The 102,717-nt window shown below is 37.8% G+C and overlaps 1 protein-coding gene across 5 annotated transcripts; it reads left to right on the top strand.

Moving 5' to 3' along the window:
* The first annotated feature begins 2,733 nt into the window (after nucleotides 1-2,733).
* On the top strand, nucleotides 2,734-75,615 carry GLIPR1L2 (GLIPR1 like 2). Of its 5 annotated transcripts, none has more exons than XM_053585819.1 (7): nucleotides 2,734-2,992; nucleotides 38,329-38,574; nucleotides 40,726-40,829; nucleotides 54,088-54,173; nucleotides 57,875-57,918; nucleotides 74,321-74,347; nucleotides 74,427-74,638. In XM_053585819.1, exons 1-7 carry the CDS (start codon nucleotides 2,759-2,761, stop codon nucleotides 74,505-74,507), a joined length of 822 nt encoding a protein of 273 aa, XP_053441794.1. In that variant the 5' UTR covers nucleotides 2,734-2,758; the 3' UTR covers nucleotides 74,508-74,638. The 5 variants fall into 5 exon arrangements, with proteins under 5 accessions (XP_053441794.1, XP_053441791.1, XP_053441790.1 ...); XM_053585818.1 differs by adding an exon at nucleotides 16,271-16,400 and having other exon boundaries at nucleotides 2,800-2,925; nucleotides 74,321-75,615; XM_053585817.1 differs by adding an exon at nucleotides 16,271-16,400 and having other exon boundaries at nucleotides 2,853-2,992; nucleotides 74,321-75,615.
* The last annotated feature ends 27,102 nt before the right edge of the window (nucleotides 75,616-102,717 follow it).

Genomic DNA, 102,717 nt, shown 5'->3' with positions numbered 1-102,717 from the left:
ACTCTAACGTATACTATGAACTCTGGGTAGTAATGATGTATCAGCGTACAACCATTAATTGGAATAAATGTACTATTCTGATGTGTGATGTTAATAACATGGGAAGCTATATATGTGTAGGAGGAGGGATTGAATGAGAAATGTCTGTGCCTTCCTTTCAATCTTGTTGTGAATTTAAAACTGCTACAAAAAATAAAGTATTTTTTAAAAAGGAAATGGCTAAACAAAAGCTCTCTCTACCACTCACTGATTGGGTGACTTTGGAGAAATCATCTGAATTCTGTTTTTCCTAGTTTTTCTATTTGTTCAACAGTGCTTTACACACTACTTGTGAAATAAATTAAAACTGATACCTCACAAATAGAGGGGTTCATTTGTTTAACTAGTATCACGGCAACAGATACAGGCAACTCAGAGCAAATAGGTTTATTACTTGGCACAAGTGAAGATCACACCTGGCATAGTTCCCGAAGTAATATGTCCCTGAGTAAAAGGCGTTGAGCTGGTTTCATAGTTATAGTGTAATAAAGTACAATTTGACTGGACCCTGCCATAGGGAGACTCTGGGACTTGATCTGATTGGATTCTGAAATCTGCCAACCAGTGTCCACTTCTTAACTCAGTCCCACTCCTCAGTCTAGTCTGAGCACTTAGGTTCCACCTAATCTTGCATGCTTGATTCATGCAGGCATGCTCAGATTGTGACTGTCAACCTGGGGGCTCCTAGCAACCTAAAAATAATTTAGAACTTTGTTGCATAAAAGTTGATCCAGATTTGTCTGAATAGGGAAGCATTAGCTACTCTGTATTGTGATTGATGATTCATCTGTATCACCTTTAACTAAAATCTTCTTGTGATAGACTCTTAAGTCTAGCTTGTTCAGAATCTATAGGTCTAGTGCCTAGAACAGGCTCTTGATATGTATAAGGTACTAAAGAAATATTTATTAAATTGATGAATAAGATGTCTACCAATAGATGGGCTTCCTCAGGATTGGTGACATTCCTGATGTTGTGATTATTTAAGCAAAGGATGTGATGATCACCTGGCGGTGATGTATCAAATAGTATGTCTAATACAAGAAGCTAATAAAAGTGTCTAAAATTTCTTCCAAATCTAATATTGCATTATCTTATTTATCCTTTTTCTTTAGCAATTTTCATAGTTTTAACAATGGTACCCACATAAAAGAATTGCCTCTTTCACCACTTGCAGCATTCACTCATACAATAGGCTTTAGTCATATTAAAATACTTTTAACCATTATGATCTTTCTCTCCAGGGGCATATTAATATAATTTTCCCTTTGTTTAGAATGCTATCTTATATCTGTCTGCTTCACCTTCTTGATGATGATTCTCCAGTAAGGCTTGCCTGGTCCTCCATAAGAGTGCTAGTTCCCCTTTACACAGTGCAGCTGCATTCTGGCTTTTGTATTTATCATATGGTATAAAAATTGCTCAATCTAAGTGACTACACTGTAAGCTGCTTGAAAGCAGGTTGTCTTGTCTACTGATCTTTCTCATTCACCCAATACTCTGGTAACATATACTAAAAGAATAAACGCATGAATAAAACTACCTTGTCGAGGTCTATTGCCTTACAATTTTGTGCATCAAAGACAATTTTTAAAAGCATTTTTTTTTCCCTAAATATATTTGGTCAACCAGTTACATTGCTTTCTTTGGGGCAAAATTCTTTCTCATCATCAATGTCTTTTAAAATATCTGCTTAATGCTATTAAGCCCACTATAGAGTGGCCATAAAGTTGGTGTGCAACTTTAAATTACACACTATTTTTAAAAATACACACGAACTTTATGGCCACCTTGTATGTAATATGCAAATGTGTACCCCAAAACACATGCTATGCATGCATTTATTTCATGTCTACAGTCTTGAAAACAGGGGGGTTCTTCATTTTGTTTCGTTTTTCAGCTAAATGTTTGGAGGTAAAGAGCAGAGGTCAAAATCGGCTAGAACACTAGCCAATTTTGTCCACAAGAATGAACTGAAAAAACAACCAAAAATGAATTCTCTCCCACAGTGAACAGTTAGTAAATAACATGAGTATTAATAGTCCAGCCTGTCTTTATTGCTTTGAGAAGAAACAAATATTTTCACCTTATGAGAGTTTGATGACCCCTACTCTCCCTCCACTTTCCCATTTATGTTGTGGTTTCCCACAAAGATTCATTTAAAAACTGAGAGAAAATTCTCAACAAAGACGTCTTTAAAAATATTCTGTTCAAAAGTAAAATAAAGGGCATGCCCTGCACCAAATTCCCACCTCAACATGTAATGATGAAAACAAAACAAAACATTTTTAATTGAATTTTTATCAATATCAAAGAATAATCATTTCCCTTTGCATAATTAGAAGGTTCCTGGAATCTTTTAATTACTCAGCACTTGGCATTCACTATACAAATCGATGATTCATTAACAAACGACACATTTAGCGTCAGAAATCAATTCTGGACAATATTTAGCCACATTAACAGAAACCTCGTGTTTACTCAATTCTGGCTCTTCCTAGTTAGCTCGACAAACATTTTTTAATTTCATTTTAACACAAGGCTGTCTCCACCCAGCGGTACGCACGTTCCCTTGCCTTTCCTCCCTACTTCCTCTTCCCTCGGGTCTCTTTCTCCGTTTTCTGGGGAGGGGGACGAATCCCCTGCGCCGCCAGATAGATTGGCAGGTCACCGGGGCGGGCCGACGCCTGCGCACTGGCCTGTCCGCCGCCAGTGGACCATGGAGGCCCCGAGGCCCTTGGTGGGGAAGTGGTGTAACCAAGCGCTCCCGCCGACACTAGGGGGCGTTTTGAAGCTGTGGCCCTGGGAGCTGTGGCTACTGCTGCTGGGTTCCGGTTTGAATGCGAATCTCTTGCCGCACGAAGAGGACGTAGACTTTATCAACGAGTACGTGGACCTCCACAATGAGCTTCGGGGGAACGTCTATCCCCGAGGGTCTGGCTTGCGCTTCATGGTGAGGCCCGAAGGCGGTTTCCCGACCTCCCGCTTCCCCGGTCCCAGCGCTCCGCTCGGCTGCGGGAGGTCTGGGCCACGGCTCAGAGGCTCAGGGATCGCGGAGAACCGCACTTTTAGTTGAGATTTAAAAATACACGTAAAGTTTATACACCGAGAAATAAAAACCGCTGTCAGTCTGGCAGACAGTTACGAGCGGCTTTGCAAGGGGCCAGGGATAGGGGTAGTGGAGGCACTCGCTTGAGGTACAAAGGGGGTGCTAATTGAAGTATCAAGAAAATGATACTTTAATGCAACCGTTTTTTAAAAATTAAAAATCAGTGCACAAGTATCCATATTGATGAAGAAAAGGCAATATCATAACCCAAAGCAGGGTCCTCCGGGTCTGGATTAGGGAGATGCAAGTGAGACATTCTCAGGATGATGCAAGTCAAGAGTAGATCCTGTTTTTATTTAAAATTTTGAATTTTTTCCTTCATAGATGTTTTACACTAGTTTTGACTTTTAAATATATTTCGTATCTTAATTTTTGAGATTTGCGATGCCCATTCCAAATTTGGCTCCTAAGGGAGTGTCTGAATTGTCCTCACCTCAGCCCTAACCTTGATTTTGCGTTGCTGTGTGTGTCCCCTATATTCATTTAAGATCTTATCGACTATTTCTTGCTGCTACGAAGTTTTCAAGATTGTCATTAAAAATGACTGCAAGATCCGCCAAGTAAATAACTATCCTCTAACTGAGCCCATTGGGATCCTCAGATTTACATTATAAATCATCGTGCAAGGATATATTGCAAGGATTACCTCCCTAGACAAATGCCTTTTCTTCTTTTGGGATTAGGTCATTAGCAAAAAGTTCAGAAATTGGATAAATACATCTTTTAATTTATTTGATATGTAGTGATTGCTTTTCTAAAGTATTGTGCCTAATTAAACAAATACCATAAGTGTATTCAGTAAACCCTCACTGGCTTAGGCATTTTCAATTATTTGGTAAATTAATAAATTTTCAAATGGTGTTTTGTTTTAAATGTTAAATTTATAATTCTATTTGTGTGTGTGTGTAACAGAGTTTCTGTCTTGCCCTGGGTTGAGTGCCATGACATCATCATAGCTCATTTCAGTTAGATATATTTTAATTCTATTTTTTTCATTTCCTTTACCTTTTATATTGTCAGCATTTCTTCATCAAATCATATGCTTGTCTTGTTTTTGTCCCTTGAATCATAAGATCATATGCTTTTTTATAGAAGTATGATAGCATTCTGTCCTACTTGCTGACAATATTTTTTTGTAAGTCTATTTAAAAATTCTTTTGAATTCAATTATAGAATTTGGAGCTATTTAAGGGTTTTAGCTGATTTCCCAACCTTTGTGGTAAATTCTGTTGCTTACAATTTGAAGATTTTCCTTATTCCTAAAAATTAATAAATTCACAATACTTTCTAATACTTTTTATACATTTTGTATTTCTGGTATCTAAAAATTAAATATGTCTAATATTTCAAAAATAAAAGTATAGAAAAAACTTACCTGTATGCCCACAGTCTATATTTTAAAAAAATGAACATTTAAAAAGTGACTGTCTTTGAATTATAGCTAAAAACCCCACCCAAAATTTTTAACCTTTTCTCCTTTCTAAAAGTTTGTATATATTTTCACTTGTATTTTACTAGGACATAAATATTAACTATAAATTGTATAGTCTATCATAATAGGTTAGTCTATTTAGAACTTTAACAGGTTTGGAAATCAATTATTTTATTTTTAGTCTTTCATTGGTTATTTTTGGCATTTTAATGGATGTTCCTTTTTTTTTGAGACCTTCTCACTACGTCACCCTCAGTAGACTGCAGTAGCATCATAGCTTACAGCTACCTCAAACTCTTGGGCTTAAGCGAGTCTCTTGCCTCAGCCTCCTGAGTATGTGAGACTACAGGAGCCCACCACAAATGCCTGACTATTTTTTTTGTTATAGTTGTCATTGTTATTTGGCAGGCCCTGGCCAGGTTTGAACCTGCCAGCCCAGGTGTATGTGGTGGGCGTGGCTAGCACCCTAGCCACTGAGCTACAGCCACCAAGCCTAATATATGTACTTTTTGAAGTCCAAAAATATCTGTAACCTCCTTACAAATATTAAAAAGATCTTAGAACACCTAAGTTCTAAATACCTCCCTTCCATGTCAATGCTGGTTTCATGTAGTATTTTTGTTCTACCTTGTTTTTAAACACCAAAAAATAAGTTTTTTTTAAAACTGTATACCAGTATACAGAGCATAAAATTTATCTTTTTAAACATTTTTAAGTGTACAGTTCGGTAGCATTATGTACATGTATTTACATTGCTGTGCAGCTGTCAGCACCAATCATCTCCAGAACTGAAACTTTTCCAAACTGAAACGTTTCCAAACTGTAACTTCATACCTGTCAACCAATTACTGTACTCTCTTTTTTCTACTACCCCTAGTTCCTGGATATCAATATTTTACTTTCTGTTTCCCTATGGCTTCAACTACTCAAGGTACCTCATATAAGTGAAGTCATGCTTTTGAGACTGGCTTATTTCACTTGGCATAATGTTTTCAAAGTTTATCCATGTTGTACTGTGTGTCAGAATTTCCTTCATTTTTGAGGCTGAATAATATTCTATTGTACATGTATGCCACACTTTATCCATTTACCTATCGATGGACTTGTGGATTGCTTCCAAATTTTAGCTGTTGTGAACAGTGCTACCATGGACATGGATGTACAAGTATCAGTTCCAGTCTTCTGCTTTTGCAGAATTTGTGTACATGGTATACCCACAACTGTACTTGCTTGATCATATGATAGTTCTGTGTTTAGTTTTTTGAAGAACCACCATTCTGTTTTCCCTAGTGGCTGCATCTCTTTACATTCCCACCAGTATTGCATAAGCATGTCAAGTATTCCACATTCTTGACAACACTTGTTGTTTTCTGGGGTTTGTTTGTTTTAATAACAGCCATATTTCAATGGGAATGAAGTGATGTTTCATTCTGGTTTTGATTTCATTTTCCTAAAGATTATTGATGTTGAGCATCTTTTTATGATCTTACTGGCCTTTTATCTTTGCAGAAATGTCTATTCAAGTCCTTTGGCCATTTTTTGATCATTTGTTTTAGTTTGCTATTGAATTGTATATAATATATTCTGAGTAAGAATCCTTATCAGATATATGATTTTAAATTATTTTCTCATATTTTCACTGTTTGTGGATAATGCCCTGTGATGCACAGGAGTTTTTAACTGTGATGAAATGTAATTTATCTATTTTTCTGTTATTGTTGCCTGTGCTCTTGGTGTCATATCCAAGAAATCATTGCCAAATCCAATGCCATGAAGTTTTCCCTTATGTTTTTTTTTGAATTGTTATAGCTCTTATGTCTTTGATCAATTTTGAATTAATTTTTATATATTATGTAAGGTAAAAACCCAACATCATTCTTTTGCAATTAGATATCCAATTTTCCTAACATCATTTGTTGAAAAGACTGGTGTTTTTCCCATTAAATAGACTTGGCACTTTGTCATAAATTATTTAACTATATTCAGGAGTTTATTCTTGGCTTTCTATTCTATAACATTAGTGCATATGTCTGTCTGTATGCTAATACATGTTGTTTGATTACTATAGTGTTGTGGTGAGTTTTCAAATCAGGAAATGTGTGTCCTTCAAGTTTGTTCGTGTGTGTGTATATATATGTATGTGTGTGTGTGTGTTTTGTTTTGTTTTGTTTTTTGAGACAGAATCTTGCTCACTCACCCTGGGGTTGAGTGCCCTGGCGTTATTGCTCACGGTAACCTCTAACTCCTGGACTCAAGCAATCCTCTTATCTCAGCCTCCCCAGTAGCCGGAACTACATGTGTCTGCCACAATGGCCGGCTACTTTTAGAGAGGGGTCTTGCTGTTGCTCAGGCTGGTCTCCAACTCCTGAGCTCAAGGGATCTGCCCACCGTGGCTTCCCAGAGTGCTAGGATTATAGGCATGAGCTACTGTGCCTGGCCAAGTCTGTGCTTTTTTAAAGTTATTTTCCCATTCAGGGTCCCTTAAGATTTCATATGAATTTTAAGTTGTATTTTCATATTTCTGCAAAAACATCATTGGGATTTTTGATAGGGGTTGCATTGATCTGTAGAACATTTTGGGTAGTGTGGGCATTGTACCAATATTAAGTCTTTTAGTACATGAACATAGGATATCTTTTAACTCATAAGTATCTGGTTTAATTTCTTTTAGTAATATTCTCTGGTTTTCAGTATACATGCCTTTCCCTCATCTGTTAAATTTATTCTTAAGCATTTTATTCTTTTTGATACTATTGTGATATAATTGTTTACCTAAATTTCTTTTCAGATTTTTCATTGTTAATATATAGAAATGCAACTAATTTTGCTGTGCTGATTTTGTAACCTGCTACTTTACTGAATTTGTTTATCTGTTCTAAGGGATTTTTTTTGTGTAGAATCTTTAGGGCTTTCCTACCTATAAGAGCATGTCTCTCTGAACAGAGATAATTTTACTTCCTTCTTTCCAGTTTAGATGCCTTTTAGTTATTGCTCTAACTAGGATTTCAAGTCCTATGCTAGTTAGAAATGGCAAAAGTGAGCATCATTGTCTTGTTCCTGGTCTTAGGGGAATCATTTCAGTCTCTTTTCTAAATATCATGTTAGCTGTGAGCTTTCAAGTCATGGCTTTTTTTATTATTATTAAATCATAGTTGTGTACATTAATGCAATCATGAGGTACAATGTTCTGGTTTTATATACAATTTGAAATATTTTCATCCAACTGGTTAACATAGCCTTCATGACATTTTCTTAGTTATTGTGTTCAGACATTTATATTCTACATTTAGTAAGTTTCACCTGTACCCTTGTAAGATGCACTGTAGATGTGGTCCCACCAATTACCCTCCCTCCACTCATCCTACCCTCTCCCCTTCTCTCCCCTCCCTTTCCCCATAATCTTGTGCTATAATAGGGTTATAGCTTTCATATTAGTTGTAGAGCAGAGTACATTGGATACTTTTTCTTCCATTCTTGAAATACTTTGCTAAGAAGAATATTTTCCAGCTCCATCCATGTAAACATGAAAGAGTAAAGTCTCCATCTTTCTTAAAGATCTAGCCCTCTCACTCTTACCTGATGATGAAGAAGAGTTGGACTAAATATCCGTCCTGTCCACCATCATCCATTGCTTTTTTTATATTGGGGTAGTTTCCTTCTATTCCTAGTTTTTTGATGTTGTTATCATGAAAAGATGTTGAATTTTATCAGCGCTTTTTCTGATCAATTGAGGTGTCATTCTGTTAATGTGGTTTATCACATTGGTTGATATTCATATGTTGAACTATCCTTGCCTCCCAGGAATAAATCTCACTGAGTCATGGAGTGTAAGCCTTTGAATATGCTATTGAATTATTTTTTGTATCTTGTTGAGGATTTTTCTAGAAATATTCATGAAGGATATTGGTCTGTAATTTTCTTTTTTTGTAGTACCTTTTTCTGACTTTGGTATCAGGATGACCCTGGCCTCTTAGAATGAATACATAAGTATTCTTACCCCTTCATTTTGGAGAAGAGTGAGAGAATTGGTATTAATACTTCTTTAACTGTTCAGTAGAATTCACCAGTGAAGTCATTTGGTTTGGGCTTTTCTTTACCAGGACACTTTTATTACTGGTTCACTCTCCTTACTAGTTATGGGTCTATTTAGAGTTCTATTTCTTCATGATTAACACTTAGTAGGTTGTGTGTTTCTGGGAATGTGTCCATTCCATCTGTGTTATGCAGTTTTTTGGCCTACGTTTGTTCTTAGCACTCTCTTAAAATTCTGTTTCTGTAAGATCAAAAGTAACATCCCCTTTGATTTTTTTATTTTAGCTATTTAAGTCTTCTCTTTTTCTTTAGTCATTCTAGCTAAATGACTATCATTTTTGTTGATACGTTCAAAGAACCAACCCATAGTTTTGTTGATTTTTCTGTTGTTTTCTATTTTCTTTTTCTTTGTAGAGACAGAGTCTCACCTTATCGCCCTCCATAGAGTGTCGTGGCGTCACACAGCTCACAGCAACCTCTAAATTCTTGGGCTTAGGCAATTCTCTTGACTCAGCCTCCCAAGTAGCTGGGACTACAGGCGCCCGCCACAACGCCTGGCTATTTTTTTGTTGCAGTTTGGCCGGGTCTGGGTTTGAACCCGCCACCCTCGGCATATGGGGCTGGCACCCTACCCGCTGAGCCACAGGCGCCGCCCTCTATTTTCTATTTTATTTCTGTTCTAATCTTTATTTCTTTCCTCTAGTAGTTTTGGGTTTAGTTTATCTTTCTTTTTCTAGTTCCCTACAACGTAAACTTAGATTGCTAATTTGAACTCTTTCATCTTTTGTTAACATAAGCTCTTCTAGCAATAAATTTTCTTCTTAGCATTGTTTTTGCTACATCTCATAAGTGTGAGTATATTGTGTTTTCATTTTCATTTGTTCCAAGATATTTTCTGATACCTTTCGTGATTTCTTCTTTGATGCATTGGTTATTTAAGAGTGTTAAAATTCGCTTGGCACCCGTAGCAAAGTGATTATGGAGCTGTCCATATACACCAAGGGTGGCGCGTTTGAACCTGGCCCCAGCCAGCTAAACAACAATAACAACTGCAACAAAAAATAGCTGGGCGTTATGGTGGGCGCCTATAGTCCCAGCTACTTAGGAGGCTGAGACAAGAGAATAGATTAAGCCCAAGAATTTGAGGTTGCTGTGAGCTGTGATGCCATAGCACTCTACTGAAGGCAACATAGTGAGACTGTCTCAAAAAAAAATAATAATCTTTATTTCATACTCTTAAATGATAATGCTTTTTTCTCGGCACTGTCTTTTGGCTCCCAATTTTGCTTCTGAGATTTCTTTTGTCAGTTGAACTCAGAGTTTCTCACAAATGATTGCACCAACGGTATCAGCATTACCTGTGAACTTGTTAGAGATGAAAATTCTCAGGCTCTACCCTTTGATCTATTGGATACTGGATTTGGAACTCAGTAATCTGTATTTTAATAAGGCCTCCCCATAATCCTGAAGTGTACTAACATTTGAGATCCATCGGTCCTATTGTTGCACTTTGATAGATGATTTGGCTTTCTTCTCCAGGTACCATTCTGATTCTAAATATGCATTTATTTTTATTTATTTCGCTCAGGACTTTTGTTTTCGAATCTGTGTACACATGTCTATTGTTAAAATTGAAATTCTTTGCATTATTTCATACAGTGCTGCATCTTTCTCATTATCTCTAGTCTCCCCTTTTTGAACTCCTATTACATGTATGTTTGACTTTCTCTCCTTCCCTCCCCTCCATCTTTTCCTCTCTGTTCTCTTTCTCAGTCCTTGTTTCAGGACCACCTTTTAGTCACTACTTATCCCTTCAGCTTTTAATAATTTATTTAACTGGCCCGTGAATTTCCCCCCCAGAATTTTTTTCTGTTTGTTTGTTTGAGACAGGGTCATTCTGTCACCTGATCGACTACTGTAGTGTCATCATAACTCACAGCAACCTCAAACTCTTGGGCTCATGTGATACATCTGCCTATACCTCCCTGAGTAGCTGGGACTACAGGCACCTGCCACAACGCCCGCTAGATTTGGGTTTTATTTTTTGTCCATTTTTAGTAGAGATGGGGTCTGTTGCTCAGTTGTTCTTGAATTCCTGAGCTCAAGCCATCTACCCACCTCAGCCTCTGAGAGTTCTAGAGCCACCTCACCCAGCCCTGTTTTTTCATTTTATTTTTAATTTGCCTGTATTCTCCCAGTAACCTATTTTCTTATGATTTTTATTTCTACACTCATTTTAAACATAATTTTTAATAAAATATTTTTTAGTTTTTATTATTTTAGTTTCTTTAGGTGCTAATTCTCTTGTTTTATCTACTGATCTATCATGTTTATAATTTTCTCTCATATGCTCATCTTCAGCAGAGATTGTGTGTGAAACAGAGTCCATGTTGTCTAAGTTGTAGAAGAATATTACTACAGAGTAAGGTTTTTAGTTTGCTTTACTCTTCTCTTAGAGTCAGTTTTTGTATTATTTTTACTTGAGTAGTCTCAGCTTGTACAGGCAATGTAAGTATAGTATACCACCTGTTTGCATGGTATAGGTCTAGGACTTTGATTTCTCATGACCTTTTTATCCATCTAACTTTCTTGTCACTTCTTTAGGCTTATAGACTGGATTTTCTAATATTCTTTGAATTAGCAGTCAGCACGCTAATTTTTCACAAAGATCTCAATCTCAGAACTTGTCTTCAGTGGCTCCCTGGTACATCTTCTGTTTCTGTATTAGTGACATTTATATCTGGTCTGATGTTGCCTCTTCGTAGATTAGGTTTATGAGTTTATCTGGATTTTAATTTTTCTCTTCATTTCTGGCATTTGAATATTATCTGTCTTTTCTTTGAGTTCAGCTCTGTATTTAACTTTTTTGTACTATACCTAGTTTAGACTATATGAAGTTACTATTCAACCATTTTTGACCTAGAAAACTCAAGCAATTTCATAGGATCCAACTTTTAGTATTATAAATAAAGCTTCTGCCTTTTTTAAAAAAGAGAAAACATTACAAACCTTTCCTTAGCCCCAGAAACAGTAACATTTATTAGTTTGATATGAATCATTCTAGTACATTTTTTAAACTTTTGAATATATACATGGTTATCCATGCTAAAAATATGTTATTTTAAGTTGTTTGTTTTATATTTCCATAAATTGCACATAGTATTTATTATTGTATTATTTGGTTTTTCATTCAAAACTATACATTTGAGATTTATTCAAGTTGATAGATATCTAGCATTCAATTTTATTTGCTATATTTTATCCCCTCATGTACTATATTTTTGACTTATTCTTTCATTGACAAACATTTAGCTTGCTTCAAAAATAAACACATAAAGGAATAGATAAATAAGAATAACCAGGAAAGTTTGAAATGTGGGTGGTCAACCATCTTAGATTTTATACCATATTATAAAGCCTCAGTAAATAAAAAAAATATTTATAGTATAGTACTGATATGTTAAAGACATACCACTAGAAGAATATAAGGAAGTTCAGAAATAACCCAAATACATAAGAGTTAGTATATGATAAAAGTAGCATCTCACATCTGTAACCTATATACTTTTTAATGAATTGTTTTGGGGAGATTTGGGGAGTCATTTGAAAAAGACAATGTTGCTTCACCTATACACCAGTATAAACTCTGACTGGGTCAATAATGCCCCACAGAGTAGCCAATAAAAATATTGTTGGACTTCTGGAATTTTACTGGGCTAATAGGTAACATGTGAGGATAATTTTGATTCTTATTTCTTTTACTTTAAGCAAGGGTGTGCATTCTTTCATGTGACTAACGATCTGTTAATATCATCTATCCATTATTTTTCTGTTAAGTTTTTAGCTCCACCCCCATTTTCTTTGAATATTAGCTAGCCCTTTGTGAGTTGTAATTAGTTTTATATTTTTCTTTTTGTTTATAGTTTTATATTTTTCTTTCTATCTATTTATTATATTTTTTGCCATTCAGATGTTTTATATTTTGATATAGACAATTAATAAGCTTTTAAAAATTTCTTCTGGACTGTATATCAATGTCAGAAAGATTATCCCCACTCCACTCATTACTGGTATGAAAGCAAAATTATATAATCCATGTAGCGAATAATATGACAATTCTTACTAAATTGTAAATATATTTACCCTTTGTCCTTCTGATCTTATAAGGACATACCACAGAAGAAAGAAATGGTGTTGGGGTAAGGTTATTCATTGTAGCATCGTTTGGTAATAGCAAATGATTAGAAAACACTCTCATGTCCAGCAGTGAGGGGCTGATTACAGTGAATGTAGTTAATTCATATAAAATAATATCATGTAGTTGTGTGGGGAGGAATGATAAAGCTGTTTGTACTAACAAGGAAATAGCTCATGGACCTAGGTAAAACACAAGGTATATTATGATGCATCTTATATGAGAAAGAGTAATGAAAAAGAATGTATGTTTGGATAAATAACATTAGACATACCCACAAGGAGTCAGTGTTACTTAAGAAGGCTTAGGGGACATGGGACAGCAGGGAGCCAGGTAATAACATGATTTCTCAAAGATTTTATGTAGTTTGATTTTGTAAGAAATAAACAGTATTTTTTAATCAAAGTATTTTTTAGACCATGGGTGATAATGTAATAAAGAAGTATTCATGAAACAGTATGTATATAGGAAGAAAAAAATGTAATGGCAAAAACTTAAAGCTCTAAATAACCTCAGTAAAATCAGTATTTAGGAGAGTTGGAGTGGCATTGCCAAAGTCTTATCTTTGTGGATGATGAAGAAGTAAGCAAATAACATCGAAGTGAAAGTGACAATAGCTATGTATTTTATGTATTTTTGATATTTAATAAACTTATATAATTTTAAGTACAAACTCATACAATTTTAAATATGACAACTGAAGTTAATGGTAAATAAGATTATCATAGGATTATCATAATGATTTGATATGAGTGGCTAGCAGATGGAAAGAGTTCATTGAATTTGCAAATTTATAGAAGAGGAGAAGGAAGGAATAAGAAGAAACTTAAGTCATGTAAGAAACGATAAAATAGATGGTAACATAAAATAAGATATAGTAATAAACTAAATATATTAATTATCATGGCAAATATGAGAGAATTTAATTTCCCTGTCAATAATTACAGATTGACTAAAGAAAAATTCATCTTTATCTTATTTACAAAAAATATATACCTGAAACAAGTTTAAAAAGATTGAAAATAAAAAGATGAATAAAAGTATATCATGAAGGTTCTAATTAAAAAAGAGAAACAATAAAATTATATAGAGATGAAGACTAAAGGCATTCATATAGACAAAAAGGAATATTGTGTAATGAAAAAAGGAATAACACACGAAGATCAACTAGTCAAAGACATTTGTGGACTGACCAACAGAAAATACATAAAGTAAAATTTGTTAGAGATATAAAGTAATACTTTTGGAAACACAGTCATTGTGAGATGTTTTCTTACTTTTCTCCAAATTTTATAAATGAAGAAGATTTGAAAAATAAACATATATAATTCAAATAAATACTGGACAAAATCAATAATCGTATACCCTGTCAATAAAAGATAGACATTCTTATGTCAATAGAAATATTACAGAAAAATTCATTTTTCCTTGCTCATAAATAGACATTTTCTTGCTTAAATAGAGATTTTACAAGCTAAACTTCTGATCAAAATTTAATAAAACTAGAAAATAAGAACAACAAATGTTGGGTGGTAGACTCTTAACTACTTAGAAATTAAGAAATGTTTTCTAAATTATCCTTAGATCAAGAAGAAAAACAAAATATCCCCAACGTATGGACACTTAATATTGAAACACATGACATATAAATAAAATAAAGAAAAAAAACAACCAATCTTGAATGTCCCCTTACATAAACTGACTGAAAATAAGTGACCTAAAAAGTTCAAGGAAAAAAAGCAGAGCAAATGAGAGAGTAACAGTAGTAGGTGAAATTAATGAAAAAAATTTTTTTTTTTTTTTTTTACAAAAAACCCCAATATTCTTGTTTGCGAGAACTGAGGGAAAATAAGCCCTCCTGATAAACCTAAGAGAAAGAAAAAAGAAAAGAAATTATTTTAGGCTCCGTGCCTGTAGCACAGTTGTTACAGCATCAGCCACATACACCCAGGCTGGCAGGTTCGAACCCAGCCCTGGCCAGCTAAACAATAATGACAGCTGCAACAAAAAATAGCCAGGCGTTGTGGCGGGCGCCTGTAGTGCCAGATACTTGGGAGGCTGAGGCAAGAGAATCGCCTAAGCCCAAGAGTTGGAGGTTGCAGGGGCGGCGCCTGTGGCTCAGTGAGTAGGGCGCCGGCCCCATATGCCGAGGGTGGCGGGTTCAAACCCAGCCCCGGCCAAACTGCAACAAAAAAATAGCCGGGCGTTGTGGCGGGCGCCTGTAGTCTCAGCTGCTCGGGAGGCTGAAGCAAGAGAATCACGTAAGCCCAAGAGTTAGAGGTTGCTGTGAGCCGTGTGACGCCACGGCACTCTACCAGAGGGCGGTACAGTGAGACTCTGTCTCTACAAAAAAAAAAAAAAAAAAAAGAGTTGGAGGTTGCTGTGGGCTGTGATGCCACGAGCTGTGAAGCCACAGCACTCTACCGAGGGCAACATAGTGAGACTCTGTCTCAAAAAGAAAAAAAAAATTAGTTTAGAATAAAAAGAATTATAATTACTTTGAATTGTAAGAGAATATTATGTCCGAAACACATAAACAAAATTAGTTACCTAGTTCAAATGTATTATATTTTTAGCAAAATATAAATTACAAAGTGAATCCAGAAAGAGTCAGGAACCTAACAGAGCAGAGCTGTAGAAGGCAGTGACAAGGATGTTGAAGATATGTCTTTTCAATAGACCTGGTAACAATGGGGTTAATTGTAAATTATCTTCAAAGAACAGATACTTCCAGTGATAGTAAAATTTTCTTGTGTTTTTAAAAAATGAAAGGTTAGAAATTCCTCAATATACCTAGAATCTTCCAATCTGATAAATATAACAAGGAGAAAAAAGAAAACAATGTAGAGCAATTTTATTTATGACTGTATGTGCAAACCTTGAAATTAAAATACCAAATCAACCTAGCAATATATTGGTAATACAGAGAACAATAATAGTCTCCAAGACGCTTAATGATGTTTGTTCTTTACTCTTCCTCAGTCACCTATATACAATTCATTACTTAAATTTGCTCAGTTTCTAAAACCAGGAATATATTTGTATAATTTGACAAAAACTCCTTGACCAAACTCCTCGGAGGCCCTTCCTGCCAAAGTCTTGACCTTGGGCCCTGTCCTAAAGCTACATTGCAATGTTTATCAAGAATCACAGTCAGCCCAGTTTAGAGAGAATCCATTGCCCTTGATATCTGATCACCTTTCCCTGCCTTCAGCAAAAATCCTTTTTGGTCAGTTTGGCAAGAACTCCCGTCCTTGATGGTCTGTCTCCTCCTAGTAATTTTACATCCTCTGACAGCCTCCTTCTGTTCTGTTGCTGCAAATCCCCACTTGCCCTTGCTGTATTTGAAGTTGAGCCCATTCTCTCACCCTTCTTATGACAGTCTTACCCTCTATCACAATAGTCCTAAATAAAGTCTCCTTATTGTGTTAGCAAATGTCATGAATAATTTTTTTTTTAACAGTTACGGTGCTGCTGTGACTCGGATAGGATCAGATTCATCACTGGACCCCCGGACCTCTCACCCAGGACCCCAAGGGTGCATCTTTGAAGCCTTTGTCTTCATTCCTGACTGATTGATCGGGGATCCATTGGTGAGTCGGACTCCTGAGCCGGTGCTCCGGATGACAGTCCGTTGAAGCACGGTGATGACTGATTTTGATTCTTAAGATTCTGAGTATGCTTTCTAAAGCTGGATAAGAGCTCTAGGCTTCTTTGTCTGAAAGGTGCCTTCTGGGATGGAAACTTTTTCGCAGTTCTTTCAAGTGGGGATTTACTCCTGAACCCCGAGCTGGTCGTCCTTCTGGGCCCTGTGTTTTGAGGGTGGATACACTCCCTGAGTCCTAGGCTGGAACATTTTTCTGGATGCTTATGCTGTCTCCTTGTTCTCTGTGTTTGACCCTGTTTCTCCCATGGGGACTGCTCTGTCTACTGCAGGGGTTGCATTGACTCTGTGCTTCCGCGGCTGTCTCCTTCCTTTCTTGTTGGCATGATTTCTACCAGGGATCATATGGAACTTCAGTAGCCTCTTTGGAAAAGAGATCTCCTCAGACTGGCTCCTCAAGTCTTCTGCCTTCCTATAACCTTGCTCCTCCTTTCTCCTTTTACCACCTTGATCTTCCTTTCAGTTCTCCTGAATCATGCGATATGTCCTCCTTCAAACCCTTATCTCCTCCTTCTCCCCATCCACACCTCCTAGACTTTTCCCTTCTGACCCTAACTCCTCAACTTCCCATAGTCACTTGAACTTTAGGCCCCTTGCCCCCATCGGGGTCTCTCAAGGGACTCAGGGATCCCCAAAAGCAACTACCTGAAGCAGAAAATGAAAAATAAGGATTTGGAACTCAGACAGGCCTTGGGGACATCTAGACAGCTGCGTGATGTCCCCAAAATCTCCCACCTAAAGTGTAGTGCACAGCTTCTGTAAGAGTACACATCAAGACCAAAGAAAATTTTAAAAGCCTCCTCCACAAATGTTAGTAAAAAGCATTAGTCCTTATATTGATCAAATAGCCTTAACTTGTTCCATCTTCTAAAAACATAATTCCTAGTATTTTATATAAACCATTGAATTTTATATTACTGTGTTTTACCAAACTCATTGCTAACATTTTTAAATGGAAGTTCTAAAATACCTATTTGCATTTCTCTGCAGTGTGTATATGTATGTGTGGTATATATGGGTGATATTTTCTTACCATAGGATGGTATTACCAAATTAATTTATAAAATCTTAGGAGTTCTATTAAAAGTGGCTCAGAGCTAAACAAGGACTTAATATGAATTAAATATTCCTAAAACTCTCAGAAATACAGAAATTAGCCCAAATGCTTTTCAATTCACTTGACTTAGGTAATTCTTTGGGAAATAATTTTTTGTAAACAATTCATTACTTAAATTTGCTCAGTTTCTTTAGAATTACTAGTTTAGAACTGTTAGTTTAATAAAAACAGCCATATCTTCTGAGTTATCATCTTTAAATATAACGGAAGTGTGGAAGGAATCCTCATGGCCCTAACAAGAGAGCACAGCCATTTGGGAGACAGCTAATGAGAGAAAGGAGGCCGGAAATGACACTGCATGATGCAGCAGCCCCTCCCACACTCCTGCACATCCTACAGCCATTTTGGGAGATAGCTAATTAGAGAAAGTAAACCGGATCAGAGACCACATGGCATGGTTACAGCCACCTCCTTCCCACTCCCCTGGAATGCTCCAGGCCAGTAGCCTTGGTGCGAGATTGACCCCTCTCACTCGCATTCCAACTACACTAACAAAAGCCTCTTGAAACTGGGTGAGTCCAGCAGGAATGTTAAATTGGTCAAATGTCTGGGTCACACAGAAATAATTATTTTGAAATGTGAAGTCTGCATAAATATCATAGTATATGTATATTAATAAAGCTGTATTTTAACAGTGAAAGAAAAAGAAAAAGAAACTGGGCGAGTGAACAGACTCCTGGTCAAACTCCATTCTGTTCTTCTGTAATAAAGCCTTTCCCTAATATCCAGTCTGGCCTCCTCTCCTTCTGTGTACCCTCACCCGGACTCTACCCCGAAACCTCTCAACAAGCATCCATTCTTATTCTACTTGGGTTTACTAGTCAAATAAGCTTACAATATCTACTACATATTTAAGATTATAAAAATTATGAATTCAACTTAAGAACAAATGCACAAGTGAGGATGCAGTAAAAATGGATTTCTTGATGTCTAGTACTTCATGTTTATCAAGTGAAGCTGTAGAACACAGCAAGAAATATATATTTAACATTTTTAGGATTTTCTGTTTTTGTGATTGTTCTTTGATATTTACCTAACATGCATGTATTATAAGAATAATTGACAGAGAAATAATCTGAGATGCTGGCTAGCTTTGTTTGTTATTCTGTGTCCTTCTAAAAGTAGTTTCCAAAATCTTTTCAGTAATTATCTTAGAGTATGTTTAATTAAGCAATAGATATTTATTAATAATTTCTAAGTAAGATGAACTGCCGAACATTGTAAGTGTAAGTTTGAATTTATACACTTTGGTTTCTTATTTTTATATAGTAAAGGGAGGCTAAATGTATGTGTCTGTTAATAAGCACATTCTTTTTGCCACATTGAAAACTTTTACTATGAAACAGAATATACTGATAAAAATTGGTGGTGTCTGTGGCTCAGTGAGCAGGGCACCAGCCCCATATACCGATGGTGGTGGGTTCAAACCCAGCCCCAGCCAAACTGCAACAAAAAAAATAGCTGGGTGTTGTGGCAGGTGCCTGTAGTCCCAGCTACTGGGGAGGCTGAGGCAAGAGAATCGTCTAAACCCAGGAGTTGGAGGTTGCTGTGAGCTGTGATGTCATAGCACTCTACCAAGGGTGATAAAGTGAGACTCTGTCTCTTTAAAAAAAAATAAAATTGTGAGATACTGTATTCATAAAATTTGCTAGACTGTGAAATTGATCAGGAAATTTCATCCCAAAATACGACTCCTTGGTGTGATGAGTATTTTAAATTAAAGGCCCTTTGAGATTAATAGACATTGGAAGGGGCTTTCTTCCATAAACCAGACTGACCCATCAAAAGAAAGAATTGACTTCCTTTTCTCTGCCTGTTATCTCAATATATTGCAGGGAAAAAAAGTTGGAGAATGCATGCAGCCCAGACTCAGATAATTTAATTTGCAAAGAACATCATGTATTAGTCAAATTATGTCCCCCAGCCATTCATCCTTCCCTGGCAACCATTTATTGCTCCTGAACAGAATTACCTATATTCTTCATCTTCCCCTTCCCTCTAAAAGGAAGGTATAAAAATTTCTGGACCTCACAGGAGTAATCACTCTGAGATTCTCCACATGCCCATGTTAAGTGAACCTCTTTCTTTCATTAATCTGCCTTACTGGTTACCTGATCTTTCAGTGAACTTTTAGTGGAAGGGGGAAGTTTTTCCTCACTCCCACAACTGTTTTAGAACTGATAAGTGACAGACAATTCATAAGTGTCTACTTCCTAGTTTTCTTTGCAAAATGAAGGGTATATTAGCAGATAAAAATATTTTGCTTGAAATGTATGCAAGGAATGTAGGATGTGGGTTCTTTGCAAAGTAAAGACAAAGTAATTTTGTCCTAAAGTAAAATGAGAAAGAAGAAAATGTAGGACAATATAGAAAGTTGGAGAAGGTTTATAAACAAGAAATTTTATGTTACATGGTCAGAGCTGGTGAAGATTGGATGGATTTATTTATAAGGCTTTTTTTGGGAGGAGGGAACATTACATGATCTTTAATATCAAATGTGAAAACTGGACTTTGATTTTCTCTCTAATAAATGGCAAGGTTTTGGGGGGATTATTGGCTTGCTTTTAATATTAAATCATAAAAAGTTTTTCTTGCAAACTAATACAACCTTTTTGGAAGAAAGTATGGAGAATCCTCAAAGACCTCAATTTAGACCTCCCATCTGATCCTTCAATCCCATTACTAGGCATCTACCAGGAAGGAAAAAAATCATTTTATCATAAGGAGATTTGGACCTTCTCCTGAAAGAGCTGCATTCCAGTGGATTGGCTGACCCACCTAGACAAAAGTCCATACCAAAGGACCTATGAAACCCCCAATTAGCAGACCCTGACTGCCTAATCCTCTGTCCACCAAACTGTCTTCAAAAACTCTGCCTCCCCGGCTAGTAACTTCAACTCAAATATCCCCATAGAAGCCTGGGTGCAAATTGACAGTTGGAACCTGATTAGCAGACTTTTGTAAATGGGGGAGAGTCCGAGGTTCTATGCCTCCTCATTGAAGCCCCAGATGCACATTGACAGTGGGGATTCAATTTGGTGCCAAGATGCCCTTTAAACCAGACTATCTCTGACATTTGGAATGGCATAGCTAAGTGGGGAAAGAATTGTCATGGGCTCCTCCTTCTGCCTGAAGCTTTTGTCTGGCCTCTTGTGAGGCACCTACGTGAGTGCACACATTGGGGGTGTGACGCCTTAATGGATTGGGGGAATCTCATTTGCAATGGACTGTTTGTGTGTTTGCCTTATTGAATTTAATGGGGCATCATTTAGGAGGACCCCATTTGCAACAAACTGTGTGCTCAAAACAATCTAAAGACAGAGAGGTGGCCTACTTCACAGGGAGCTAAATATGAGGGCCCAACCTTTTGGGTGATTGGCAATTTCACTCAGAATTAGTAGATATCTTTTCAGGGGTAAAGGCTTGTCCTACCTGAATGAAGAGAGCATCTAAAGTTCTAAGATGGGCTCCTCCCAGGTCCCAGGATGGGGCCTTTGCTGAGTTCCTGCACAGGTATGCCAACACAGAGTAGGAACAAGCCTTGAGGATGACAGGATGACAGGTATCAATAGTCCAGGAAAAGAAACCAAGCATGGAGAACAGCCTGCTGGTAATGGGCTCCAGCTCAGCAGCTCTTCCTCAAGGAATCATTGTTTGGCTACTATGGCAGTGTCCACTGGGAAAACCTCATTTCCTCCCATCTGCACTTGAATATACTACACACTGTCCTGTGGTCACCCATGAGCTTCTTTGAGTGAATCGCCAGTGGGAACCTCAATGATAATGGACCCTCCTATGTAGCAGAGGTACCCCCAAAGTAAGCAAAGCCCTATATCTAGAGTGAAATTACATGGGACCTACCTGAAGTAGAATAAAGTATTGCCACCTGCCCTCCTTTGGATAAATGTAGCCCTTCGAAGCAGGTTTAAGTTAAGCCCCTACAAAATAGTTTTTTGGGTTTTTTTTTTTTTTTTTTTTGGACAGGGTGGGGTTTGAACTGCCACCTCTGGTATATGAGGCCAGCACCCTACTCCTTTGAGCCACAGGCTCCGCCATCTATGAAATAGTTTTTGAGAGACCCTTCCTAGCATTCCAGGGTAAATACTATGTTCTCCCTCCAGGGTAAATACTATGTTCTCCCTCCTCCCTTTGATATGGAAGGGTAAAATTAACAGTGGGGAATATATAACAGAGAATGGTCTGAAAAAAAAAAGTAAAAAATTTTTTCCATCTCTTGAAAACCCTCTTACCTTTATTTTGGAGAAATAAAACCTACACCCCTGCCTCAGGACAATGGTGGGAGGGGCAGGGGAATGTCTGCTCTTCTTTGTGCCCTAGGAGGTAGCTGAAGGGAATCCATCTGGGCAGAGGTCACAAGATCTTCTTAGCTGAAGATGGGATTAGTCTGGACAGAGGTCACAAAACTATTTTAGCCAAAGATGGGATGGATCAGGGCAGAGGACAGAGGTTATTTTAGCCAAAGATTGGACTGTGGGATTGATCAGAACCTTTAAAATTTCTGTGCTTCTTTTCAGAAGGCTGGGTGTTGGTATTTTTTGAGACAGGAGTCTGCCAGCCTCCTCATTGTCAGCAAATTTATAAATTTCTCCTTCCTTTGCCTCAAAAATAATAATAATGATGATGAGTTAAATAAAATCATTGATACATGTATAGGGGTTGTGATTATACCTTCCTTTAAAAATTATTTTTTTCAAGACCAACCTGAGCAAGAGTGTGACACCCTGTCTCTAAAAAATAGCTGGGTGTTGTGGGTGCCTGTATTCCCAGCTACTAGAGAGGCTGAGGCAAGATAATCACTTTGAGTCCAAAAGTTTGAGGTTTCTGTGAGCTTTGACGCACTGGCACTCTACCAAGGATGACAAAGTGAAATTCTGTCAAAATTAGAATAGAATAGAAATAATTTTTTAAAGCATTCCACCAAATGCTAATCCCAATTAATGAGGAAAGATCTATATCTAAACATATTCTAGGTAAATATAGTATTGAAAAAAATCTTAAAATTTTCATGTTACCTGTGAGGGAGCATGACTTAGATCATAGGCAGTCCCTGAGTTACAAATATCCAACTTATGTACAAATTGCACTTACAAATAAAGCCTGTTAAAGTAAGTTTCTGAGTTACAAACATCCAACTGACATACAACTCACACTAACGAATGGAGGTAATTACAGGCAATAGTTAAATGTACCCATTCCAACTTACATATAAATTTATCATGAGAAGAAACCTACAGAACCTATTTCATTTGTATCCTGGGGACTACCTGTATGGATTTAGCTGGAGTTGGGTACAATGGTTTGGAAGTAGTCCCAGCTACTTGGGAGGCTGAGGTAAGAGAATCACTTAAGCCCAAGAGTTCAGAGCTACAGTGAGCTATGATTGTGCCACTATACTCCAACCTGCAGGCCACAAAGTTGAGACTCCATCTCTTGAAAAAAATATTCAGATCCAACTTTTTTATTTAAATAAGAACTCATGCCTAACAAAAGTTCTCTGCTTTCTTAAAGCACACTTATCAATATCTTAAAATTTAAAGTTCTTAAGTGTCTCATTCACTGCTTCTTGAAACTTTAGCTTACATTTTCAATTATAATGCTATAATTTTATTCATGGTTGAATGAAAGCATTTGAAACTGTTATCCTAACTACAAGATATCATGTATGGAGAGCAAGAACCAGGCTCCTTGACTAGCTGAGACAAGGGGCTTTGGGGCAGGTGAGTGGGTCCTTGCTAGTACATTGAGGACAGGTGAGTCTTAGCATCAAAAAGGCTGCCCAGAGGCCCTTCAGAAACTCAACTCTTAGGGAAAATCTATCATTTCTGGGAAACAACTCAAAAGAACAAATAGTTAATGGAGAAGGTTATAAAAAACATATGGATATTATCGAAATTTGTTTATACAGCCAGTTATAGAACTATTGTAATTTATTTGCACAGTCATGAGGAGCAATGGAATAAGGTGCTTATAAACTTGATGTTGGGAATTAGATTTTCTATGTTTAAATCCAGGCTCCACAATTTACTGGCTGAGACATTAAGTAAACCTATACTTACCTCTTTTTTTTTCTTTTTCTTTATTGTTAAATCATAGCTGTGTACATTAGTGCAATCAAGGGGTATAATGTGCTGGTTTCATACACAATCTGAAATATTCTCATCAAACTGTTCAACGTAGCCTTCAAGGCATTTTCTTAGTTATTGTATGTAGACAAGTTTTTATAGTTACTTCCTATGTAAAGCAGAAATAGTAATAAAAATGCATACCTCATAGGATTGTTATGAACATTAAGTGAGATAATACATTCTAAAAATCACTTTAAATAGGGACTGGTAAATAATAAGTATAAGGCTTGTAAACTGTGTGCAAAATAAGTCAATAGAAGTTTCAGGATGGTGGTCTGGACTTGGTTCTTGGTGTGCTCTTGGGGGTGACACCAAAGTGTCACTTCAGGTCCAGCCTATTTACGGACTGTATTCCTGGTTCTTTGGCTCCTTGCTTGGAAAAATCACAAGCAGGGCCAGTGTGACAGAGTGATCATAGGCAGGAGTCATTTACACAGGGAAGCTTTTTATTGTAGAATGAAACAGGTCTATCTCCACAGCAGAGAAAGACATAGTAACTGACTGACTGACGGACTGTCAGGGAACTTTGGGATTGTTTCCTTTTACTGGCCTGGTCTGAGGGGAGAGCTTTTGGGAGAAATGGGATGTTACCAAAGGATTAACAGGTGTTTTCAAGGCTGCATCTCTAAAAGACTACCTGGAGGAATGAACCACATTTTCCAAACCCTGTTATGGCTCTGTTGGGGAAGTCCCAGATTGGTAAGGCATTCCCTCCTTCCTCCAGTTGCTTCGAATAGGATTAAGTGTGGGATGGCATCAAGATCAGTCCTTGCCCTTATCCTTCTTCCCAGGTGGGACAGTTCTCAAGGCAGCACCAAGGTTGGATGCCTTTGTCTCCAGAAGAGCCAGAGGTCCTGGCTATCTACTTACAGAAGGAAAGTCCATAGGGTATTGCAAATGGGAAACAGTCTACTAATAGTAGAATAGTTGCATTTACTGTAAGCTATCCATGCTGTTGAATACAATATGGAGTTTGTAAAAATTAAGCAGATCTAACTGTGCTAATATCGAACCATTTGTCTCTCCTTGCAAGTTGCAGGTCAGTGATACTGTATGTAGTATGATTATAATGGTGCAAGGAAAAAAAAATGCTAAGTACCCATTTAAAACAACCAAATTTATATTTGAATATGTGTGTACAGACAATAGAAAAATGTGTACAGAGGAGGCAATTTTTTTACAAAATGTATAAACATAAGAAAATGTATACATAGACAATTGTTTAAACAGTGTTTACCTTTGGGTAGGAAAGTAGTGAAGGAATATTCTAAATGTCTGATTTGTTTATTTTCTATATTGTATTTATGTATGCTAAGAAAATAGCAAGGAAATCTCAGTATTGGTTTTCAGAAATGTTTACTTTCAGATATAACATATGTATGCAGTATTTTAGTTTGACGATTATCTTGTTCATTATTCTAGCATGTAGTTTTTGTTCTTGTCCTTAAAGTTAATAATGAACTTAATGAGCCTCTAAGCGATGATAAATGCACAGGTTATTTCTAGATCAGTAGCCTGTAATAACCGACTCAGCATAAAGGCCCGTAAAGGCCCCTAACTGTTTCTTCCTGAGTCCCCACACGTCTCAAACCTCCCCACCCCCTACCCTGACAAAATCCAGGAACAGGTTTCAGAATAGAATAAGGAAGTTCCCAAAGACTCCTAGCCACAGGTAAAACAATAATGAAAACTTACTCAAGCAGAGTTTCCCAAGCTACTGAGTCTCCCAAGAGCTGTCCCAGTGCCAACCACCATGCTGTAGCCCCCTGACTGTAATCCCGCCCTGAGCTAACCGCAAACATTCTGCTTCTGTGCTTACTTGCTTGCCTGCCACGAAACACAAAGAGGGGTATAAAAATAAGCCTGCTCCTCATTTCGGGGCCATTTGCCCTTTAGGGCAGTGGCCCCATGTGCAGGTGTAATGAATCACCATCTAATTTATACCTGAAGTGAGGTCCGAGTTTTTCTTACAAGTGGCATGAGTACAACATTTCTGGAAGCCCCAGTGAGATTTCCACCCCCGGACCCCCACCTAGCCCCGCCACCACCTGACAGCTCCAGGGGAAGGCCTCAGAGAGACGTTCCTTTGCCCCAGAGTCCTCGGACGTGTGGAGCCAGGGCATAGGTCTCCAAAATTTCCAAATTGGTGATTAATCAGTGACATGTGGGTGACTTTGTAAAATCTGTCTGTTCTCTAGAGATTTGGGGGAGGGATCATCAGCCCCGTTAAGTCTTTTGACCTCCAGAGATAAGAAGATGCCAGCTCTATACTTCCATCCGAGGACTGCAGTTGTCTGGTATCTGGGGATGAGGGAAGGTCAGACGTGACATTAACTTCCCCTCCCACGCCCTCACAGGATGCTGTGGTGGGTCCCTGGTCTGTCTTTGGCTATCTAGGTTTTGGACTCACAGGGGTGGTTCCCTGGCCTGTCTTTGGTCTGTCTAGGTTTTGGACTCACTGGGGTGAGTCTCTGGTCTGTCTCAGGTTTTTCCCTTTAGGACTAACAGAAGGTGGGTCTTCATTTTGTCCAGTTCTTCTCTCTTTTGGACTCATAGGAATCTCTGGTCTGTTTCAAGTCTGTCTGCGTTTTGGACTCACAGGAGTCTCTGGTCTGTTTGAAGTCTGTCCAGGTTTTGGACTCACAGGGGTAAGTCTGGTCTGTCTCACTGTCTGGGTTTTGGACTCACAGAGGGTGAGTCCCTGGTCTGTCAGATTCTCTTCTTAGGACTCACGGAGGGTGGGTCTTCAGTTTGTTTGGCTGGTATGTGTGAGTTGTTTGTCAAATTTGTGTTTGCCATTTCCAGTGGTTTGTCAGAATTCCTTTCAAAGTCTAGTCAATTCCAAGTTTGGGTGTCAACATCTCTGTTTCCTTGTTGTCTGTCAACATGTCAACAAATAATTTGTTTTAACCCAGGCTACGGCCACTGGTTGTGGATAGGGCACAAAAGCCGATTTTCACCCACGGGGTGGCTTCTGAGAATTTCTCAGCCCCTGGTGAAAGACTGACTCTGTCCCCCTGCCTCACCCTGCCAACTAGCCAATTTACCTTCTCTTACCTGCATGAGAAGCCTCAGCCCTACTGGTCAGTTGGGGGCTCCCAGAAATGTGTGTTCACACCTGTCACCAGAAGAACCATTAAAATGAAAGCAGGTGTCCAATCAACCCCTGGGGTGTTAGATCACCCACAGGCCTGTTAAAAACTATGTGAGAAAGTGTTCTAGTTCTGGTTTTGAGAACACAAGAATGTGAGAGTAAATTTAAACTTTTGGACATTGTTCATGTCAGGCCCGTGTCTGCCATGTCATTTTATGTCATTTGTTCAGTGTTTATTAAAAGATTAGTCTCGGCCTGAAACAATTTTATATTGAACTGAAGAAAAAAAGACAACAAGTATAAAAGAGTTTTAAAAAGAGTCCCTAGAACTCAGCATTTTATGACTTGAGACACCTGAGTTCTAGTTCTTGCCAGCAATTAGAGGTTTCTTCCTCTATATTGTTAGTATTAATGTCTGTCTGTTTTAATTCACTATTTTCCTGCAATATTCTGGTTCCCTGATGAGAGTGCTCCCCAGTGCCCTGACTGATGCCATTTCCTAAGAGCCCTTCCATACTAATTACCTGGAGGAGAGGCCCCAGCAGGATGGCAGGAAGGTCCCACGGTGGTCCTCTGTGATAGGAGCCCACCAATAGAGGAATGAACATACAGAGGAAGAGCAGGCTCTGACAATGAACCTATTTATGTTAACTCCATCACTGAAGTAAAAGGTAAAATACAAACCCCTGTGTATTCCACAACTTTCTCGCCTCTGGAAAATGAAGTTTAACTACCCTCCCCTACTGTTCATATAGAATCTTAAAGTTAAGTTAAACACTTAACCCCTTTAACATCACAGACTTTTAGAAAAACTTCACTGAAACTTTGTATACAATTTTCCTTTTCTGAGTTTGGAATTAAAAATAGAAAGAAACAGTAAATAGGGGAGAGAGAAATATATAAAAAGACACGAGTATAGAGATATAATTTTAGTAAAGAAAGATAAAAGAAAAAAATAATAATTTTGTGGAAAAAAATCTTATGTCATAAATTTGTCCTAAAACAAAATAGTTGTATAGAAGAGTAAAAAGCAAGACAAAGGTTAACAAACATAAAATATTTGTAAAATGTCTGTGTAGGTTAAATAAAACTTATAAAGAAGTTTACATGTAATCCAGTTAACTATGCACGAGTATTGCTACCCTAACTTCAAACAGAACAGAAATCAGTTACGTGGAACTGGGCTAGTTCATAATGGCTTTTTGTTTGAAATACTGTTGATTCTTTCTATGTTTTGTTTTCCAGAAATCGAGAAAACCATTTTCTGTCTTTTGAGCTATTTGTAGCTTTTCAAGCAATGTATGTACTTATGAGCAAAATCTAAAACAAGTATTTTTTCTCTCTCCTTCATTTCTCTAAAATTTAAAAGCCATTTGTATGTATTCTTAATTCCTGACAATACAGTTATTTGCATAAGTTCAGTAAGAATCTGTTTTGTTCTATAGAATAATGAAGACACTAGTTAATTTACCAAGGCTTTGTCTGGAATAGCATTTCCAAAGGTGTCCAGACTGCACTAAGGAATTAAGGTTGACTTAATAAAGCCAATAAAAAAGCCTTTTTGAAAAAAAGGAAACTGCCCAGATACCTGCCAGTAACATTTCCTGATCTGTGGTAAATAATGAAGGTCACTTGCTGACAGGTCCGGGAATCGAAATATGCTTGGGGACCTCAAGAGAAGAGGAATTTACCCAATACATTCAGGTATCTAATTGCACAGATGAAACCTAGGCTCATAAAAGACTTTCAAGAAAGTCCAGCCTGGGATTCCTTATAAAAAGTTCCAACTAAAGCCAATTTAAAAAAAAGAAAAACCTAGATAACTAATAATTATTCTTACTGGACTCTATCCAAATAATCAGACCCAGTATATTTTATTTTTAGTAAAGAGAAAAATTAGAGAGAGAAAAATAATTCAAAGAGAAAAAAAAAAAGGCTGTGACCCACCTGTATTAAATCTCAGCCTGTCTGTAATGTCAACTCATAAAATAGGAGAGTGTTAGCTTGCCTTCTATAGCTAAGTAGCAACTCAAGTGAAAAATTGAGGCTGCCCTAGTTTAAAAAAATAAGTTGAAATTGTATACGTGTGAGTACTTAGAGAATAACTCAGACGAGTAACAACAAGTGGGACTTCGCCCCCACCATTCATGGGATGGGGGCGACTGTTTTTTTTTCTTTTTTTTTTTTGCTGGGGCCAGGTTTGAACCTGCCACCTTCAACATATGGGGCCAGCGCCCTATGCCTTGAGCCACAGGAGCCACCCGAGACGTAACTGTTTTACTAAACTAATCTGTTAAATGGGGCTAAGAGACTAGTCAAATAATGTAAAATTATACACAGTAATTAACACTGCGTCCTACTGTGCCTAATCTGTATACTCTGCTGAGTCTGCTGCTAGCAGAAGCCAAGTGGCCCACTTGCCTAGACTTAAAAGATACCTTTTTCAGTACAAAGCTGGCTCTGGAGAGCCAAAGTCTGTTTGCTGTCCAGTAGGAAGACCAGACATGAAAACTGCAATCCATACACATGGACCAGGTTGCCACAGAAATTCAAAACACCTACGATTTTTGGAAAAATACTGGCTCGTGACCTCCAGAAATTCCTGACTAAAAAATTGGACTGTGTACTATTCTAATATGTCAATGACCTCCTTTTAGGACACCCTACGCAGGAGAGCCACTCCCGAGGCATATACTATCTTTTATAACATCTAGAGACAGTCAACATGCCCTGCTCTGGCCACATAGCTGGCTGGTCAATGCACGGCTGAAGCCTGAGAAAACTCCTCAAGAAACTTGTCTTAATTGGACTTCTAAACTTGGGGAAAAGGACGGGAGAAAGTGCTAAAATATCAGCACCTGCAGAAATAAGCTGATATTGAGACCCTAAATTAAGACAAGGTATAATCAGCTGCTTAGACATTAGATCACCCACAAGTCTGTATAAAAGTGTATAAAAATGTATACGTGTGATGTGACTGACAAAACTCTGAAGGTGGAGTTAGACCTCCCTTCACAGAATCTGGGAGAGTGTTAGCTTGCCTTCTATAGCTAAGTAGCAACTCAAGTGAAAAATTGAGGCTGCCCTAGTTTAAAAAAATAAGTTGAAATTGTATACGTGTGAGTACTTAGAGAATAACTCAGACGAGTAACAACAAGTGGGACTTCGCCCCCACCATTCGTGGGATAAAACAAATGTATAAGTGTGCCCTTCTTCCCTGCTCCAACTCTGTCTGCTGGCTATACTAAATGTTTAAAACTGCTTTGTTCAGGACCTTGCTAAGGCTCAGAGAGTTTGTGCCTAGAGATGAGAATCTAATGTCTAAGCTCACCTGAGCCTAAAAAAAAAATGAGAGTTCCCTACCCAGCCCTAAATATCAGCTACTCCCCAGCAACAAAGATGAATCAAGGATTTAATTCCCAAAAAGACCAGTGTGGAATGTAATAACCAACTCAGCAAAAAGACCCCTAAAGGCCCTTACCTGTCTCAGCCTGAGTTCCCACACATCTCAACCACCACCCCCTGCAGAATCTGAGAACAGGTTTCAGAATAGAATAAGGAAGTTCCCTGAGTTCCCAAAGACTCCTAGCCATAGGTAAAACAATAGTGAAAGCTTACTCAAGCAGAGTTTCCCAAGCTACTGAGTCTCCCAAGAGCTGTCCCAGAGCCAACCACCACGCTGTAGCCCCCTGACTGTAACCCCACCCGGAGCTAACCACCATGTTCTGCTTCTGTGTTTCCTTGCTTGCCTGCCACGAAGGTCAAAGAGGGGTATAAAAATCAGCTTCAAGGCTGCCTGCCCTCTTGGGCAGCAGCCCCCTGTGCAGGTGTAATAAATCACCATCTGATTTATACATGAAGTGGGGTCCGAGGTTTTCTTTTTTTTTTTTTTTTTATTGTTGGGGATTCATTGAGGGTACAATAAGCCAGGTTACACTGATTGCAATTGTTAGGTAAAGTCCCTCTTGCAATCATGTCTTGCCCCCATAAAGTGTGACACACACCAAGGCCCCACCCCCCTCCCTCTGTCCCTCTTTCTGCTTCCCCCCCCATAACCTTAATTGTCATTAATTGTCCTCATATCAAAATTGAGTACATAGGATTCATGCTTCTCCATTCTTGTGATGCTTTACTAAGAATAATGTCTTCCACTTCCATCCAGGATAATACGAAGGATGTAAAGTCTCAATCTTTTTTAATAGCTGAATAGTATTCCATGGTATACATATACCACAGCTTGTTAATCCATTCCTGGGTCGGTGGGCACTTAGCCTGTTTCCACATTTTGGCGATTGTAAATTGAGCTGCAATAAACAGTCTAGTACAAGTGTCCTTATGATAAAAGGATTTTTTTCCTTCTGGGTAGATGCCCAGTAATGGGATTGCAGGATCAAATGGGAGGTCTAAATTGAGTGCTTTGAAGTTTCTCCATACTTCCTTCCAGAAAGGTTGTACTAGTTTGCAGTCCCACCAGCAGTGTAAAAGTGTTCCCCTCTCTCCACATCCACGCCAGCATCTGCAGTTTTGAGATTTTGTGATGTGGGCCATTCTCACTGGGGTTAGATGATATCTCAGGGTTGTTTTGATTTGCATTTCTCTAATATATAGAGATGATGAACATTTTTTCATATGTTTGTTAGCCATTCGTCTGTCATCTTTAGAGAAAGTTCTATTCATGTCTCTTGCCCATTGATCTACGGGATTGTTGGCTTTTTTCATGTGGATTAATTTGAGTTCTCTATAGATCCTAGTTATCAAGCTTTTGTCTGATTGAAAATATGCAAATATCCTTTCCCATTGTGTAGGTTGTCTCTTTGCTTTGGTTATTGTCTCCTTAGCTGTACAGCAGCTTTTCAGTTTAATGAAGTCCCATTTGTTTATTTTTGTTGTTGTTGCAATTGCCATGGCAGTCTTCTTCATGAAGTCTTTCCCCAGACCAATATCTTCCAGTGTTTTTCCTATGCTTTATCTTCCAGTGTTTTTCCTATGCTTTCTTTGAGGATTTTTATTGTTTCATGCCTTAAATTTAAGTCCTTTATCCATCTGGAATCAATTTTTGTGAGTGGGGAAAGGTGTGGGTCCAGTTTCAGTCTTTTACATGTAGACATCCAGTTCTCCCAACACCATTTATTGAATAGGGAGTCTTTCCCCCAAGGTATGTTCTTGTTTGGTTTATCGAACATTAGGTGGTGTAAGATGTTAGTTTCATTTCTTGGTGTTCAATTCGATTCCAAGTGTCTATGTCTCTGTTTTTGTGCCGGTACCTTGCTGTCTTGACCACTATGGCTTTGTAGTACAGACTAAAATCTGGTATGCTGATGCCCCCAGCTTTATTTTTATTACTAAGAACTGCCTTAGCTATACGGGGTTTTCTCTTGTTCCATACAAAACGCAGAATCATTTAATCCAAATCTTGGAAAGTACGATGTTGGTATTTTGATAGGAAAGGCTTTGAATAGGTAGATTGCTTTGGGAAGTATAGACATTTTAACAATGTTGATTCTTCCCATCCATGAGCATGGTATGTTCTTCCATTTGTTAATATCCTCTGCTATTTCCTTTCTGAGGATTTCATAGTTTTCTTTATAGAGGTCCTTCACCTCCTTCGTTAGGTATATTCCTAGGTATTTCATTTTCTTTGAAACTATGGTGAAGGGAGTTGTGTCCTTAATTAGCTTCTCATCTTGACTGTTATTGGTGTATACAAAGGCTACTGACTTGTGGACATTGCTTTTATATCCTGAAACATTACTGTATTTTTTGATGACTTCTAGGAGTCTTGTGGTTGAGTCTTTGGGGTTCTCTAATTATAAGATCATTTCGTCAGCAAAGAGAGAGAGTTTGACCTCCTCTGCTCCCATTTGGATTCCCTTTATTTCCTTGTCTTGCCTAATTGTATTGGCTAGAACTTCCAGCACTATGATGAATAGTAAAGGTGACAGAGGACAACCTTGTCTGGTTCTAGTTGTAAGAGGAAAAGCTTTCAGTTTTACTCCATTCAGTAAAATATTGGCTGTGGGTTTGTCATAGATAGCTTCAATCAGTTTTAGAAATGTGCCACCTATGCCTATACTCTTCAGTGTTCTAATTAGAAAAGGATGCTGGATTTTATCAAATGCTTTTTCTGCATCTATTGAGAGGATCATGTGATCTTTATTTTTGCCTCTGTTAATATGGTGGATAACGTTTATGGACTTGCGTATGTTAAACCAGCCTTGCATCCCTGGGATGAAGCCTACTTGATCATGATGAATGACTTTTTTGATGATAAGCTGTAATCTACTGGCTAGGATTTTGTTGAGAATTTTTCCATGTATATTCATGAGTGAGATTGGTCTGAAATTCTCATTTTTGTTTGGGTCTTTACCTGGTTTTGGTATCAGGGTGATGTTTGCTTCATAGAATGTGTTGGGGAAGATTCCTTCTTCCTCAGATTTTTGGAATAATTTCTGCAGTACAGGAATAAGCTCTTCCTTGAAGGTTTGATAGAATTCTGGAGTGAAGCCATCTGGACCAGGGCATTTTTTGGTTGGAAGATTTTTTATTGTTTCTTTGATCTCAGTGCTTGAAATTGGTCTGTTCAGGAGCTCTATTTCTTCCTGGCTGAGTCTAGGGAGAGGGTGTGATTCCAAATATTGATCCATTTCCTTCACATTGTCAAATTTCTGGGCATAGAGTTTCTGGTAGTATTCAGAGATGATCTCTTGTATCTCTGTGGGATCAAATGTTATTTCCCCTTTATCATTTCTGATTGAGGTTACTAGAGATTTTACTTTTCTATTCCTCGTTAGTCTGGCCAATGGTTTATCTATTTTATTTGTTTTTTCAAAAAACCAACTCCTTGTTTCATTAATTTTCTGAATGATTCTTTTGTTTTCAATTTCATTGATCTCTAATTTGATTTTGGATATTTCTTTTCTTCTACTGAGTTTAGGCTTAGATTGTTCTTCTTTTCTCAATTCCATAAGATCTCTTGTGAGATTGTTGATGTGCTCTCTTTCTGTTTTTCGAATGTAGGCATCTAAAGCGATGAATTTTCCTCTCAAAACTGCTTTTGCAGTATCCCACAGGTTTTGGTAGCTTGTGTCTTCATTGTTGTTATGCTCAAGGAAGTTAATGATTTCCTGTTTTATTTCTTCCTGCACCCATCTGTTATTCAACAGAAGATTGTTTAATTTCCATGCCTTTGGGTGGGGTCGAGCATTTTTGTTAGAGTTGAGTTCCACCTTTTGTGCCTTATGGTCTGAGAAGATACAAGGTAAAATTTCAATTCTTTTGATTCTGTTGATATTTGTTTTGTGTCCCAGGATATGATCAGTTTTTGAGAATGTTCCATGGGGTGATGAGAAGAATGTATATTCTTTATCTTTGGGATGGAGTGTTCTATATGCGTCTACAAAGCACAGTCCTTCTAGGGTCTCATTTAAATCTCTTATATCTTAGTTTAATTTCTGTTTAGAGGATCTGTCCAGCTCTGTAAGAGGAGTGTTAAAGTCCCCTGTTATGATGGTATTATCAGATACCATATTGCTCAGACTGAGTAAGGTCTGCTTCAAGAATCTGGGAGCATTTAAATTGGGTGCATAAATATTTAGAATTGAAGTGTCTTCTTATTGTATTTTTCCCTTGACCAGTATAAAGTAACCATCTTTGTCTTTTTTGACTTTAGTTGCTTTAAATCCACATGTATCTGAAAATAAGATTGCAACTCCTCTTTTCTTCTGAATTCCATTTGCCTGAAAAATTGTCTTCCAACCCTTGATTCGGAGCTTTAGTTTGTCTTTTGAAGACACGTGTGTTTTTTGCAGACAGCAAATGGATGGCTTGTGTTTTTTAATCCAGTCAGCCAATCTATGTCTCTTCATTGGGGAATTCAAGCCATTAACATTTATTGAGATAATTGATAAGTGTCGTAGTATTCTATTCGTCTTATTTTGTGAGAGTCCATTGCTTAGTTTTATCTTTTGCATCAGTGTGGAGGTTAGGTTCTGTCCTTTAATTTCTGAGTTCTTACTTTGCTGCTTATCCATTGTGGTGGTCAGTGTGCAGAACAGGTTGAAGTATTTCCTGTAGACTTGGTCTTGTTGTGGTGAATTTCCTCAATGTTTGTATATCCGTAAATGATTTGTTTTCCCCATCAATTTTTCAGCTTAGGTTAGCAGGTTACAGAATTCTGGGCTGGAAATTGTTCTGTTTAAGTAGATGAAAGGTAGATGACCATTGTCTTCTTGCTTGGAAAGTTTCATTAGAGAAGTCTGCGGTCACTCTGATGGATTTGCCCCTGTAGGTCAACTGGCGCTTACTCCTGGCAGCTTGCAGAATCATTTCTTTTGTCTTGACTTTGGACAGGTTCATCACAATGTGTCTTGGAGAAGCTCGGTTAGAGTTGAGGCGACCTGGGGTCCGATATCCCTCTGAAAGCAGTGTGTCAGAATCTTTGGTGATATTTGGGAAATTTTCTTTTATAATATTCTCTAGTATGGCTTCCATTCTTCTGGGGCATTCTTCTTCCCCTTCTGGGATTCCTATAACTCGTATGTTGGAACGCTTCATAAAGTCCCATAATTCTGACAGTGAACGTTCTGCTTTCTCTCTCTTCTTTTCTGCCTCTTTTACTATCTGAGTTATCTTAAGAACTTTGTCTTCTACCTCTGAAATTCTTTCTTCTGCATGGTCTAACCTGTTGCTGATACTTTCCATTGCATCTTTAAGTTCCTTAATTGACTGTTTCAGTTCCTTCAGCTCTGCTATATCCTTTTTATATTCTTCATATCATTCATCTCTTATTTGATTCTGTTTTTGGAATTCCTTTTGGTTATTTTCCACTTTATTAGCAGTTTCCTTCATTGTTTCCATCATTTCTTTCATTGTTTTCAACATGTGTATTCTAAATTCCCTTTCTGTCATTCCTAACATTTCTTTATATGTGGAATCCTATCCAGTAGCTACCTCATGGTCCCTTGGTGGGGTTGTTCTGGACTGGTTCTTCATGTTGCCTGAAGTTTTCTGCTGATTCTTCCTCATGAGTGATTTTTTTTTATCTTTTTCCTTGACCTAATTTTCCTTTCACTTCCTCTTGCTCTTTAAGTTCTCGTGCCTGTGGACTAAGGGTTAGATGAGTCCTTTTGGTACAAGACCAGAAGGGTGAGAAGGTTGAAGATCAAGAAAGGGATAAAAGAAAGGAGGACTGAGTGATAAGAAAAAAAAAGAGAGAGAGAAAGGAGAGGGGGTGGGTAAAAGGAATATTGACAAAAAGAAGAGAGGCACAGAAAGAGGGAGACAGAGCAATATAGCTGTACAGTAGGGTACTTTGATACAACCTTAAAAAAACCCCACCTTCTGGGGGTGCCCAGTTGGGTGGTTCCCTTGAGGTCAGCAGCTCTTTGCTAACCTGATCAGACACAATACCCCACCTACACCAAGTAGAGAGGAAAGACAAAAATGCTATAAATCAAACCAAAACAAGCAAACAGAAAACTTTACGGGATAAAATTGTGTGAAAAACCAAATAATAGCGGTAGAAACACTAGCAAAAATGAAGTTCTAGTTATTGAAAAAGGCAGCAATGGGAAATTATAATTAAACTAGAAAAATTGAGAAGGAAAAAGGATCTGTATGGACAAAACAACCAAACCAAAAAAAACACAACCAAAAAGAAAGCAGGTGTATATGTTATTGAATATTGTCTGGGCAACACGTGGTCTTCTGGGGTATGAGATGTTAATCACAGTTCTGATATGACTGGAGGCTGCTGATTTCTCAAACCCCAGCAGGTAGACACCCTAAATCTCTCTTCAGCCCACTGAAAAGGCACTTTGAACTTGTAAACTTGCTTAGCAGAAGCTTTCCCAGGAAACTGCTTGTTGCTGGAATCACTGCTGAAGTGGCTATCCACTTACCCAGTGTGCCAAAACCGGTCTCACTCTGCCCCTGAGGGTTAGGGCTGCAAGGCGGCTCAGACCCCACCCTTAGGCTACTTGGTCACTGGGTTACCAGCTCCCACCCGATTCTAGCTCTGCGACCCTGAGGGCAGAGCTTGCCGGGGCAGATCGCTCACAATGGCTCCCTGTGACCCACAGCCAAACACTATTAGCTCCGTCTGTCTCAGCAGCTCAGACTGGGTCCCTAGACAATGGCCAAAGTTCTCCGTACTCCCGCTGAGGCTCTCCCCAAGGCAGTTCAACTGAGTGCCAAGTCCAAAGACACCAAAACAGTTCACAGGTAAGGCCTTTCTGGTTTGCAATCTCACTGCTACTGAACTTACAGTTGCGGGCGGGTTTAGACGGATTGAACACACGTGACCACTTGACGTTTTTCCAGTGTTTTAGTCCTCCTTTTGGGGTCCAGAAGTCTCTCGCTGACTCCCTGTATCCTCACAGGGGTGATGATAGGCAGATCCCACCAGCCAGAAATGCCTGGAGTCCTATCTCCCCAGACTCATGGTGCCCAGATGCAAGGAAGCTGTTACTCGGCCACCATCTTGCTCCGCGTCCCATAAATTCTTTTCAAAATATTAAATTATTAGGATGGTCTGCTCATCAGCACATGACAAATTCCCAGCCCTGGGTGCAGGCACCTGTTTGGTTTCAGCAGTTTCTCGCATTACATTGGCATCCAACAGATTGCAGGGCCTCTGATGACTTTCAGATGCTTACAGACAGTAATTCTATCTTCAGAATAAGAAGAAAAATCATTTCCCAGCTTCTGGGAGGTCCTTCCGGTGTCCTTTCTACTGATCTCCCAGTACCTGCAGGTCACAGGGTGACAGAGGCTGCTGCAGAGACACTTGGGATCTCCAGGAGATGGAACAGCTGAAAGGGACAACCCAGCTCAGAGCCCAGCTCAAGTGACAAACTGGTCCAAGGTTTTCTTACAGGTGTCAATGAGTACAACAAGCCAAGAAGTAATATCTTATGATATTTTCTCACATTTCTGGCAACTTAATTAAAACTTTAAATGTTCCTCTTTTATAACATTTACTAACTATTACCATGTGTTAAAGTTTTTATGTATAATACATATCTGATATATAGGTAAGCAACTTGGGGATAAAATTTATGATAAATTATCATTTTATTCTTCACAGTAGTTTGCTCAATAAATAGTTCTTAGATAAATAATACTTTTGATTTTTGTATTACCACGTATAAAGAGGCATGAGCTTAAAAATCATGCTTTCAGCAGACTACCTATAAGTGTTGTACGTATATACATTTCTAAACAGACTGCTTGTAGGAGTCTTGTAATTATCTGTATCATCTATCATTTCAGTATTTCAATTAAAAATAAATACATAGTCCTTGAGGAAACAGTCATTTTATTTATGATTATATCAAAAAGGTTTCCTCATAGAAATTTCACAAATAAGACCCATATGTACAAGAGTTAAAATTGTTTTCCTTAAATCTAACTATGAGAAGAATAAAAGGAAAATATTTTAGAGCACAAAAGACTATTATTATTATTATTTTGTTTTCTTTGCATTTTGCATTTTTTTCAGACATGGGATGTAGCTTTATCACGGACTGCTAGAGCATGGGGGAAAAAATGTGTGTATGAGCGCAATACTCACTTAGAAGACGTACAAATGGCCCATCCTAAATTTTATGGGATTGGTGAAAATATGTGGCTTGGTCCTGAAAATGAATTTACTGCAAGTATTGCTATCAGAAGTTGGTTTGAAGAGAGGAAAATGTATGATTTTCAAAATGACAGTTGCTCTAAAAACTGTTCTCATTATCTTCAGGTATCTAATTTTTATATTGTTATTAATTCAATAGACTCCTTAATTGTTTTACTGCCTATTTTCATTCTGTTTCAAATTTACAAATAAGCTTAAGTGGTAAAATTATTACTTTTAATAAAATCACAATTCTAATCAGTCCTAGATCTTTAAAATGTCTATAATTCTATTATGTGAACCATACAATTAAAACATTTCTTTAAATATAGTATACTGAATCTTTATACCCAAAGATGAAATATGATTTTCAAAAACTAATGCACACTAGGGAAAAAAATGAGAAACAATAAATAAAAATTATTTATAAATTATTGACCTTAAACATAAGTAAAAGACTTGTTATTTTTTAAACAGATCAGTACATATATAACTATATAACTGATTGACTAAAATATTTGAAATTCAAATTAATAGTACAATTTCTTTGCCTCATGCCCAACAATCCACTCTCACACTTAATATTCCAGGAATGCTGAACCACTTTTCCTTTCCTGGATGATACTTTAATTATTCTGCATATCATGTTGTTTAATACTTATCTATTTATGTATCTGATCCTACACTGAGGGTAGGGACCTTGTCTTCTCATTCATATATTCTCAACACAACAACATGACATTATTTATGTCTTTAATAAATATTTATATCAGGAATCAAGGAATTATTATATGAACTCACAAGTTTATTTAAAAGATGATTAATTTTGATCAATAGACCTTGATCTCATGTTTTATATAGAACTTAAAAGTTTGGAATTTGTTCATGTTTAGCTCAAGTGTTTCTGTTCCATCTGATCATGCTTCAGAAATTTTTGATCAATTTCTTTATTTCATCGGTTCTTTTTACTTATAAAAAGTTACAGTGATCCTCCATTGTCTTACTCATATCAAAGCCAGCCTCTTTAGCATGACTTTGATATCCTCAGTAGCTACCTAAATCTACTCCCTGACATACTACTCTGTATTTTTTACTCTTTAAATCTGATCTCCTGGACATTTTTGCCTCTTGCATTTAATCTGCTTAAGTCTACTCTTACAGACATTCTACTTTCTATTTTTATAATGTGTTGTCTATTTCATTAAGAATCACACCTTGAAAATCACTCAGGCTTAAAAAGTAAACAGGTATGGTTCCTCTCTCTTCCGCAGAGATTAACAAAGCACTATTATTTTTTTGTTCACTTGGAAGTATTAGAAATATTAAAGTCATACAAAGACTCTCTGGAATATATCTTATTATTGCCATCTTTTTCACTCCATTTCAAGACCTGCTTTTCCATTCATCAGAGACAGCTTTTTTTTTTTTTACTCATCCTTTTCTTTTTAATGAAAAACTCAGACTTTGTTTTACCTTAAAATTAAATTTTCTTAAAATGAAGGAGAAATGTCATTACATGGGTCACTACCAAAGTTTTGAGACAGTCTGTGTTATGGTCCATTATTTCATCTCCAATAAACACAGTTGACACATCCTCTATATTCACCTATGCAACTTTCAACTTGCTGGGCTTATCAGTGTTGGCTTTATTTGTTTCTTTCTATGCAATTTTGCGTTTCTTGATTTTTGTGTATATCAAAACTTTTCGTGATGACCCACGTAGCATGCAATTATACTCTCTACTCCTATATCTCTTCTGGTTCTCTTCTGCAATTATACTGTTCCTCTTTTTCTCTTTTTTATTCACAACTTTCATTTTTTTTAACCATTTTCTTTTTTTTCTTTTCTTTTCTTTTCTTTCTTTCTTTTTTTTTGTTTTTTTGTTGGTTGGATTTTATAAAACCCTTTCCTCTTCTCTTTCCTGTCTTCCTCCTTGCCAGTGACCTGAAACTCTCAAATTCAACCAGAGGTTGAAAATTGATTCATCAGGCATGACTTCCTTTGTCTCTGAAGCATTATGCTGGATCAGTGTTCTCAAATTGTTTTTCCTAAGATGTAGTATTGGTAGGACCTATTAAAGAGTTTCTCTAATGTAGTGTTGGAAAAGCTCCCCTAAGTCCATGATAACTCTCTACATGGTTCTAAATGAAAATAGTTTATGTTCTTTGAGTTTCTTGATAAAAGGTTCTGCGTGAATAAAACATATTATTATTTATAATATGAGAGAGCAAATGTTTAGAATTAAATTTTGTGTTTTCTTTGAAAATTTTATTTTAGCTTGTTTGGGACCGCTCTTACAAAGTTGGTTGTGCTGTTACTCCATGTTCAAGAGTTGGACGTATTAGAGATGCAGCACTTTTCATATGCAATTATGCACCAGGGTAAGTTATTGTAAATTAATAAAAGAATATAAAAATAAATTGAGACTACTTTATGGTTAAATGTTCTTAAATTTTAATATATTCTTCTAAGCATTTTTATGAACTATAAAATTCTTAGAGTGGAAAGCTCGCTAGGTTCTCATGGCATTGGGGAGGAAGATTTCTTTTGAACAAAGATTAGGATATAAAAGTATAAAATTTATTTTATCTTCTTCCAAGGAAAGAGGGAGTGAGAGAGTGAAAGAGAGTGAGGAAAAAGAGGAAGAAAAGAAAGCAGGGAGATGATGGCATGGCATCACAAGCAAAGGGAAGGGAAAAACCAGTAGTGAGGTCAAGAGGCTTGCTACTTTTATGGGGACAAAGAAAAAGGAAAAATAGTGATTAGGCACATGCTCCTTCTGTCTGCTTATCAGCTGGATGATAAGCGGCTGCCCTGCTTTGAAAACAGACTTATCACAGGTGTTTTTGAAGCTTGGTGATTCTGCCTTCGAGATGTGATTTTAGGCAGGTCTGAGGCTGGATGCTAGCACTCTATTGTTCTTATAGGGACTCCTTGAGGCGACAGAAACAGATTCTCAAAGGTAGTGAGCTGGTGCATGTAAAAGAAAAAAAAAAAAAAGATTTACATTTCTTTTCTGTCTGCCCTTTATAGAAGTTGTGAAAACAGTGTCCCTATAGGGAGCCTGGCAACTAGAGAGAGAGAGCAGAGAGAGAGCTCATGGGATTGATTTTAGCCATTACTGAAAAACTATGACTTAATAATTTTTCTGTCCTTCCACTATTGAGACTGAACATCCTTTCAAAAATAATTAAATATAAGATATTAACTGGAGACTTTCCATTGAAGGAACTCAGGAAATTGTACCCTAAAATATGACTCCTTGGTATAAAGATTATTTTGAATTAAAGTCCCTTAGAGAGCAACAGGCCCTTGGAAGGGGCTTTCTCTTTTTGTTCATAACCAGATGCATCAAAGGAATAATAGACTTCCCACTCATCATCTTTAATCGTTAGAGAAATGCAAATAAAAACCACTTTGAGATATCATCTAACTCCAGTAAGAGTAGTCCACATCACAAAATCCCCAAACTGCAAATGTTGGCGTGGATGTGCAGAGAAGGGAACACTTCTGTACTGCCCGTGGGAATGCAAGCTAATCCATTTCTTTGGGAAAGAAGTTTGGAGAACACTTAGGGAACTAAAAGTGGTCCTGCCATTCAATCCTGCAATTCCTCTACTAGGTATATATCCAGATGACCAAAAATAATTTTACAATAGAGATATTTGCACTAGAATGTTTATTGCAGCCCAATTCATAATTACCAAGTCATGGAAGCAGCCCAAGTGCCCATCAACCCATGAATGGATTAACAAATTGTGGTATGTATATACCATGGAATATTATGCAGCCATTAAAAAAGATGGAGACTTTACATCTTTTATGTTTACATGGATGGAGCTAGAACATATTCTTGTTAGCAAAGTATCTCACGAATGGAAGAAAAAGTATCCAATGTACTCAGTACTGTTATAAAACCATTATATAATCACCCACACATTCATACCAATGATAAAGCACAACTATAGCCCAGAATTCAGAAGGGAAGAGGAGGGTAAGGGGAAGGGAATGGGGATAATGGGTGGAATCTCACCTATTGTGCATAATGCAAGGGTATATGGCAAATCTATTAAGAATGGAGTATAAATGTCTTAACACAACAAATAATTAAGTGAGGTAAAGGCTATGTTAACCAATTTGATGTAAGCATTCCAAATTGTATATAAAATCAGAACATTGTACCTCATAAATGCATTAATGTACTCAGTTATGATTTAATTTTAAAAAAGGAATAATAGACTTCCCTCCCTTCCTTGTTATAATCAAGAATGCAACCAGACCTGGTCCAAATATTTTAAAACTAATGCCTGTCTTTTAGGTTAATTTACAAATCAATCTGTTTTCTCCCACCCATCATTCTCCCAAGTAGCTACATCCTCTCTAGCAACAAAATTTATTGCTCTAAACAGAATTACCTAGTTTCTCATTTCCCCCTCTCCTCTGAAAAAGTTATAAAAGTATCTGGATCCTCATGGGATCTTGAACGATTACTCTGTGATTCTCTCCATTTGCACAGTAAATAAACCTCTCCTTTTATTAATCTCCCTTAATTGTGAGTTGATCTTTCAGGAAACTTTCTGGGGAAAGGGAAAGTTTTCCCTCTCCCCACATAGTGAACACATAAATAATATTTGGATTAGAGAATAAAATATACCATAACAATTAAAGCAAGATAAGAAAATAGGGAAAGACTACTGTGGACTATAGACAGGGTACTCACAGAAGGAGGTGACATTTGAGCTGAAAGCCAAAAATAAGAAGGTGGCTGAAGAACATTCTAGGCAAAAGTAAGAGTATGTATAAATCTTTTGAAGTTGGAATGAGTTTAGCATATTTGAGAAATGAATAACTGTCATTAGAGTTAGGAGTTTAGGTAGAGTTAGGTGACAATTAGACTAAATAGAATAACATAGGCCACATTCAAGATTTTAGAATTTATTCTAAGTGATGACAAAGCCATTGCATACTCCAATGCAATGAGTGACATGGCCTTCTCTATGTTTTTGTTACTGCCCACCCAGGTTGTACCACCCATTGACAGTCAGGGCTGTAAGGGAGAAAGAGTTTATTCTGCAGAGCACTAAGTGGGGAGATGGGAGAAATCTCTCAAATATGCCTCCCCAACAATCTGGCAGATAGGGTTTTTAAGGATGGTTTGGTAGGAGACTACGTAATCAAGTTCACTAATTGGCTAAGTTTGGCGCAAAATTATAGGCATGCAGACTTCATTATTGGGGTCTGGAAATCATCTTGTTCTGGTTCAGCTCCTGGCATCGTGCTTCCAGTTAAGTTGGTTTCCTTGGTATGGGCCGCTGGTCTGGGTGGATCAGTCAATCCATTGAAATGCAGGTCCCGGAAGATGTCTTAGAAACTACCTTTAGGTTTCAAATAGTAAAGTTACCTACAGAGAAAAGTTAAGGATCTTTACAAGTAACAGGGAGAAAGTTAAGAATCTTTATAACTAACAGCTGTGTGACTACAGAGTGGCAATTATACAGGAGCAAAGAAGAAGACAGTGGCTGATTATTATCATTATCTTTAGCTAAGCCTGTTCCTTGACAGGGTTCTGGGGTCCTTATTCTAGTTCTCACCTTGCATCCCTTCATCAATCTATAAAGATGATTTCTTTTTGAAATGGGACTTTAACAAAAAGATTACTCTGGCTATTGTGTAGAGAACGGCCCTTGAGAAAACAAAGGTATAGTACAGAGGAAGGGCAATTAGGAAACTGTTTCTGTAGTATAGACTGTGATATTTTAGATTAGAATTTTAGCATGTTGCTAATAAATTACCACAAATGTAGGGGTTAAAACAGCACCCATGTATTATCATACAGTTCTATAGGTCATAAGTTCAGGCACCTTGTGGCTGGATTCTCCACACAGGGTCTCAAACTCTGAAACTCAGATGTCAACTAAGTTCTCATCTGCAGTCTCTGGAGAAGTGTCTGCTTCCAAGCTCATTCAGGCTATGAATGGAGTTTAGTACCGTGTGGTGTGGAACTCTGGTCTCTGTTTTCTTGTTGGCTCTCAGCCAGCCCTTATCTCATATTCTGGACTGCTTTTTCTTGACACATGACCCTCACCAACTTCAAGTCAACAAAAGCATGACAGAGCTTTCTCATGCTTCCAATCTCTGACTTCTCTTCTGTTACTACAAAGAAAACTCTGTTTTAAAAATACCCAACTGATGGCGTCAGGTCCATTTGGCCAATCTCAATATTTTAAGGTCAATTCTGCCATATAACGTAATCATGGAAGTAAAATTCATTGTATTCACTGCCCTAGGAATTATACAAGGCATGATCGTGAGAGATGGGGGATCCTGTGGTCTAACCTAGAGTTCTGACTATCATAGTATGGAAATTGTGAGGAAATGTCAGTTTCTAGGTATATTATGGAGGTGAGCTAATAATACCAGCTGATGGTGACTTTAGGGATAAGTGAAATAGAAAAATTAAGACACTGCCTATCCTTAGTCTAAAAACTGGGTAAATGTTAATGTTATTAACTCAGATGGAAAAGATCAAGAGATATGTTTTATGTTTGTACATATTAGGTAGAAAAATAATTGTAGGAAATATGAGTGAATCATGAGGAGGAGATAGCCATGTGAAGATCCATGGCAAATTTCTAAGTAGAGGAAACTTCTGGTATAAAGGCCCTGAGGTGGAAATGAGTCACAAGCCTTGTATGAGATTACTTGGTGGGAGAGTGAACATGGAGACTTAATGTAAAGACTAGTCATGGAGCCCTACGTTATTCCACCCTCAGGCACAGGAGGTAGTGAAGGATAATGAACAGAGGCATGAGAGAATGAGTAAGAGGGAAACAAGAAAACCTGGGAGAGTACTTGGAAGTCAAGTGAAGAAAATGAGTCTAGAAGCCGAGAGTGGTTAACTGTAGGGAATGCTCCTGAGAGAATGAGAAACTGCAAGACGAGGACTGACAGTACCTGATGGGGTGAAGGTATTTGGTGACCATAGTAAGAATAGAGAGTGCAGAGTTACAACATGACTACACTGATAAGAAGAATCTGCTAATTCTTGGAATTTGCTTTTCTTTTTCCATCCTCTATTTCATTGGCTTCTTTGTCTTCAAATTTCTATAAATCATTTTTCCTTTGATCTGAGTGTTGGCAAGGCTACCTGTGAAGGATCTAGGTTGGTGCATATATTAGTCAGCATAGCCCAGTTTTTATTTGATTATGTCCCACAAATAGGCAATCAGTTACCCCTCCCAAGGATATCTGGTAGAAAAATCAGTCCATTAAAATATTATGAAATATTGAGTAGAAATGAAAAGAAGTGAACCAAATAGGAAATATAATGAGTAGTGACATCAATGGTGCCCCCACCCAAAAGATATGTCCTAGGTCCTAATTTCCAGACCTTGTAAGTACTACTTTACATGTCAAAGTGGATATTACCTTAAATGGCAAAGATGTGATTAAGATGAGGATTTAAGCTGAGGATCTAGGGCTGGGCATGGTTGCTTATGCCTGTAATCCTGGCTCTCTGGGAGTTCAAGTTTGGTGGACTTGAGCTCAGGAGTTCAATACCTTCTGAGGTTTTAGCATGTCTACTAAAAGAGAAAAACTACCTTCACATTGTGGCAGGTGCCTATAGTCCTACCGACTCAGGAGGCTGAAGCAAGAGGATTGCTCAAGCTCAAGAGTTTGAGGTTGCTGTGAGTTACAGTCATATAAATAAACTCTGGTGGGGGTACCAGAGTATTTACTTCATGAGCAGATAACTAAAATGTATTTCTGTTTTAGGCTGTTTGCTGTTGCTATACAGACGGGGTAATTTATAAAGCACAAAGGGTCGTTTAGCTCATGCTTCTAGAGGCTGAGAATTTTAGTGACAGTGTCTGTGAGGGCCTTCTGGAGGGCATCACATGGTGAGAGGGCAAGAGCATGTGTGTCAACTCAAGATCTCTTCCTCTTCTTATAAAGGCACTGTTGCCTTCATGGGGGCCCCACCCTAATGATCATATCGAATCTTAATTACCTTCCAAAGGCCCCACCCTCTAACCAACATATGAATTTGGCGATTAAGTTTCCAGCACTTGAAATTCGGGAGACACATTCAAACCATAGCTATTTTCCAGCATCCCTAGTAGTATCATAACTAAGCTTTTGCCAACAGAATGTAGGCCACCTCCAGGGCTAGCTTTGAAACTTCTTACATGACCCTTCATAGTATTGGTCTTCCTTCATCTCCTGGCTGGATGCAGAGGATCTGTAGAGGATTCAGACTTCTGTACAAGGTGGTAGAGCCATAAGATGGAATGAACCAGGGCTGCAGAATGACTGCTCATGGAGGAAAGCACTCCTCTAGCAGCCATTCTATGCCATGCCATTAACTCTGCCTTCAGATAGAGAAGATGTGTAGAAGAGCAGAGTGCGAGGGAAGACCAGATGTTCTGTTTCAGACATATTACATACAGAAGTAAATGTAGGAAATGTAAACAAATCATGAGAAAAATCCAGTCATATGAAGGTCTCAGATAGGTTGCCAAGTAGAGGGAACTACAGGCATAAAGGCCCTGAACCTCAGGAATAAGGGAATGAGTCTCAGTCATGGACAATATCACATTGTGAGAAAGTAAGTACAGAAAATAGACCAGAAGAGACTTAAGGACTAAGCCCTACCTCACTATCATAATATCTCACTTTCAGGCAGAGGAGCTAGCAGAGGACTATGAAGAGAGGCTAGTGGGTTAAGAGGAAAACCAGAACCATGCTGTCAATTTTTATATGACATTTAAACTCATTTTCTTTTCAATCTCTTTATTACATATAAATGTTTTAAAGGTCTTCTCTGTCCATTTTTTTCTATATATAATAATTTATTATCCAATGATTGATATACAGGGTGGACATAAAATTCATGTGCAATTTAAAATAGTTTAACCTAGTAAATTGCCCATGAACTTTATGCACACCCTATATATGGCATTGTCACCCTTTTTTAGGCGTTTTGAACAGAAGTTTAAATACATAAAGTGCAAACAATCATATGACACTTTTAAACTGATGACAATATGAAGAGCTATGACAAATTCTAAAATGTGGAATGATAATAGTTTTATATTCATTGTCTAGCCAGCCATGATTTTAAGACACCACAAATTATAAGATGTGTTCTGTTTTCAGAGTTGTTAAAATATGAAAAGAATAATATTTTATAATTGTAAAACATAGTATACAACTGAAAGAAAAGATTTATAAAACAATATGTATTCCTAATATGTATAATAAGAGAAAAACATAAGTTATATGAAATAGTACGTTATTCATAGTCAAGTACAACTTTGTATTCTATTTCATACTTTAAAATATCATTTTTTAAAGGACCAAATTCATGACCTATTAATGGCTTGTGACTTGCAGTTTGGAAAAAAAGACCAATTAAGACCACTCCAGATGTTTTGACAATGAAGAAAAGGAAATGGAGTAGATGTGTTGAATTTAATTAAAGCCAATTCTTTTTTAATTTTGGTTACTAATGCATTTTATACTTGCTTAAAGGTGTTCATGAGCATATGTACTTTGATTTTGGTAGATATTTCTAAAAATCTATTCATTGCAGTTGCAACACTTTCCTATTATAGAATCTCTTTTAAATGAATCATTATAGGAAAGGGCCTATTTTCCAACTACCTTGATAGCACAATATATTTTCAACCATTTTAGTCTTTACTAGTGTAAGCTCAGTATATTTTAAATGTTCATCTCTGCAAAGATTCTCTGCCTATTATGTGAATCCAATGAGACAAACACTTGCGCAATAAGTCAACAAAGCAACTTTATTACCTTTAGATAGGTAAGGACAGTGGAAGCAGTAAGGACATAGAAGCCTAGGTGTTATAGTGAGCCAGTCCTCCAAGCCTCAGGAAAGCATCTCAGGGAGGATGGAGTCTCATCTGTATATACCTTGCATTGTACCACAACTGAGAGGCCCTGAATGCACTCTGCCCTGGGTTGTATACCAAGGGCACAGTTCGGATCACTGAGCTCAAGTGTTGTAGAATGTCCTGTTCTAGGTGTGATGAGGACATAGGGTGGGTGGGTGTTCCAGTTTCTCCTTGTCTCAGGATGCTTCATTCTTAGCACATTTTAAAGTTATTCTGAAAACTACAAGTGGGAAATGGGAGAACTGGGTTGGGCAAGACCTCTGGGGACCTGTTGTCCTACAGCCTCCTATTTCAGATATCTCTCTGTGAGTTTAGGTACCTTTTTGTGTGTTTCAGAAATTTGGGGATTTGTTTTCTGGTACCTATACATTTACTATTTTTCTCTTAAATTGTTAGACCTTTTTCAGTTGTAGGAGTTATTTATATATAAAGAAAATTAGTTCCTTTCTGTAACATAATTTATAAATATCTTCCCTATTTCATGTTTAATTTTTGACTTTAGAATGTAATTTATTTTTTTCAGGTGGAATAATTTTGTCTTATTACATATTGTGGAAAATGTATCAATGCTTTTATTCATGGTTTTTGAAGTTTGTGTCATACTTAGATAAGCCTTCCCAAAATATTATTGCTATTTTTAATTATCGCACATTTTCTTCTAGCAATTCTTTTTTTCTAACTTTTAAATAGTTGATCCCCTTTGCTTCTGGACGCTTTGTAAACTGTTATAAGCATTAGTCCCCCGGGTAAAATAATCATAAAGACTGGACAAAATTTGTAAAACAACTATTTCCAGGAAGTAGAAAACAACTAATACAAGACTATGATCTTTGCAATATAGAAAAGAACTCAGTAGGAGACACATACCATCTGCATGTAAGCAGTGTTGATAGGATCAAAAGCTCACCAGTACCACATGCTCCAGAATAACTCCGCATAGTGCTGGGGTACACATGGTGATCAGAATCATGGGGACAGATGGGATTATCTACTGAAGAGCACAGAGCGAGAAGAAAACCTCCTCTTCTCTGGAATGTCATGCCAACATTTAAGGACAGTTAGAGGTCAATAAGGTAGGAGGGGGGACCTAGGATCTAGTAGCCAGATAGGTAGAAGAAAAAAGTGGAAAGGGATGGTATCATAGGCGGAGACTTGGGGAAAGTTTTTATAAGGATAAAGTAGTCAAAAATTTCAAATTGTAAGAGGTCAAGCAAAATAAGAATTTTAAAACATCAGATTTAGACAGATTCATTGATAAACATACACAGAGTCCTTTCTGTGGAATAGGAGAGACTGATAGCAGGTTGGAATGATTGGAAAACAGAGAGGATGCTGAGCAATTATTCAAGATGCCTGGTTGTGAGACATAAGAAAAAGTGCAATTCACTGCAAGAAGAATAAGATTAAGCTGTTCTATTGTTTTTATTTAGTTTTGTTTTAAAATCAGAAAGATGCAAGCATATTTAAATGAAGGACCTAATACTAAATGAAAGTAATTTTTTTATATAAAATAAAGGCAGAGTATATGTAATTAAGGATGCAAGTCCTGGAGGAGATAGAAGGGTGTAAGAGGAAGGAACCTCAAAAAGGAGGAGATGTTCAGTTATGCACACAGATGAGAAAGGAAAGAAAGTTGGGATAGTGTATGTGCTATATTTAGTAACAGCAACTTTCCCAAGTTTCACTGTAGAGCCCATTATTTTCTGTACAGAAATAGAATAGATCATGTCCTGAGAATAAAGGAGGAGACAGCGGAGCTGCAATTTTGAGGACTGGGAGAGTTTGAAAGAGAGTTTGTGGAAAATAAGAAAGGAAAATGAATGAGGAACCATAGAAGGGTTCTCTACCTAGTTTAATAATTTTCCTCTACCAGTACCCAGCGTCCTTCTTGTAGGAGGGGAGGATTAGGACAGTGGGATTCTACCTAGTTTAATGATTTTTCTCTAGCAGTACCCAGCTCCCTGACATAGAAGAGGGGGATGTGGACAGAGGGATTCTACCTAGTTTAATGATTTTCTTCTAACAGTACCCAGCATCCCTGACATAGAAGAGGAAGATGTGGACAGTGGGATTCCTTCATGTTTTCCAGTGCTGAGGTTTTGTCAGGTGGATGTGAAGGAAGACATCACGTTTGGGTTTGACCTAGAGAGTGTGTGGAGGACTGGACCTCAGCTGGGTGGATAAGGCACAGTTGGTTGGGTAGGGAGGAAACAGGAGAGAAAAAAAGACTTGATGTGCCAGGGAAAGTATTGAACAAGTGTGGCAAGAGTAAATGAGTAAGAGGCCTGGAAGGATAGGAGGTTGTAGTCAGTGAGTGAACTGTCTAATTTTGTGAATTCAGAGGTAGAGCAGTTTGGGGCATAACAAGAGTCAGAGCATAGTGTAAAAGTGACAATTGGGGAGTACTCAGAAGTGTTTTGATGGTGACAACATCCAGTGACAGATACACCAAGTTATTGAACTAATTATCCACACAAATGCTGTAATCAAGTAAGTCTTAAACTCTAAGATAAAAGCAAAATTTTGACTGAAAAATATGATACCTCAGGTGCCAAAATCTGCAAGTGACTAAGGAAGCATGCTTAGAAAGTAGATGGCTCTCTTGAGGAGGGTTAGAGAATGGTACAGCTAAATAACATCAGCCTAGACGGAGCCTTATCAGCATTTAACTGTAATCCACAGTCCATGAGGTGCTGTATGTGAAGTGAAGGGAGGAGTCCTGGTCAATGGAGTTTTATAGAAAGTGATATAAATTAAGGTAGGTTGCTCCTACAGAGATCATTTGAGGCAGAAAACAAAAATCTTCACACTTTCTTTGACCTTGAATCGAACCAAGAAATAACTGTGGAATTTTTGACAAACACAGATATACATATTAGACATGTCAGAAGGAGACCCAGATGGGATCTCTAACCAAATATCTTCCTTGCTGCTTCTTGGGTTGTGTTTTTCTCTAGTGGAAAAGATTCTTTAAGTCTTCTTGCAAAACCTGGAGATCTTCCATATATAAACCAGAAGCCAGTACTGGGGTGATATATAGAAGTGAAAAGGAAAGGAATTATGGTCAGTGGTCTGGCCGTTCTGGCTGAATGAAATAGAAAAGTCAACAATGATGTACTTTGGCTGTTCTGTGAATGATGTACAAACTATGTGAGCCTGTATGGAGAGCTTTGAAGAATTGCCTGCAAATTGTAATTGCTATATTGTCAGTCCACAGGGCTGGATTGCATCCTTGATGAACAAGGTGGCAGCCCATATGGGTCTAGTATGCAAAGAAAGTTCCTACCACCACCAGAACTGTGCTCTCATTCTGAGAGATGGTATTCTATTACAGAGTTTAAATAATGGTAATTCTAATGGGGATAGAAATGTGTATAGCTGCCTGTTAAACCATACGGGCAGCATATCCTTACCTAGGGCCTGGACTCACTCCCCCCATAGGAGGCATTGTATTCAGCATTCACGTATGGCCAGATACAAGGCCAAGAAAAGTTTTAGAGAGGGATGTTCAGAGTCTTGACATGGTCTCAGTGAACCACCAAGCTGCCTCTTAGAAAAGCAAATACCAAAAGATGGAGTAATTTGCCTGTTTCTTTAGGCACTGCTGAGGCAGCTATGAAATTTCAATACCCTTTGCTGGTTGTAGATACTTACCTATTGTTTCCTTCTAATCTGGTCCAATAATTCCAACTGCAGTTGAGAGGTGTACTATAGATTCAGACTTGAGTTGATTTAGATTCAACTTCTTAGAACCTGAGAACTAGAGGAAGACTGACATAGGAGAACATTTGCCTGGCATTTCTAGCTATCTACTATAAATAATGATTATGAAATTCAAATCTTTGAAAAAAAGGAGTCATTTTATTCTAACACAGTGTGGAGATAGATAGATAGATAGATAGATAGATAGATAGATAGATAGATAGATAGATAGATAGATATAGATATAGATATAGATATATAGATATAGATACATTTATATATTTATTTGCCTTCCCAGAATTCTTCCAGGCTATAGTTATCAGACATTACAATCATGGGGTGGTTGACCTATGCTCCAAGTCTCAAAGACAGTTTTTTTAGGGAGTAGCTTGTTGCATAAGTACAAGGACAGAAGTCCTCTATCCCTGGAGTCTGAAGAGAGGATAACCTCTGCTTTTGTGTTGGAAGCATCTGTTTCAAAAGAGACTTAGGGCAGGCTGGGCACCATAGCTCAGTGGTTAGAGTGCCAGCCCTGGACAGCAGGGGCAGTGGGTTCAAACCTCCACCAGGCCTGCTTAACAAAAAAAAGGGGGGGGGGGTTTGGGCAAGAAAAGTAGAAAGGGGTATAACTAAAAGTGACAAGATCAATTCTTGAATTTCTGAAAAGCTAGTGCTATGGCTGCATTCTAAACAAAATGCATTCTTTCTTGAAATGGTTTGATAGTAAAACAATGAAGTTGGAGAAATGATATATGATCTGCAAATAATCACAAACCTCTAGATGTTGGTGATGGACTTCAATGCTTACAAGTAAAGGGTTTCAGATACCTTATTGCGTATTACCAAAACCCTCTGACTAAATAAGATATGTCTCAGAAATTTGATATTCAGGTTTTTGAATATATGTTTCTTAGGTTTGCCATGCTTCTAGATGGCCCAGTGTGGCCTAAACAAGGACTGACATACTTAATGTTTATTTTTATAGCTTCCCGCTGCATACCATGTAAATAGGCAATCCCATTTAAATGATCGGGATTAATGACCTCCCCAATCAAAAGTACCTTTTCCCTGCCTCTATTTTTTTTTTAACCTGCATCCTTTATATAAATTTCCTTCTTTTGAGGCTTTTTTTTTCCTTTGCTAGCTCTAATTTTTTACTTCTCTCTCTCTTCAGCTCTATATAGTAGAAACAATCAACTGTGTAAAATCCCACTTATACTTACTTTCTTGCTTTTATATTTGTATTTTTATATAAACCTCAAAATAATCCATGCAGCAGAGTGTTTCAGACTATAACCATCTCAGGATTTTGTAAACTCTTCAAATAATTATGTCATTTCTATAAGCAGTTTTATATACAGAGACACAATTAAAAGAGGGACTTTACCTAACAAATGCAATCATTGTAACCTGGTTCTTTGTGCCCTCAATGTAGCCCCAACAATAAAAATAAAAAATAAAAATAAAATAAATGTGTGTACAGTGAACATAAATAAATGTGTGAACATAAATGTGTGAACATCCATAGTTGACCACCTCCTGAAGTTGACCTAATTTTCGTAGCCGGGACATGCACCACATGCACGTGTGAGTACAGCTGGTCTCGCTCCTTATGTTGCCGTCTTCCCAGATGCTGACCACTTTGTTAGGCCCTTTGGTCAACTTACAGAAGTGCTATTGTACTTATACCAACTAGAAAACAATTAATTATAAAACATTTGATATCATCTAATTTTAAAGGATACATTTTGCTACAAACTAAAATGAAAGAAACTTTAAAATCCACTCTTGTATTTAAATTATAGTTCTTTTTTCTTCGATGACATCGGAATTAGTTTCAGAAAAGACTATTTTCTGCAGGGACAAAAGGGAAAGATTGCATCTCTAATTTCTGTACTTAAGTCCATATTCTGAATTAAATCACCTTTTATGCTAATTAAAAATTGACAATTATATTATCAAGTAACATTTAAAACGTGAAAACTTTTCTAACGAAATGTTCTCTTTTTTTTTGTAGAGCAACTCTAGCAAGAAGACCTTATAAAGCAGGAAAAATTTGTACTCGCTGTGGAAGCCATGACAGATGCACAGATTTTCTATGCAGTAAGATAAAGAAAATAACTTAAATATAAAAAGAAAAAAATCATAATGCATTGGACAAGGAAAACGAAGTGCTTGAACACTAGTTTGTTATTGTTATGTTAGTATTGTTCCTTTGAACAGAATGTTATTACTATTTTATCAAAGGAGGGTTAACAGAATATCATCCTTAGATTTCTCTGAACTTTAGAGCTTTTTCTGTGCTTCCTCACCCTTATTCTTACCCCTAAGGACATGCCAGTGTATCAGAAAGAAGGAATGAGAACCAACAGTTATATTCTGAAAAGGTTTCACAGTTAATTCCTAAAACAGCAGCCTAAGGATAGGCTATTCTAAAACATTTCTAAAAGGACAAAAAAGTAGCAAATATTTAACAGCATTTTTTTCAGTTCTCTAAAAAATAACTTAAATCTCCCCCAAATATCCAGAAAGTGAAAAGTAGACAGTATGTTTGATTAAATTTTCCTTTCACTTTTTCTAACTATGCTTAGACTATACAATATTGGCTTAGAAGAATGTGGTAGAGGATAAACTCAGTCAGTAAATATCGTATTATGCTTTTGTGATAAATAAAACCAAAACTAGTGGACGTCTCATTGTAACACCACTGCTGGGGTAAATTCTACCCTAGCATTTCTGCTTTTGCTTTATTTAAATCAAGATGCAAAGTTTTTCTCTCAGGAACAGCCAAACATCGAATGTTGGATCCTAAAGAGTATGACAGGGACCCGCGTAGTGGGGAGAGAGCCCGGTGGGAGCGAGGAGGTTTCTGCCCAGAGGTGCGGCCGTCCCGGGAAGGGAGTGCCCTATGAAAGGAACTGAGCACCAGGCCTGAGGTCTGGCGTGGGCTCAGAGCCAGAGCAAGGTGAAGAGACGTCTGTGCAGGTGGCTCAGCAAGGGTGTCTATGCCCAGGCTAGGTGAGGTAGGCGCTAACGTGGAGAGAGGCTTGGCGTAGGGTTTCTGTGTCTATGGAGAGAGGGTTGCTAAAGCCCAAGCAGAAGAAGAGTCACAGATAGACACGGCTGACAAGAGATTTCAAACCCTAAGCAAGTAAAGGGGCCATCAGTGCTTAGGGGCAACCTCCGACAAAGTGATAGATGAGAGAAGCTGTAATGTGGGGAAGATGACCTGGCATGGATGCAATCAGAAGGGTGTCCACACATCGGAGAACCCAGAACTGGGTTTCAAAGTCCAGCAGGGCGGGCAGGTTTCCAAGTGGAAGGCCAGCCTTTAGGTTGGCATATTACAAATTGTTTAATATAAATATATTACAAATATTGCACTGGATGTTCTTATAGAATTATTTCTTGTTTTCTGAAATTCAGATTTCACCTGGTATTCTTTATTTTTATTTGCTATATCTGGCTGCTCCACCAGTCTGGTGTGGGTGTCTGAGCCCACACAGGATAAGGAGGACGCGGCATGAGGGAGGGTAGCAGAGGTGGTGAGAGTAGAAACACACTGAAGAAATGATCAGAGGTAAATGAAGTAACGATGGTGAGGGCTAGATTTCTCACTGTCTGAAATAGAGTACAGATATGTAAAGGAAGAAAACAAGCACAAATCTTATGGTGTTAAATCATTTAATTGCTAAAAGTATTAGCAATGAGGAATTTTAATAAATGTAAATAAACATAGATCTATATGTGTGTTTATGTATGCATCTGTATTGCATATATATATGTATTCCCTAGCTCTGAGAGGCCTTTGGAGAAACTGACCCCAAAGCAATAAGCACAGCTAGTAGCCAGGTCTTGATTTCTTAATTCTAGTCTGCAAGAAAAGGCACCAGGGCTCATTGGAGTTTAATTCCAGAGTGGGGGCCTGAAAAGTGTACCAGTAAGATAAATCTAGACCATCTTTTTTTTCTGCTCAAAACCAAGGAAGTACCCTCCAGAGTGATAAGGATGTAAGAAAAAGGACACAGATACCATCTTAGAGGGCTTCTCCTAGTTAAATCTTGGGAAAGTTTGAAGACTGAAATAATGACAATAGGGATTAATTATAACCTATTGGATAAAAGTGGAAGACATGATTTCATACTAACGGAGATTAATAAATGAATAAATTAAAAATTGATGAGAAACAGTGGATTTATCTAGTAACAAAGTAATTCCCCATAAAGTTTATCTATTAAGAGGAAAACAGTAACTTAACAGTAGAGTAGCCTGGCAGGCACCGCCCTAATCAGGGGATCAAAGTGACTGTCATTAGTAATTGAAAACCATATCCCCCCCGTCCCCCAGAGGATGCAAGCAGATCATGGCATCCCTTCTGTGGCATTTCTAGAAATGATACATAACCTAATCCAATAACAAGGAATCATACGATAAACCCAAATTGCAGATGTTTTAAAAATTGAAGATTTGTTAACAAAATAACTGGCTTTTTAGTTTCAAAATGTGAAGATCATATAAGTCAAAGAAAGAGCATGAAAACTAAATGCAACATGTGGTTCCAAATGGGAGCTGAAGATTTGATGATGTTAATGCAGCAGTGTTAATTTCCTGATTTTGATGATTGCATCCTGGTTATGTAAAAGATTACCCTTGTAGGAAGGACAACTGAGGTACTCTGGGATGATTAAGTGCCAGGCTGACAACCTGCATTCAGATGTTTCAAAATTAGCTATTTGTACTGTATTGAAACTTTTTAATATTAGGGATTATTTAATGTTTTTAAATTTCTAAAAATAAACTCTTATAAAATCTAGGAAAGTGCATCAGTTTGGAGGCTTTTATAATAGTACAAAGGAAAAAAGAAGTTCATATTAGAGTATTTCTGAGAGAAATAGAGCTGATGAGATCAATTTCATTAATATTTATAGAGTGAAATTAGCAAATATTGGGAACTGATCTGATGTGGTGATAAGAAAAAGAGAGTATAAGATAAATACCAGATTTGGATGATGCAATTAACTGAGACATGAGTTGTATGAAGAAGGAAAGCTTCAGAGAATAGATGATGGGTTTAGTTTTGATCATTATTAGCTTTAGACACCTGTGTAAGGTCTCAAGCAGGAAGACTAGTAAGGTTAAATGCAGGTCATGGCTATATTTAAAAACAGATGAGGCCAAAAAGAAAGAATGCACCTGGGTATGCACAGAGAGAAGATAAAATCCTGAGGAAGAAAAACAATGAGAACTACTGAAAGAGAATGGGGAGATACAATAGGAAAAATAAAGGAGAAGAAAGAGGGTGTCTATGTCTATAAAACATCTTCTTGAGATTTTGATATAAGTTACATTAAACCTGTAGATCAAATTAGTGATAATAGGCATTGACTATGTTGAGTCTTCCAATGTATAGACACAATTTGTGTTTTCACTTGGCATATTCTTTGAGTTCTTTTATCAGTGTCTTATTTTCAGAATATAGATTCTATAAATGTTTTATTAGAGTTACCAAAAAAAATTCTTTTTATTTTTTTTGCTTTGTTGTAAGTAGTATTTTAAAATGTGTCTCTTAGTAATTTCTAGTTTGATTTCACTGTGGTCAGAAAATACACTGTATTTGGATTTTAGGTTTTTTTAAATTGTTAAGGTTTGTTATTTGGCCTGATAAGTGCTATCTTGGTGTATGTTCCATGACTGTTTGCAAAGAATGTGATTCTGCTATTGCTGGTATAGTGTTCTATAAATATCAATTTGATTATGTTGGTTGACACTATTGTTGCATCCTCTGTATCTTTTTTTATATTTAGTTCTTCTATCAACTTTTGAGAGAGGGATATTGAAGTCTTCAGTTGTAAGTGTAGATTTTTACATTTCTCTTAAATCTGTCAGTTTTTTTTCATGTATGATGAAACTCTGCTGTTAAATACACACACAATTGGTGAATTAACCATTTTATCAATCCATATGTAATATCCTTTTCTATGCCTGATAATGTTCTTTGCTCTGAGGTCTATTTTGTCTATATTAATATAGCACTTCAGCTTTCTGTTCATTTATATTTATTTTTAAACTGTCTATATTATTATACTTCAGGTTAGTTTCTTACAGACAGCCATGTAGTTGGGTCATGTTTTTAATCTATCTTACAATCTCTTTTTATTGGTATATTCAAATGATTTACATTTATTGTAATTATCAATATGTTTGAATTTAGGTCTACCATTTTGTTATCTGTTTTCTGGGGGGAGGTTCCTCTCTTTTTAATTGCTGTTTCCTTTTTTGGATTCCTTCTGGTTATTTGAATATTTTTTAAATCCATTTAAGTTATCTATTGTGATTTTAACATACCTCTGTATAAATTTTTTAGTGTTCTAGGGATAACAACATGCATACTTAATTTTTCACAGTATATTTAGCGTTAGTAGTTGACCACTTCAATTGGAATGTAGAAGCCCCACCACCGTATGAATCCCATTACTTTCCCCATATATTTTATAATTGTCTTGCATGTCTACATACATTGAAAATGCCATCCATAATATACTTTTATTTTCAACTCTCATATATATTTTAAAGAACTAAAAAGGAATAAAATAGCCTCGTTCTAGGCTCCTCATTCTTGATATTTCAGTCTTTTTTTCTGGTATCATTTACATTCTAAAGGATTAACTTTAGCAATTCTTTTACATATATATAGAGCAAATGTGCTGGCTACAACTTCCCTAAAAGTTCCTTCATTTGAAAATCAGCCAGGTGCAAGTGGCTCATGCCTGTACTCCTGGCACTCTGGCAGTCAGAGACAGGTGGATCACTTAAGCTCAGTAGTTTGAAACCAGCCTGAACAAGAGCAGGCCCTGTCTCTACAAAAAGTAGAAAGTATAGCTGGGCATAGTGGTGGGCGCCTGTAGCTACTCAGGAGGCTGAGGATTGCTTGAGCCCAGAAATTTGAGGTTATAGAGGTCACTGCACTCTACCCCCAGACAACAGGGTGAGATTCTATCTCAAAAAAAAAAAAAAAGAAGTGACTTATTGGTTATTTCTTTTCATTCCTAAAGGCAATTGATGCTAGATATAATTCTTCATTTAAGACTTACTTTTTCTGCTTCATTTTAGCACTTAAAAATGTTGTGCCACTTCCTTTTGGTCTCTGGTGTCTGATGACAAATTGAGTCTTTAAGTCTTTGTTTCTTGATAGGTAATGTCACTGTCCTCTGGAGCTTTTCAAGGTTTGTTTGTTTTTTGGTTTGGGGAGTTTTTGGTCTAGAACTTTAACTATTTAATCAGTTTCATTATGATATTTTTGAGCATAGATTTTTTTTTTAGTTTATTCCATTCAGTATATATTATGCAGAGTTTCTTCAATCTGTAGGTTTATATCTTTTTCCAAACATGTAAAATTTTCAGCCATTATTTTTCCAAATATTTTTTCAGCATCACACTTATTTTTCTTCTGGGACTCTGATGACAATAAAGTTAGAGCTTTTGTTGTTGTTCCCTATGGCTCTTTTGATTTTTTTTTTTTTATTGTTGGGGATTCATTGAGGGTACAATAAGCCAGGTTACACTGATTGCAATTGTTAGGTAAAGTCCCTCTTGCAATCATGTCTTGCCCCCATAAAGTGTGACACACACCAAGGCCCCACCCGCCTCCCTCCTTCCCTCTTTCTGTTTTCCCCCCCATAACCATAAATGTCATTAATTGTCCTCATATCAAAATTGAGTACATAGGATTCATGCTTCTCCATTCTTGTGATGCTTTACTAAGAATAATGTCTTCCACGTCCATCCAGGTTAATACGAAGGATGTAAAGTCTCCATTTTTTTTAATGGCTGAATAGTATTCCATGGTATACATATACCACAGCTTGTTAATCCATTCCTGGGTTGGTGGGCATTTAGGCTGTTTCCACATTTTGGCGATTGTAAATTGAGCTGCAATAAACAGTCTACAAGTGTCCTTATGATAAAAGGATTTTTTTCCTTCTGGGTAGATGCCCAGTAATGGGATTGCAGGATCAAATGGGAGGTCTAGCTTGAGTGCTTTGAGGGTTCTCCATACTTCCTTCCAGAAGGGTTGTACTAGTTTGCAGTCCCACCAGCAGTGTAAAAGTGTTCCCTTCTCTCCACATCCACGCCAGCATCTGCAGTTTTGAGATTTTGAGATGTGGGCCATTCTCACTGGGGTTAGCTGATATCTCAGGGTTGTTTTGATTTGCATTTCTCTAATATAGAGATGATGAACATTTTTTCATGTGTTTGTTAGCCATTCGTCTGTCGTCTTTAGAGAAAGTTCTATTCATGTCTCTTGCCCATTGATATAAGGAATTGTTGGCGTTTTTCATGTGGATTAATTTGAGTTCTCTATAGATCCTAGTTATCAAGCTTTTGTCTGATTGAAAATATGCAAATATCCTTTCCCATTGTGTAGGTTGTCTCTTTGCTTTGGTTATTGTCTCCTTAGCTGTACAGAAGCTTTTCAGTTTAATAAAGTCCCATTTGTTTATTTTTGTTGTTGTTGCAATTGCCATGGCAGTCTTCTTCATGAAGTCTTTCCCCAGGCCAATATCTTCCAGTGTTTTTCCTATGCTTTCTTGGAGGATTTTTATTGTTTCATGCCTTAAGTTTAAGTCCTTTATCCATCTTGAATCAATTTTTGTGAGTGGGGAAAGGTGTGGGTCCAGTTTCAGTCTTTTACATGTAGACATCCAGTTCTCCCAGCACCATTTATTGAATAGGGAGTCTTTCCCCCAAGGTATGTTCTTGTTTGGTTTATCAAAGATTAGGTGGTTGTAAGATGTTAGTTTCATTTCTTGGTTTTCAATTTGATTCCAAGTGTCTATGTCTCTATTTTTGTGCCAGTACCATGCTGTCTTGAGCACTATGGCTTTGTAGTACAGACTAAAATCTGGTATGCTGATGCCCCCAGCTTTATTTTTGTTACAGAGAACTGCCTTAGCTATACGGGGTTTTTTCCGGTTCCATACAAAACGCAGAATAATTTTTTCCAAATCTTGAAAGTACGATGTTGGTATTTTGATAGGAATGGCATTGAATAGGTAGATTCCTTTGGGAAGTATAGACATTTTAACAATGTTGATTCTTCCCATCCATGAGCATGGTATGTTCTTCCATTTGTTAATATCCTCTGCTATTTCCTTTCTGAGGATTTCATAGTTTTCTTTATAGAGGTCCTTCACCTCCTTCGTTAGTATACTCCTAGGTATTTCATTTTCTTTGAAACTATGGTGAAGGGAGTTGTGTCCTTAATTAGCTTCTCATCTTGACTGTTATTGGTGTACACAAAGGCTACTGACTTGTGGACATTGCTTTTATATACTGAAACATTACTGTATTTTTTGATGACTTCTAGGAGTCTTGTGGTTGAGTCTTTGGGGTTCTCTAAGTATAAGATCATGTTGTCAGCAAAGAGGGAGAGTTTGACCTCCTCTGCTCCCATTTGGATTCCCTTTATTTCCTTGTCTTGCCTAATTGTATCGGCTAGAACCAGCACTACGTTGAATAGTAAAGGTGACAGAGGACAACCTTGTCTGGTTCCAGTTCTAAGAGGAAAAGCTTTCAGTTTTACTCCATTCAGTAAAATATTGGCTGTGGGTTTGTCATAGATAGCTTCAATCAGTTTTAGAAATGTGCCACCTATGCCTATACTCTTCAGTGTTCTAATTGGGAAAGGATGCTGGATTTTATCAAATGCTTTTTCTGCATCTATTGAGAGGATCATGTGATCTTTATTTTTGCCTCTGTTAATATGGTGGATAACATTTATGGACTTGCATATGTTAAACCAGCCTTGCATCCCTGGCATGAAGCCTACTTGATCATGATGAATGACTTTTTTGATGATAAGCTGTAATCTACTGGCTAGGATTTTGTTGAGAATTTTTGCGTCTATATTTATGAGTGAGATTGGTCTGAAATTCTCCTTTTTGTTTGGGTCTTTACCTGGTTTTGGTATCAGGGTGATGTTTGCTTCATAGAATGTGTTGGGGAAGATTCCTTCTTCCTCAATTTTTTGGAATAATTTCTGCAGTACAGGAATAAGCTCTTCCTTGAAGGTTTGATAGAATTCTGGAGTGAAGCCATCTGGACCAGGGCATTTTTTGGTTGGAAGATTTTTTATTGTTTCTTTGATCTGAGTGCTTGAAATTGGTCTGTTCAGGAGCTCTATTTCTTCCTGGCTGAGTCTAGGGAGAGGGTGTGATTCCAAATATTGATCCATTTCTTTCACATTGTCAAATTTCTGGGCATAGAGTTTCTGGTAGTATTCAGAGATGATCTCTTGTATGTCTGTGGGATCAGTTGTTATTTCCCCTTTATCATTTCTGATTGAGGTTACTAGAGATTTTTCTTTTCTATTTCTCGTTAGTCTGGCCAATGGTTTATCTATTTTATTTATTTTTTCAAAAAACCAACTCCTTGTTTCATTAATTTTCTGAATGATTCTTTTGTTTTCAATTTCATTGATCTCTAATTTGATTTTGGATATTTCTTTTCTTCTACTGAGTTTAGGCTTAGATTGTTCTTCTTTTTCCAATTCCATAAGATCTCTTGTGAGATTGTTGATGTGCTCTCTTTCTGTTTTTTGAATGTAGGCATCTAAGGCGATGAATTTTCCTCTCAAAACTGCTTTTGCAGTATCCCACAGGTTTTGGTAGCTTGTGTCTTCATTGTTGTTATGCTCAAGGAAGTTAATGATTTCCTGTTTTATTTCTTCCTGCACCCATCTGTTATTCAACAGAAGATTGTTTAATTTCCATGCCTTTGGGTGGGGTCGAGCATTTTTGTTAGAGTTGAGTTCTACCTTTAGTGCCTTATGGTCTGAGAAGATAACAAGGTAAAATTTCAGTTCTTTTGATTCTGTTGATATTTGTTTTGTGTCCCAGGATATGATCAATTTTGGAGAATGTTCCATGGGGTGATGAGAAGAATGTATATTCTTTATCTTTGGGATGGAGTGTTCTATATGCGTCTATCAAGCACAGTTGTTCTAGGGTCTCATTTAAGTCTCTTATATCCTTGTTTAATTTGTTTAGAGGATCTGTCCAGCTCTGTAAGAGGAGTGTTAAGGTCCCCTGTTATTATGGTATTATCAGATATATTGCTCAGACTGAGTAAGGTCTGTTTCAAGAATCTGGGAGCATTTAAATTGGGTGCATAGATATTTAGAATTGAAATGTCTTCTTGTTGTATTTTTCCCTTGACCAATATAAAGTGACCATCTTTGTCTTTTTTGACTTTAGTTGCTTTAAATCCACATGTATCTGAAAATAAGATTGCAACTCCTCTTTTCTTCTGAATTCCATTTGCCTGACAAATTGTCTTCCAACCCTTGACTCGGAGCTTTAATTTGTCTTTTGAAGCCAGGTGTGTTTCTTGCAGACAGCAAATGGATGGCTTGTGTTTTTTAATCCAGTCAACCAATCCATGTCTCTTCAGTGGGGAATTCAAACCATTAACATTTATTGAGATAATTGATAAGTGTGGTAGTATTCTATTCGTCTTATTTTGTGAGAGTCCATTGCTTAGTTTTATCTTTTGCATCAGTGTGGAGGTTAGGTTCTGTCCTTTAATTTCTGAGTTCTTACTTTGCTGCTGATTCATTGTGGTGGTCAGTGTGCAGAACAGGTTGAAGTATTTCCTGTAGAGCTGGTCTTGTTGTGGCGAATTTCCTCAATGTTTGTATATCCGTAAATGATTTGATTTCTCCGTCAATTTTGAAGCTTAGCTTAGCAGGGTACATAATTCTGGGCTGGAAATTGTTCTGTTTAAGTAGATGAAAGGTAGATGACCATTGTCTTCTTGCTTGGAAAGTTTCATTAGAGAAGTCTGCGGTAACTCTGATGGATTTGCCCCTGTAGGTCAACTGGCACTTACTCCTGGCAGCTTGCAGAATCTTTTCTTTTGTCTTGACTTTGGACAGGTTCATCACAACGTGTCTTGGAGAAGCTCGGTTAGAGTTGAGGCGACCTGGGGTCCGATATCCCTCTGAAAGCAGTATGTCAGAATCTTTGGTGATATTTGGGAAATTTTCTTTTATAATATTCTCTAGTATGGCTTCCATTCCTCTGGGGCATTCTTCTTCCCCTTCTGGAATTCCTATAACTCGTATGTTGGAACGCTTCATAAAGTCCCATAATTCTGACAGTGAACGTTCTGCTTTCTCTCTCTTCTTTTCTGCCTCTTTTACTATCTGAGTTATCTCAAAAACTTTGTCTTCTGCCTCTGAAATTCTTTCTTCTGCATGGTCTAACCTGTTGCTGATACTTTCCATTGCATCTTTAAGTTCCCTGATCAACTGTTTCATTTCCTTCAGCTCTGCTATATCCTTTTTATATTCTTCATATCATTCATCTCTTATTTGATTCTGTTTTTGAATTTCCTTTTTTTTATTTTCCACTTTATTAGCAGTTTCCTTCATTGTTTCCATCATTTCTTTCATTGTTTTCAACATGTGTATTCTAAATTCCCTTTCTGTCATTCCTCACATTTCTGTATAGGTGGAATCCTCTGCAGTAGCTACCTCATGGTCCCTTGGCGGGGTTGTTCTGGACTGGTTCTTCATGTTGCCTGGAGTTTTCTGCTGATTCTTCCTCATGGAGTGATTTCTTTTATCTGTTTCCTTGCTCTAATTTTTCTTTCACTTCCTCTTGCTCTTTAAGTTCTCGTGCCTGTGGAAGTTGCGGGCGGGTTTAGACGGATTGAACACATGCGACCATTTGCCAGTTTTCCACTGTTTTGGTCCTCCTCTTGGGGTCCAGAAGTCTCTCTCTGACTCCCTGTATCCTCTCAGGGGTGAAGAGGCAGATCCCACCAGCCAGAGATGCCTGGAGTCCTATCTCCCCAGACTCACGGTGCCCAGATGCAAGGAAGCTGTTACTCGGCTGCCATCTTAAGTTAATCTTCCCTAACACTCAGCTCTTTTGATTTTTTTAAAGAATATTTTTTCTCTCTTTCATATTTGATCATTTCTGTTCATTTATCTTCAAGTTCATAGACTTTTCCTTTGTCTTCTCTAGTTTGCTATGAAGTCCTTTCAGGTGTTTCTGTTGTTACTGTATTTTTCAGTTCTAGCATTTCTACTATCTTTTATTTCTTGGCTAATACTTTCTATCTTTTATTTCAAAGTCTTTTTTACGTAACTCTATTATGTGTTTCATTTTATCATTGGTATTATTTCTTGTGTTTTCTCATTTCAGGTTGGGGTTTTTTGGTTGAATTGTATCCCGGAATTTTGAATATTTTACTATGAGACATTAGATCTTATTTAAATGTTATGGAAAAAGTTGAATTTTTGTTTTAAAGGCATTTAACCTGATTAGTTTTAGGCCATAATTTCTAACCTGCCTTCTGTGAGCTGTTGTTTCAAAGTTCAATTTTCAAAGGCTTTGCAGTATTGTTCAGATCTATCTTGAGAGAACACAACCCAGTGGACACTTTAGGATATAGGGCAAGTTTTATTAATTAGCTTGGTTCTCTAGGTCTTTGGTGTGCTAAGTAGTATCAGATCCACATGCCTAGGTGAGCCCAGAAAGTCATCAACAGATTTGCAGGGCTTCTTTCTGTCCTCTTGGGAACTCTTCCTTCTCTGCTGTCTATCCGGTACCTTCTAGTTCCCTGGAAGGAGGACAGAAATAGGAAAAAAAAAAAAAAAAGAAAGAAAAAAGAAATTTGGCCTGCTCTCTTCAAGCCTCAGATTAATCAAATAGAGAAGAAAATTCTCCTCCTCAGAGTTTTGGCTCTTTTGGTTTCTCTTGCTGGCCACATTCACTGCCACCATCACCCTCAGATTGCCTGGAACCTGGGACATAAAAGATCGGAGAAAAAAGAGAAAAAGTAATAATAACCAAGTGATTTCCTCACTCTTTCCAATAATAATAATACTTGCATCTCCCACCCCTTGAGCTGAGTGCTCTTGCGCAGTCTGTCTGTATCATAGTGTTTTGGGTTTGGGGCACGATTGCATTCAGGCTGAGAGATACCAGAAAGGAAAAAATTGGTGAACTCACTGACAGTCCCGCATTTGGAATTCTGGTGTCCTTTCTTAAGCTGCATACAAATACTTACTTCTCAGAGTTTTCAAAGGCTATCTATGCATTCTATCCAGGTTTTGGAGTTTAGTTCAGTGAGGGAAAAAGGTTAGAATGTATTAATGCCATCTCATTAGAACTGGAAGGTCATTTTTTAAATAGTGAAATAAGTTTGGCTCTACCCTTTTCCTCTTATAAGTCACTAAGAAATTAGAAGGGGAGTAAGAAATAAAAATAAACTCTGTCTTTACTGAAATTAGGAGTCATTTGTAATCCTCTACCAAGTATCTATAAAGATAGTCAAGTTCAGAGAACTTCTGTGTACAGTAATTGTAGATCTCATAGCCCATATAGCATATTTTTAAAAGTAGGTGGCAAATCCAGAGGGAAAAACCTCAACAATTACTTTTCTAAGACAATGGGAAAGAATACACAGCCTGACAGAGAAACTCCCAAGAAGTCTTCCACCACAGAGAAGTAGGAGAGGCAGTCTGTGGTGGGTTGAATAACGTCCTCTCCAAATTCAGATTTACTCAAAACATCAAAATGGAATCTTCCTTGGAAAGGGAATTTTTTCAGATCTACTTAATAAGTAAAAGATGGGGTTTTACTACATCAGACTGAGCCCTCAAGTGACTGAATGGCATCTATATTAGAGGGGGAAAGGACATAAAGGGACGCATTCAGAGAAAAGAAAGCTACATGAAGATGGAGACAAAGATTTGAGTGACAGAACTCTAAGGCAAGGAAGACCAGAAATGGCCAGGACACACCAGGAGCTGGGAAGAGGCTAGAAAGATCCTCCCCTAGGGGCTGCCGGTAGTTTTGTAGCTTTGGGGTTTACATTTAAGTCCTTAATCCATCCGAGTTGATTTTTTTTGTCTATAGTGAGAGTAGGGATCTGGCTTCATTCTTCTGCATGTGGATATCCAATTTTCTCAGCACCATTTACTAAAGATTTATGAAAGTGGGTATCTGTTCTCCAATGGTGCATGGCCCTGCCAACACCTTGATTTCAGAATTTCAGTCTCTAGAACTGTGGAGAATAAATTTTGTTCTTTTAAGCTGTCTACTTTGCCTTAGTATTTTGGCAGCCCCAGAAAAGTAATATATAGCTAGAATGAGAAATCACCTAGACAGTGACATATTTGCATTCAGAAGTCTGTCCTGAGCGAAGAAGACTCTACTTTGACAGCCTTACAACTGCCAATCTTCCCAATAGGGAGAAATATAGACTAAATAGGACCTCACATATATAATCTTGTGACTTAAAGAAATTTACCAGCAAGCCAGAAAAATTTTCAATTAGCCTGGAGACTAACCTGGCTCTTCTACAACACAACAGCCTGCAAATGCCTGGTCTGGGAAAAACTCCTTTGTTTAAAAATGGATAACGTGTTGGGCACAGTGGCTCAGCCTGTAATCCTAGCACTTGGGAGGCCGAGGCAGGGGGATTGCCTGAGCTCACAGGTTCAAGAGCAACCTGAGCCAGAGCGAGACCCCATCTCTAAAAAAAATCACCAGACATTGTGACAGGTGCCTGTGTTCCTAACTACTCGGGAGGCTGAGGCAAGAGAATCATTTGAGTCCAAGAGTTTGAGGTTACTATGAGCTATGATGCTACAGCACTCTACCAAGGGTAAGAAAGTGAGACTCTGTCTCAAAAAAAAAAAAAAAATGTGAAAAAATTAAACAAACAAATGAATAATGTATTAGACACATCCTAAGGCAACCATCAAAGATTCCTACTTTCCCTTATTCAGGCCCTTGTATTATTACATCCCCTTGTGGACAAGACCTGCAACATGCTTCTGACCGTTAAAATACAAGAAAGGTGATACAATGTCACCTGTGATTACATTATATCATATGGCAAAGGTGATGAGGTGTCACTCTATGACACTTGCTCTGGTCCTGCTGGCTTTGTAGAAACAGACAGCCATGCTGTTAACTGCCTAGGAGAGAACAGTAAGTAGCCTCTGTGAACTAAAGGTGGTCTTTAGCCAAAAACCAGCAAAATATGAAGTTCTCAGCCCTACAGCTACAAGAAAATAAATTCTGCCAACAATCTAAGTGAGCTTGGAAGCAGAATCTTCCTTGCTCAGTCCTTCTGATGAGAACACACTCTGGTCAACACTGATTTCAGCCTGGTGACACCCTGAAGCAGAGAACAGTCAAGCCCTGCCTGAGCTCTTGACCACAGAAGCAATGAGGTAATAAACATGTTTTTTAAGGCATTAAGTTTGTGACAATTTGCTATACAGTGTAGATAAGTCATACAAGTAATCAGGGGAAAAGACTAGTACATGATCTGAAAAAAAATAAATAAATAAAACAAAAACTCTAAAATAAACAAATGGCAAAAGAAAAAGTTCTCACCAGAATAATACTGCCATGGAGCATATGGAAAATGAGAACAGGTATACCATCTTTTAAAAACTTTGTAAAGCAGCTGAAAACAAAGACATAAAGGTCATGGAAGATTTGGCAAGACGAAAGAAGATAAAATCCCTGGCAAAGCACAGGAAAAATAAAACCATTGCAGAAGGGAAAATCACATTGGAATAGCAAAAGGAAATAAAAATGCTGGAAACCACAGTAAGGGAGATAGAGGTCATAACTGAGAAAGGCAAGCAAGGAATTTAAAAGATTAAAGAGGAAACTATAAATATGCAGAGATAAATCAGATTCAACATGTGAATGATTGTAAGCTACGAAGAACAGAACCAAAATAATAGTATAGAAAATAAAGCTAGATAACTACATAGATATTAAAGAAAGAATGAAATAAATTTTCTAGAAAATCTTACATCTTCATTGAAAGTGTATACTACATACCAGTGACACAAAATAGTCAACAGAGAAAACACAGCCAAGTAAGTCCTTGGATGTCAGTGGAAAACAAAGAAACCTTTAATTTCCAAGCAAAAATGTAACATCATTTATTAGGAAGTTCAACAGTCTGAGTTGAATCAGAAAAGCATCCACACTAAGTATTTTGGCAATACTGAAAAAATTAAGGGATCAGAGATCTGGGAAGTTACCACAAAAAGGCAGAGAAGGCTCCACGCCCGTCGCACAGTGGTTAAGGTGCCAGCCACATACACCGAGTCTGGCAGGTTCAAACCCAGCCCAGGCCAGCTAAACAACAATGACAACTGCAACAAAAAATAGCCCAGCGTTGTGGCGGGTGCCTGTAGTCCAGCTACTTGGGAAGCTGAAGCGTGAGAATCGCTTAAGCCCAAGAGTTTGAGGTTACTGTGAACTGTGACGCCAATGTCCAGTTCCACTTTACCTAGGGTGACATAGTGAGACTCTGTCTCAAAAAAATTAAAAAAAAAAGGCATAAAAATGGCAGCAAAGAAAATAAGTTCCCATTTTACCAAGAAATTGTGAATTTCACATCCATTCAAGTCTGTCTGGCTTAGAATCACCTCTGGAGACTAATGGTCTCCACTTACCTTACATCTCCCAAATTGCACTGTGTTCTTGTCACTACCAAACTCAAACCTAAAGCTAGACAGAGAAAGGAAGTGACAGAACTGTAGTTCCCAGCTTCAGCTATACAATTCAGAACCAACTTTATACTGGCATGGTAGTAATGGCTCCTTGGCAATTGACATTCTCACATAGTAGGGAAAAATTTGGTCTGGCCTCAAATGTCTAGACCAGAGGTCCTCAAACTTTTTAAACAGGGGGCCAGTTCACTGTTCCTCAGACCATTGGAGGGCCGGACTATAGTTAAAAAAGAAAAAAAAAACTATGAATAAATTCCTATGCACACTGCACATATCTTATTTTGAAGTAAAAAAACAAAATGGAAACAAATACAATATTTAAAATGAAGAACAAGTAAAGTTAAATCAACAAAATCACCAGTATTTCAATGGGAACTATGGGCCTGCTTTTGGCTAATGAGATGGTCAATGTCCAGTTCCATATTTGTCACTGCTAGTTATAACAAGTGATGCAAGTGTGCATCAGTTAGTCTAGATCTGGTTGGAGATTTTAGATGTTTCATTCTGGAAAAAGTCTGTTCACAGACATAAGTGCTGCCAAAGATGGTTGCCATTTTGAGTGCATGGTTCCTGAGATTAGGGTTTGTTTCAGAGGAGAGATGCATAGAAATTAGGAAGGCTGCTTGACTTGAATGTGTTTTTCAGAGTCACAATTCTCCACTCCAGCCAGTTACATTTGATAAATTGTACACACTTTTTCAATGTCAATAGAAAATGGGTTGCGGAAAAGCTGTATGTCCCGTTCATGGAGACGAAGCTCTTTAAATCTAAATTGGAACTCCTTTTGCAACTTTTCCAGTGAATTCACACATGTTTTGTTTGGGAATGCAACCAATGGTTTTTCCACTAACAGATTTTGAGTTGTGGGGAGACGGCAGAAATTTTCCTCCTTCACTTGTTTGATGAGGAGGCCTAATTTTACTCAGGTGCTTTCATATGTGATTGCCTATCACAGATGAGCTTCCCCTTTCCTTGAAGTTGCACATTGAAACTGTTGAGTAGCTCTGTTACATCTGTCAGAAAGGCAAGATGCCATTTCCATTCTGTATTATTGAGCTCTGGTACTTCTTTGTTTTTGAAAGCAGAAAAGCTATAATCTGTGGAAGTAAGTCATAGAAATGTTTCAAAACTCTCCCTTGGCTCAGCCAATGGACTTCTGTGTGGTACAGAATATCTTCATAGGCAACATTTAGCCCAGACAGAAATTCCTGAAATTGTCTGTGGTTTAGTGCATTAGCTCTAATGAAGTTAACACAAGATACCACAATTTTCATAATGGAATCCCACTTCAGTGATTTACTACACAGCACTTGTTGGTGGATGAGGCAGTGTATGGCTATTGGATGAGAATGGTTATGTTTGTCCATCTCTTGGTTAATGTGAGCAATTACTCCTTTCTTAGACCCCACCATGCTAGGAGCACCATTAGTTGTCACAATGGCTAGTTTAGCCCAGTCCAGCTCCAAACCATTCACAAGTTTGGCAAACCTTTTCATAGATATCCTGTCCTGTAGTTGTTCCTTTGATGCTTTGCAGTGCAGCAAGCTCTTTTGTGACTTTGAAATAGTCATTTGTCCCACGAATAAAAATTAGAAGTTGTGCAGAATCATAAACATCATTAGTTTCGTCAAGTGCCAAGGAAAAATAGGAAAATTTTTTTTCAGAGTTTTGCAAATGCTGATGCAAATTGTCTCCCATTTCTTTAATCCTTTGTGTAATTGTAGGTCCTGAAAGACTCACTGTACTAAATAAATTGGCCTTCTCTTGGACACATCTCTTTGGCAACAGAAAGAAGGCATTCTTTAACAAATTCTCCACTAATGGTCTGCCAGTGCGCACTATTAGCTTGGCAACTTGAAAAATTGTTCGTAGCTGCTTCTGCTTCACAAAAGTATTTTACTGAATTGTCAATGTATTTTTCAGTTTTAATATTTTATTTTTTCTCACTTCTCTGACCAATCATTTATCTTTATACTGAGTTTGATAGTGTGGACGCAAATTGTATTCTTTGAACACAGACACTATATTCTGGCATATCAAACACACAGCTCTTCCCTTGTACTGCATGAAAAAGTAATCATAAGTCCACTGTTTTTTGAATATCCTACACTCCAACTCAATGTTTCTCTTTCTTGATATCATTGTTTCCTAGGGATTCCAAATTGCTATTAGTAAAATGCCAATATATATATATATATATATATATATATATACACATAGATATATATATTGCTACAAAAATAATATACCAGCAATAACTTTGCCCACACAGAGACATATAGACTGCACTGCCCATCAATGCAGTCTGATCAGTGCCCATCAATGCAGTCTGATCAGTGTCCATCAATGCAGCCTTGCCAGTCCATATCATTTCAGCCTTGCCAGTGCCCCTATGGTGGAACTCCACTTTTACCTCAGGTTCACACTGGTGCAGTGCAGGAATAGGCACGATTACAGAGCTGGTTCCTCCACCACCTTTCCAGTTCACACTACCCTGTGCAAACCGCACTGCAATCTGTGAACTCGCACAGGAATCTGTGAGAAGACACATGCGATCAGATTCCACTGCAGGAAAAAAGGCACATATGCCTTTTTTCTTCTGAATCTAAAGCGAGTTCAGCCATACAAGCATATGGCTGAACTCACACTGCTCAGAGATTGCAACAGTGTGAACTGGGGCTTACACAGCACACAACATACAACATTATACACAACTGAATAGCAATCATATTTTTAAATGCAGGGGAGTTGGAGAGTTTGGCTCACATTCCACACATGCGCACTGTGGGCCCGGGATGAGTTGGCTGCTAAGAGGACAGGCAGCAGGGGCAAAAACACCCAGCAGGCCAGATAAATGTCCTCAGCAGGCCGTGGTTTGAGAACTCCTGGTCTAGACTGTCAACACTAAGATACTGTAGAGTGATGCCTTATATCCTTGATAAAAGAAGTTTCAACCAAGAATTTATATACAGGCAAACCTATCATTCAAGTATAAGCAAATATATAAATGTTTTAGGAGCATGCAATAATTTTTATTGTATATTTCTCATGAACACTCCCTCAATAAACTCCTAGAGGACGATCTTTACCAAAAAGAACAGATGAATGAAAAAACTACAGTGAAAGAACTATCCATAAGCATTGAAGTTAATTTATAGAAAACAAACTAAGAATTATAGTTAACAAAACAAAAAATAAATATAATAAATGTTGCCATATACAAATGATATAATTAATGACTCTTGGGAGGTGAAGAGAGAGGTAGAAAATATTCTTGTTGCTTCATAATTTATAGCTAAGGACAAAAATACTAATAGATACTATTTAAAGCTAATAAACAATGGAGATGTAAGTAAATTTAAGTGTGTTTAAATATTTGATAAAATGCAAAAAATAAAATAAAAATGTAATCAACAAAAATTAGTAATGAGAAGTGAAGAAAGATGCAAAGAAGAAATGTACTATTATATCATTGTTCGTACGAAGGGAGCAATGGACACAGATACACCAAATAAGGAGAGAGCATAGACTACAGTACTTGGTGAAAGATTTTTTTTTAAAGAACATTTAATATAGGAATCACTACATAAAATGTATATTTTTTTTTTTTTTTTTTGTAAAGACAGAGTCTCACTTTATGTCCCTCTGTAGAGTGCCGTGGCCTCACACAGCTCACAGCAATCTCCAACTCCTGGGCTTAAGGGATTCTCCTGCCTCAGCCTCCCGAGTAGCTGGGACTACAGGCGCCCGCCACAACGCCCGGCTATTTTTTGGTTGCAGTTTGGCCGGGGCCGGGCTTGAACCCGCCACCCTCGGCATATGGGGCCGGCGCCCTACCGACTGAGCCACAGGCGCCACCCTAAAATGTGTATTTTTAAAAATGCTTTTTAACAATATGTATTTAAAAATTCATATTTTATGTAAAAAGAAGCACAAAAGGCTAAAATAACCTCAAATATCCCAACAGAAGGTCAGTTCATCAACAATGTGCTTGAAGAGTGAGTTTTAAATTTTCCACTAAGGGCAGTATCATTTCAAGATAAAGCTCCTTATTGCCATTGGGCTGTGTTAGAACTCATTTATCGTCCCACTCTTCTTCCTACTGTAATTCAGTAATGGTTCTCTGATTCTCTCTGGTCAGGTGATCAGAAGAAAAAGAATTTATTTCCTGAACAGTATTACTATCTTACCTGGCTAGATAGCTAAAAACATTTTAATGGCAGCCTGCGGAGTTAAGTTTGCCATTTGGGAAATGAAGAGCAACCAAAAGTTTCTGAGAATAAGTGGAGGAAAGTGAATAGATCAATGCGATTATTTGGAGTGATCGGAATGGAGAAGGAGAGATGAAAATAAGAGGTGTAGAATCCTAGAACATCAGAGCTGGAGCAATGAGATTTATAAGTGACTTATCCAAGGGAACACAGTGATTTTGAAAGAGAATGAGTATAAGAATCTACATCTCCTTACTTCTGTATTTCCATACTCTCCCTAGTAGGCTAGACTGACTTTTACTGAAAGAGAATATATTGTCATTTACAAATGGTTACTGGTTGGAGGGGGGAGACATAAAAATGATGGCATATGCCCAAGAACTAGGAGAATGGTGGCATTTTCTGTAGAAAATTATCTAATTTTCTAGAGAAAAAAGAAATTTTATTTAATTCTTTATGGACTTTCTTTTTCTTTCTAGGTAATGCAGATCGTGACCAAGCCATATGTATGTATTACCCTTTCTTTTTTGAACAATTTAACTTCTTTATGTGAAATCCAGCTTTCAATTGCTTTTTTATTTACAGATTACCGATTCTGGTATCCAAAGTGGGAAGTGCCCCGGCCAATTGTGTGTGATCCGCTGTGCGCATTTATTTTATTACTGAGAATAATATGTTTTATACTATGTGTCGTAATTGTTTTGTTAGTACAGCCCTATTTCCCAAATATTTTATTGGAACGACAGATGATATTTACCCCTGAGGAATCTATAATAGAGAAAGAAAAACAGGTGGAAAAAAAGGAAATGAAGGAGAAAGACGAGAAAATAAAAAAGAAAGAACCAGCAAAAGAAGAGGAGGAAGAAGAAATAAAGGAAAAGGAGGAGGAGGAGGAAGAAGAAGAAATGGAGGAAGAGGAGGACCAGGAGGGAGATGAATCTTAAACCAAAAGTATAGCACAAAAAAAATAAATAAAATAAATAAAACACTGAGCTTTAACAAGAAAATATGCAAACCACCATTGCATGTTTTTGTTATTCCCTTCTCTTTTCTATACTTATTCAACAAATTTAAATTTGGAAAATAAAGAAACAAACAAAAACATGTATAATAACTATTAAAAATGAACTCAACACGAAGAACAAATATGTGATAATAGAAAAATTGAAAAAGATTTTACCAGGCTAATTAATCATATGATTTCACCATGGTGCACTGATAAAGGAGGGTATTTCTTCTAAATATGTTTCCATCTCTGTGCTTTTAATATTCTTTAGATGAGTTAATAAGCTTCTTGAGATTAAATAAGATTATTCACATAAGGTGCTTAAGACAATTCCAAGTTCAGAACACCATTTAATAAACATTTGGGGTTTTTAAATTTTTTATTATGACTATCAGAGTTGTTAATGGTAGTGGTGGTATTTTCCATGTGGTATCAAGGCATCTAATATTGTTTATATTTGTGGTATGTGTTTTTGGAATGGTTTAAGTGCTACCTGTACATCCTGTTAGGAGGCAAATTTATTATTTCTACTTCATGTTCAATATTTTATTAGAGACTTGCTGTAATTTGTTGCCACCCAAGGCTTATAAATGCCAAAATTTTAATTTGTGATTGAGCAATCTGGCTGCTTCCAGGTTTTTAGTATATAATAAATCAATTTTTAAAAGTTATTTACTTGTAATTATTCAATATGTATAGTAAAAACTCATAAATTGGATGTTAACTACTTACCACAGATAATACTAATGAATGAATAAAAATACCTAGCATAGCAAAATACATCAAACAGTATGTAAACTCTGTATTTATTAATGCTATTGTTCTTTAATTATATTAATATTATATATTAAAAGCCTATTCTTAAATAAGGCAAGATGAGGATTATACCCAAAAAATCCAGCTATCCTCTTAGATTTGAGAATTTCTGGTTTGTTTGTTTAATTTGCTTTGTTTTATATTTTTCAACAACTCTGTTTTTTTTTTTTTTCTTTTAGAATTGGCAGGTTTTTATTTTGCCATGTAAGGATATTAAAAAACATTCAGTTGTCACCTGTTACTTAATTCCTTTTGGGGGGAGGGGAGAAGAAAATCTAACTTCTTTTCTATTTATTTAGATCTTTTATTTTTTTTATTTAAAATTAATATGAGGGTACAAATTTTTAAGTTACATTGTTCTCACTTCCAGGGTAAAGTTTCACTTGTAAAAGAGCCCCTCACCCGGGGGGCGGGCTGTACACTGCACATTAGGTGAGATCCCGCCTCCTGCCCTCACTCCTTCTGCCATACGTCCTCCAAGAACTCTGGTTTTTAAAGATTAAAATTTTCTGTTTCTATGAAAGCAGCCTCTTTTCTACCCAGCCTCCTGAGGAAAAGCCTCAGGGAAAAGGGCTCGTTCTCTACATTGTTTTTAATTATTCTTATAATTGTACATTTGTATTCTACTTCATTGCTTCCAAAGTGCTTTTCTGAAGTATTTAATACTCAAAATTTGGAGCTGGTGTTGCCTCCATTTTTCTTTCTTTTTTTTTGTGATTTTTGGCCGGGGCTGGGTTTGAACCCGCCACCTCCAGCATATGGGACTGGCGCCCTACTCCTTGAGCCATAGGCGCGGCCTTTTTTGTTTTTGTTTTTGTTTTTTTAAGAGACGGAGTCTCACTTTGTTGCCATCAATAGAGAGCTGTCACAGCTCACAGCAACTTCCAGGTCTTGGAGTTAAGTGATTCTCTTGCCTCAGCCTCCCGAGTAGCTGGGACTACAGACACCCTCCACAACGCCCGGCTACTTTTTATTGCAGTTTGGCCGGAGCCCAGTTCAAACCCACGATCTGTATATGGGGCCAGCAAACTATTCACTGAGCCACAGGTACCGCCCATCCTACATTTTTCAAATAAAACAACTGACCTCAGATTTGTGAAATGCTTCAGGCTAGCACCGAGAACAAATGAATTTCTGAACATTTTGACACATTTATAAATTATAAGTTCTTCATGATGTCATGTTTATTTCCATATATGGCTAGCTAGGTCTGTATTCCCTTTATGCCTAAATTCTAAACTTCTCTATCTACTTTTCTACATGTTCTGGTAATTAATGGAATAATATGATTGCTGTATGGGTCAGTAGTTTTTAACTGGGCATGATTCCCACCTGCTTCCCCTCAGGGCATTTGGCATTATCTGGAAACATTTTTGATTGTCATGCTAGGGAGGTTCTATAGGTACCTAGTGGGTGAAGGCCAGGAATACTGCTACACATTTACAGCACACAGAACATCTCCCTCAGCAAACATGTATCCAGTCCAAAATGTCTGCTATACGTTTATTTCCATCCTGGAGGTGTATAAATTATGGATGCTTGATGTGGTATTATACAGTAGTACCTCTGTAAGTTGACCACCCAAGGGACTGCAACAACTAGCCAACATATTGAGGTAGTCAACATAAGGAACTAGGCCTACTGTACTGATATGGACATGGGGTGCATGTCTAGTCTATGAAAATTGAGTCAACTTGAGGAGGTGGCCAGTATAGGAAGTGGTCGACTATGGAGGTTCTTCCATATTTCCTTAAACTTGCCTACATGTGTACCAGGAGAGCAATCATTTTGTTACTGTAATTCTGTCTCCCTAGTTCTAGATTAGTCCACTGACCATGGCCAGGCCTATTGTAGTGTTTGATTTGGAGAAACAGCCATTCAAGACTGGTTTTCCTTGGTGACTGAAGTTTTAAAATGTAAAGCACTGAGACTATTTAGCAGACTTTATGGAAATAAAGGAGGAAATACAAATAGAGAAGCAGTGAAAGGCTGTTGTTGATGCCTATCACATAATTTCATCACAACCTTCACATGAACTGTTTTATTCCAGAATAAGTTCTATTGCCATCCAGTACATTTTTCTTTTTCTTTAGCTTATTTTGAGTCGGATTTCTTTAATGGATTTAATTGATGGAATAATCTCATTTAATTTTCATTAAATTTTTCATTATTCCGAAATATCATGAACAATATTGGCACTAAAACTTCAAAATATGAATGCCCTTCATGTCACCATATGGTTAAAAGAACAGAGCGTCGTCTTTCATTTTATTTCCCAAGCTCTGGTGTTGAGCATCACCTCTACCTGACATCTCCCAGAACTCAAATGTCGTATGTGCCTAGAAACTTAGTTTTCATTTTTATTTCTGTCACACAAGTTACAGGTTGACCCCTTTAACTAGCCTAAGGGATTATTAACATGAATCCTGGAGATATTTGGGGAAATTACCCTTACTCTGTTTTCATGCTACTGAGTTTAGGAATATACGAAGAGTCCCCCAAAAATGTGCACACATTTTAAGTGATCTTGTTGGAAGTAAAATTGATCATTCCCCCGAAAGTGTACACATTGCAGGTAAAATGGATATGTATATCATGTGTACACTTGATCAGTAGTGGTAACTTAAGTTCAACTGCGAAAAGTAATAGATAATATCTCTTAAAATGTGTATACATTTTTTTGATACCCTCTGTACTTTAAGCAGGGTTTTTAGGGCTAGATAGTTTGGAATGATAGATGAGCATTTGGTCCATGCTTTAAAGTACTATATATTCTATTCTACACTGTAAAAACTCTGATACCATTGAAATACTTATGGCCTTGGATACGAATCTCTGGCAAGCATCCATATTAGATTACATGCAAGAATATTCTGGTATATGATTAGGCCTGGAGGAAAACAAATATATATCTAGTCCCTTTTTCATTTATACTTTATCCTCCACAACCATACATCTGTTGGTGAAGTTTGCTACTAGGATACTTTTTTTTTTTTTTTTTGGTCACCCTGGGTAGTATGCACTGCCTTCATCATAGCTCACAGAAACCTCCAACTCTTGGGCTCAATGGGGGCAAGACATGATTGCAAGAGGGACTTTGCCTAACAATTGCAATCAGTGTAACCTGGCTTATTGGTACCCTCAATGAATCCCCAACAATAAAAAAAGGAAAGAAAGAAAAAATAAATAAATAAATAAAAGAAGTCCTCTTGCCTCAGCCTCCCAAGGAATTGGAACTACAGGTGCCTGCCACCATGCCCGGCTAGTTTTGTTTTTGTTTATTCTTTTTCTATTTTTAGTAGAGGTGGGATCTCACTTTGCTCAGGCTGGTCTTGAACTCCTGAGCTCAGGTTACCCATTTTGCTTGGCCTTTCTGAGTGCTAGGATTACAGGTGTGAGCCATCACACCTGGCCAGTGCTAGGATATTTATACTTTTGTCCTAGAGAATGTCACTGATCTTTCTGCCATATATCCCAACATTCTTTTGTGTCCTTTATGTAGTAAAACCTGCTTGATGTTCTCAAGTATTTGTGCCTTGTCTAACCATCAATCTGTTTCCACTGTTATTTAGCAACTGTGCAGAAGGCAGCAAATGAAAGTGATGTAAAGACTATAGGAATAAAACTCTTTGAGGAAAATTCATCTATCCTCTTAATTCAACGATGATATCAGGTTGATTTTCTGTTGACCCTTGATTTAAGTGAAGGGCTTAAGAAAGTTTGACAGAATTAGTACACTTAGCCAATAAATACTGACACAAAGTTAGTGATACAATGCTGTCTTGAGTCCTCCATTGAAATGGTCAAAGGTCAAGTATGTTATTTTTGAAACTGGATAAAGATGAACTTTGTTGGTTTGCTAAAGGTTCTTCATCTTCCCATAGCAATGAGCTACAATGCTGGACGCTATAGAGGCACAGAGGAAGGCTGACAAAGAGCAGGAGTAAGTGGTGGATGTTCACAAGGAGCAGCTCTAAATAACAGGAGAGGAACTTACTAAACAAGGCTTGGTTACGCGAGCAGTGATTTTCAACCAGTGTGCCGTGAGAGGATCTTAGGTGTGCCGCGAAAAATTATAAAGATCATTAATTAAATTATTTTCAAAAGAAATTCAAATAATAATAGGTATATTCTTTTTCTACTTTTTTTTTGTTGTTTGAGACAGAGTCTCATTTTGTCGCCTCGGTAGAGTGCTGTGGGGTCACAGCTCACAGCAACGTCAAATTCTTGGGCATAAGTGATTCTCTTGCCTCAGCCTCCTAAGTAGCTGGGACTACAGGCGCCCTCTACTCTTTTTTTGATTAACATCATTTAAGTGCGCTGCAGAAGTGTAACTGTAGGTTCAAGTGTGCCATGAGGGAGTAGAACTGGCAATCATTTAGCACAACCACGAACCTCTTCTGTGTCATTCAACATAATGTTGCTGGGAAGTCAAATTGGTCAGTAGTGTGGAAGCTTTCGATGGTAATTTTTCTTTTTTTTTTTTTCCTGGCATAAATTCAACACGTTTGCCCTAATAAGGGGAATTGCTAAAGTATATGCCCACTAGCAAACTGAAAATACCACCTGGGTGGGGAAATGTGATCAACAGGCAGTGTTAAATAGAATCCCTAAAGATATTTAAAATCTAAGGAGTGCTGATATTTTCCTTATTAAGGAGATTTGATGGCTCTTATCATTAGAGAGAAAATCATAATCACTAACTTTCTAACCCATCCAAGCTGCATTGGTGACTAGTCTGCCCCACCTAGCACTAATCAGTGCAGAGGAAAAAAAACTGTTCAGCTGTAGCTTTTAGTTTAGAGCAGTAGTTCTCAACCTGTGGGTCGCAACCCACAGGAACTGTATTAAAGGGTCGCAGCAATAGGAAGGTTGAGAACCACTGGTTTAGAGTAACCTTTACTATGTCTCCTGGCAGAAATTTACTACTTTGAGGACCACCAAGCCTGCAGAGTACAAGTCACCAAATGGTTCATTGGGCATGATGGTAATCAGGCCACTCGTGCTTCCACCCCTTGGTTGGTGGCCCCATGTATTCTTACTACTGGGGGCATACCTTTGCAGAGTACCCTTGTCCCTTGGTATACACAGAAGATTGGTTCTAGGACTTCAGGGATACTGCAATCCACGAACGCTCACTCAAGTCACTAATATAGAGGGTGGGATATTTGCATATAACCTATGCGCATCCTTCCTTATACTTTAAATCATCTCTGGGTTACTTATAATAACTAATAAAATGTAAAGTCTATGTAAATAATTGTTTACTATATAGCCAATACACTATTTGCATTTTTATTGTATTTTGGGGGTAGCGATGTTAATCCTCAGTTGGTGGAATCTGCAGATGCAGCACCTGCAGAGATGGAGGTATTGCCTCCAGCCTAGGACTCTAGCTGCACCTTCAAAAGACTATCTCAACCTTTTATCAGGCCAACAGTTTCTACGTGATATCATAGTAATGCAACCAATGGATTCCACAGTCGCTGCTCAGCTTCTGAAAGTCCTCCTCTGTAAAGTGAGACCCCTAATTGGATGCTAGCTTGTATAGGATTCTATGCCTGTGGATCAAGGACTCAGTAAATCCACACATTGTGATATTGGTTCAAACTCCAAGTGCAGGAAGGTCAAATCCATGCTTAAGGTAAGTGTCAGGACAGGTATTCCAAAGAGAAAGAACTACTGACTTTTCCAGGAGGAAAGGGGCCTGATATAGTCAATGGGTTACAGAATGCCAGTTGCTCTCTTCAAAGAATAGTACCACGTTGGAGACTCGTCATTCATCTCCATCGCTGGTAGGTTGTACATACAGATGTACCTAAATCATCAGCCTTGGTATATTGAAGTCTGTGCAAATGGGCCTACATGTTGCAAGTGTGCATCCTATTGGCCTATCGTCCTAACTTACTCTAGGTAGCCAAAGGACAAAGGTGGCTAATGTCAACTGGTTGAGTCATTTTGTCTGCTTGAGTATTAAGTGCTTCTAGTGAACAGAAACCTGTAAAATGTTTTCATACACCATTCCCATTCCATATCTCCATTCACTTTCCATTGCCCCAGGCCCTCTTGCTTATGACCATCCAATCTTTTTTTGTCTAAACCCCAGATCTTTGGTCAAGCATTTGCCACTGTCCATGTGTAAATGTTTATTTTCACCTCAGACCACTTCTGCTTTCTTTCTTTTTTTTTAGACTCTGTCTCCCTTGGTAGAGTACTGAAGTGTCATAGCTCACAGCAACCTCAAACTCTTAGGCTCAAGCAATCCTCTTGCCTCACCCTTCTGAGTAGCTGGGACTACAGGTGCCTACCCTAATGCCTGGCTAATTTTTCTATTTTTCAGTAGAGACAGGGCTGCTCAGGTTGGTCTTGAACTCTTGAGCTCAAGTAGTCCTCCCACCTTGACCTCCCAGAGGGCTAGGATTCCAGACATAGCCACTACGCCTATCCGTACTTCTGCTTTCCTACAAAGTGTATGGCCAGGTGTCCCACCCAAAGTTTTACCTTGAAGAATTTCCCTTATCACTGTCATTCAAAGACCATTCCTGAGTAAGGCTATAATGTAGCCATGGCCCATTTTCAGCTTGTACCCACCTGCCAGACCAGTTGATAAACCAAGATTGACTCCTACACCATATGGCAGCAGGTGTAAGCTGACGGAAGAGTGGCGGTACTGCTGTGGTGAGTGACGTGGAGGTCTAGGTTATCTCCTTATGTAGCTGACTCATGCCCTCTGGTCTTGCCTGGGTTTGATTTTAAATGTACCATTTATATGTTATAGATGTGTTTATAGCTGGCACTGCCTGACAGTATGACATAGCGAGTCTGATGTAACATTGTTCCTGATGAGTAGTTGTAGATAAATGTTCACCTGGTATCCTGTCTGGTGGTGAATTTCTTTCTTTGCAGAAGAGGACTCATAGAGCAGCGGTTCTCAACCTGTGGGTCACGGCCTACAGGAACTGTATTAAAGGATCGCGGCATTAGGAAGGTTGAGAACCACTGCTTTAGAGGGTCTGTTTCAGCGTCCTCTTCCTGAACCCTGGACTCCTAAAATTTTTTAGTGGAAGGTTCTGGAATGTATACATCCTACCAGAGCCTCCAGCATGCTGCCACTTCTTGATAGTCCTGCCAGATCATCATGGTATCAATAATATGATAAATTATTACAAAATTGTACAGGATTTCAAACAGTCCAAATCTCTTCTAAATCTGTTCTGACTGTAGATAGAACTATGGGTATAACTCTAGGGAAAAAGTGTGAACACAAACTATTTCTGATCTGATCCTCTTAATGGACTGGGATAAAAAAAGAACACATTTGGCCCAATTAATACTTGTATAGTGTGTATCTGAAGCCTTATTATTCTGCTCAATGATACCACATCCAGCATGGCAGATAAGATTGGTTCTATTACTTGGTTGACCTTGTGGCAGTCCACAGGCCTTATCTAGGATCCATTTGGTTTTTGGAAGGACCAGAAAGATTCATTAAAAATATATAGGATATGGGCGGCGCCTGTGGCTCAGTGAGTAGGGCGCCAGCCCCATATGCCGAGGGTGGCAGGTTCAAACCCAGCCCCGGCCAAACTGCAACCAAAAAATAGCCGGGCGTTGTGGCGGGCACCTGTAGTCCCAGCTGCTCGGGAGGCTGAGGCAAGAGAATCGCGTAAGCCCAAGAGTTAAGAGGTTGCTGTGAGCCATGTGACGCCACGGCACTCTACCTGAGGGCGGTACAGTGAGACTCTGTCTCTACAAAAAAAAAAAAAAAAATATATATATATATATATATATAGGATAGGGGCTACCACTCCTCCAATTTTTAGATCTTTAAAGGTAAACTAATCTTTGTCAGATCCCTAGGATATAATACTGTTTTGATTTTCTTTCTTAGCTTGGTAGTTTGGTCTTTTTCCACAGCCAAAGACTCAATATGGAACAATGTCCCAATAGTACATTCATGGACCAGAGAAATGACCATGCAGTGGGTCAATAACCAAATGGACCCATTATAAGCTAGATTTTGGCCAATAACCTTTCACCTAGCCCCCAATGCTTCCCTCTAACAGGAGCCCATGCCAATGCTTTGGTTCTATACATGTCATTGTCAACTCAGATCCTCTGGCCAATAGTTCCCCAACTGTGTGGATATTCTTCTTTTCAAGTATTTATTCCCCCAAGTAAATGTCCCTGGGTCCTTTTGGGGGAAGACTAAGTAAGTCTTTGAAGTACATGAAGAAGGGAGGTATTAGGGAAATCTTACAAGTATGTGTTTTTCCTAGGAATCAGAAACCCCTTTCATCAGTGGGTTCCAAGTCTGAAAACTGGCTTAGGTCCAGAAATTAATCAAGGGATCATGAATTTTTGCTGCTTACTTCCTTGGCCCACTACTGAAACCAACCGTGTCCATTTAGATCGCCTGAAGGCAAAGTGAAGACAGAGCTAGAAGCACAAGATTTATCGGTTGATACCTGTAAAAACTGAGGTATCAAAGAGCATATGATGTGAAGGAAAAATAAAAAGTAATTTTACAATGGAGAAACCTCATAAACACTACCTCAGCCAGGTGATCAAGTGTCAATGTCAGCAGAAGTCGCATTAACAGTGTGCATGCTGGATAGGTGCTGAGAATGGCATCGACCTCTGTGTTCTCCAAAGCACGTGATCCAAGCCTAACCATAAGACAAGCATCAGACAAATCTCAGTTGAGGGACATCCAATAAAATACTGACAGGTACTTTTTAAAACTGTTAAGGTCATCAAAAACAAGTTAAATCTGAAAACTGTGACACATGAGGGCAGTCTAAGCTTAGAAGCATGACTACTAAAGGCAATAATGGTATCCTGAACCAAAGCCTGGAACAGAAAAAGGTATTAGTTAAAAACTAGAAGAATCTAGGTAAAGTAGGGGCTTTAGTTAATGATCATGTATCAATACTAGTTTATTGTGAAAATTTTTAAATGTAAGATTTTTTTTTTTTTTTGAGACAGACTTTCACTTTGTCACCCTTGGTAGAGTGCTATGGTGTCACAGCTCACAGCAACCTCAAACTCTTGGGCTCAAGCAATCCTCTTGCCTCAGCCTCCTGAATGCTGAGACTACAGGCACCCGCCACAATGCCTGGCTAGGTTTTCTATTTTTAGTAGAGATGAGGTCTCGCTTTTCCTCAGGCTGGTCTCATACTCCTGAGCTCAGGCAATCCACTCATCTCAGCCTCCCAGAGTGTTAAGATTACAGGAGTGAGCCATTGCACCCAGCCAAATGTAAGATGCTGCTTATGTTTGCCAAAACGTAATAGGAGAAAGTGAGTGTGAGGTATATGGGAACTGGGTACTGTCTTTGTAATTTTTCTGTAAATCAAAATAGGTTCTAAAGCAAAAAGACTTCTTTTTATGCAAAACCTTCTTAAGAAAGCCAAAAAATAAAAAATAAAAAAAAAAGTGCATTCTGGAGCACATGAAAATTATATAAAATTCAAATTACAGTGTCTATAAATTCATATTGGAGCCCACACACACAATAAAGAGCAGAGGAAACAGGAGTAGGTAGGGAAGGTTTCAGAGAATAATGTATTAATATATCTGACACGTGTATGGAGCAGAAGGGGGGCAGTTCCATGAGGAGGAGCCCCAGTGCAACTCTGGGGAAATCTCAGCCAGCAGAAGTGGAAATTGTGGCACAAAAATCCCCCACAGAGATACTTGTGTGTGTGTGTGCGCACACGCGCTATGGGAAATGTGTACTGAACAAAAATGGCTTGTGTAGCATTCATGCTCAGTCATTGAGTGGAGCTTTTGGGGGAAAGTGAGTCCTTGGCTGAAATGCTGTGGCAGATTTCAAAGGTGCTGCCCTTTTTTCCTCTTAAAGAGAACTCTCAAGGATGGGCCTGCGTGGAGCCACAGGGTATGAAGCAGACTGACCTGCAGTAACTGATGCCTCCTGTAGGACAAAGCATATATGCAGCAAATCTCGCAGCTCATAAAGCTTCAAGGAGAAGATAAGGAAAAGTAAAAGAAGATTCTGACTAAAGAGTTTGTGATTAAACTTTCTTCCATTAGGTGGATAAGATGAACATAGTGACTGACACGCAGGCCAGATCTGAAGCTGAATGATTAGGTCATGGTGTATTGGCCCGAGTATACATAATTGTGCTTTCCTGCACTCCTGGACACTAAGTTTAATCCACAGAATAACCCAGATCATGGGCCAAGAGCCACATATAAAGATTAAGGGGAGAAAGGGATGCCATGTGAAACACTGAAGGAGCTGGAGGTCAATCAGTGACAAATTCCATTATGAAGAACATCAGAAGCCACTGTAGGTATGACTGTCAGGAGTCAGGAGCAAACCTGTGGGTGCCACCAAGAGTTAAGTAAAGGTCCTGTAAGATGGAATCTTGGACTGATCAAAGCTGAGAAACAAGGAAATTTTTAGCAATAAACACCACTGGGGTGCAATAGGAAATTGTACTTCTTGTAGCAGCCTGGTTGGAATGCTACAGGGAAGAGCACTGGGCTATTAGACCTAACAATCCTGCGTCCAGCTACTCACCACCTCTGCTTGAAATCAGTGCTAAGCTTTCTAGTGGGCACCAATCGAGCATCTACCTACGGATGGAAGACTCTGACAGTTTTAAGATTATGGATTCCAATAAGAACTTGGGCACTGGCTGGGCACAGTAGCTCACACCTATAATCCCAACACGTGGGAGGCCGAGGAAGGTGGATTGCCTGAGCTCACAGGTTCAAGACCAGCCGGAGCCAGAGCAAGACTTCATCTCTAAAAATAGCCTGGCCTTGTGGCAGGTGCCTGTAGTCCCAGCTACTTGGGAGGCTGAGGCAAGAAGATCACTTAAGCCCAAGAATTTGAGGTTGCTGTGAGCTATACTGCCACATCACTCTACTGAGGGTGACAAAGTACTGTCTCAAAAAAAAAAAAAAGAACTTGGGCACTTAAATAAGAAATAGGGAGTTTAGCAAAGAGATCTGATTAAAAGCTAATGATACTTTTCAAAACCTGCAAAGAGGGGACCTCATGACCTGTGAACAAGGGCCAGCACCTCCCTGGAGCCAAGACTGAAGCCATGAGATGACAATAGTTAATTAATAGAGATTTGTGTCTGAAGGAATGTCAGCTAACAGAAAGGTTCTAATTAAAAAAAAGTCATTAGGTTTATCAGCAAAATGGACAGAATTATATGCAGTGTGTCTGGCATAAACTCCCACTGAAATGAGTAAACTAGATAGATAGATGGATACATTGATACCCACATATCTGCTGCTATACATATCTGTTTATATAATGACTCAGTCAAGCACCAATGTTGTACAGATATATTCTGGCAAGTGGAACACAGTGGCCCACACATAGAAATACCATTATTTGGAGGGTGGATTGAAACAAGCATGAGCCTTTCATCTAGAAGCATATTGATCATGTGATGCCCTTTAGTCACAAGGGAAGAAAATGATAGTTGTTGAGAAAATAGGATAGATTTATTTGTGTAAGCCTTGCCAATGTTAGGCCCCTGAGATGAGTGTGCCTGGGGCTGAGAGCTGAGTATAAACAGACATGTTTCCAGAAGTTGCTCTTGTTTCTTAGGATTTCCAGATTGTAAATAGTCAAATACATTTACATTTTAATCATTAAACCAATTCCCAGATTGCATGGCTCAACACCCATGAGACTAGTAAATTTTAACTAGATTTGCTGTGATATTGACAAATTTTCAGGTTTTGATTTAAGATTGAGACCTTAACAAAGACACAAAATGCTAGAAGTCCAGACTATCCACAACAGATCACAGAACAGCATTTTATACATTACAAACAGTATGGGAGAGGAAGGACCAGGAATAACATGAAGTGATCCTCTCCATATGTCATGTTAACCACAAAACAGTAGAACAAATGAAAATTAAAATGGGTAACTTAAGCAATTACTAGATAATATTTGGGGCAATGGACCATTCAGGAGTAATATTCCATATTAAAAGTATATATTACAATGCCCACGTTGAAGGGTAAGAGAGGCTGATCATCAGCTGAATTCTTTCTAAGAGATGGAGTTGACAGTCAGGCGTAAAGATTAAAGATGTAACGTAATTAGCCAAGTACCTTTTTTTTTTTTTTGAGACAGAGTCTTACTATGTCACCCTCAGTAGAGTTCCATGGCTTCACAGTTCACGGCAACCTCAAACTCTTGGGCTTAAGCGATTCTCTTGCTTCAGCTCCCAAGTAACTGAGACTACAGGTGCCCACCACAATGCCTGGCTATTTTTTGGTTGCAGTTGTCTTTGCTATTTGGCAGGTCTGGACTGGGCTCGAACCCACAAGCTTCCGTGTACGTGGCCAGCGCCCTAATCACTGAGCTATGGGCGCTGAGCCTAGCCAAGTAACTTTTTAAACAACTTTTATTCCAGTCTTTATTATTTTAGATCTGAGATTTAAATATATAAAAACATTGAAATTCCAGGCATCTGTGCCTGGCTATATAAATGTGACTGCTACAATTTCATCAATAGGGTTAATGGGGTGGCTCAGTTCTGCCTCTTAGGACTAAGCCAGATCCCAGCAGGAGGAGATCTCCACAGACAACAGACTTATTAAATATTTTGAATGTAGTTTGCAAATAAACAGAGGAGAAAGTCTGGCCATGCTATATTTTTACTCACTATTTGAAGTATTTCTCCAAGCTGTCTGCCCTGATCAGACAAACATACATAAGGAAATATGCAGATGGAGGAAAAGATAAGAGGAAAAGATCAGGCAAGTCTATTTGGGCACTTTATAGAAGAGGAGAGAACTAGAGGGTGTTCTCTTAGAATCTTACTCCATACCTCTGGACAGAAGGCTCCAGCACTGATCCAACCATTTGAGTCAGTTGCTATGGACTTGTACAAAAGATTGTCGGGTATAGGCAATAATGAATGAATATTGTGGATGCAGCCAATTCCTAATAGGATAGTTGCAGTTTGGAAATAAAAGTGGGAATAGTAGGTTATTTAATCACTATTGAGTTTTCCCCCTCCCCCCCCATCCCCCCAAGCACCCAAAGGAAAATTTCCCTGGCTAACCAGCCATCCGGAAATGCAAAGCAGTTCTCTTAGAATCTTGCAAGGCATTGAAATGTATACCAATTCTTAAAGGCAGTTGAAAAGCAGTTGTCAAACCTGCAGGGATTATTAATATGAAACAAGAACACATAATATTATACAATGAGACTTGGTTCCCAACAGGGTCATTACCAGTCAGGAGGTGGAGGAGCAGGGCTCCATGATTGACAGCAAGCAATGGCTACCGAGAGCTAGTGAATGAGGAAATGTTCAGGACATAGGAACGCTGTAATTACCACAGTTAACTGCAGCAGTGTAGCACTGCAATTTCTTCCTGTAAACACTTTCTGAATTATCAATCCTTCAAATATGTTTGGCCACATACTGAGTGAAAAAACAAAACAAATCCCTGCCCATAATTCTGACCAAATACAGGTTTGCATTTGAAATTTTAGTACTTGAAAATGCTGAAATAGGATGGGCGTGGTGGCTCACACCTGTAATCCCAACACCTAGGAGACCGAGGCAGGTGGATTGCCTGAGCTTACAGGTTGGAGACCAGCCTGAGCCAAAGTGAGACCTCGTCTCTAAAAAATAGCTGAGTGTTGTAGTGGGCACCTGTAGTCCCAGCTACTTGGGAGGCTGAGACAAGAGAATCACTTGAGTCCAAGAGTTTGAGGTTGCTGTAAGCTGTGACGCCATGGCACTCTACCCTGGATGACAAAGTGAGACTCTATCTCAAAAAAAAAAAAAACAAAACGCTGAAATAAACAAAGTTAAACTTATCTCTATATATTAAAGGAATTCTTGGAGACTTTGATATGCCTAAATATGAATCAGGGATTGCTGAACTGTGTGTAAAATATGCAGAATTTGTCACACCTTTATCATCAAACACTTTCTCATATATCTGCTCTTTTTTTTTGTAGAGACAGAGTTTCACTTTATTGCCCTCGGTAGAGTGCCGTGCATCACACAGCTCACAGCAACCTCCAACTCCTGGGCTTAGGCGATTCTCCTGCCTCGGCCTCCCAAGTAGCTGGGACTACAGGCGCCCACCACAACGCCCGGCTATTTTTTTGTTGCAGTTTGGCCAGGGCTGGGTTTGAACCCGCCACCCTCGGTAAATGGGGCCGGCGCCCTGCTCACTGAGCCACAGGCGCCGCCCGATATCTGCTCTTTTTTCAGAGAGAATATAGTTTGATAAAATGCTTCCATGCATTCAATTCTTATTGCATTTCTTTCTGGCCTTTTTTTTTTTTTTTAAGGCAAGCATAAAGCAAAGTTTATTGAGGAAAAGACAGGCTTACAAAGTAAGAAAGTTTACAAAGCAGGAAATATTTGCCATAGACAGCAAATGGACCTCCATTGCCTGAGCAAGTTGGCAAAGAGGCCTTCTTTCTGGACTTTTTATTTGCTTTATTACATGATCTGTTTAGTTAGATTAATTGTAAGAAATAGATGATACTAAGATGCTGTTAATCAAGAGCTCTAGGAATATCATTTGGAGCCCATTCTCCACTCTTCTGCCTGACACACACTCCCCACCTGCGTGAGAATTATGGAAGGGAAAGTAATTCTTTACTATTAGCAAGCTCTTTATCCCCAAATCCTTTTGGAAAGGGCTTTATCTCCAAATCCCACCAAAGAACCAAAAAAAAAAAAGTAATGAACTTGATTAAGTCACATCCAACTATGGCCTGGGCATTTTCCTACCCCAACACTCAAACCTGGGTTTCAGAATTTACGACTGAAAAGAATGTTACCAGACTCACCAGCGCTAAAGGAAACAGAATGCCAGACATGTACCCCAGGCCTAGTCCATGTGGGCAAAGTTAGAAGTGTTACAAACTCCATGGAAGAAAGATAGAGAAAAGATCGCACCCATGTGCATTTTCATTTGCTTTCTGTGCATTACCCCAGATTACACAGCTCAGTCATGGCAATGGAATGTGACTAATCAGGATCAGTGTTCTTTTTAAAGGTGGAGGAAGACTAGAATAAATGTGAGACTTTGAACTCCTAATGGAAGCAATTTGTTCACGCTTATCTCAGTAAGTTTACTTTACTAGTAATTATTATAGTAAACTACTCTATTTCTCAACTTCCTTAGAAAATTCACTCCTTATTTTTTCAAATTTATTTCCCTATTCTCACCTTGAATTTGTTAAGGTTTTCTTTTTCCTTTCCTTTCCTTTTCTTTTCTTTTTTTTTTTTTACAAGTTTTACATTCATAGCAAAACTGAGAGAAAGGTACAGCGATGTCCCCTATGACTCACCCCTGACAGGTGTATACCCTCCCCAATTATCAGCACCTCCCTCCAGAGTGGTACAACTGGTAAGCTACATTTACACATCAAAATCACTCAAAGCCTATATACTCTATATTGGAGTTCACTTCATATAGTTATATGGATTGCATAAATTACATTGACATGCATCTGCCCTTCGAGACTCATACAGAGGAGTTTCACTGCCTAAAATTCTTCTGTGTTCTGCCTACACACCCCTCTGTACATCCCCAACCCCCAGAAACTACTCATCTCTTTAATGTCTCTCATAGTTTTGCCTTTTCCAGAATGACCTATAGTTGAATCATACAATATACATTTAACATTGTCAGATTGGTTCCTCTCCCTTTGCCCCTTTATCCATTCATCTGTTGAAGAACATGTTGGTTACTTTCATGGTTCAGCAATTGCAAATAGTGTTTATAAACATGTGTGTGCTGGTTTTTAAGGCCAGGTGTGGTGGCTCACGCCTGTAATCCCAACACTCTGGGAGGCTGAGGTGGGCAGATTCCCTGAGCTCACAGGTTGGAGACTCGCCTGAGCAAGAGTGAGACTCCATCTCTAAAAAATGACAATTAAGGTCACGGTGGGGGTGAGGGAAGGAGAGAGCAAAGAGAGAAAGAAGGAGGGAGGGGTGGAAAAAGGAAGAGCAGAAAGAAGGAAGGAGGGAGTGGGGTGGGGCCTTGGTGTGTGCCACAACTTTTGGGGGCAAAACATGATTGCAAGAGGGACTTTGCCTAACAAGTGCAATCAGTGTAATCTGGTTTATAGTACCCTCAATGAATCCCCAACAATAAAAAATTTTAAAAAATAATTAAAAAATAAAAAAACATGGACCTCATGGAGACAGAGTAGAATGGTGGTTACTGGAGGCTGAGAAGAATACTAAGGAGGGGAGGTTAAAGTCGGGTTGGTTAATGGGTGCAAAAATATAGTTAGATAGAATGAATAATATCTGATAGCACAATAAAGTGACTATAGTCAACAATAAGTTAGGGTACTCCTTAAAATAACTAAAAGTGGAATTGAAATTTTCCTAACACAAATAATAAATACCTGAGAGATGGATACCCTAATCACCCCAATTTGATCAATTCACATTGTATGTCTCTATCAAAACATCACATATATCCTATAAAGATACACAACTATTATGTACCTATAATAATTAAAAATAAAACTTTTTTTAAAAAATGTTAAAAAAAAAAATAGCCGGGTGGTGTGGCGGGTGTCTGTAGTTGCAGCTACTAGAGCGACTGAGGCAGGAGAATCGCTTGAGCCCAAGAGTCTGAGGTTGCTGTGAGCTATGATGCCACAGTATTCTACTAAGGATGACAAAGTGAGGCTCTGTCTCAAAAATAATAATAATAAAAATAAAATAAACATGTGTGTGCAGGTTTTTGTATGGGAATAAATTTTTAACTCCTTTGGGTAGGTATCGGGAAGAATGACTGCTGGATCATATGGTAAGAAAATATTTAATTTTATTGAAAACTGCCAAAATGTCTTCCAAAGTAATTGTACCACTTTTATTACCACCAGTAATGAATGAAGATTTCTTTTGCTTCACATTCTTGCCAACATTTGGTGTTGATTTTGGACATTCTAACAGAGGTGTATAGGTATTTATTTGGTATTTTAAAGCTCATTTCTCTGATAACTGAGCATCTTTTCATATGCTATTTTTCCATCTGTATGTTGGGGAACCAGTCACACATGAACCCTTTCCCTTCCTCCTCCTCTCCTCCTAAGACAAAGACATAAAAGATGTGGGTAGCCTCACCCCCAGAAGTTGGTGCCAAAGGACCCTATCCTTCCAGGCAAGCTGTGAAATTTGCCCATCTCTTATATGGCTCCATGTAAAAGGGTCATGACTGCCCCCTTGGTGCAAATACCACCTTTCCTTGTTACCCTCCCCTTTCAATAACCTGGCTTGAACATCTCTGCTGTGGCCACCTAATTCCTAATTGGGTCATTTGTTTGTTGAGTTTTTTGCATATTTTGGATAACAGTCCTTTATCAGATGTGGTTTTTGCAAATGCTTGCTCCCAGTCTGTGGCTTGTCTTCCCATTCTCTTGACAGTGTCTTTTGCAAAGAGGAAGTGTTTCATTTCATGAAGTGCAGCTTATAAATTATTTCTTGCATGGCTCATCCCTTTGATGTTGTTTTTAAAAGTCATGGCCACACCTAAGGTCATCCCAGAGTTCTTGTTTTGTTTTTTTTTTATTGTTGGGGATTCATTGAGGGTATAGAGTTCTTTATATTATATTATTTTCTAAGAGTTTTGTAGTTTTGCATTTTACATGTAGATTTATGATCTACCATATACTTTGGATTAAATTTTGTGAAAACTGTAAGGACTTTGTCTAAATTCATTTTTGTTTCTTTGAGTTTTTTTTTGTTTGTTTGTTTTTTTATTTTTTTGATACAGGTTCTCACTCTATTGCCCAGGGTGGAGTACAATGGTGTCATCACAGCTCACTCTAACCTCAAACTCCCAAGCTTAAGTCAAGCTCCTTCCTCAGCAACCCCCCCGCCAACGAGCAGCCGGAACTACAGGCACACACTACCATGCCTAGCTAATTTTTGTATTTTTTGTAGTGATGGGGTCTCACTATGTTGCTCAGGCTTGTCTTGAACTCCCGGCCTCATGCAATCTTCCCTCCTCGTCCTCTCAGAGTGCTAAGATGAAAGGCGTGTGCCACCGCGCCCAGCCCCTACATTAATTTTTTTTTCTTCTTTTGCTTGTGGATGTTCAGTTGTCCCAAGATCATTTGTTGAAAAGACTCTTGTTGCTCCACTGTATTGCCCCTTGGTCAAAGATGAGTTCACTATATTTATGTGGGCCTAGTCCTGGGCTGTCTGCTCTGTTCCACGGCTCTATTTGTCTATGCTTTTGCCAATTCCACAGTCTTGATTTCTGTGGCATTATAGTAGGTCTTAAAGTTGTGTGGTATCACTGTTCCAGTGTTGTTCTTCAATGTTGTATTGGCTCTTCTGGTCTGGTGCTTCTCTCTGTATACTCTAGAGTCATTTATCAATATCCACAAAATAACGTGCTGGGATTTTGATTGGGATTTTATTGAACTTTTATTTTTTATTTTGAGACAGAGTCTCACTTTGTCCACTTCAGTGGAGTGCCGAGCATCGTGTGTTACAGTAACCTCAAACTCTGGGGCTCCAGGTATCCGCTTGCCTCAGCCTCCTGAGTACTTTATATATTGAGTTCAACCACCCACCACAATATCCAGCTATTTTTAGAGATAGGGTCTTGCTCTTGCTCAGGCTGGTATCAAACTCCAGAGCTCAGGAATCCACCCACGTTGGCCTCCCAGAGTGCTAGGATTACACCCAGCCTTGTACTGAACTTTTTGTAGTTCAAATTGATAGGAACTGACATCTTGACAATATTGACAGTTCCTATTTATGAACATGAAATATCACTTACTTTGTTCATTGACCTCTTTCATCAGAATTTTGTATTTTTCCTCACATATTTTGTTAGATACATATGTTAAGTATTGCATTTGGGGAAAGGGCTAAAATAAATGATATTGTATTTTTAATTTCAAATTCCACTTGTTCATTGCTGTTATACAGGAAAGAAGTTGACATTTATTTCACATATCCTTCATCCTTGTTATAATTACTTATTAATTCCAAGAAGGTTTTTATCTAATCTTTCATATTTTCTACACAAATGATCTTTGAACAAAGACAGTTTTATTTATTTCTACCCAATCTTTAGATGTTTGTCTCCTATTTTGACTTATTGCATTAACTAGGACTTCCAGTATGATGTTGAAAAGAAGTAATGACAGGGACATCCTAGCCTGATTTTTTGGTGGAAAACTTTTAGTTTAGCACCATTGAATACAAAGTTAACTATGGGGTTTTGGGTAAATATTCTTTATCAACTTGAGAATGTGCCCATCAATTCCTAGCTCACTGAGAATTTTTTATGAATCGAAGTTAGATTTTTTTTCAAATGCTTTTTCTGCATCTATTGATAACGTGGATTTCTTTTTTCTTTTTTAGCTGATAGATGTGATGAGTTACATTAATTTTCAGATGTTCAATCCATCTTGCATACCTGTGATAAATTTCACTTAGTAATGGAGTATAATTGTTTTTGTAAATTGTTGGATTCCATTTGCTCATATGCTAAAAATTTTTGCATCTATGTTTATGAGAGATATTTGTAGTTTTCTTTTCTGATAATTTGTCTGTTTTTAGTGTCAGGATAATAATGCTGGGCACATGGAATAAGTTAGGAACTCTATGGTTTGCTTTTATCTTCTGAAAATTGGTAAAATTTCTTCATTAATGTTTGGTAGAATTCACCAGTGAGTCCATCTTGGATTGGTGACTTCTTTTTTGGAAGGTTATTAATTATTGATTCAATTTCTTTAATAGATATAGGCCTATTTAGATCATCTGTTTCTTCCTGTGTGAGTTGGGGCATATTGTATCTTTCAAAGAATTGATCCACTTCATGTAGGTTATCAAACTGTGAGCATAGAGTTGTTTATTGCATTCTTTGATTATACCAAAGGGGCCGTGGATTCGTCCTAATGTCCCCTATTTCACTGCTGATATGTGTGTCTTCTCTCTTTTTTCTTAATTACCTTTTCCAGAGGCTTATTAATTTTATTTATCTTTTCTAAAAACCTCAGCTTTTTATTTCATTGATTTTTCTGTAATTGCTTTTCTGTTTCTATTTCATTGATTTCTACTCAATTTTTTTATTATTTCTATCTTCTTTTACTTGGAACATAATTTGTTCTTCTTTTTATACTCTCCTAAAGTAGATGCTTAGATGATTAATTTAAGATCTTTCTTCTTTCCTAATATAGCTGTTCAATATTAAAAACGTATCTCAAAGCAGTGCTTTTGCTGCATCCCACACATTTTGCTAATTTTTTAATTTTTATTAATTTTTTATTTATACCTTTTAATTTCTCTTGAAATTTTTTCTTTGGCTTATATGTTATTTAGAAATGTGTTGTTTAATTTTCACTTATTTTCTGATTTTTCTGTTATCTTTCTGCTATTTATTTTTAATTTCATTTCATTTTGAACTGGAAGCAGACATTGTATGATTTCTATTCTTTTAAATTTATTAAGGCATGTTTTATGGTCCAGGATTCAGTCTCTCTAGGTAAATATCCTATGAAAGCTTGAGAAGAATATGCATTCTGTTATTGTTGGATTAAATAACCTACACATATTCACTAGATGTGGTTGATTGATCTGATGATGTTGTTGAGTTCAACTGTGTCCTTACTAATTTTCTGTTTAGGGAATCTGTCCATTCTGACAGAAGTGTGTTGACGTCTCTAACTATAATTACAAATGCCTCTATTTCTCCTTTCAGTTCTATCATTTTTGGCCTCACTCTGCTATTAGGCACATACTCGTTAAAGATTGTCAGGTCTTTCCAGAGAATCCACCTGTATATCATTAAGTAATTCTTTATTCATTTTTTGTTTGTTTGTTTGTTTTAATTAATTTTTTTATTATTGGGGATTTATTGAGGGTACAATAAACCAGGTTACATTGATTGCATTTTTTAGGTAAAGTCCCTCTTGCAATTGTGTCTTACCCCAAAAGGTGCAGGAAACACCAAGGCCCCACCCCCTCCCTCCTTCCTTCTCTCTGCTCTTCCTTTCCCCACCCCTCCCTCCTTCTTTCTCTCTCCGCTCTCCCCTTTCCCCACCCCCACCATGTCCTTAATTGTCATGAATTGTCCTTATATCAAACTTGAGTACATAGGATTCTTGCTTCTCCATTCTTGTGATGCTTTACTAAGAATAATGTCTTCCACTTCCATCAAGGTGAACACAAAGGATGTAAAGTCTCCATTTTTTTTTAATGGCTGAATAGTATTCCATGGTATACACACACCACAGCTTGTTAATCCATTCCTGGGTTGGTGGGCATTTAGGCTGTTTCCACATTTGGGCAATTGTAAATTGAGATGCAATGAACAGTCTAGTGCAAGTGTCCTTATGATAGAAGAATTTTTTTCCTTCTGGGTAAAAAAGGGATTGCAGGATCAAATGGGAGGTCCAGTTTGGTGCTTTGAGGTTTCTCTATACTTCTATCCAAAAAGGTTGTACTAGTTTGCAGTCCTACCAGCAGTGTAAAAGTGTTCCCTTCTCTCCACATCCACGCCAGCATCTGCAGTTTTGAGATTTTGTGATGTGGGCCATTCTCACTGGGGTTAGATGGTATCTCAGGGTGATTTTGATTTGCATTTCTCTAATAGATAGGGATGATGAACATTTTTTTCATATGTTTGTTGGCCATTCGTCTGTCTTCTTTAGAGAAGTTTCTATTCATGTCTCTTGCCCATTGATATAGGGGATTGTTGGCCTTTTTCATGTGGATGAATTTGAGTTCTCTATAGATCCTAGTTATTCACCTTTTGTCTGATTTAAAATATGCAAATATCCTTTCCCATTGTGTAGTTATCTATTTGCTTTGGCTGTTGTCTCCTTGGCTGTACAGAAGCTTTTCAGTTTAATGAAGTCCCATTTGTTTATTTTTGTTGTTGTTGCAATTGCCATGGCAGTCTTCTTCATGAAGTCTTTCCCCAGGCCAATATCTACCAGTGTTTTTCCTATGCTTTCTTTGAGGATTTTTATTGTTTCATGTCTTAAATTTAAGTCCTTTATCCACCTTAAATCAATTTTTGTGAGTGGGGAAAGGTGTGGGTCCAGTTTCAGTCTTTTACATGTGGATACCCCATTCTCTCAGCACCGTTTATTGAATAGGGAGTCTTTCCCCCAAGGTATGTTCTTGTTTGATTTATCAAAGATTAAGTGGTTGTAAGATGTTAGTTTCATTTTCTGGTTTTCTATTCGATTTCAAGTGTCTATGTCTCTATTTTTGTTCCAGTACCATGCTGTCTTGACCACTGTGGCTTTATACTACAGCCTAAAATCTGGTATGGTGATGCCCCAGCTTTATTTTTATTACTGAGAACTGCCTTAGCTATACAGGTTTTTTCTGGTTCCATACAAAACGCACAATAATTTTTTCTAAATCTTGAAAGTACGATGTTGGTATCTTAATAGGAATGACATTGAACAAGTAGATTGCTTTGGGAAGTATAGACATTTTAACAATGTCGATTCTTCCCAACCATGACCATGGAATATTCTTCCATTTGTTAATATCCTCTGCTATTTCCTTTCTGAGGATTTCATAATTTTCTTTATAGAGGTCCTTCACCTCCTTTGTTAGGTATATTCCTAGGTGTTTTATTTTCTTTGAAACTATAGTGAAGGGAGTTGTATCCTTAATTAGCATCTCATCTTGACTGTTATTGGCATATACAAAGGCTACTGACTTGTGGACGTTGATTTTATATCCTGAGACATTACTGTATTTTTTGATGACTTCCAGGAGTCTTATGGTTGAGTCTTTGGGATTCTCTAAGTATAAGATCATGTCGTCAGCAAAGAGGGAGAGTTTGACCTCCTCTGCTGCCATTTGGATTCCCTTTATTTCCTTGTCTTGCCTAATTGTATAGCTAGAACTTCCAGCACTATGTTGAATGGTAAAGGTGACAGAGAACAACCTTGTCTGGTTCTAGTTGTAAGAGGAAAAGCTTTCAGTTTTACTCCATTCAGTAAAATATTAGCTATGGGTTTGTCATAGATAGCTTCAATCAGTTTCAGAAATGCACCACCTCTGCCTATACTCTTCAGTGTTCTAATTAAAAAAGGATGCTGGATTTTATCAAATGCTTTTTCTGCATCTATTGAGAGGATCATATAGTCTTTATTTTTGCCTCTGTTAATATGGTGGATAACGTTTATGGACTTGCGTATGTTGAACCAGCCTTGCATCCCTGGGATGAAACCTACTTGATCATGATGTATAACTTTTTTGATGATAAGCTGTAATCTACTGGCTAGGATTTTGTTGAGAATTTTTGTATCTATATTCATGAGTGAGATTGGTCTGAAATTCTCCTTTTTGGTTGGTTCTTTTCCTGGTTTTGGTATCAGGGTGATGTTTGCTTCATAGAATGTGTTAGGGAAGATTCCTTCTTCCTCAATTTTTTGGAATACTTTCTGCAGTACAGGAATAAGCTCTTCCTTGACGGTTTGATAGACTTCTTATTTTGTTTTTTGTTTTTTGTTTTTTTTTGGTAGAGACAGAGTCTCACTTTATGGCCCTCGGTAGAGTGCCGTGGCCTCACCCAGCTCACAGCAACCTCCAAATCGTGGGCTTAAGCGATTCTCTTGCCTCAGCCTCCCAAGTAGTTGTGACGACAGGCGTCCACCACAACGCCCGGCTATTTTTTGGTTGCAGTTTGGCCGGGGTCGGGTTTGAACCCGCCACCCTCGGTATATGGGGCCGGCGCCCTATCGACTGAGCCACAGGCGCCACCCGGTTTGATAGAATTCTGGTGTGAAGCTATCTGGACCAGGGCATTTTTTGGTTGGAAGCTTTTTTATTGTTTCTTTAATCTCAGTGCTTGAAATTGGTCTGTTCAGGAGCTCTATTTCTTCCTGGCTGAGTCTAGGGAGAGGGTGTGATTCCAAATATTGATCCATTTCCTTCACATTGTCAAATTTCTGGGCATAGAGTATCTGGCAGTATTCAGAAATGATCTCTTGTATCTCTGTGGGATTAGTTGTTATTTCCCCTTTATCATTTCTGATTGAGGTTACTAGAGATTTTCCTTTTCTATTTCTCGTTAGTATGGCCAAAGTTTTATCTCTTTTATTTATTTTTTTCAAAAAACCAACTCCTTGTTTCATTAATTTTCTGAATGATTCTTTTGTTTTTGATTTCATTGATCTCTGATTTGATTTTGGATATTTCTTTTCTTCTACTGGGTTTAGGCTTAGATTATTCTTCTTTTTCCAATTCCATAAGATGGCTTGTAAGTTTGTTCATGTGCTCTCTTTCTGTTTTTCAAATGTAGGAATCTAAAGCAATAAATTTTCTTCTCAAACCTGCTTTTGCAGTATCCCACAGGTTTTGGTAGCTAGTGTCTTCATTGTTGTTATGCTCAAGGAAGTTAATGATTTCCTGTTTTATTTCTTCCTGCACCTATCTGTCATTTAACAGAAGGTTGTTTAATTTCCATGCCTTTGTGTGGGGTCGAATGTTTTTGTTAGAGTTGAGTTCCACCCTTAGTGCCTTATGGTCTGAGAAGATACAAGGTAAAATTTCAGTTCTTTTGATTCTGTTGCTATTTGTTTTCTGTCCAAGGATATGATCAATTTTAGAGAATGTTCCATGGGGTGATGAGAAGAATGTATATTCTTTATATTTGGGATGGAATGTTCTATATGCGTCTATCAAGCACAGTTGTACTAGGGTCTCATTTAAATCTCTTATATCTTTGTTTAATTTCTGTTTAGAGGATCTGTCTAGCTCTGTAAGAGGAGTGTTAAAGTCCCCTGTTATTATGGTATTAGCAGATATCATATTGCTCAGACTGAGTAAGCTCTGCTTCAAGAATCTGGGAGCATTTAAATTGGGTGCATAAATATTTAGAATTGAAACATCTTCTTGTTGTATTTTTCCCTTGACCTATATAAAGTGACCATTTTTGTCTTTTTTGACTATAGTTGCTTTAAATCCACATGTATCTGAAAATAAGATTGCAACTCCTCTTTTCTTCTGAATTCCATTTGCATGAAAAATTGTCTTCCAACCCTTGACTCAGAGTTTTAATTTGTCTTTTGAAGCCAGGTGTGTTTCCTGAAGATAGCAAATGGATGGCTTGTGTTTTTTAATCCAGTCAGCCAATCTATGTCTCTTCAGTGGGGAATTCAAACCATTAACATTTATTGAGATAATTAAGAGTCCATAGCTTAGTTTTATCTTTTGGATCAGTGTGGAAGTTAGGTTCTGTCTTTTAATTTCTGAGTTCTTACTTTGCTGCTGATCCATTGTGATGGTCAGTGTGTAGAACAGGTTGAAGTATTTTCTGTAGAGCTGGTCTTGTTGTGGTGAATTTTCTCAATGTTTGAATATCAGTAAATGATTTGATTTCTCTGTCAATTTTAAAGCTTAGCTTAGTGGGATATAGAATTCTGGGCTGGAAATTGTTCTGTTTAAGTAGATTAAAGGTAGATGACCATTGTCTTCTTGTTTGGAAAGTTTCATTAGAGAAGTCTGCGGTCACTCTGATGGATTTGCCCCTGTAGGTCAAGTGGCGCTTACTCCTGGCAGCTTGCAGAATCTTTTCTTTTGTCTTGACTTTGGATAGGTTCATCACAATGTGTCTTGGAGAAGCTTAGTTAGAGTTGAGGTGACCTGGGGTCTGACATCCCTCTGAAAGGAGTGTGTCAGAATCTTTGGTGATATTTGGGAAATTTTTATTCATAATATTCTGTAGTATGGCTTCCATTCCCCTGGGTCATTCTTCTTCCCATTCTGGGATTCCTATAACTCATATGTTGGAATGCTTCATAAAGTCCCATAATTCTGTCAGTGAACATTCCGCTTTCTCTCTCTTCTTTTCTGCCTCTTTAACTATCTGAGTTATCTCAAGAACTTTGTCCTCTACCTCCGAAATTCTTTTTTCTGCATGGTGTAACCGTTACTGATTCTTTCTATTGCATCTTTAAGTTCCCTAATTGACTGCTTCAGTTCCTTCAGCTCTCTTATATCCTTTCTATATTCTTCATATCATTTATCTCTTATTTGATTCTGTTTTTGGATTTCCTTTTGGTTATTTTCTACTTTATTGGCAGTTTCCTTCATCGTTTACATCATTTCCTTCATTGTTTTCATCATGTGTATTCTAAATTCTCTTTCTGTCATTTCTAACATTTCTTTATAGGTGGAATCCTCTCCAGTAGTTACCTTATGGTCCCTTGGAGGGGTTGCTCTGGGCTAGTTCTTCATGTTGCCAGGAGTTTTCTGCTGATTCTTCCTCATGAGTGATTTCTTTTATCTGTTTCCTTGCCCTAATTCTCCTTTTACTTCCTCTTGCTCTTTAAGTTGCCCTGCCTGTGGACTGGGGTTTTGATGAGTCCTTTTGGTACAGGACCAGAAGGATGAGAAGGTTGAAGATCAAGAAGGGATAAAAGAAAGAAAAAGAAAGAAAGAAAGAAGGAAGGAAAAGAAAAAAGGGAAAGGAGAGGGTGTAGGTAAATAGGAATATTGACAAAGAGAAGACAGGCACAGAAAGAAGGAGACAGAGCAATATAGGTGTACAGTAGGGTACTTTGACATAACCTTAAAAAAAAAACCCAACCTCTGGGGGTGCCAGGTTAGGTGGTTCCTTTGAGGTCAGAAGCTCTTTGTTAGCCTGATCAGACACAGTATCCTATCTTTACCAAGTAGAGTAGAAAGACAAAAATGCCATAAATCAAACCATGACTAGCAAACAGAAAACTTTATGGGATAAAATTAGGTGAAAAACCAAATAATAGGGGTAGAAACACTAGCAAAAATGAAGTTCTAATTATTGAAAAAGGCAACAATGGGAAATTGTATTTAAATTAGAAAAATGAAGAAAGAAAAGAAAGAAAAAAAGAAAAGAAAAATCTATAGGGAAAAGGTTGAAATTAAAAAACAAAACAACAACAACAAAAAGCAAAACAAACAAAGAAAAAAAAAACCAAAAACAAAGCAGTTTATATCTTGTTTAATATTGTCTGAGCAACAGGTGATCTTCTAGTGTATGAGATGTTAATCACAATGCTGATACAACTGGAGGCCTCTGCTG

Source organism: Nycticebus coucang, chromosome 3 (genome assembly GCF_027406575.1).
Source record: "Nycticebus coucang isolate mNycCou1 chromosome 3, mNycCou1.pri, whole genome shotgun sequence".
Taxonomy (NCBI): domain Eukaryota; kingdom Metazoa; phylum Chordata; class Mammalia; order Primates; family Lorisidae; genus Nycticebus; species Nycticebus coucang.
Note: the sequence above shows the minus strand (reverse complement) of the source record. Positions and strands in the feature narration are given on the sequence as shown.

Coding starts and splice junctions, on each gene's coding strand:
- GLIPR1L2 (XM_053585815.1), top strand. CDS start 2,759: ATGGAGGCCCCGAGGCCCTTGGTGGGGAAGTGGTGTAACCAAGCGCTC. Junction 38,575..40,725: donor ACTGTTCTCATTATCTTCAG/GTATCTAATTTT, acceptor ATTTTATTTTAG/CTTGTTTGGGACCGCTCTTA. Junction 40,830..54,087: donor ATATGCAATTATGCACCAGG/GTAAGTTATTGT, acceptor TTTTTTTTGTAG/AGCAACTCTAGCAAGAAGAC.